At 43.4% G+C, this 144,179-nt stretch overlaps 4 protein-coding genes across 4 annotated transcripts; all 4 read right to left on the reverse strand.

Moving 5' to 3' along the window:
- Positions 1–15,724: 15,724 nt before the first annotated feature.
- On the reverse strand, positions 15,725–33,864 carry LOC135465955 (fibrillin-1-like). Its single transcript, XM_064743341.1, has 23 exons — positions 33,816–33,864; positions 33,184–33,329; positions 32,698–32,770; positions 32,216–32,341; positions 31,885–32,084; positions 31,315–31,437; positions 31,030–31,149; positions 30,745–30,864; positions 30,277–30,304; positions 29,530–29,652; positions 29,225–29,329; positions 28,950–29,069; positions 27,922–28,026; positions 26,824–26,946; positions 25,568–25,672; positions 24,787–24,912; positions 22,024–22,131; positions 21,499–21,624; positions 18,323–18,427; positions 17,608–17,637; positions 16,913–17,080; positions 15,884–16,030; positions 15,725–15,801 (listed from the first exon to the last, which is right to left on the reverse strand). The coding sequence occupies exons 1-23, from the start codon at positions 33,862–33,864 to the stop codon at positions 15,725–15,727; spliced, it is 2,553 nt and encodes an 850-aa protein (XP_064599411.1).
- Positions 33,865–36,815: 2,951 nt separating this feature from the next.
- Positions 36,816–73,680, reverse strand: LOC135465965 (fibrillin-3-like). The gene is made up of 24 exons (XM_064743351.1): positions 73,188–73,680; positions 71,199–71,321; positions 70,264–70,368; positions 68,633–68,686; positions 67,709–67,831; positions 67,424–67,552; positions 65,261–65,413; positions 63,822–63,947; positions 61,135–61,239; positions 57,007–57,129; positions 56,705–56,809; positions 55,158–55,271; positions 53,768–53,890; positions 51,826–51,930; positions 50,485–50,607; positions 50,113–50,217; positions 48,045–48,167; positions 47,300–47,425; positions 46,604–46,708; positions 45,224–45,340; positions 43,958–44,062; positions 43,130–43,258; positions 37,547–37,675; positions 36,816–36,871 (listed from the first exon to the last, which is right to left on the reverse strand). Exons 1-24 carry the CDS (start codon positions 73,678–73,680, stop codon positions 36,816–36,818), a joined length of 3,099 nt encoding a protein of 1,032 aa, XP_064599421.1.
- A 1,162-nt stretch (positions 73,681–74,842) lies between these two features.
- Positions 74,843–86,314, reverse strand: LOC135465975 (signal peptide, CUB and EGF-like domain-containing protein 2). Its single transcript, XM_064743361.1, has 10 exons — positions 86,212–86,314; positions 85,325–85,429; positions 84,750–84,872; positions 83,350–83,454; positions 82,821–82,943; positions 80,126–80,230; positions 79,569–79,694; positions 78,071–78,199; positions 75,832–75,936; positions 74,843–74,970 (listed from the first exon to the last, which is right to left on the reverse strand). Exons 1-10 carry the CDS (start codon positions 86,312–86,314, stop codon positions 74,843–74,845), a joined length of 1,152 nt encoding a protein of 383 aa, XP_064599431.1.
- Positions 86,315–103,841: 17,527 nt separating this feature from the next.
- On the reverse strand, positions 103,842–117,054 carry LOC135465986 (uncharacterized). The gene is made up of 12 exons (XM_064743372.1): positions 116,927–117,054; positions 115,291–115,373; positions 112,697–112,843; positions 112,295–112,492; positions 111,757–111,821; positions 109,643–109,766; positions 109,354–109,451; positions 108,017–108,300; positions 106,891–107,931; positions 105,787–106,442; positions 105,277–105,352; positions 103,842–104,970 (listed from the first exon to the last, which is right to left on the reverse strand). The coding sequence occupies exons 1-12, from the start codon at positions 117,051–117,053 to the stop codon at positions 104,813–104,815; spliced, it is 3,057 nt and encodes a 1,018-aa protein (XP_064599442.1). The 5' UTR covers position 117,054; the 3' UTR covers positions 103,842–104,812.
- Between the last annotated feature and the right edge of the window lie 27,125 nt (positions 117,055–144,179).

Raw genomic sequence — 144,179 nt, forward strand, 5'->3', positions numbered from 1 at the left:
ATACTGTGCTAACGAGTTTTTCTAAATTCGAATCTAAAAAAAATGTTTACGCACGTAAGAGGCTAGCATGTTTATTGTTATTCATCTCTTTAACAGCCTTCTTGCCCGAATATGGTACCAGCACATTATTCCTTATTTGAATAATGAAAACTGAATATCGCGCTAACTTGTATATTTCCAACTGAATCCCTCACCTGCACAAAGGGGTGGGCTGAATCCCTCATCTGTACAGTTGTGGGCTGATTCCCTCACCTGCACAAAGTGGTGGCCTGAATCACTCACCTGTACAGTTGTGGGCTGAGTCCCTTACCTGCACAGAGTGGTAGGCTGAATCCCTTACCTGCACAGAGTGGTGGCCTGAATCCCTCACCTGCACAGAGTGGTGGGCTAAATCCCTCACCTGTACAGCTGTGGGCTGAATCCCTCACCTGCACTGTGTGATGGGCTGAATCCCTTACCTGCACAGAGTGGTGGGCTGAATCCCTCACCTGCACTGAGTGGTGGGCCGAATCTCTCACCTGTCCAAAGTGGTGGGCTAAATCACTCATCTGCATTGTGTGGTGGGCTGAATCCCTCACCTATATAGTTGTGGGCTGAGTCCCTCACCTGCACAGAGTGGTAGGCTGAATAACTTACCTGCACAGAGTGGTGGCCTGAATCCCTCACTTGCACAGAGTGGTGGGCTGAATCTTTCAGCTGTACAGGGTGGTGGGCTGAATCCCTTACCTGCACAGAGTGGTGGGCTGTCCCTCACCTGCACAGAGTGGTGGGCCGAATCTCTCACCTGTCCAAAGTGGTGGGCTAAATCACTCATCTGCGCTGTGTGGTGGGCTGAATCCCTCACCTGTACAGTTGTGGGCTGAGTCCCTCACCTGCACTGAGTGGTGGGCTGAATCCCTCACCTGCACAGAGTGGTGGGCTGAATCACTCACCTGCACTGAGTGGTGGGCTAAATCCCTCACCTGTACAGAGTGGTGGGCTGAATCACTCACCTGTACAGAGTGGTGGGCTGAATCACTCACCTGTACAGAGTGGTGGGCTGAATCACTCACCTGAATTGTGTAGTGGCCTGAATCCCTCACCTGTACAGAGTGGTGGGCTGAATCCCTCACCTGTACAGAATGGTGGGCTGAATCTCTGACCTGCACAGAGTGGTGGGCTGAATCACTCACCTGTACAGAGTGGTGGGCTGAATCACTCACCTGAACAGAGTGGTGGGCTGAATCACTCACCTGTACAGAGTGGTGGGCTGAATCCCTCACCTGTACAGAGTGGTGGCCTGAATCCCTCACTTGCACAGAGTGGTGGGCTGAATCTTTCAGCTGTACAGGGTGGTGGGCTGAATCCCTTACCTGCACAGAGTGGTGGGCTGAATCACTCACCTGCACAGAGTGGTGGGCTGAATCGCTCACCTGTACAGAATGGTGGCCTGAATCCCTCACTTGCACAGAGTGGTGGGCTGAATCACTCACCTGTACAGAGTGGTGGGCTGAATCCCTCACCTGTACAGAGTGGTGGGCTGAATCCCTCACCTGCACAGAGTGGTGGCCTGAATCCCTCACTTGCACAGAGTGGTGGCCTGAATCCCTCACGTGCACAGAGTGGTGGGCTGAATCACTCACCTGCACTGAGTGGTGGGCCAAATCTCTCACCTGTCCAAAGTGGTGGGCTAAATCACTCATCTGCACTGTATGGCGGGCTGAATCCCTCACCTGTACAGTTGTGGGCTGAGTCCCTCACCTGCACAGAGTGGTGGGCTGAATCTCTCACCTGCACTATGTGGTGGCCTGAATCACTCACCTTCACAGAGTGGTGGGCTGAATCCCTCACCTGCACAGAGTGGTGGGCTGAATCACTCACCTTCACAGAGTGGTGGGCTGAATCCCTCACGTGCACAGAGTGGTGGGCTGAGTCCCTCACCTGCACAGAGTGGTGGGCTGAATCTCTCACCTGCACTATGTGGTGGCCTGAATCACTCACCTTCACAGAGTGGTGGGCTGAATCACTCATCTGCACTATGTGGTGGGCCGAATCTCTCACCTTCACAGAGTGGTGGGCTGAATCCCTCACCTGCACTATGTGGTGGCCTGAATCACTCACCTTCACAGAGTGGTGGGCCAAATCACTCATCTGCACTGTGTGGTGGGCCGAATCTCTCACCTGCACTATGTGGTGGCCTGAATCACTCACCTTCACAGAGTGGTGGGCTGAATCTCTCACCTGCACTATGTGGTGGCCTGAATCACTCACCTTCACAGAGTGGTGGGCCAAATCACTCATCTGCACTGTGTGGTGGGCCGAATCTCTCACCTGTCCAAAGTGGTGGGCTAAATCACTCATCTGCACTATGTGGTGGGCCAAATCTCTCACTTGTCCAAAGTGGTGGGCTAAATCACTCATCTGCACTGTGTGGTGGGCCGAATTTCTCACCTGTCCAAAGTGGTGGGCTAAATCACTCATCTGCACAGAGTGGTGGGCTGAATCCCTCACCTGTACAGTTGTGGGCTGAGTCCCTCACCTGCACTGTGTAGTGGCCTTAATCACTCACCTGTACAGAGTGGTGGGCTGAATCGCTCACCTGCACAGAGTGGTGGGCTGAATCCCTCACCTGCACTGTGTAGTGGGCTGAATCCCTCACTTGCACAGAGTGGTGGGCTGAGTCCCTCACCTGCACTGAGTGGTGGGCTGAATCCCTCACCTGCACAGAGTGGTGGGCTGAATCACTCACCTGCACTGAGTGGTGGGCTAAATCCCTCACTTGCACAGAGTGGTGGGCTGAATCACTCACCTGTACAGAGTGGTGGGCTGAATCACTCACCTGTACAGAGTGGTGGGCTGAATCACTCACCTGCATTGTGTAGTGGCCTGAATCCCTCACCTGTACAGAGTGGTGGGCTGAATCCCTCACCTGCACTGAGTGGTGGGCTGAATCACTCACCTGTACAGAGTGGTGGGCTGAATCACTCACCTGTACAGAGTGGTGGGTTGAATCACTCACCTGAACAGAGTGGTGGCCTGAATCCCTCACTTGCACAGAGTGGTGGCCTGAATCCCTCACGTGCACAGAGTGGTAGGCTGAGTCTCTCATCTGCACAGAGTGGTAGGCTGAATTCCTCACCTGTACAGAGTGGTGGGCTGAATCGCTCACCTGCACTGTGTGGTGGGCTGAATCACTCACCTGTACAGAGTGGTGGGCTGAATCACTCACCTGAACAGAGTGGTGGGCTGAATCCCTCACCTGCACAGAGTGGTGGGCTGAGTCTCTCACCTGCACAGAGTGGTGGGCTGAGTCCCTCACCTGCACAGAGTGGTGGCCTGAATCCCTCACGTGCACAGAGTGGTGGCCTGAATCCCTCACGTGCACAGAGTGGTAGGCTGAGTCTCTCATCTGCACAGAGTGGTAGGCTGAATTCCTCACCTGTACAGAGTGGTGGGCTGAATCGCTCACCTGCACAGAGTGGTGGGTTGAATGCCTCACCTGCACTGTGTAGTGGGCTGAATCCCTCACTTGCACAGTGGTGGGCTGAATGTTTCACCTGTACAGAGTGGTGGGCTGAATCGCTCACCTGCACAGAGTGGTGGGTTGAATCCCTCACCTGCACTGTGTAGTGGGCTGAGTCCCTCACTTGCACAGAGTGGTAGGCTGAATTCCTCACCTGTACAGAGTGGTGGGCTGAATCGCTCACTTGCACAGAGTGGTAGGCTGAATTCCTCACTTGCACAGAGTGGTGGGCTGAATCCCTCACCTGTACAGAGTGGTGGGCTGAATCACTCACCTGTACAGAGTGGTGGGCTGAATCACTCACCTGTACAGAGTGGTGGGCTGAATCCCTCACCTGTACAGAGTGGTGGGCTGAATCACTCACCTGTACAGAGTGGTGGGCTGAATCTCTCACCTGCACAGAGTGGTGGCCTGAATCCCTCACTTGCACAGAGTGGTGGGCTGAATCTTTCACCTGTACAGAGTGGTGGGCTGAATCTCTCACCTGCACAGAGTGGTAGGCTGAGTCCCTCACTTGCACAGAGTGGTGGACTGAGTCCCTCACCTGCACAGAGTGGTGGGCTGAATCCCTCACCTGTACAGAATGGTGGGCTGAATCTCTGACCTGCACAGAGTGGTGGGCTGAATCTTTCACCTGTACAGAGTGGTGGGCTGAATCACTCACCTGTACAGAGTGGTGGGCTGAATCCTTCAGAACACTGGCATGTCCCTGGTCGCACACATGTTCCTCCATTCTGACACTTCCCTGGGGGCTGAGACTGGTCACACAGAGCTACAATTAGAGTACAACTCCTACATAAGACACATTTCCCTAAGGATTTATCACACATAGTGCTACAAGTACATGTATAAACACACAGGCTTTAGTAAATCACAACTCCTACATAAATAAACACTAATAATCTTAGTTTTACAGTTAGTTTGTGTGAACAAATCTACACGTTTTCTCAATTCTTCATCTGAAGCCCAAAGCCTGATAAAACATTTTTCCGAGGTGTAGTGAATTACCTTTCTCTAAGCTTTCTCCCGGCAGACGGCCATAGCCTGGCTTTTGACCAATGCAAAAGAAGAAGCCAATGCCATTACGACAGCCCAGATCACACACTTGTCCTGCAGCCGTAGCACACTCATCAGTATCTGTAATTAACACATACATCTGTACTTCACAAGCTTGTCAGTTACTTGCCTAAGGGAGGTAGGTTTAATACTATGTACACTGTGGTTTCTTTCACCTGTAAAACTATAACTCCTGTTACTTGTGTAAGTGCATGAAAATGAAAGATTATTGAATATCGTGTTAAACTATTTCATATTGTGTGAAATAATTATATAAAGCAAGAAAGATATGTTTCTGATCACAAGAGTGAAGGTATGGTCAATGATCAGGTTATTTAAAGATGTAAGATTAGGTCCTCTGGTTCCGGAGAGGCATCTGTGCCCCAAAGGGTTAGTGCGCCACCATGGCGCAATGATCCAGGAGTCTATCACCAGTGCGGTCACAGTGAGTTTCAGTCTAGCTCTTGCTGGCTTTTACATTGGCCGTACGTGGAAAGGTCTGCCGGCAACCTGCAGATGGTGGTGAGTTTCCCCGGGGCTCTGCCCGTTTTCCTGCCACCATAATGCTGGTCGCCGTCGTATAATTCAAATATTCTTGAGCATTGCGTAAAACACCAATGAAATAAATATATAAATCAAATCCTCGAGCAGTCAATGCAGATTTTTCATCCCCAGAATCTGTGCTATATTAAAGTACATGTATGCACAAAAAGTGGGACCTCAAACAGCAAAAACATTATAGTTACACACCTTCTTACAAAATTCCCTCAGACAACTGTTATTCTCTCTCTTACAAAATCCCCTCAAACAACTGTTATTCACTCGCTTACAAAATCCCCTCAGACAACTGTTATTCACTCGCTTACAAAATCCCCTCAGACAACTGTTATTCACCCTTTTACAAAATCACATCAGACATCTGTTTTTCACCCTCATACAAAATCACCACAGACAACTGTTATTCACCCTTTTACAAAATTCGACAATTAATATTCATTCTCTTACAAAATCACCTCCAAACAATTCTTATTCACTCTTTCACAAAATCACCTGTGACAATTGTTATTACAATTGTCATACAAAATCACCTCAAAAAAACTGTTATTCTTCCTCTTACAAAATCCACTCCACCAATTGCTGTTCACTCTCTTACAAAATCACCTCAAACAATTGTTCTTCATCTTCTCACAAAAACACCACCGACAAATGTTATTCACCCTTCTACAAAATCACCTCCAACAAACTTGTTATTCATCCTCTTAAAAAATCACCTCAGCAATTGTTATTCAATCTCTTAGGAAATCACCTCCTACAAACGCTATTCATCCTCTTGCAAAATCCCCTCAGAAAGCTGTTATTCACCTTTTAGAAATTCACCACCAACAATTGTTATTCGCCTCTTGGCAAAATGACCTCAGACAACTATTATCATCCTTTTTACAAAATAACCTTGACAAATGTTATTCACCTGTTATAAAATCACCTCCAACAAATGTTATTCACCTCTAATAAAATCACTGCCAACAACTGTTATTCATCCTCTTACAAAAACACCTCCGACAATTGCTCTTCACCCTTTCACAACATCACATCCGACAATTGCTCTTCACCCTTTCACAAAATGATCTGCGACAAATGTTCTACATCCTAGAAAATTCCCTCAGGCACCTGTTTTTCACCCTCTTACCACAATGCCATTTGCCAACTGGCTAATTACCTATAAACCTGATGACAACCTCACCTGCACAGTCTGGTTCCTGGAATCCCTCAGGACAGACACACACACCAGGGGCTTCACACGTACCCTCGTTCTGACAGCTGCCTGGCTTGTGACCATCACACACAGCTACAAAAAATGAAAGATCAGAACGAAATCTTAGCAGACCTGAAGATACACAATGGCTGTACATGTACAAGGTCAGAATGCAATCTCAGTAGACCTGGAGTTACACAATGAATGTACATGTACAAAATCTAGATAAAATCAAAGTAGACCTGGAAAGTCACAATGGATGTACATGTACAAGATCAGGATAAAATCTCTGTAGATCTGGAGGTACACAATGGCTGTACATGTACAAGATCAGGATGAAACCTCATCAGACCTGGTGATAAACTATAGACGTACATGTACAAGATCAGGAAAAATTCTCATCAGATCTGAAGATACACAATGGCTGTTCATGTACAAGATCAAGATAAAATCTCTGTAGCCATGGAGATACACAATGGATGTGCATGTACAAAATCAGGATGAAATCTCAGTAGACCTGGAGATACGCAATGGATGTACATGTACAAGGTGGAGATGAAATCTCAGTAGACCTGGAGATACACAATGGCTTGTACATGTACAAGGTGAAGATGAAATCTCAGTAGAACCTGGAGATACACAATGGATGTACATGTACAAAATCAGGATGAAATCTCAGTAGACCTGGAGATACGCAATGGATGTACATGTACAAGGTGAAGATGAAATCTCAGTAGACCTGGAGATACACAATGGCTGTACATGTACAAGGTGGAGATGAAATCTCAGTAGACCTGGAGATACACAATGGCTGTACATGTACAAGGTGAAGATGAAATCTCAGTAAACCTGAAGATACACAATGGCTGTACATGTACAAGATCAAGATAAAGTCAAAATAGGCCTGAAGATACACAATGGCTGTACATCTACTAGATCAAGATAAAATCTCTGTAGCCCTAGAGATACACAATGGCTGTACATGTACAAGATAAGAATAAAATCTCAGTAGACCTTGAGATACACAATGGATGACCATGTACAAGATCAGGATAAAATCTCAGTAGATCTGGAGATACACGATGGCAGTATATGTCCAAGATCAAAAAGAAATCTCAGTAGACCTGGAGATACACAATAGCTGTAAATGTACAAGGTCAGAATGAAATCTCGGTAGACCTGGAGTTACACAATGGCTGTACATGTCCAAGATCAAAATGAAATCTCTTTAGACCTGGAGATACACAATGGCTGTACATGTACAAGAACAAAATGAAATCTCTTTTAGACATGGAGATACACAATGGCTGTACATGTACAAGGTCTGAATGAAATCTCTTTTAGACCTGGAGATACACAATGGATGTACATGAACAATATCAAGATAAAATTAAAGTAGACCTCTACATTCACAATGGATGTACATGTACAAGATCGGATTAAAATCTCTGTAGACCTGGAGATAAACAATAGCTGTACATGTACAAGATCAGGATAAAATCTCATCAGATCTGGAGATACACAATGGATGTACATGTACAAGATCAGGATGAAATCTCATCAAATCTGGAGACACCCAATAAATATACATGTACAAGATCAAGATAAAATCTTATCGAATCTGAAGATACACAATGGCTGTACATGTACAATGTCAGGATGAAATCTCTGCAGCCCTGGAGATACACAATGGCTGTACATGTACAATGTCAGGATGAAATCTCTGCAGCCCTGGAGATACACAATGGCTGTACATGTACAAGATCAAAATGAAATCTCAATAGACTTGGAGAAACACAATGGCTGTACATGTACAAGATCAGGATTAAATCTCAGTAGCCCTGGATATACACAATGGATGAACATGTACTAGATGAAGATAAAATCTCTGTACACCTGGAGATACACGATTCATATTTATACACACTTAATTCTATTATTGGCTAAAATATCACACTGGTGAAAGAGAATTGAGCAGAACGGCAAACCCCAAAAGTTGACTGGGCTTACATATGACGTAAGCTTTAAGATACATGTGGCAAAGATCTGTTCGTTACAGAGATATATTTAATAATAGCATGCAATGTGTTATGATGGAAAAGAGCACAAATCCAACCTATCTGCAGACTTCATACGTGTAGTTGGGAGAGGTGGGAATTACAACAGGCAATCTGTCATGGTGGAAGAAAGCACAAATCCAACCTATCTGCAGACTTCATACGTGTAGTTGGGAGAGGTGGGAATTACAACAGGCAATCTGTCATGGTGGAAGAAAGCACAAATCCAACCTATCCACGGACGTCATACATGTAGTTGGTGGAGGGGAGAGGTACAACAGACAATATGTCATGGTGGAAGAAAGCACAAATCCAACCTATCCACAGACGTCATACATGTAGTTGGGGATGTACAACAGACAGTGTGTCATGGTGGAAGAAAGCACAAATCAAACTTATCTGTATACTTCATAAATGTAGTTGGAGGAGGTACAACAGGCAATGTGTCATGATGGAAGAAAGCATAAATCCAACTTGTCTGCAGGCCTCATACATGTAGTTGGGGGAGGTACAACAGGCAATGTGTCATGATGGAAGAAAGCACAAATCCAACTTGTCTGCAGAACTCATACATGTAGTTGGGGGAGGTACAACAGACCATGTGTCATGGTGAAAGAAAGCACAAATCCAACTTATCTGCAGACTTCATACCTGTAGCTGGGGAATGTACAACAGACAGTATGTCAAGGTGGAAGCACAAATCAAACTTATCTGCAGACCTCATACACGTAGTTGTGGGATGTACCACAGGCAATGTGTCATGGTGGAAGAAATCACAAATCCATCCTTTCTGTAGATTTCATACATGTAGTTGGGGTATGTACAACAGACAGTGTGTCATGGTGGAAGAAAGCACAAATCCAACTTATCTGCAGACCTCATACATGTAGTTGGGAGGAGGGGGCCGGGGTACAACAGACAATGTGTCATGGTGGAAGAAAGCACAAATCCAACTTATCTGCAGACTTCATACATGCAGTTGGGGGAGGTACAACCGACAGTGTGTCAAGGTGGAAGCACAAATCAAACTTATCTGCAGACCTCATACACGTAGTTGTGGGATGTACCACAGACAATGTGTCATGGTGGAAGAAATCACAAATCCATCCTTTCTGTAGACCTCATACATGTAGTTGGGGGATGAACAACAGACAGTGTGTCATGGTGGAAGAAAGCACAAATCCAACTTATCTGCAGACCTCATACATGTAGTTGGGAGGAGGGGGGGGGCGGGTACAACAGACAATGTATCAGGGTGGAAGAAAGCACAAATCCAACTTATCTGCAGACCTCATACATGTAGTTGGGGGGGGGGGGGGTAGGGAGGGAGGGGAACAGACAATGTGTTATGGTGGAAGAAAGCACAAATCCACCCTATCTGCAGACCTTATACATGTAGTTTGGGGGGGGGGGGGCAGACAATGTGTCAAGGTGGAAGAGAACACAAATCCAACCTATCTGCAGACCTCATACATGTAGTTGGAGGAGGTGGGGGGGATAGACAATGTGTCATGGTGGAAGAAAGCACAAGTCCAACCTATCTGCTGTATTTTTGGTAGGTACAACAGGCCATGTGGATGAATTGTAAAAACAATGCATCTCTCCTACCAGTCAAAGCCATCAGAATAATAAGTACATATAAAGGGTACACCTATGTCAACGACAACAACTGAGCAACAGCAGCTATATATTTCTGTTGTTGTTAGATGTTCGCAAGAACCGAAAAAGAAGCCATGTACCAGGTTTAAATTCACATCGATCGAACATTTTGAATAGCTGTTCAAGTCGAAAAAAACCCTCCATAATTTCGTGAAAGAAATTAACAAAAACCCCTGAAAATCGAAGTTAATGTGTTAATTACTTGTCATGGTAAAGCCAGGTACCGCGTTTCAAAAACATGTGCCTTTTTGAAAATGTAAAGTGATTCTGGAAGGACAGATAAATGAGGTGTGAACCGTCATCTTGGGTGCCAGAAGGAGAGGATAAATGAGGTGTGAACCGTCATCTTGGGTGCCAGAAGGAGAGGATAAATGAGGTGTGAACCGTCATCTTGGGTGCCAGAAGGAGAGGATAAATGAGGTGTGAACCGTCATCTTGGGTGCCAGAAGGAGAGGATAAATGCTAGCTAATCAAATAATGATTCTTGCCAAGCAGATAAATGAGGTGTAAACTATCACCTTGGGTGCCAGCAGGAGATGTGTAAACTGTCACTGTGTGTGCCAGTAGGAGAGGTGTAAACTATCACCTTGGGTGCCAGTTGGAGAGTGTTAACTGTCACATTGGGTGCCATCAGGAGAGGTGTAAACTGTCACATTGGGCGCCATCAGGAGAGGTGTAAAATGTCACACTGGGTGCCAGTAGGAGAGGATAAATGCCAGCTAATCAAATAATAATCCTGACAGACAGATAAATGAGATGTAAACTGGCACCTTGGGTGCCAGTAGGAGAGGATAAATGAGGTCTCACGTTGGGTGCCAGCAGTAGAGATAAAGACTAGCTAATCAAATAATTCCACCACTAACAAAACAATAAATCCATATACAAAGGAGACATACAGCGTTACCTGTGTCATTCCAATGAATCATGTGCTAAGTGCTTTATGTAATAAAACCAACCACATCTCTTGCCAGATAAGAGAAGGAGGTGTAGGCTTACGTTGACAGGTGTGTTGTGTGACATCCCAGCTGTAGCCCCTCTCACAGCTACACCTGTACTGACCAATCAGGTTAACACACTTTCCTGTACACTGATCATTCGCCACGCACTCATCCACATCTACAACAAGAACAACACACCTGCAGCAATTTCAACTGGACTGGGCATGGAGCAATGTCAACTGGACTGGGCATGGAGCAATGTCAACTGGACTGGGCATGGAGCAATGTCAACTGGACTGGGCATGCAGCATTGAAAAATAAGTTACAGAAAAACCTCAAAGGATAAACTCAGCTAAAAACAAAACCAATGACAATCATTTGAATGACTTTCAAATTTAAATTCCAATCAATACATTACGAATAACATATTATTATTATTAAATATTTTCAGGATACTACATGTAAATAAGGAAGTTTGCCTGTAACTTGTCTGAAGCTTCCTTAATCCATAAACTTTTCAATTAAAAAATAGGTATTTTATTTTACACGCTGCTACAAATGTGCAATACCTGTACAGGCAAGCGTTTATTGAGATACAGCGTGTATGAAATACTGAATGTATATTCTGTTCATACAGTCTACACTGTTACCATTCCTTACCCACACACTCCCCTCCTCGGTCCTCAAAGCCCTCAGGGCAGTCACATGTGTTAGGAGCGTAGCAGAACCCCCCATTAGAGCAGGCACCTGGCATCTGACCCTGGCAGAGGGCTACCCACAGAAAGAACACAATAGTTAAACATAATCAGTCCAGTCTGCTTAAACTTCCAACGAGATGTGGAAACTGTGGAAACTGACTTACAAGAAATGTTGAAGTGATTATATTTTATTTTTTGCAACAGAACAAACGACAAGAAGACATTCATAGAACACTGGTAGCTCTCCTAATACGTTAAAATATTGACATCTAAACCAAAATAAAGCAGAATGACATTGTCATACACGTCAGATATTATTCTCGAATAATATTATTTGTGTGAAATTATTTGTGTGAAATACAGAGCTTTGAGTATAACGATAATGAAATGTGTCTTCAGCTTGACCACGTAGCTGAAGGCATGAAAAGCATTATTACACTGTGTACCTGAATCGGGGTATCTCTGAACACAAAATTAATGATCAGACTGTCATTATTGGATGTAGGATGTGGATGTTTAGATGACATTAAAGTTATACACAGTTTCAGGGAAATTAGTACAACACTTAAGCAAAAGTTGCATGGACAAAATCTGTGTACATGAATATTCATTACTGCACCAAGTACCTGTAGTAGTTATGAAAATAATTACCTGACTGTAATTAAAGGTATGCATAAACACGTTTAGATGACAGGGAATATGTATTCTAAGTTTTATGGAAATAGGTTACGTGCTTTAGGAAGCGTTGCATGGAAAAGCGCAATTAGCCAAAGTCAATGTGGGTAATTATGAAAATAATTAGCCTATTGCTATCAAGCTTAAAGGGGAAGAGCACATTTATACAACATATAACTATTAAAATGAAAGAGATATACAAACCGCGTGTAATTCTATTTATTTTTTGTGTGTGAGAAAGAAATACCGTCTTAAACATCATCATTTTCTACAAAATCCGCCGCTTCGAGGCACATTGAAAGTCTGGCCATGTTTTACGCTTGTCCAATGAAAGCCTCCTTTCCTCCTCATGAATATTTATTATGACGTCCTACCATATGATCTCCAGTCTCAGTTAGATACACCCTTAATCGTAATAATGGCGGATTTTAAGATCTGTGACAGCAAACTCTCCCAAAAGGGAGTGTTTGGGATGTAACAGAGGGTTACATCATACCTACATGCGTGATGGTAGGATGCCGAACTGTGTCTGGAATGTCATGCCGTGAAAAGCTACGGGGGAAAGTTAAGCACAATAACGTCTGTAATCTATTAAAATGGCAGCCAGAAATAGACTCTTAAGCCTTCCATGTTTAACCATTAAATACTCAAATAACAAGCACTGCTGGCAGAAAAATGAGATATTTTATTTAACCTTATTAAACTATGTATAACTCCTTTATTTAAGGTAAAGGTTGTATTTATGTGTTCTTTTCTTTTACGCATGCACAATTTCAAATGATAGGCAAGATATAATTTAAGTTCATCAACATCAGCGACGTAGTATGGGGGGAGATGCAAGGACAAAATCGAAGTTACAGACCGGGGGATTCCAGTATACCCCCCTTCCCCTTCCCCCAACATCATTGTGAGGGGGATACAGAAATTTAAAAAAAACATAATTTCTAAAAGCGTTACTTTCAATTCATGTATGAGTGCCCGATGTACAGGTTTCTTTAAAAAAACTTAACCTTCTATCCAAGTATGTACATTTATACATCATTCCTTAGATTAGAGACCGTACCTGGGAAGGTCAGCCAGCAACATCCGGATGGTCGTGGGTTTCTCCCCGGTCTCTGTCCGGCCTCCTCCCACAATGATACTGGCCGCCACCATATAAGTGAAATATTCTTGAGTATGACGTAAAACACCAATCATATAAATAAATTAAAAAACAATTATATTAGAGAGCGGAAAAAGCTTAACCATCACTCCATGTATAACAGCCCAATGCATTGGAGCTAATTCAAAAAAGCTTAACCTTCGATCCATGTATGAGAGCCCATTATATAGCAGCCAAACTAAGAAGCTTAACCTTCCACCTAAGTATGTACATTCACACAATACCTTAGATTAGGGAGCTAACAAGAAGCTTAACCTTCAATCCATGATAGTCCATTATATAGCAGCTAAACTAAGAAGCCTAACCTTCCACCCAAGTATGTACATTCACACAATACCTTAGATTAGGGAGCTAACAAGAAGCTTAACCTTCAATCTATGATAGCCCATTATATAGCAGCCAAACTAAGAAGCTTAACCTTCCACCCAAGTATGTACATTCACACAATACCTTAGATTAGGGAGCTAACAAGAAGCTTAACCTTCAATCTATGATAGCCCATTATATAGCAGCTAAGAAACAAAGCTTTTACTGGACACCAACACAGACACCGCCACTGCATCTTTTCTCCCCTCTCACAATACCTCTCCTTACTTCATACAGACGAGCTTTATTTCTTCATTAAATCTTTCAAAGCTTTCGAGTTCCTGAGATGATCAGATAACTTATGCCAGCGCCTTACGTCTTTCCTTATCCTGTCCAGGGAGGCGTCCGTATCCAGCACGTTCTGACAGGCAGTAGTACGATCCCTTCATATTGACACAGCCTAGAGCACAGCCATGCGTGTCCGTCTTACACTCGTCGACGTCTGCAAACAACAGCAGCAGAAGACATCAACTGTTACAGATGTGCCACACTTACACATGTCACACATATACACGTACCTCGCAGGTTACATCATATCAGGTAACTTTACGCCTGTCGCACATATACATGTACTCTGCAGATAACATCATATTAGGTAACTTTACACCTGTCACACATATATATGTACTCTGCAGGTAACATCATATCAGGTAACTTTACACCTGTCACACAGATACATGTACCCTACAGGTAACATCATACCAGGTAACTTTACACTTGCCACACATATACAGGTAACATCATATCGGGTAACTTTACGCTTGTCACACATATATTTCTTTATTTATTTCATTGGTGTTTTACGCCGTACTCAAGAATATTTCACTTATACGACGGCGGCCAGCATTATGGTGAGTGGAAACCGGGCAGAGCTCGGGGGAAACTCACGACCATCCGCAGGTTGTTACACATATACGTGTACCCTGCAGGTAACATCATACCAGGTAGCGTCATATCAGGTAACTTTACACTTGTCACACATATACATGTACCCTGCAGGTAACATCATATCAGGTAATTTACACAGTTCACATTCATGTAGACAGGACTCACCTGAGCACTGGGACAGTTAATAAACAGGTAGGCACGATTCACCTGAGCACTAGGACAGCTCACAACCATGTAGACACAACTCACCTGAGCACTAGGACACTTCACAACCAGGTAGATAGGACTCACCTGAGCACTTGGGCAGTTCATAACCATGTAGATATGACTCACCTGAGCACTTGGGCAGTTCATAACCATGTAGATAGGACTCACCTGAGCACTTGGGCAGTTCATAACCATGTAGACAGAACTCACCTGAGCACTTGGGCAGTTCATAACCATGTAGATAGGACTCACCTGAGCACTAGGACACTTCACAACCAGGTAGATAGGACTCACCTGAGCACTTGGGCAGTTCATAACCATGTAGATATGACTCACCTGAGCACTTGGGCAGTTCATGACCATGTAGATAGGGCTCACCTGAGCACTTGGGCAGTTCATAACCATGTAGATATGACTCACCTGAGCACTTGGGCAGTTCATAACCATGTAGATAGGACTCACCTGAGCACTTGGGCAGTTCATAACCATGTAGATAGGACTCACCTGAGCACTTGGGCAGTTCAAAACCTTGTAGACAGAACTCAAATGAGCACTTGGGCAGTTCATAACCAGGTAGACAGGACTCACCTGAGCACTTGGACAGTTCATAACCAGGTAGATAGGACTCACCTGAGCACTAGGGCAGTTCATAACCATGTAGACAGGACTCACCTGAGCACTTGGACAGTTCATAACCATGTAGATATGACTCACCTGAGCACTTGGACAGTTCATAACCATGTAGATAGGACTTACCTGAGCACTAGGCCAGTTCATAACCATGTAGACAGGACTCACCTGAGCACTTGGGCAGTTCATAACCATGTAGATAGGACACACCTGAGCACGGGCAGTTCATAACCATGTAGACAGAACTCACCTGAGCACTTGGGTAGTTCATAACCATGTAGATAGGACTCACCTGAGCACTTGGTCAGTTCATAACCATGTAGATAGGACTCACCTGAGCACTTGGGCAGTTCATAACCACGCAGACAAGAACAGGTATTTGGCTGTGTACACTTTCCTCCATTCAAGCATCGCCCCGCCTTCATTCCAAAACACATCGCTGAAAGGATAGTAAATAAACATTGCCTCGTTAAAACATAGGGCCTACAATGACAACTTACCTATATTCATACACTTACCCCCATATCCCCCCCCCCCCCGCCAATGTCTCCGACGATCACTGCCTGACACTGAACAAAGTACTCATGCTGTTAGTTTTGTGAACAAGTAAATACTCTGGCACCTCTGTAACAAACTACTCAATGGGACAGCACTGTAATAAAGTACTCGCACTCATGGTCCTGTAACCAAGCTCTGGTGCTCACAGCTCTGTAACAAAGTACTCACGCTGACAGGTCTACAACAAGGTGACAGGTCTACAACTCATAGTAACAAAGTACTCATGCCGACAAATCTGTAACAAAATACTCATAATTGCGGCTCTGTAACAAAATACCCACCCTGACAGATCTGCAAAAAAGTAATGCTGATAGCTCTACAATAAAGTACTCATGATGACAGCTCTACAACAAAGAACTCACATTGACAGCTCTGTAACAAAGAACTCACACTGACAGCTCTGTAACAAAGAACTCACGAAGAAAGCTCTGTAACAAAGAACTCACGAAGACAGTTCTGTTACAAAGTACTGACGCAGACAGCTCTGTAACAAAGTAATCATGCTGATAGCTATATAACAAAGTGCTCACACTGACAGCTCTGTAGCAAAGTACTTGTGCTGACAGGTCTATAACAAAGAACTCACACTGACAGCTCTGTAATAGGTACATAGACTGACAGCTCTGAAACAAAGTACTCATACTGACAGCTCTAACAAAGTACTTACTCTGACAGGTCTGTAACAATATACTAACACTGACAGCTCTGTAACAAAGGGCATGTACATGTACTCATGCTGACAGGTTTATAACAGAGTACTCACGTTGACAGCTGTGTAAATCCACATTCCAGCCATGGTCGTGTTCACAGGCACAGTAGTGAGAGCCGTTGATGTTTTGACAATCTCCAGCACAGCCACCATTGTCTACAGCACACTCGTCTATATCTGAAACACAAACCCCACCACTGTCTACAGCACACTCGTCTATATCTGAAACACAAACCTCTAATGTCCACAGCACACTCATTCACATCTGAAACACAAACCCCCAATGTCCACTGCACCCACATTCACATTTGAAACACAAACCTCCGATGTCAATAGCACACTCATTCACATCTGAATCACAAACCCCCAATGTCTACAGCACATTCATTCACATCTGAAACACAAACCTACAATGTTAACAGCACACTCATTCAAATCTGAAACACAAGCCTCCAATGTCCACAGCACGCTCACTCACATCTGAAACGCATACCCCCAATGTCTACAGCACACTCATTCACATCTGAATCACAAACCCCCAATGTCCACAGCACACACATTCGCATCTGAAACACAAACCCCAAATGTAAACAGCACACTCGTTCTCATCTGACACACAAACCCCAAATGTAAACAGTACACTCTAAATCACAGCCCCCCCCCCTCCAATGTCAACAGCACACTCAGTCACATCTGATACACAAACCCCCAATGTCCACAGCACACTCATTCACATCTGAAACACTAACCCCCAATGTCCACAGCACACTCAGTCACATCTGAAACACAAACCCCCAATGTCCACAGCACACTCATTCACATCTGAAACACAAACCGCCAATGTCTACAGCACACTCATTCACATCTGAAACACAAACCCCAATGTCCACATCACACTGGTCACCTGCGCTGGGTATCATGTGTACCTGTAGGTACATCGATTAGACCAGCTGGTCTACTGTGTTGGGGATCATGTGTACCTGTAGGTACATCGATTAGTCCAGCTGGTCTACTGTACTGGGGATCATGTGTACCTGTAGGTACATCGATTAGTCCAGCTGGTCTACTGTACTGGGGATCATGTGTACCTGTAGGTACATATACATCGATTAGTCCAGCTGGTCTACTGTACTGGGGATCATGTGTACCTGTAGGTACATATACATCGATTAGTCCAGCTGATCTACTGTACTGGGGATCATGTGTACCTGTAGGTACATCGATCAGTTCAACTGGTCTACTGTGCTGGGGATCATGTATACGTATACTGGGGATCAAGTGTACGTGTCGCCGTGTAACAAACAGCCTCAATACACAAGCCTATCACCCTCAACACTTAGAGATTGGCAAATATTTGACAAACAAATTTCACATTTAGCAAAACTTTAGCTGTGTTATAAATTATTCCCTGAACAACATCATGAGCATGCTTGTCAATAAGAAGTCGGTCAAGTATTAACTCACCTTCACATCCCGGACTGGAGTACCCATCTAAGCAGGAACAAGCCCCCGGGGCAGTACAGTCACCCTGATTGGGGCAGGTTCCTGGCCTTTCCCCAAAACACAGCGCTGAAAACCACACGGCTGCCATTTGTACCCATGTCATTCACATTATCATTCACAGGTACATGTGTTTCTCTCTGGACATTGTAAGAATTGTACCAGAGTACTGATTCATTACATCGCATTCTCAAAGTGTTGGATTTATTTGATTTGGTCGACGGCGGCCAGCATTATGGTGGCAGGAAACCGGGCAGGGTCCGGGGAGAAAACCACGAAAACCAGTTGCTGGTTGCTGGCAGACCTTCCCACGTACGGCTGGAGAGGAAGCCAGCATAAGCTGGAATCACATCGACGGCATGGAAGAGTAGCTCCTGTGCCACTGCGACGCGCTGACGTGCTAACGATCTCGGCCACGGAGGCCGTTTCCAAGTGTTTGAAAACAATTCATGTTTAAATACTTTATAATGAAGGGCCCAGTCCCTATCACTAAAGCGTTGAGGCCGCATGTGCGTGTGATGTCTAACTACAGAGACCAGTCTTAAATCACCAATAAAGTGTAGGGAAAATATGACATCAAGTTCTTCCTGCAGATCGGGAAATATGTAGTAGACCACGCAGAGGAAACAAACACCCACTTGTTACAGAAATGGAGAAGGGTTCTCCAAGGAACACATCTGTCATGTCTATAGTGGTCAATGTATGTTTGGTATTGTTTACCTTATCAGCAATGCAATCACAGGGAGAAAAGCATGCCTTTCGAATATAGTGGAAATAAATGGTTTCTTGCCACGATAAATATTTATTAGCATAAATAACAACCATATGTAGGTGTTTTGAGTGTGGAACTGACAGTGGCGACATCCCCAATATACATGCTATTCACACTAATACCCTACTAATTGCGCGACATCCCGTGGCTCAGTCGGTTAGCATGTTAGCTCAGCGTAATGACCCAGGAGTCTCTCACCAATGCGGTCGCTGTGAGTTCAAGTCCATATCATGCTGGCTTCCTCTCCGGCTGTACGTGAGAAGGTCTGCCAACAACCTGCGGATGGTCGTGGGTTTCTCCCGGGCTCTGCCCAGTTTCCTCCCACCATAATGCTGACAGCCGTCGTACAAGTGAAATATTCTTGAGTACGGCGTAAAACACCAATCAAATAAATAAAAACTTATAATTGCACGACATCCCCAATATACATGCTATTCACACTAATACCCTACTAATTGCGCGACATCCCCAATATACATGTTATTCACACTAATACTCTACTAATTGCGCGACATCCCCAACATACATGCTATGCACAATTATACCCTACTAATCGCGCAACATCCACAATATACATGCTACTCAACTAATACCCTACTAATTGCGCGACACCCCCAATATACATGCTATTCACACTAATACCCTACTAATTGCGCGACATCCCCAATATACATGTTATTCACACTAATACTCTACTAATTGCGCGACATCCCCAACATACATGCTATGCACAATTATACCCTACTAATCGCGCAACATCCCCAATATACATGCTACTCAACTAATACCCTACTAATTGCGCGACACCCCCAATATACATGCTATTCACACTAATACCCTACTAATCGCGCAACATCCCCAATATACATGCTATTCACACTATTACCCTACTAATTGCGCGACATCCCCAATATAAATGCTACTCAACTAATACCCTACTAATTGCGCGACACCCCCAATATACATGCTATTCACACTAATACCCTACTAATTGCGCGACACCCCCAATATACATGCTATTCACACTATTTCCCTACCAATCGCGCGACATCCCCAATATACATGTTATTCATACTAATACCCTACTAACTGCGCGACATTTCCAATATACATGCTATTCAACTAATACTCTATTAATCACGCGACATTTCCAATATACATGCTATTCACACTAATACCCTAATTATTGCCCGACATCCCCAATATACATGCTATTCAACTAATACCCTACTAATTGCGCAACACCCCCCAATATGCATGCTATTCACACTAATACCCTACTAATTGTGCGACATCCCCAATATACATGCTATTCACACCAATACCCTACTAATTGTGCGACATCCCCAATTTACATGCTATTCACACCAATACCCTACCAATCGCGCGACATCCCCAATATACATGCTATTCACACTAATACCCTACCAATCGCGCGACATCCCCAATATACATGCTATTCACACTGATACACTACCAATCGCGTGATATTTCCAGTATACATGCTATTCAACTAATACTTTATTAATCGCGCGGCATCCCCAATATACATGCTATTCAACTAATACCCTACTAATTGTGCGACATCCCCACTATACATGCTATTCACACTAATACCCTACCAATCGCGCGACATCCCCAATATACATGCTATTCACACTGATACACTACCAATCGCGTGATATTTCCAGTATACATGCTATTCAACTAATACTTTATTAATCGCGCGGCATCCCCAATATACATGCTATTCAACTAATACACTACTAATTCCGCGACATCCCCAATATACATGTTATTCACACTAATACCCTACTAATTGCGCGACATCCCCAACATACATGCTATTCACAATTATACCCTACTAATCGCACGACATTTCCAATATACATGCTATTCAACTGATACCCTACTAATTGCGCGACATTTCCAATATACATGCTATTCACACTAATACCCTACTAATTGCGCAACACCCTCAATATACATGCTTCTTCAACTAATACCCTACTAATTGCGCGACACCCCCAATATACATGCTATTCACACTAATATCCTACTAATCGCGCGACATTTCCAATATACATGCTATTCAACTAACACCCTACTTATTGCGCGACACCCCCAATATACATGCTATTCACATCAATACCCTACTATTCGCGCGACATTCCCAATATACATGCTATTCAACTAGCACCCTACTTATTGCGCGACACCCCCAATATACATGCTATTTACACTAATACCCTACTAATCGCGCGACATTCCCAATACACACCAATACCCTAATAATCATTTATTATGAAGTCCTTCAGTGTCACAAGTAGCTTATCCATGTAATCATTCAAACAGACAGTATACTTACGTTTACACTCCGTGTCTGTGAGTGACTTGCCAAAGCCGTCTTTCTCACACATGCAGTAATAGGAGCCAGGTAAGTTGACACATTCCAAGTTACAGCCACCATTGTCAGTACCACACTCATCAATGTCTGCAGGAGAAACATACAGCCTGTTATGTGGGCCTACATACCTTCACCGTGCAGTATTAAATCTGTCTATGTAGTTCTAGAGTGTTTTGTTTTACATAATATATCTTATCTTTACTTATACCTATTTACCCTTACACTCTGTCATCAACTTTACACTCAATCTCCTCGAGTACATTGTCTTTTCTTTATACTAAATGAAGTTACAATGATTTTGCACCCAAGAAGGACCTATATGTATAAGATGCCTTACCTTTACACAAAATCATGTTTCCCACTTTATTATCATCACAAAGTCTACCATTCATATCACATTAACTACATCCTTTCTTTATAATGAATTGTCTTTATAATGGTATTTCTCACCACTGAACCATCTACATATATATTAAGATGCTTTACCTTTACAATCATCCGCCGAATCATAGCCTTCCATGCAAAGACATACGCCAGGTGAGACGCAGGAACCTCCGTTAGGACAGACTCCAGGTGCATGATACTGACACACGGCTACAAGCAGAACAGACATCTCAGAGACAGATATCTACTGTCAGATACTGACACACGGCTACAAGTAGAACACACAGCTGAGAGATAGATATCTACAGTCCGAAAATTACAAAGGGTTACAAGCAGAACAGACAGGTGAGAGACAGACATCTCCTGTCAGATACTGACACACGGCTACAAGTAGAACAGACAACTGAATCTGACAGATGTCTACAGGCAGACACTGACACACGACTGCAAGCAGAGCAGACAGCTGAGAGACAGATATCTACAGTCAGATACTGACACACGACTACAAGCAGAACAGACAGCTGAGAGACAGATATCTACAGTCCGAAAATTACAAAGGGTTACAAGCAGAACAGACAGGTGAGAGACAGACATCTACAGTCAGATACTGACACACGACTACAAGCAGAACAGACAGCTGAGAGACAGATATCTACAGTCCGAAAATTACAAAGGGTTACAAGCAGAACAGACAGCTGAGAGACAGACATCTACAGTCAGATACTGACACACGACTACAAGCAGAACAGACAGCTGAGAGACAGATATCTACAGTCCGAAAATTACAAAGGGTTACAAGCAGAACAGACAGGTGAGAGACAGACATCTACAGTCAGATACTGACACACGGCTACAAGCAGAACAGACAGCTGAGAGACAGATATCTACAGTCCGAAAATTACAAAGGGTTTCTAGCAGAACAGACAGGTGAGAGACAGATATCTACAGTCAGATACTGACACACGACTACAAGCAGAACAGACAGATGAGAGACAGATATCTACAGACAGATACTGACACACGACTGCAAGCAGAGCAGACAGCTGAGAGACAGATATCTACAGTCAGATACTGTCACACCTCTGCAAGCAGAACAGACAGCTGAGAGACAGATATCTACAGTCAGATACTGACACACGGCTACAAGCAGAAGAGACAGTTGAGAGAAAGATATCTACAGTCCGAAAATTACAAAGGGTTACAAGCAGAACAGACAGCTGAGAGACAGATATCTACAGTCAGATACTGTCACACCTCTGCAAGTAGAACAGACAGCTGAGAGACAGATATCTACAGACAGATACTGACACACGACTACAAGAACAGACAGCTGAGAGACAGATATCTACAGTCCAAAAATTACAAAGGGTTACAAGCAGAACAGACAGCTGAGAGACAGATATCTACAGGCAGACACTGACACACGACTGCAAGCAGAGCAGACAGCTGAAAGACAGATATCTACAGACAGATACTGACACACGACTGCAAGCAGAGCAGACAGCTGAGAGACAGATATCTACAGTCAGATACTGTCACACCTCTGCAAGCAGAACAGACAGCTGAGAGACAGATATCTACAGACAGATACTGACACACGGCTACAAGCAGAAGAGACAGTTGAGAGAAAGATATCTACTGTCAGATACTGACACACGGCTAAAAGCAGAACACACAGCTGACAACTGAGACTGACAGACATCTACAGTCAGGTGCTGACACAGGGCTACAAGAAGAGCAGGTAACTGAGACTGACAGACATCTACAGCCAGATACTGACATAGAGTTACATGTACAAGCAAATCAGACAACTGAGTCTGACAGACATTTACAGTCAGATACAGACAAAGGGTTTCAAGCAGAACACACAGCTGAGACTGATAAATACCTACAGTCAGATAATGACACAGGGCTTCAAGCAGAACACATAACTGAGACTGATAAATACCTACAGTCAGATAATGACGCAGGGTTTCAAGCAGAACACATGACTGAGACTGACAGATACCTACAGTAAGATACTGACACAGGGTTACAAGCAGAAACAGACAACTAAGACTCACAGACATCTAGTCAGATACTGACACAGGGCTACAAGAAGAACAGACAACTTAGACTTACAGACATCTGTAAAGAAACGTGTTTATTTATTTGTTTCTCTGTAGTCTCAGTTTGTTTCACGTATATGTAAATGAGACAAGCCTTCAATCAGAACAGGGGCGGACAACTATAAAGCTTAATCTGATCTCTACAAAAGGGCGTGTCCATTTCACGGGAAACAAAGTCCCACGTCTGCTTTCTTCAGGTTGACGTGAACAGCGATCGGCGTTACGTTTGGTTGGCGCACGTCGAGGCATGGAATTAGCCATGACCCCGCATTCCCCTCCCATTTGTTGATTGTTTTTGTCGTGGTGTAATTGCAACGGTGTTTTGAGTAAATGGGGTTCTCATTTGATGCATTTCGGTCTACTGTTTCCGATCTTTACCGAAACACTTCTCGGAGATCACGAGCCTGGGTGAAAGTCCAGGAAGTAATGCCTCTCGCCTGTTACACATCTACAGTCAGACACCAAGTTTTAAAAGTTTTGTATACATGTAGCAGTCTTTAGCACACCGGATTTGGTAATGAATACTTCATTAAAGTGAATAGCAGCTGTCAATTAGGGTTCCTAGAAAAAACGACCACACGCAAATTTGGAAAATCATTTAGCGAAACATTAGCTCTCAGCTAACATCAGCAAATGCTTTTTATTTGTAAGCCTATATGACTATCCGCAAGTGGGTTTTATTATTAACGATAAAGGCCCCAAATCTGTGACTGTGTCAGTTTGACTTGAACAAGCCAGAGGCAATATATATACTTACGTTGACATGACTCTGTGTTGTCGCTCCAGGCGTAGCCCTGTTCACAGCCACACATATAAGAGCCCATCAAATTACTGCACACCCCCTCCAAGCATACAGATTCGTCTGCGGAACACTCGTCAATATCTGTAAAGACAGGTAATGGTAGAAGTCACACACATCATCAGCACACATGATACAGGACGGTGTATGTCCTGTGTAGTGAGTGAGTGATTGGGGTTTAACGTCGTACTCAACAATTTTTCAGTCATATGACGACGAAGGAATCATTAGGGTGCATGTACGTGTAATGTGCCTCCTTGTTGCAGGTCTTTTATTTAGTGCTGCTTCACTGAGACGACTTACCGAAGGCAAGTAAGCTGCCCCGCCCGAGCCATTATACTGATACGGGTCAACCAGTCGTTGCACTATCCCATTCATGCTGAACCCCAAGCGATGAAGTTACAACTTCCTCTTTTAAAGTCTTAGGTGTGACTCGATCAAGGATTGATCCTGGATCTACCGGTCCCGAAGCGGACGCTCTACCAACTGTGCTATCCGGGCCGGTTGTCCTGTGTACATCTACACCGCTAGATATCTATCCAGTAACACATAAGACTGACCATCATTATTAAAGAGACACTTTCTTTTTTTTTGGAAAAAACATCAATAAAACAAACATTTTGCTAACTGTTTTACTTTGTTCATCCTTCTTATTTCTCCTTGTCTTCCTTTGTCAGAGGCCTTCAGGAAAGAAGAGCTGCATCATTGACTGAAAAGATGTTTGAAGTTCTAGTTTTACCTGTACATTGGGGTTCCTGGTAGCCTGGTGCACAGCTACACCTGTTAGGTGACTTACACGTGCCTCCGTTAGGGCACACACCGGCCACCTCTCCATAGCACACAGCTGTAACACAGAGCAGTCATATGCATAGATGTACAGGTACACTAATTGTACGATGATGTTTTCACAGGTACACTAATTGATAGATCATGCCTTTACAGGTACACTAATTGTACGATCATGCCTTTACAGGTACACTAATTGTACGGTCATTCTTTTACAGGAACACAAATCGAACGATCATGCCTTAACAGGTACACTAATTGTATGATCATGCCTTTACAGGTACACTAATTGAGAAATCATGCCTTTACGGGTACATCAATTGTATGATCATGCCTTTACAGGTACACTAATTGTACGATCATGCCTTTACAGGTACACTAATTGTACGATCATGCCTTTACAGATACACAAATCGTACGATCATTCTTTTACAGGTACACTAATTGTACGAGCATGCCTTTACAGGTACACTAATTGTACGACTATGTCTTTACAGGTACCCTTATTGTACGATCATGCCTTTACAGGTAAATTAATGGTATGATCATGTCTTTACAGGTGCACTAATTGTATGATCATGCCTTTACATGTACACTAATTGTACGATCATGCCTTTACAGGTATACTAATTGTACGATCATGCTTTTACAGGTACACTAATTGTGCGATCATGTCTTTACAGGTACACTAATTGTACGATCATGCCTTTACAGGTACACTAATTGTACGATTATGTCTTTACAGGTACACTAATTGTATGATTATGTCTTTACAGGTACACTAATTGTACGAGCATGCCTTTACAGGTAAAGTAATTGTACGATGATGCTTTTACAGCTAAACTAATTGTACGATGATGCTTTTACAGCTGAACTAATTGTACGATGATGCTTTTACAAGTACACTCATTGTACGATCATGCCTTTACAGGTACACTAATTGTACGATCATGCCTTTACAGGTACACTAATTGTATGATTATGTCTTTACAGGTACACTAATTGTACGAGCATGCCTTTACAGGTAAAGTAATTGTACGATGATGCTTTTACAGCTGAACTAATTGTACGATCATGCTTTTACAGCTGAACTAATTGTACGATGATGCTTTTACAAGTACACTAATTGTACGATCATGCTTTCACAGCTGAACTAATTGTACGATGATGCTTTTACAAGTAAACTAAGATGCTGATTAAGGAACTCACGTAAACAAGCCATGGTTTCTGCATCCCAAGAGAAGCCTTCATGACAGTCACAGGAGTAGCTTCCCTCGATGTTATGACATTCTAATTCACAGGCAGAGCTGTCTGCAGAACACTCATCAATATCTGGTCAACAAACATTGAAAAGATCTACAGGAACATTCAATCATATAAAACAGAACATATTCATAAGGAATACAAAATATCCATATAGAAAACATATCCATAAAGAATACAAGATATCGATAGGGAATAGAAAGATATCCATATGGATTAGAAGATATTCACACATAATACAAGAAATCCATACAGAATAGAAAGATATCCATACAGAATAGACAGATATCCATACCGAATAGAAAGATATCCGTACAGAATAGAAAGATCTCCACATAGAACACAAGATATTCATATAATACACAGGATATAAATACAGAATACAAGGTTTCCATACAGAATAGAAAGATGTATACATAGAATAGAAGGTATCCATACAATATACAAGATATTCATATAAAATGTAAATATCCATACAGAATACAAGATGTCCATACAGAATACAAGATATCCATATAGAACACAAGATATCAAAATAAAATAAATAAAATACAATTTATCCACATAGATGTTCTACAGGAAGAACACGGAAACAATGTGTACAGTCAGTGTTCCTTGACAGACTGCTGGCAATAGTAGAACTCAAAAGAGGATACTTTTTGCACTAATCTAACCATTCCCAGCACAAGTTAGAAATGTCCTCAACACGAGTAGGAAGTATTCTCAATGCGAGTAACAAACATCCTCAACATGAGTGTACAAACGAGAGAGGTTGTTTCTAGGCACAAGTCACACAGCTAATATTTAGTTAAGTAATATTTAAATCCTTCATGAATTTCAAGATATACAATGTCAGCAATATACAACTGTTCAAACGTCCAGGTAAATACTAATAGATCTAATCTTGATAATATATATCAACCAACATAGCTTGCGTGACAAACACTGATTGTATAATGTGACCCGCTTTATCTGAGGTCTGCTTTGAACCCTCACCTGAGGTCTGTTTTGAACCTTCACCTGAGGTCTGCTTTGAATCCTCACCTGAGCAATCCGGAATCTTGAAACCTGCACTGCACTGACACACTCCTGGACGTAAACATGACCCTCCGTTAGGGCACTGCCCATGGGGCAGGTCAAAACAGGAGGCTACAATAAAAGACTTTGGCGATTAAACGCAATATGAAAGCATTTTTCATTAACTTAGCTTTTTCCCCACATTATCCCACCACAGCGGTTAAATGTATAAAAATATAAATACGCTACTAAATATTCCCCAGACACAATTTCACCCATGTACATGGACACCTATAACACTGGAATTCCCCACATACAATTTCACCCATGTACACGGACACCTATAACACTGGATTTCCCCACATACAATTTCACCCATGTACACGGACACCTATAACACTGGATTTCCCCACATACAATTTCACCCATGTACACGGACACCTATAACACCGGATTTCCCCACATACAATTTTACCCATGTACACGGACATCTATAACACTGGATTTCCCCACATACAATTTCACCCATGTACACGGACACCTATAACACCGGATTTCCCCACATACAATTTCACCCATGTACACGGACACCTATAACACTGGATTTCCCCACATACAATTTCACCCATGTACACGGACACCTATAACCTATTATCAGATTCGTACTTACTTATATGATGCATCTTTAAAGAAGAATGAGAAAATCTTCATATTTTGGTCTAACTATAGGGCAAGTAAGTTAACAATAGTTAGCCAAATACAACACAAGTTATGTGATAACATTTTGGTCTAACTACAAGAAGACCATAGTTTGGTCTAATTACAAGACAAGTCATGTGACCAAGTTTTGCTCTAACTATAAGACAAGGTATGTGACCACATGTTGGTCCAACTACGAGACGAGTTGTGTGACCATAGTTTGGTCTAACTACAAGACAAGCCAGGTGACCAAGCTTTGCTCTAACTATAAGACAAGGTATGTGACCACGTTTTGCTCTGATTACGAGACAAATATCTGACCATATTTTGGCAGAGACAGCTGATGACAAACTTACGTTTACACTGGAAATCCATGGCATCCCACATGTAACCTTGCCGGCAGTCACAGAAGTAAGAGCCATCCGTGTTGTGGCATCCCAGTTCACAGATATCGGGTTTTGTGCACTCGTTATAATCTGAATGGAAAAAATCGAAACAGATTTGATACCGGCATACCAAAAGATTGTGGCATCAAGTGCTTCCAGTCCTTTTTTTTTCGCATAACTTAGCATCTTTCAATTCATGCAGGTTTTCATCAACATAAAAATTTTGCAAGAGCGGTCAGACTTACCATCACATATGGGTGGAACATAACCATGTTTGCATTGGCAAGACTCAGGTGAAATACAAGTCCCATCATTCGGGCAGTTCCCAGGGGGCAACATGAAACAAAGGGCTGAAAATGTGATAGGCAGGTGCGCTATAAAACACATCAATCATCATACAATGTCCTGTCAATGTCTTTTCAACATGAAGAGATATATGTTTAAAAAAGTTCAGCTTATAAAATCCATCAAATGTAGTTTTCAGAAAGAGGACAGATCCCATGAGCTGTTTAACTTCTGAACCTAAGTTGAAACATTGTGTTGAACGTACGTAGTTCATCATCTTTGCCTGGCAACGTGCCGTGTCCAGAGGCTGTTTTACAGTAGTACGCTCCGGCAATGTTCACACATTCCACTTTACAGTTCCCATTGTCCACCTCACATTCATCGATGTCTGCAAAACAGCAACAACAGCTCCTGTAACAACACAACAACAGCAGCTGCCGTAACAACACAACACCAGCATCTGTAACAACGCAGCAACAACAGCCCATGCAACAACACAAAAACAACAGCTCCTGTAACAATGCAACAACAACAGCTCCTGCACGAACATCACAACAACAGCTTCGGTAACAACGCAAGTATAACAGATCCTTGCAACAACACAACCACAACAGCTCCTGTAACAACACAACAACAGCAGTTCCTGTAACAGCAAAACAAGAACAGCTTCTGCACAAACGTCACAAAAATAACAGTTCCTGTACCAACAAAAGAACAGCAGCTCCTTAACAACACTGCAGTTCCCATTGTTCCCACTGTCTGAAGCACACACTAGGTCAGGTACTCTTCCTTCCATTATGACATCACACATGACGCACTCACCTGTACACTAAGGTGTGGCGTAACCTTGCTGACAGGGGCACACATCAAGTGAGGTACATTTCCTTCCATTATGACATCACACATGACACACTCACCTGTACACTCAGGTGAGGCGTAACCTTGCTGACAGGAGCACACATCAGGCGAGGTACATTTTCCTCCATTATGACATCACACATGACACACTCACCTGTACACTCAGGTGTGGCGTAACCTTGCTGACAGGGGCACACATCAGCTGAGGTACACTTCCTTCCATTATGACATCACACATGACACACTCACCTGTACACTAAGGTGTGGCGTAACCTTGCTGACAGGGGCACACTTCAGCTGAGGTACATTTCCTTCCATTATGACATCACACATGACACACTCACCTGTACACTCAGGTGTGGCGTAACCTTGCTGACAGGAGCACACATCAGGCGAGGTACATTTTCCTCCATTATGACATGACACACTCACCTGTACACTCAGATGTGGCGTAACCTTGCTGACAGGGGCACACATTAGCTGAGGTACACTTCCTTCCATTATGACATCACACATGACACACTCACCTGTACACTAAGGTGTGGCGTAACCTTGCTGACAGGGGCACACATCAGCTGAGGTACATTTTCTTCCATTATGACATCACATATGACACACTCACCTGTACCCTCAGGTGTGGCGTAACCGTGATGACAGGAGCATACATTAGCTGAGGTACATTTCCTTCCATTATGACATCACACATGACACACTCACCTGTACACTCAGGTGTGGCGTAACCCTGCTGACAGGAGCACACATCAGGCGAGGTACACTTCCCTCCATTATGACAGCACACATGACACACTCACCTGTACACTCAGGTGTAGCGTAACCTTGCTGACAGGAGCACACATTAGCTGAGGTACATTTCCTTCCATTATGACATCACACATGACACACTCACCTGTATACTCAGGTGTAGCGTAACCTTGCTGACAGGAGCACACATTAGCTGAGGTACACTTCCTTCCATTATGACATCACACATGACACACTCACCTGTACACTCAGGTGTGGCGTAACCCTGCTGACAGGGGCACACATCAGCTGAGGTACACTTCCTTCCATTATGACATCACACATGACACACTCACCTGTACACTCAGGTGTAGCGTAACCTTGCTGACAGGAGCACACATTAGCTGAAGTACACTTCCTTCCATTATGACATCACACATGACACACTCACCTGTACACTCAGGTGTGGCGTAACCCTGCTGACAGGGGCACACATCAGCTGAGGTACACTTCCTTCCATTATGACATCACACATGACACACTCACCTGTACACTCGGGTGTGGCGTAACCTTGCTGACAGGAGCACACATCAGCTGAGGTACACTTCCTTCCATTATGACATCACACATGACACACTCACCTGTACACTCAGGTGTGGCGTAACCTTGCTGACAGGAGCACACATCAGCTGAGGTACACTTCCTTCCATTATGACATCACACATGACACACTCACCTGTACACTCAGGTGTGGCGTAACCTTGCTGACAGGAGCACACATCAAGTGAGGTACATTTCCTCCCATTATGACATCACACATGACACACTCACCCGTACACTCAGGTGTGGCGTAACCTTGCTGACAGGAGCACACATTAGCTGAGGTACACTTCCCTCCTTTATGACATCACACATGAAACACTCACCTGTACACTCAGGTGTGGCGTAACCTTGCTGACAGGGGCACACATCAGCTGAGGTACATTTCCTTCCATTATGACATCACACATGACACACTCACCTGTACACTCAGGTGTGGCGTAACCTTGCTGACAGGAGCACACATCAGCTGAGGTACACTTCCTTCCATTATGACATCACACATGACACACTCACCTGTACACTCAGGTGTGGCGTAACCCTGCTGACAGGAGCACACATTAGGTGATGTACACTTCCCTCCATTATGACATTGTCCAGGAGGCAGACCAAAGCATAAAGCTGAGGAAGGAAAAAAACATGCGTGAGAAGATCTAATATTAATACTATAAATGTGTTTGAGAAGAATTTTAAGCGAGTTTTACTAAAAATATTTAGGATAACCTACATTGGCCAGCCAATCAGTGACTTACGTTTGCATTCCTTGTCATCTGCATGCCAGCGATGCCCAGGTTGACAGTCACAGTGGTACGACCCCAGCTCATTATAACATGTCTGATCACCACAGCCCCCGTTATCTACAGCACACTCGTCAATATCTGCAATACAAACCCTCATTATCTGTAGCACACTCATTCAATTTTATACACAAACCACCATTCTCTACAGCACATTCATTAATATCTGCAACACAAACCACCACTGTCTACAGCACACTCATCAATATCTGGAACACATACCACCGCTGTCTACAGCACACTCGTCAACAACCGCAACACAAACCACCACTGTGTACAGCACATTCATCAATATCTGGAACACATCCCACCACTGTGTACAGCACACTCGTCAATATCCGCAACACACACCACCACTGTCAACAGCACACTTATCAATATCTGCAACACAATCCACCACTGTCTACAGCACACTCGTAAATATCCGCAACACACACCACCACCGTCTACAGCACACTCATCAATATCTGCAACACAATCCACCACTGTGTATAGCACATTCATCAATATCTGGAACACATACAACCATTGTCTACAGCACACTCATCAATATCTGGAACACATACCACCACTGTGTACAGCACACTCGTCAATATCTGCAACACACACCACCACTGTCTACAGCACACTCATCAATATCCGCAACACACACTACCACTGTCTACAGCACACTCATCAATATCTGGAACACATACCACCACTGTCTACAGCACACTCATCAATATCTGGAACACATACCACCGCTGTCTACAGCACACTCGTCAACAACCGCAACACAAACCACCACTGTGTACAGCACATTCATCAATATCTGGAACACATCCCACCACTGTGTACAGCACACTCGTCAATATCCGCAACACACACCACCACTGTCAACAGCACACTTATCAATATCTGCAACACAATCCACCACTGTGTACAGCACACTCGTCAATATCCGCAACACACACCACCACTGTCAACAGCACACTTATCAATATCTGCAACACAATCCACCACTGTCTACAGCACACTCGTAAATATCCGCAACACACACCACCACCGTCTACAGCACACTCATCAATATCTGCAACACAATCCACCACTGTGTATAGCACATTCATCAATATCTGGAACACATACAACCATTGTCTACAGCACACTCATCAATATCTGGAACACATACCACCACTGTGTACAGCACACTCGTCAATATCTGCAACACACACCACCACTGTCTACAGCACACTCATCAATATCCGCAACACACACTACCACTGTCTACAGCACACTCATCAATATCTGGAACACATACCACCACTGTCTACAGCACACTCGTCAATATCTGGAACACAATCCACCACTGTCTACAGCACACTCATCAATATCTGCAACACATTCCATCACTGTCTACAGCACACTCATCAATATCTGCAACACACACCACCACTGTCTACAGCTCACTCCTGAAAGTCTGCAACACACACCACCACTGTGTACAGCACATTCATCAATATCTGCAACACAATCCACCACTGTCTACAGCACACTCATCAATATCTGGAACACATACCACCACTGTCTACAGCACACTCGTCAATATCCGCAACACACACCACCATTGTCTACAGCACACTCGTCAATGTCTGCAACACACACCACCACTGTCTACAGCACACTCATCAATATCTGGAACACATACCACCACTGTCTACAGCACACTCGTCAATATCCGCAACACACACCACCACTGTCTACAGCACACTCGTCAATATCCGCAACACACACCACCACTGTCTACAGCACACTCGTCAATATCCGCAACACACACCACCACTGTCTACAGCACACTCGTCAATATCCGCAACACACACCACCACTGTCTACAGCACACTCGTCAATATCCGCAACACACACCACCACTGTCTACAGCACACTCATCAATATCTGCAACACAAATCACCATTGTCTACAGCACACTCATCAATATCTGAAGCGCAAACCATCATTGTCTACAGCACACTCGTCAATATCTGAAACACCCCCCGCCCATTGTTTACAGCACACTAATCAATATCTGAAACACAAACCACCATTGTCTACAACATACATCTATTGTTCCAAACACACTTGACAATATTTGCAACAAAAACCCCAATGTCTACAGCACACTCGTCAATATCTCAGCCGCCATAGCCTACAGCTTTTCACGCACCTTATCTTAGGGATTGCCTCACAGAGATTGACCGCCGGCATCCTACACACAGCACTACTGACACACTGGCTTAACCGAGAATGGGTGGGGGGGGAGCTGAAATCCAGGCTTACCTGAGCAGGGGGGCAGCTGAAATCCAGGCTTACCTGAGCAGGGGGGCAGCTGAAATCCGGGCTTACCTGAGCAGGGAGGCAGCTGAAATCCGGGCTTACCTGAGCAGGCGGGCAGCTAAAATCCGGGTTTACCTGAGCAGGGGGGCAGCTGAAATCCGGGCTTACCTGAGCAGGAGAGCCGCTGACACACTGGCTTACCTGAGCAGGAGAGCCGCTGACACACTGGCTTACCTGAGCAGGAGGGCAGCTGAAATCCGGGCTTACATTTACAGATCCATGGCCTCATACAAGTCCCGTTGTTGGCACACTTCCCAGGATCTTCACCGTAACACACAGCTACAATTATTAAGGGACAGCGATCAGTCTTGCCTTATTCAGACAGATTTGACCGTGGTCATATGCTAATCCTCTACTGTACACCTCTCATTACACCTATCAATACCTCCTTGATATAGTAACACTTGAATGGAAAAAATATGATGTCGAAGAGCTTGGCTTTGGCAATTCATTTTTTATTACATGAAGTATTTCTTTACACTAAATTGTACTGTTTTTATCTTATTATTCTGATAAATTCCATGTAGGAATAACTGGTTGAATGATACAACTAGGAGAGCTTTAGCTACTACCAGTACACATGAGGAGGATTCTCAGGGAAGACAGGCAAAGGCAACCTATCCTCCATGCTGTATCGTACAACTAGGAGAGCTTTAGCTACTACCAGTACACATGAGGAGGGTTCGCAGGGAAGACAGGCAAAGGCAACCTATCCTCCATGCTGTATCGTACAACTAGGAGAGCTTTAGCTACTACCAGTACACAAGAGGAGGATTCTCAGGAAAGACAGGCAAAGGCAACCTATCCTCCATGCTGTATCGTACAACTAGGAGAGCTTTAGCTACTACCAGTACACAAGAGGAGGATTCTCAGGGAAGACAGGCAAAGGCAACTTATCCTCCATGCTGTATCGTACAACTAGGAGAGCTTTAGCTACTACCAGTTCACAAGAGGAGGATTCTCCGGGAAGACAGGCAAAGGCAACCTATCCTCCATGCTGTATCGTACAACTAGGAAAGCTTTAGCTACTACCAGTACACATGAGGCTCACCCACACAGGCATGGTGGACATCATCCCAGACGTAATCCGCACCACATTCACAGGCGTATGAGCCCATGGTGTTCGTACAGGTCAGCTGACATCCGCCATTAGCCTCCGTGCACTCGTCCACGTCTGCTTCAGTCAACAATGTTTGTAGGATGTTCTTTACATGTGTAGTATAACGTGTATACATAAAGGGTATTTACGTATTGAAACACTCCAGGGGGCCGCCATGGCCGATCTGTAAACCTGTTAGTGCAGCACGATGAGTTCAAGTCTAAATGTAGCTTACGCTGGTTTTTCCCCGACCGTATGTGAAAAAGATTGCTAGCAACTTGCGGATGACCATAGGTGTCTCCTGGCTCGCATCCACCATAATGCAGGCACCATCACTTAGGTGAAATATTCTTGAGCACGGTGTAAATCTCCAATCAAAACAAACATTCAAACGTTAAACAAGTTTTTTTGACCGCTCATTCTAATACATAGATGTACACCTAACATGGAGCTTAGAGCTCATCTCACAATCCACACAGTTTGTATACAGCTTCTAGTGATCACTGTTTCCTTTCACTGTTTACAAATATAGATCTTAATGGTTGCAGCTTTCCTATCTCACCTGAACAGTCAGTGGTGTCATATCCTACCAGACAGGAACAGTTGCCGGGGGCAACACAGCTACCTCCATTCTGACAAACACCTGGCAGTTGGCCGTAACATAAAGCTGGAGCACAGAAAACAAGTCACAGGAACGTTAAAATCAACAACCGAACGTGATCTGGCTGGAACAAAGAATAGAAGTCACAGCAGGAATGTTAAAACCAACAACGGGACATGATCTGGCTGTAACACAGAGCTGGAACACAGAAAACAAATTACAATAGGAATGTTAAAACCAATAACCAAACACCACTTGGTTGGAACACAGAGGTGGAACATAGAAAACAAGTCACAACAGGAATGTTAGGCCCAACAACCGAACACCAGTTGGCTGGAACAAAGAAAACAAATCACAACAGGAATGTTAAAAACAAACAACCGAACCCCAGTTGGCTGGAACACAGAGCTGGAACATAGAAAACAAGTTACAATAGGAATGTTGAAACCAATAACCGAACACCAGTTGGCTGGAACACAGAAAACAAATCACAACAGGAATGTTAAAACCAAACAACCGAACCCCAGTTGGTTGGAACACAGAGCTGGAACACAGAAAACAAATCACAATAGGAATGTTATAACCAACAACCGAACACCAGTTGGCTGGAACACAGAAAACAAGTCACAATAGTAACGTTGAAACCAACAACCGAACATGATCTGGCTGGAACATAGAGCTGGAACAGGGGAAATAAGTCATAACAACAATGTTAAAACCAACAACCGAGCACCAGTTGGCTGGAGCACAGAAAACAAGTCATAACAGGAATGCTAAAACCAAAAACAGAGCACCAGGTGGCTGAAACACAGAGCTTGAACACAGAAAACAAATGATAACATGAATGCTAAAGTCAACAATCGAACACCAGTTGGCTGAAACACAGAGCTCGAACACAGAAAACAAATGATAACATCAATGCTAAAATCAACAATCGAACACCAGTTGGCTGGAACACAGAGCTCGAACACAGAAAACAAATGATAACATCAATGCTAAAATCAACAATGGAACACCAGTTGGCTGGAACACAGAGCAAAAACACCGAGCTATAAGGAGATTCAGCTAGAAAAGTTAAATACTGGTAACATATAAACACACAGCCTTGTACAGCACATTCATGTAGAGATCCTGTGGTGGGAAAGTGGCGTAAGAATTAACGTTGGGTACCGGTATTTCAGGTAGAAGCTGTTGTGATGTTGTGATATGTTTGACTTACGTTTGTCCTCGCTATCCCCAGCATTGCGTCCGTACCCTAGCCTGGGACTGGAGCAGTAGTATGACCCTACTGTGTTCACACATCTGCTACCTGCACAGTCCACCTGCATCTCTGTACACTCGTCAATTTCTGTGTGAGCAGGCAAAGAATAGGGAGCAACCGTCACAGGAGCATGATGAATGAATATTTGAACATTTTATACAAACATTCTGGGTACCATAAACTCACATACATGGCCACTTTATATCATAACAAGCTGCACTTATAAGTTACCAGTCAAAATCATGTGAAGCCACAGTCCACAAAACAAATATCTTATAATAGCCGCCTAGGGCTTCCACACAGAAAAAGATTAAAATAATTCTCACCTGAACAATCTGGTTCTTTGTAGCCATCAGGACAGGAACAGATGTCTGATTCTGTACAAGTGCCCTTGTTATTACAGGTACCGGGGGGGAGGCTATAACAGACCGCTGTAACAGCAAAACTACAGGTAAAGGGAGACGCAAGAGATCAGGAACAGGCATCTGTGTCTATACAGGTGCCCTTGTTGTTATAGGTGCCAGAGGAAAGATAATATAGCTCACAGCTGTAACTGCAAAACTGCTGGTAAGGGGAGACACAAGAGATCAGGAACAGGTGTCTGTGTCTGTATAGGTGCCCTTGTTTTTACACATGCTAGAGGAAAGGTCATACAGCTCTCAGCTCTAACACAAAACTACAGGTAAGAGGAGACACAAGAGAGCAGGAACAGATGTCTGTGTCTGTATAGGTGCCCTTGTTAATACAGGTAAGAGGAGTCACAGGAGAGCAGGAACAGATGCACGTGTCTGTATAGGTTCCCTTGTTGTTACAGATGCCAGAGAGAAGATCTTACAGGTAAAAAGAGACACAAGAGAGCAGGAAGAGACGTCTGTGTCTGTATAGATGCCCTTGTTTGTTACCGATGCCAGAGAGAAGATCTTACAGCTCAGAGATCTTACAGGTAAAGAGAGACACAAGAGAGCAGGAAGAGACGTCTGTGTCTGTACAGATGCCCTTGTTGTTACAGGTGCCACAGGGAAGGTCACATAGCTCACAGCCGTAACAGCAAAACCACTGTTAAGGGGACATAGGTAAAGACGTACAGCACAGAGAGTAAAACTAGAGAGGCGATGACAGTGTAAAAGTTGGCAAATGGTCACACGTAACCGGAAAAACATGGCCTCTTGTGAGTTTACTTCAGTCATGGTTTTATTTTACGCCTCCTAGCACCATGGCTTAAGCAGAATTGGGTAAAAAAATGCAGTGATGTTAACTGCAATGTATTAGACGTCACTTGTCTATTAATACTCGACAACAGTGTGATGGCTGGGAAATATGGAGACACAAGAGAGCAGGAACAGACGCCTGTGTCTGTACTGAAGCCAGAGAGTTCATACAGCTCACAGCTGTAACAGCAAAACCACATGTAAGCGGAGGCTCAAGAGAGCAGGAACAAACGACTGTGTCTGTACATGTGCCATTGTTGTTACAGGTTTTGCATTTTATTAGACTTTTTACTAAGCACCTACCTTGTAGGTAAAGATTAAACCATTCACGCAACGTAGTCATTAAGCAAGATGAAAACATATTACGCACAGGCTAACCTTGTTCTGTATTAGACTAACCACACTCTTGGGTAACTCCAGCCCATGCTGAAATGACCAGCACTTTTCTCTTCCAATGTATGGGTATGCCTTACCAGTCATCCACAAAACGTCATTGCCAGGGCATGAATAAGGTGTCCACAGCTTACATGTAGATCTGAGTGACACAAATGAGGCGTCCACAGCTTAGGTGTGAGTGACATAAAGGAGGCGTCCACGGCTTAGGTCTGAGTGACATGAATGAGGTATCCACAGCTTAGGTCTGAGTTACACAAATGAGGCGTCGACAGCTTAGATCTCATTAACATGAATGAGGCGTCCACAGCTTAGGTCGGAGTGACACAAATGAGGCGTCCACAGCTTTGGTCTGAGTGACATGAATGAGACGTCGACAGCTTAAGTGTGAGTGACATGAATGAGGCGTCCACAACTTAGGTGTGAGTGACATAAAGGAGGCGTCCACAGCTTAGGTCTGAGTGACATAAATGAGGTATCCACAGCTTAGGTTTGAGTTACAAAAATGAGGTATCCACAGCTTAGGTCTGATTAACATGAATGAGGCGTCCACAGCTTAGGTCTAAGTGACATAAATGAGGTATCCACAGCTTAGGTCTGAGTTACAAGAATGAGGCGTCCACAGCTTAGGTCTGAGTGACATGAATGAGGTGTCCACAGCTTAGGTCTGATGGACATAAATGAGGTATCCACAGCTTAGGTTTGAGTTACACAAATGAGGCGTCCACAGCTTAGGTCTGAGTGACATGAATGAGGCGTCCACAGCTTAGATCTAAGTGACATGAATGAGGCGTCCACAGCTTGGGTCTGATTGACACGAATGAGGTGTGTACAACTTAGGTGTGAGTTATACAAATGAGGTGTCTACAGCTTAGGTCTGAGTTACACAAATGAGGTGTCTACAGCTTAGATCTGATTGACACAAATGAGGCGTCTACAGCTTAGGTCTGAGTTACACAATTGAGGTGTTTACAGCTTAGATCTGAGTAACACAAATGAGGCGTCCACAGCTTTGGTCTGAGTTACACAATTGAGGTGTTTACAGCTTAGATCTGAGTGACACAAATGAGGCGTCCACAGATTAGGTCTGAGTTACACAAATGAGGCGTCCACAGCTTAGGTCTGAATGACATAAAGCAGGTGTCTACAGCTTAGGTTAGAGTTACACAAATGAGGTTTTTACAGCTTAGGTCTGAGTTACACAAATGAGGTGTCTACAGCTTAGGTCTGAGATACACAAATGAGGCGTCCACAGCTTAGGTCTGAGTTACACAAATGAAACGTCCACAGCTTAGGTCTGATTGACACAAATGAGGCGTCCCAACTTAGGTCTGAGTTACACAATTGAGGTCTTTACAGCTTAGTCCTGAGTGACACAGATAAGGCGTCCACAGCTTAGGTCTGAGTTACACAATTGAGGCGTCTACAGCTTAGGCCTGATTGACATGAAAAAGGTGTCTACAGTTTAGGTCTGAATTACACAAATGAGGTGTCTATAGCTTTGGTCTGAGATACACAAATGAGGCGTCTACAGCTTAGGTCTGAGTTACACAAACGAGGCGTCGACAGCTTAGATCTCATTAGCATGAATGAGGCGTCCACAGCTTAGGTCGGAGTGACACAAATGAGGCGTCCACAGCTTTGGTCTGAGTGACATGAATGAGGCGTCGACAGCTTAAGTGTGAGTGACATGAATGAGGCGTCCACAACTTAGGTGTGAGTGACATAAAAGAGGCGTCCACAGCTTAGGTCTGAGTGACATAAACAAGGTATCCACAGCTTAGGTTTGAGTTACAAAAATGAGGCGTCCACAGATTAGGTCTGATTAACATGAATGAGGCGTCGACAGCTTTGGTCTGAGTGACATAAAAGAGGCGTCCACAGCTTAGGTCTGAGTTACACAAATGAAGTGTCCACAGCTTAGGTCTGAGTGACATAAATGAGGTATCCATAGCTTAGGTTTGAGTTACACAAATGAGGCGTCCACAGCTTAGGTCTGAGTGACATGAATGAGGCGTCTACAGCTTTGGTCTGAATGACAGAAATGAGGTGTCCACTGCTTAGGACTGAGTGACACGAATGAGGCGTCTACAGTTAGGTTTGAGTGACATGAATGAGGCGTCTACAGTTAGGTTTGAGTGACACAAATGTGGCGTCCACAGCTTTAGTCAGACTGACACAAATGAGGCGTCTACAGCTTAGGTCTGAGTTACACAAATGAAGTGTCTACAGCTTTGGTCTGAGTGACATAAATGAGGCGTCCACAGCTTAGGTCTGATGGACATGAAGGAGGTGTCTACAGCTTAGGACTGAGTGACACGAATGAGGCGTCTACAGTTAGGCTTGAGTGACATGAATGAGGCATCTACAGTTAGGTTTGAGTGACACAAATGTGGCGTCCACAGCTTTAGTCAGACTGACACAAATGAGGCGTCTACAGCTTAGGTCTGAGTTACACAATTGAAGTGTCTACAGCTTTGGTCTGAGTGACATAAATGAGGCGTCCACAGCTTAGGTCTGATGGACATGAAGGAGGTGTCTACAGCTTAGGACTGAGTGACATGAATAAGGTGTCCACTGCTTTGGTTTAAGTGACATGAATGAGGTGTCTACAGATTAGATCTGAGTTACTCAAATGAGGTTTCCACAGTTTAGGTCTGATTGACACAAATGAGGCGTCCACAGCTTAGGTCGGAGTGACATAAATGAGGCGTCTACAGCTTAGGACTGAGTGACATGAATGAGGTGTCCACAGCTTTGGTCAGAGTGACACAAATGAGGCGTCTACAGCTTAGATCTGAGTTACACAAATGAAGTGTCTACAGCTTTGGTCTGAGTGACATAAATGAGGCGTCCTCAGCTTAGGTCTGATGGACATAAAGGAGGCGTCTACAGCTTAGGACTGAGTGACATGAATGAGGTGTCCACAGCTTTAGTCAGAGTGACACAAATGAGGCGTCTACAGCTTAGGTCTGAGTTACACAAATGAAGTGTCTACAGCTTTGGTCTGAGTGACATAAATGAGGCGTCCACAGCTTAGGTCTGATGGACATGAAGGAGGTGTCTACAGCTTAGGACTGAGTGACATGAATAAGGTGTCCACTGCTTTGGTTTAAGTGACATGAATGAGGTGTCTACAGATTAGATCTGAGTTACTCAAAGGAGGTTTCCACAGTTTAGGTCTGATTGACACAAATGAGGCGTTCACAGCTTAGGTCGGAGTAACATAAAGGAGGCGTCTACAGCTTAGGACTGAGTGACATGAATGAGGTGTCCACAGCTTTGGTCAGAGTGACACAAATGAGGCGTCTACAGCTTAGGTCTGAGTTACACAAATGAAGTGTCTACAGCTTTGGTCTGAGTGACATAAATGAGGTGTCCACAGCTTAGGTCTGATGGACATGAATGAGGTGCCACAGCTTAGGTCCGAGTGACATGAATGAGGTGTCTACAGCTTAGGTCTGAGTTACACAAATGGGGTGTCTACATCTTTCGTCTGAGTGACATAAATGAGGTGTCCACAGCTTAGGTCTGATGGACATGAATGAGGTGCCACAGCTTAGGTCCGAGTGACATGAATGAGGTGTCTACAGCTTAGGTCTGAGTTACACAAATGGGGTGTCTACATCTTTCGTCTGAGTGACACAAATGAGACGTCAGCAGCTTTGGTCTGAGTGACACGAATGAGGTGTCCACAGCTTAGGACTGAGTGACACGAATGAGGCGTCCAGTGCTTAGGACTGAGTGACATGAATAAGGGGTCCACAGTTTAGGTTTGAGTGACTTATGGCTGGAAAGGTCGCTCACCCACTAGATCAAAACTTATCCACGATATCACAAATTACAAGAACACCTGAACAAACACGTGAGGAATTGATACATATCTTATCACCGTGTTATTTTGATGATGACTTGCTCTACGGCTGGCATTAATGCTTACGTAAGCAGAGTTGTTTGGCTGCGTCCCATCCGTAGCCCTCGGCACAGACACACACGTAGCTGCCCGGAGTGTTCTGGCACATGTCCTCCCCACAGCCACCATTGTTCGGCCCCTCACACTCGTTGATGTCTGCAGTGCAACACGCAAAATCCTGGTTACCCACTTTTGGTTATATGCTGATATCTTTACAAACTAATCTGAACAGGTACTCAAAATTTTAATAAGCTGGCTCTCACCATATATGCCTATATACACTATTAATAAGAAAAGAGTGGGGGTTCCGAGTCATGTTGATATTTCTAGGAAATAGGATTGTATAAATGTGACTTAATAAGAATAATGATTGTTCACAATGTGTAATTATGAGTGTCAAAACACACCACTGCAATGTAAGTGATACTGTGTTACCATGACACCAGTACAATGAAGCTGCTACTGTGTTACCGTGACACCTGTACGGTGCAGGTGTTACCGTGTTACCATGGCACCATGGCCTCTTTCACAAAATCACTTTGGCCAAAAATCCCAACAAATGTGTCTGAAGCTTGATGGTCAAATGTTGGCTGAAACACTACCGCCGGACCAGTGGTCAAAATGTTATCGATTTGATGCATTTGTTCCAGAGTTTAATTTGGATTATAATTTTAGAGTCAGCCAAAGGCTGAAATCACTTACGGAACAGGCCCAGCATTCCCACAATTTCACAGAAACATTCTGACATACATGTTGGCCTTATACAAGTACTTTCAGATCGTGCATAAGATTAAGTGCTGCACTTCATACACAGGTGTGGCTGTTTGCCTCACCGTGGCAAGGGAGATCACTCACCTGTACAGAGTGGCAGTCGGAAACCTGGAGGACACACACAGGTCCCTGGGTGAATACAGCTTCCTCCGTTATCACACGCACCAGGCATGTTGTCCCCACAAAGGGCTGTGGTCAGAAAAAACAGATGCAGCTGGACATGTGAAAATGCGGTTTTTATTCAACTGGAACAACATTCACACATCAATATTAATAACAGCCTTTTTACTAGGTCCTGCTTATAAAAGTAGACTGTGTGAGTATCTTACTAAGGCACTATATTATTACATTCATATGTTTGATGGGCTTGTTAATTTAGTGTTTACAGACGCCCATTTCTAGCGTTTGCAGACGCCTATTTCTAGTGTTTACAGGTGCCTATTTCTAGTGTTTACAGATGTCTATTCTAGTGTTTACAGACGTCTATTTCTAGTGTTTACAGACCCCTATTTCTAGTGTTTACAGACGCCTATTTCTGGTGTTTACAGACGCCCATTTCTAGCGTTTGCAGACGCCTATTTCTAGTGTTTACAGGTGCCTATTTCTAGTGTTTACAGATGTCTATTCTAGTGTTTACAGACGTCTATTTCTAGTGTTTACAGATGCCTATTTCTCATGTTTACAGACGCCTATTTCTAGTGTTTACAGACGCCTATTTATAGTGTTTAAATATGCCTGTTTCTTATGTTTACAGACTCCTATTTCTGGTGTTTACAGATGCCTATTTCTAGTGTTTACAGACGCCTATTTCTAGTGTTTAAATATGCCTATTTCTAGTGTTTACAGACGCCTATTTCTAGGTATTAACTCACTAGTAGCCTTAGAAATATTGTAATCCACTCACATGACGCATTCATCACCTATTAATCTTCAACCATTTCAACCACTAGAGCACAATGGAATTTATGCACATAATTCTTATGAAAATGATGTCAAAAAGGAGTTATTTGTTTCAAATACAAGCATCATACAACTGTGTAAATTATTTCTCTACACCCCATAGATCTCTTAGCATGTTTCAAAATATTGGTTGCAGAGGCAGTTGAAAAGGTCATAGGAGTAGGGTGTATCCAGGTATGTGGAAGCTGTGATCCTAACATTTTACTTCACAGGGCCCACACTTACTGCAGTGACAAATTTGAAATTTGATCAACAATTCATGACAATTTACACTTTCAAATTCGTTGTGGAAAACAACATCACATTTCTTTCTGCATAAATGGTGAATTAATCTCACCCATGCTCATTTCTTCAGTTATAAAAGAACAGAGAGTTTAAGAATGCACGTACGTTTGGAGATCTCATCGTTGGGTCCCTTGCCATACCCCGGCATTCCTTGACAGTAATAACTACCGGGCTTGTTCACACACGACCCATCACAACGCACCGATTCACACTCATCTACATCTGCAGTAAGAACAGTTCAGAGGAGCAGCTATAACAAGGGGGATTTTGAGAAGAATCTTAACGTAATCAGCTTTGTCCATATACATGTAGGTATCCAGTAATACAGGTAAAAGACTGATTCTGTGCTAACCTTCGTGTCATTCACTCCAGAATCAAGATGTTAACATTAAAGATAAATGTAGCTGGACCTACATTTGGCTAAATGGCTAAATCCACAGATAATCTACATCCTAATTTGCAAAAAGTTCCCTTAAATCTAATCTACATACAGGCGCATGTACAACACGCGCATGTAAAATAGCTGCATGTACAACAGGTGCATGTACAACAGGTGCATGTACAACAGGAGCATGTACAACAGGTGCATGTACAACAGGTAAATGTACAACAGGCACTTGTACAACAGCTGCATGTACAACAGGTGCATGTACAAAAGGCGCATGTACAACAGGAGCATGTACAACAGGTGCATGTACAACAGGTAAATGTACAACAGGCACTTGTACAACAGGCGCATGCGCAACAGGTACGTTTACAACAGGTGCATGTACAACAGATGCATGTACAACAGATGCATGTACAACAGCTGCATGTATAGCAGGCGCATGTACAACAGGGGCATGCACAACAGCTGCATGTGCAACAGGTGCATGTACAACAGGCGCATGCACAACAGGTACATGTACAACAGCTAAATGTACAACAGGTACATGTACAACAAGCCCATGTAGAAAAGGTGCATGCACAACAGGCGCATGTAGAAAGGTGCATGTACCAAAGGTAAATGTACAACTGATAAATACATAACATGTGCAAGAGGTACATGTACAACAAACACATGCATAACACACCCGTGCACAACAGGCCCATATACAAGAGGTAAAGGAACAACAGGTGCAGGTACAACAGGCACATGTACAACAACAACAGGTGCAGGTACAACAGGCACATGTACAACAGGTGCATGTAGACCAGGCCCAGGTGCAACAGGCGCATGTACCACAGGGGCATTGAAAAAAAGGGGCATGCACAACAGGTGCATGTACAACAGATGCATGTACAACAGGTAAATGCACAACAGATGCAAGCACAACAGATGCAAGTACAACAGGCGCATGTACATCAGGTACATGTACAACAGCCGCTGTACAACAAGCGCACAGGCGCAAGTACAACAGGTGCTTGTACAACAGGCACAAATTTTACACAGGCTTATAGTAAGCCTACCCAGTTGTTCCCTTACCCACGCAGTTGTTCCCTTACCCACGCAGTCTCCTCCTTGATACCCGTCGGGACATGAACACACCCCCGGCTCAGAACATGTCCCTCCATTACCACACTTCCCAAGAGGATGCCCAAAACACACAGCTGCAAATACAAACAGATCAAAACATTCAGCGCAGAGAATTTAAAGATTTGGGACTCTGGAGAAATTTTTTACTTTTAGGATGAATGACGTGCGGGCAAAAAATGCCGATGACAACCGATGTGAAGAAGAAAGGGAAGTTTCTCAAAACTGATCAGGAACACCAGGTGGATTTAATTAATGAACCGCCCTTAACACAGATCAAGAGGATCATGATAACCCACCTGATTTCACATAATCATTGCCTTCCCATGTATATCCGACTCATACACCCTACCTGCACAACTGATACTGCAACCTGCTTTATAAAGTTTAGGAACTTTATTGCTAATTGTGAACGTTAACGCATCCACAGATGATATTATTTTTGAAAGGCAATTCTTTGGGCTATTCTAATATTAATATAGGTCTAATATCAATAATTTGACTGCATTTGTGTTGATCGTTTTTTTCCTAAAAATCTCCGGGAAAAACTTTAAGTAAACCACATCATTGTTAATAACTGTATTATTATTATTGCAAATTTTCTCCAAAAACACGCGTGATACAAGGTGTCACAGCACAGGTATTAGCATATCTCTGAGACAACTCACGAATGCTGATGTTACTTCCGGGTAATTTCCCATATCCTTCCTGCTCACTCCAGCAGTAGTAACCAGACATCTGGTTTACACAGCCTAAATCACAGCCACTGTCTACCTGACTGCACTCGTCCACATCTGAAGGAAGAAAAACACAAGTCATGAAGAAACTGGCAGTCATGGAGAAACTAGAAAATACAAGTCATGGAGAAACTGAATAACACAAGCCATGGAGAAACTGGATAACACAAGTCATGGGAAAAATGAAAAAACACTAGTCATGGAGAAACTGGAAAACACAAGTTATGGAGATAATAAAAAAGCAAGTCAAGTAGCTATAGTAAACAGGGGAAAAGTGAAAATGAAAGAAATGGTTCACCTCCATGCCCCACCCCTATATCAACGTTTCTGACGAATTTGATACGTGAATAAGAGCTGCGAACAAATTTACAAAACTTTTCTCACCTGCGCAGTTGTCTGTCGGGAACTCAGGTGGGCAGGAACATATGTCTGGAGCAGTACACACACCGTCATTGAGGCATTTACCCGGGGCAAGGCCGTAACATACAGCTGTAACAGAAGTTATATACACGCACAACTTCCACACTAGTGAATAGGTACTGGCACCAATAACATTCATCTACATCTTCTGACAGACATTATACACAACAAGTAATAAATGATCTAATGAAATGCTTACACTGATAAGCTTTAGTTAACAGAAATCTCACACTTGCCTAAATCAAAGGTTACGTACGTCTGCATGTGTTCTGGTCTTTGTCCCAACCAAACCCAGGCCGGCACTCACAGGAGTATGAGCCCGCCTCATTAATACACCGGAGTTCACAGCCTCCGTTCTTCTCCACACACTCGTTAATGTCTGATAAGGACAGATAAAGTTCATAATTATGACATGATGACAAATGTAAACTATGCCATGAACCATAATAATATTCATGTTTACCATCATTTAAATTCTACTGACAATGGATTTTTGTGTGTATACATGTACTTGTGTATATACATGTACCTGTGTGTATACATGTACTTGTGTGTATACATGTACCTGTGTGTATACATGTACCTGTGTGTATACATGTACCTGTGCGTATACATGTACTTGTGTGTATACATGTACCTGTATGTATACATGTATGTGTGTATACATGTACCTGTGTGTATACATGTACCTGTGGGTATACATGTACATGTGTGTATACATGTACCTGTGGGTATACATGTACTTGTGTGTATATATATACCTGTGTGTATACATGTACTTGTGTGTATACATGTACCTGTGTGTATACATGTACCTGTTTGTATACATGTACCTGTTTGTATACATGTACCTGTGTGCAAACATGTACTTGGGTGTATACATGTATGTATGTATGTATACATGTATGTATACATATACCTGTGTGTATACATGTACCTGTGGGTATACATGTACTTGTGTGTATACATATACCTGTGTGTATACATGTACTTGTGTGTATACATGCACCTGTGTGTATACATGTACATGTGTGTATACATGTACATGTGTGTATACATGTACCTGTGTGTATACATGTACCTGTGTGTATACATGTACTTGTGGGTATACATGTACTTGTGTGTATACATGTACATGTGTGTATACATGCACCTGTATGTATACATGTATTTGTGTGTATACATGTACCTGTGTGTATACATGTGCATGTGTGTATACATGTACATGTGTGTATACATGTGCATGTCTGCAAACATGTACCTGTGTGCATACATGTACATCTGTGTATACATGCACCTGTGTGTATACATGCACCTGTGTGTATACATGTACCTGTGTGTATACATATACATGTGTGTATACATGCACCTGTGTGTATACATGTACCTGTGTGTATACATGTGCATGTGTGTATACATGTACCTGTGTGTATACATATACCTGTGTGTATACATGTACATCTGTGTATACATGCACCTGTGTGTATACATGTACCTGTGTGTATACATGTACATGTGTGTATACATGCACCTGTGTATACATGTACCTGTGTGTATACATGTACCTGTGTGTATACATGTACATGGGTGTATACATGCACCTGTATGTATACATGTATTTGTGTGTATACATGTACCTGTGTGTATACATGTACATGTGTGTATACATGTACATGTGTGTATACATCACCTGAGTGTATACATGTACCTGTGTGTATACATGTACATGTGTGTATACATGTACATGTGTGTATAGATGCACCTGTGGGCAAACATGTACTTGTATACATGTAATTAGTGAGAAGTATGCCATGCACCCTTCATACATGCACCATTCTCCAGCTACGTACTCAGTTGAACATGGATTGGTGCATAAAATCCCAGAAACACCACTTCTTTTTTTCTTCTTTTTACCTCTTCTTCTTTTTACACACAAATTTGTCGAAATTCATGCTGGTAGGAAAGTTTGCAGGAAAAAATGGTTAAATGTGGAAAATTAGTTGCAAAGGGTAGGGCTACCTACTGAATCACCCAAATTCCGTGGAGAAAGTAATTACTTCTGCCCTTGCGCCCTGGACGGTAAAAGATATTACGGGAGCTGAGGGTGAGGCATCAGATTCAACCAAAACACGAGACATTATTTGTCAGAATGCTGATTAGTAACTTCACCGGAGTGGCGAGTTAGACATTATCACCATATAATACAATGCCATACTATTTTCTATGTATGTACAAGTAGTCACATTGAAATCAAAACAACGTGCGTAAATCCTCACGATAAAGGTGTCATCCAGTAAGGTAAGTTCAAACTGAGAGATGCGCACCTGTGCAGTGGGGTGGGCTATAGCCTGGGGAGCAGTGACACACTGACGGGGAGGTACAGGTGCCTCCGTTAGGGCAGGTACCAGGCAGGGAGTCACGGCACACCGCTACAACAGAGAAGTAGAAGCTTCGGGAGACAGAGTAGAGAGCCAGTTTACAGTGCACAGTTAACATCAACTATAAACTAACTGGCTCATCATTATAGACTCTATACATTAAACATCGGATGAGGATAAAACAAAATATGGTTATGTTGATCAGTTTGCACTGACACAAAGGGTCAGTCATCAAATCTATAATTACAACTAAAAACAGGAGGATCCTCTATTTTGCGAGTCTGAAAATATAAAGAAATAGAGTAAGGTAATACATACGTTTACAGTCGGTATCCCCTTGTCTTTTACCATAGCCTTTCCAGCAGTGGCAGAAGTAGGAACCTGGTATGTTCATACATTGTGTGTCACAACCCCCTTCTTCCTGGAGACACTCATTCTTATCTGAAAACAACACAATATAGCACTCACAGGATCACATTATCTACAGTGTCTGGTAACGCTTCGACAGGTACAGATTCCTGGACTAGCACCCTCCACTAGGACGCTCCCCACATAGCCACCCTGTGTTATCTACAGTTTGTCTCACCTGTACACTGAGGTGTCTGGTAACCCTCTGTACAGGTAGGCCTACAGATACCTGGACAGGCACACACCCCCTCATTGAGGACACTCTCCAGGTAACCACCCTGTGTTATCTACAGTTTATCTCACCTGTACACTGAGGTGTCTGGAAACCCTCTGTACAGTTACAGATACCTGGACTGTCACGCACCCCTCAATGACGGCACTCCCCAGGTAACCACCCTGTGTTATCTACAGTTTGTCTGACCTGTACACTGAGGTGTCTGGTAATCCTCTCTACAGGTACAGATACCTGGACTGGCACACACCCCTCATTGAGGACACTCTCCATGTAACCACCCTGTGTTATCTACAGTTTGTCTCACCTGTACACTGAGGTGTCTGGTAACCCTCTGTACAGGTACAGATACCTGGACTGGTACACACCCCTCATTGAGGACACTTTCCATGTAACCACCCTGTGTTATCTACAGTTTATCTCACCTGTACACTGAGGTGTCTGCTAACCCTCTGTACAGGTACAGATACCTGGACTGTCACGCACCCCTCAATGACGGCACTCCCCAGGTAACCACCCTGTGTTATCTACAGTTTGTCTCACCTGTACACTGAGGTGTCTGGTAACCCTCTCTACAGGTACAGATACCTGGACTGGCACACACACCCTCATTGAGGACACTCCCCAGGTAACCACCCTGTGTTATCTACAGTTTGTCTCACCTGTACACTGAGGTACAGTCCGGTAAGACTCTGTTCAGGTACAGACACCTGGACTGGCACACACCCCTCCATGAGGACACTCCCCAGGTAACCACCCTGTGTTATTTATAGTTTATCTCACCTGTACACGGAGGTGTCTGGTAACCCTCTCTGCAGGTACAGATACCTGGACTGGCACACACCCCTCATTGAGGACACTCTCCAGGTAACCACCCTGTGTTATCTACAGTTTATCTCACCTGTACACTGAGGTGTCTGGTAACCCTCTCTACAGGTACAGATACCTGGACTGGCACACACCCCTCATTGAGGACACTCCCCAGGTAACCACCCTGTGTTATCTACAGTTTGTCTCACCTGTACACTGAGGTGTCTGGTAACCCTCTGTACAGGTACAGATACCTGGACTGGCACACACCCCTCCACTAGAACACTCCCCAGGTAAAAATCCAAAGCATACAGCTACAAGAATAGGTGAAAGTATATCAGTAATTTTAAAACAGTATTAAGAGAAAATAAATATCTGGTACGTTAATTAACTAAATACCACAACTGATGATAAAATTCGTTTATCCAAATCACAGAGCTGTTAGATGAGTTTCTCAGCACTAATCTAACAAGGCATTCAGAGAACACCGGTAGATCACCTGCCTGAGCAGTAAGTAAAACTGCAATATGTTCAAGATGCACTGAAATACTCATCTCTAAACCAAAATCAAGTAGAATGACATCGTCATACACAAATCGGATATAATTCACAGATTCACAGATTTTATCCATGTGACATCTAAAAGCTTGAGTACAACGTCACAATAATGAAATGTGTCTTCACCTTATCCATTAAGCTGTATGCGTGAAAAGAATTATTACGTATTGTACCTCAGTGGGGGCAACTATGAAAATAAAAGTAATAATCACGCTGTCATTATTATTAAGCATGTAAATGTTTAGATGATATGAAAGACACATATAGGCTATACATGAAAGTTTCTGGGATATGGGTGCAATACTTCAGCGGAAGCGGCATGGACAAAATCTGTGTACTGTGCTGTAAGTATGAGAACTGGAGTAATTATGAAAATTATTACCTGACTGTAATAAAACTTAACCAAGCATGATAGATGATAGGGAAGATGTATGGTAAGTTTCATCCAAAATCAGCGCAGCATTTTGGGAGGAGATGCATGGACAAAACCTGTGTCTATGGACAGGCAGGCAGACAGACAGGTTGATTCCAGCATATCCCACTGAAACCACTCTAACGTCTTTATTGAATCGGGTGTAAATATTTAAAAATATACATAACTTCTGTTGCTGTAAAAGAAACCTTCAATCAATGTATGAGTGCACTTTATACATGCGCAAAAAGAGCTTAACCTTCCATTTGAGCGTGTATATGCACAAACCATACATGTACCTTACACGGAGCTAAAAAAGCTTAACCTTCAATCCGTGTATGATATACAGGAGCTAAATATACAGGAGCTAAAAAAGCTTAACCTTCAATCCGTGAATGATATACAGGAGCTAAATATACAGGAGCTAAAAAAGCTTAACCTTCAATCCGTGTATGATATACAGGAGCTAAATATACAGGAGCTAAAAAAGCTTAACCTTCAATCCGTGAATGATATACAGGAGCTAAATATACAGGAGCTAAAAAAGCTTAACCCTCAATCCGTGTGTGTATGATATACAGGAGCTAACTATACAGGAGCTAAAAAAGTTTAACCTTCCACTTGAGTACATTTACACACCATGCCTTAGATTAAGGGGCCGAATATACAGGAGCTAAAAAAGCTTAACCCTCCATTTGAGTACAATTACATGCCCTAGATTAGAGGCCGAATATACAGGAGCCAAAAAAGCTTAACCTTCCATTTGAGTACATTTACACACCATGCCTTAGATTAGGGGGCCGAATATACAGGAGCCAAAAAAGCTTAACCCTCCATTTGAGTACAATTACATGCCTTAGATTAGAGGGCCGAATATACAGGAGCCAAAAAACCTTAACCTTCCATTTGAGTACATTTACACACCATGCCTTAGATTAGGGGGCTAATAAAAGCTTAGCCTTCAATCCAAGTGCAAAAGAAAAATACTTAACCGGACTCCAACACCGCTATTTTCCCACCCTTCCAGAATACCTCCCCTTACTTTGTATAGACGAGCTAATAAAAGAATAACAATGCTTAAACTAAACTACATCATACATTTGGCAACAAAATTTGCTAAAGCCTTTCGTTAATCATAATGTCTAATATGTGAAAGAAAAAAACATATTTGTGAGCCTTACGTTGGTCTACAGCTTCTCCTGGGATACGTCCATAACCACCCACAGAACTGCAGTAATACGCGCCAGGTACATTGACACAGTCACCTGGGCAAACGCCACCTCCTGATTCACACTCATCCACGTCTGAAAACACAAGAATAGTGCACGATATGACTTCTTCTGTGTTGCTGTTACAGCCCCCAATTATAACATTTACTTACATTGTTACCTAAACAGTGTGGAGGAGATTACCCAGAGGACAGTTACACAGGTCAGCCTGTACACACACTCCTCCATCAGGACAAGACCACAAACTTACCTGAACAGTGTGGAGGTGAGTACCCAGAGGGACAGTTACACAGGTCAAGCTGTACACACACTCCTCCATCAGGACAAGACCACAAACTTACCTGAACAGTGTGGAGGTGAGTACCCAGAGGGACAGTTACACAGGTCAGACTGTACACAAACTCTTCCATCAGGACAGGACCACACACTTACCTGAACAGTGTGGAAAAGAGTACCCAGAGGGATAGTTACGCAGGTCAGGCTGTACACACACTCCTCCATCAGGACAGGACCACACACTTACCTGAACAGTGTGGAGAAGAGTACCCAGAGGGACAGTTACACAGGTCAGGCTGTACACACACTCCTCCATTTGGACAGGACCACACACTTACCTGAACAGTGTGGAGGAGAGTACCCAGAGGGACAGTTACACAGGTCAGGCTGTACACACACTCCTCCATCAGGACAAGACCACAAACTTACCTGAACAGTGTGGAGAAGAGTACCCAGAGGGACAGTTACGCAGGTCAGGCTGTACACACACTCCTCCATCAGGACAGGACCACACACTTACCTGAACAGTGTGGAGGAGAGTACCCAGAGGGACAGTTACGCAGGTCAGGCTGTACACACACTCCTCAATCAGGGCAGGACCACACACTTACCTGAACAGTGTGGAGGAGAGTACCCAGAGGGACAGTTACACAGGTCAGGCTGTACACACACTCCTCCATCAGGACAAGACCACACATTTACCTGAACAGTGTGGAGGGGAGTACCCAGAGGGACAGTTACACAGGTCAGGCTGTACACACACTCCTCAATCAGGGCAGGACCACACACTTACCTGAACAGTGTGGAGGAGAGTACCCAGAGGGACAGTTACACAGGTCAGGCTGTACACACACTCCTCAATCAGGGCAGGACCACACACTTACCTGAACAGTGTGGAGGAGAGTACCCAGAGGGACAGTTACACAGGTCAGGCTGTACACACACTCCTCCATCAGGACAAGACCACACATTTACCTGAACAGTGTGGAGGGGAGTACCCAGAGGGACAGTTACACAGGTCAGGCTGTACACACACTCCTCCATCAGGACAGGACCACAAACTTACCTGAACAGCGTGGAGGAGAGTACCCAGAGGGACAGTTACGCAGGTCAGGCTGTACACACACTCCTCCATCAGGACAGGACCACAAACTTACCTGAACAGTGTGGAGGAGAGTACCTAGAGGGACAGTTACACAGGTCAGGCTGTACACACACTCCTCAATTAGGACAAGACCACACATTTACCTGAACAGTGTGGAGGGGAGTACCCAGAGGGACAGTTACACAGGTCAGGCTGTACACACACTCCTCCATCAGGACAGGACCACACACTTACCTGAACAGTGTGGAGGAGAGTACCCAGAGGGACAGTTACACAGGTCAGCCTGTACACACATTCCTCCATCAGGACAGGACCACAAACTTACCTGAACAGTGTGGAGGAGAGTACCCAGAGGGACAGTTACGCAGGTCAGGCTGTACACACACTCCTCAATCAGGGCAGGACCACACACTTACCTGAACAGTGTGGAGGAGAGTACCCAGAGGGACAGTTACACAGGTCAGGCTGTACACACACTCCTCAATCAGGGCAGGACCACACACTTACCTGAACAGTGTGGAGGTGAGTACCCAGAGGGACAGTTACACAGGTCAGGCTGTACACACACTCCTCCATCAGGACAGGACCACAAACTTACCTGAACAGTGTGGATGAGAGTACCCAGAGGGACAGTTACGCAGGTCAGGCTGTACACACACTCCTCAATCAGGGCAGGACCACACACTTACCTGAACAGTGTGGAGGAGAGTACCCAGAGGGACAGTTACACAGGTCAGGCTGTACACACACTCCTCAATCAGGGCAGGACCACACACTTACCTGAACAGTGTGGAGGAGAGTACCCAGAGGGACAGTTACACAGGTCAGGCTGTACACACACTCCTCCATCAGGACAAGACCACACATTTACCTGAACAGTGTGGAGGGGAGTACCCAGAGGGACAGTTACACAGGTCAGGCTGTACACACACTCCTCCATCAGGACAGGACCACAAACTTACCTGAACAGTGTGGAGGAGAGTACCCAGAGGGACAGTTACACAGGTCAGGCTGTACACACACTCCTCCATCAGGACAGGACCACAAACTTACCTGAACAGTGTGGATGAGAGTACCCAGAGGGACAGTTACGCAGGTCAGGCTGTACACACACTCCTCAATCAGGGCAGGACCACACACTTACCTGAACAGTGTGGAGGAGAGTACCCAGAGGGACAGTTACACAGGTCAGGCTGTACATACACTCCTCAATCAGGGCAGGACCACACACTTACCTGAACAGTGTGGAGGAGAGTACCCAGAGGGACAGTTACACAGGTCAGGCTGTACACACACTCCTCCATCAGGACAAGACCACACATTTACCTGAACAGTGTGGAGGGGAGTACCCAGAGGGACAGTTACACAGGTCAGGCTGTACACACACTCCTCCATCAGGACAGGACCACAAACTTACCTGAACAGTGTGGAGGAGAGTACCCAGAGGGACAGTTACACAGGTCAGGCTGTACACACATTCCTCCATCAGGACAGGACCACAAACTTACCTGAACAGTGTGGAGGAGAGTACCCAGAGGGACAGTTACACAGGTCAGGCTGTACACACGCTCCTCCATTTGGACAGGTTCCAGGAGAATTTTCAAAGCAGACAGCTTAAACAAAAAAATTAACACTCAAGTATTTTCAATATAGTGAAATGTAGAGCAAAGATATATGTACATATGTACTATGCCTTACAGGTTATAACTGAAAGTGCTCACTGTCACAAAGATTTTATTATAATTTTTGCATTTCTTCTCTTGCAAATCATCTCAAAATGAAATATGGTAATACATCCCAGAGTAGTTACGTTTCTCAGTGGTTTGGCCTGGCGGAATACCATAGCCCTGCTGGTCCCCCTGGCAGTAGTAGGACCCATTCAAATTCACACAGCCATTGAGACAGCCATGACTTCCCGTACACTCATCAACATCTAGGAAAAGAGAAAGGAAGACAACTGTCAGTAATTTCGGTTTGGTCGCATCCAGAAAATCATATATAGATTTAACTGAAGTCTGTAACATTCCGAAGATGGACCCAGATATTTCCGACACAGCAGCTCACATACATATAGGGTATTTTCATTATTTTGCTTACTGTCAAAGCCGCTATATGTCATATTTAGTTCGTGTGCTTACATTTAATACAAAATAAATACTCTGACAGATTTACAAACTGTTCATGCAACAAACCCTGTATAAACCCAAAGGCATATCGATATCATTGTAGGCCACTACCTAAAAAGCAAGGCATTGAAAATTACAACTACAAGGTACTTGTCCATGGCACTTGAAAGAAATATAGGAATATAAGAACTTTGAATCCATCTGCCAATATGTTTACTGCATTTTTGTGCCAGTGAATAAACAATTCAGTGTAGTTTAGAGCCCTCCCCTATACAGTTTGGCTATGGTCCTGTAGTTTAGAGCCCTCACCTGTACAATCTGGCTCTGGTCCTGTAGTTAAGAGCCCTCACCTGTACAATCTGGGTCTGGTCCTGTGGTTTAGAGCCTTCACCTGTACAATTTGGCTAAGGTCCTGTAGTTTAGAGCCCTCACCTGTACAATCTGGCTCTGGTGCTGTAGTTTAGAGCCCTCACCTGTACAATCTGGCTATGGTCCTGTAGTTTAGAGCCCTCACCTGTACAATCTGGTTCTGGTTCTGCAGTTTAGAGCCCTCACCTGTACAGTTTGGCTATGGTCCTGTAGTTTAGAACCCTCACCTGTACAATCTGGCTCTGGCCCTGCAGTTTAGAGCCCTCACCTGTACAATCTGGCTCTGGTCCTGCAGTTTAGAGCCCTCACCTGTAAATTTGGTTATGCTCCTGTAGTTTAGAGCCCTCATCTGTACAGCCTGGCTCTGGCCCTGTAGTTTAGAGCCCTAATCTCTATAGTCTGGCTCTGATCCTGTGGTTTAGAGCCCTCACCTGTACAGTCTGGCTCTGATGCTATGGCTTAGAACTCTCAACTGTCCAGCCTGGCTCTGGTCCTGTACAGTCTGACTCTGGCCTTGTAATTTAGAGCCCTCACCTGTACAATCTTGCTCTAGCCCTGTAGTTTAGAGCCCTCACCTGTACAACCTGGTTCTGGTCCTGCAGTTTACAACCCTCACCTGTACAGTCTGGCTCTGGCCCTATAGTTCAGAGCCCTCATCTGTACAGCCTGACTCTAGCCCTATAGTTTAGATCCCTCATCTCTACAGCCTGACTCTGGCCCTATAGTTTAGAGCCCTCATCTCCACAGTCTGGCTCTGATCCTGTGGTTTAAAGCCCTGACCTATACATTGTGGCTCTAGCCCTATAGTTTAAAACCCTCATCTCCACAGTCTGGCTCTGATCCTGTGGTTTAGAGCCCTCAACTGTACAGTCTAGTTCTGGTCCTGTAGTTTACAGCCCCTCACCTGTACAGCCTGGCTCTGGCCGTATAGTTCAGAGCCCTCATCTGTACAGCCTGACTCTAGCCCTATAGTTTAGAGCCCTCATCTCCACAGTCTGGCTCTGATCCTGTGGTTTAGAGCCCTCATCTGTACAGCCTGACTCTGGCCCTATAGTTTAGAGCCCTCATCTGTACAGCCTGACTCTGGCCCTATAGTTTAGAGCCCTCAACTGTACAGTCTAACTTTGGCTCTATAGTTTAGAGCCCTTAACTGTACAGTCTGGCTCTGATCCTGTGGTTTAGAGCCCTCACCTGTACAGCCTGGCTCTGGCCCTGTAGTTTACAGCCCTCACCTGTACAGCCTGGCTCTGGCCCTGTAGTTTAGAGCCCTCACCTGTACAGCCTGGCTCTGGCCCTATAGTTTAGAGCCCTCACCTGTACAGCCTGGCTCTGGCCCTATAGTTTAGAGCCCTCACCTGTACAGCCTGGCTCTGGCCCTATACTTTAGAGCCCTCATTTCAACAGTCTGCCTCTGGCCCTATACTTTAGAGCCCTCATTTCAACAGTCTGGCTCTGAGCCTGTGGTTTAGAGCCCTCACCTGTACAGTCTGGTTCTGGTCCTGTAGTTTAGAGCCCTCATCTGTACAGCCTGACTCTGGCCCTATAGTTTAGAGCCCTCATCTGTACAGCCTGACTCTGGCCCTATAGTTTAGAGCCCTCATCTGTACAGCCTGACTCTAGCCCTATAGTTTAGAGCCCTCATCTGTACAGCCTGACTCTGGCTCTATAGTTTAGAGCCCTCATCTGTACAGCCTGACTCTAGCCCTATAGTTTACAGCCCTCACCTGTACAATCTGGCTCTGGCCCTATAGTTTAGAGCCCTCACCTGTACAATCTGGCTCTGGCCCTATAGTTTAGAGCCCTCACCTGTACAGCCTGGCTCTGGCCCTGTAGTTTAGAGCCCTCACCTGTACAGTCTGTCTCTGGTGCTATAGCTTAGAGCCCTCAACTGTCCAGTCTGGCTCTGGTCCTATAGTTTAGTGCCCTCACCAGTGCAGTCTGGCTCTGGTCCTGTAGTTTACAGCCCTCACCTGTACAATCTGGCTCTGATCCTGTAGTTTACAGCCCTCACCTGTACAATCTGGCTCTGGTCCTATAGTTTAGTGCCTTCACCAGTACAGTCTGGCTCTGGCCCTGCAGTTTACAGCCCTCACCTGTACAGTCTGGCTCTGGCTTTGTAATTTAGAGCCCTCACCAGTACAGTCTAGCTCGGGCCTTGTAATTTAGAGCCCTCACCAGTACAGTCTAGCTCGGGCCTTGTAATTTAGAGCCCTGACCTATACATTCTGGCTCTGGCCCTGTAGTTTAGAGCTCTCACTTGTATACTCTGGCTCTGGCCCTGTAGTTTAGAGCCCTCACCTGTACAGTCTGGCTTTGGCCCTAGAGTTTAGAGCCCAACTTTAGAGCCCTCACATGGACATTCTGGCTCTGACTTTGTTCGCTGGTGATTGGACGCTAAATGTATGATTAGGTAAAGTAATCAGGCTAGCTGTAGGCCTACGTTCGTTTTAACATAAAGATCTTAACGAGAACTGTCTATGTGAGAGCTCGGTAATCATCCAGGTCGGGAAAGAATGGACATACGCTTTGTGTACAAGAATAGTTTTCTTACGGTTCAGTGTCCCCGTGTCAGACTTCTGTCTGGCGGTCCCTCTCGCCTTCATACATGCATTACGTAATACCTACGTCATAGCACCAAGTGATACGTTTACCTGTCTGTTCAGTCTAAGGCGATTATGGAGCCTCCTACTGAATTTGATCGTTTTGTTAGAACTGTGTCAGCTTAAAGCAACGATGCGGCTTCGTTGAGAATTCAATTGTGCAGTTATTACGGGATAATATATATCAGCATACAAGAAGGCAAAAACCACAGATGTTGACATTTTTCTTTGTCTTTTCAGATATGCGCTAGTTGTATATTATCGGCCTAAATTAACGCACGAGAATGGAGTTTTGCTCGACTGAATTCGTTGACACAACACGAAAGGTAAACACAGCAGACAGCCACTGAAGGATGTATATTGTATCGACAGTGACCAGGCCGACCGGCAGACCTCCACACGTAGGTAAATTGTACGACCAGAGCAAATGAGGAGTCCCTCAAGAGAACGCCCAGAGGAGAGACAGAGTACGCCCTGAGTACGAGAAATCATCCAGTCAATTTGCTTTTGGGCGAGAACAATTCCCTATGTGTACAGTCTGGCTCTGGCTCTGGCTCTGCAGTTCAGAGCTCTTACCTGTACAGTTTGGCTCTGGCTCTGTCTTTGGCTCTGCATTTCAGAGCTCTTATTTGTACAGTCTGGCTCAGACTGCAGTTTAGAGGTTTTACCTGTACAGTCTGGCTCCTACTGCAGGTTAGAGCTCTTACCTGTACAGTCTGATTCCGACTGCAGTTTAGAGCCTTCGCCTGTACAGTAGACTCTGACCTGTACAGTCTGGCTCCAACTGCAATTTAGAGCTCTTATATATACAGTCTGACTCTGACTGCAGTTCAGAACTCTTACCTGTGCAGTCTGGCTCTGCGTAGCCCGGAGCACACACACACTCCCCTGGGGATTTACAGGTGCCTCCGTTTGAGCAGCCTCCTGAATCTGGTCCCCCGCAGTCAGCTGGCGAGAGAAGAACAGGTAGATTACAATACATGTACTTATTCACGTCATGCTTATAATCACTGTACATATATTGTGTCGGCTTATTAAAAACACTGTACATATATTGTGTCTGCTTATTATAAACACCGGTAAGTGGGAAGGTCTGGCAGCAGCCTGCGGATTGGCTCTGCCTGGCTTCCTCCCACCCTTATGCTGGCCGCCGTCGTATAAGCGAAATATTCTTGGGTACGACCTAAAACACCAATCAAATAAATAAATAAATAAATATTATAAACACATTACGTGGGACGGTTTTTCAGCAACACGTGGATGATTGTGGGTTTCCCCCGGTCTCTGCTTCGTTTCCTCCCACCATAATTCTGGTCGCCATCGTATAAGTGAAATATTCTTGACTACGGCGTAAGACACCAATCAAATAAATAAATAAATAAATATTGTAAACACTGTACATATGTTGTGTCTGCTTATTATAAACACTGAACATATGTTCTGTCTGCTTATTATAAATACTGTACATATGTTGTGTCTGCTTATTATAAACACTGTACATATGTTGTGTCTGCTTATTATAAACACTGTACATATGTTGTGTCTGCTTATTATAAACACTGTACATATGTTGTGTCTGCTTATTATAAACACTGTACATATGTTGTGTCTGCTTATTATTAACTCTGAACATATGTTGTGTCTGCTTATTATAAACACTGTACATATGTTGTGTCTGCTTATTATAAACACTGAACATATGTTGTGTCTGCTTATTATAAACACTGAACATATGTTGTGTCTGCTTATTATAAACACTGAACATATGTTGTGTCTGCTTATTATAAATACTGTACATATGTTGTGTCTGCTTATTATTAACTCTGAACATATGTTGTGTCTGCTTATTATAAACACTGTACATATGTTGTGTCTGCTTATTATAAATACTGCTTGTGTATGGAGTTCTAGTCTAAATTAAACAGGAGGTCTTCATGGGTTCCAGTCCTACCTAAGCAGATACATGACTGGGGTCTCAGTGATACTTAAGCAGGGGGCGTGTATGGGGTTCAAGTCTTACCAAAGGAAGGGCATAAATGGGGTCCCGGCCCTACCTAAGTAGTAGACATGTTTCGGGTTCCAGTCTTACCTAAGCAGGAGACCTGTATGGGGTCCCAGTCTTTCCTAAGCAGGGGGCGCGTATGGCGTCCCAGTCTTACCTAAGCAGGGCGCATGTATGGGGTCCCAGTCTTACCTAAGCAGGAGGCATGTATGGGGTCCCTGTCTTTCCTAAGCAGGGGGCGCGTATGGCGTCCCAGTCTTTCATAAGCAGGGGACGCGTATGGGGTCCCAGTCTTACCTAAGCAGGAGGCATGTATGGGGTTCCAGTCTTCCCAAAGGAAGAGGCGTGTATGCAACTCAAGATTTACCGAAGGAGGAGGCGTGTATGTGGTCCCAGTCCTACATGAGCAAGAGGGCGTGTAAGGGGTTTCAGTCCTACTAAGCAGGAGGCGTATATGGCGTACCAGTCTTACCTCAGTAGGAGGCGTGTATGTGGTTCCAGTCTTCTCAAAGCAAGAGGCGTGTATGGAGTTCAAGTCTTACCGAAGCAGGAAGCGTGTATGAGGTTCAAGTCTTCCCAAAGCAGGAAGCGTGTATGAGGTAGGACTGGTCCTAGCTAAGCAGGAGGTGTGTATGAGGTCCAGTCTTACTTCAGCAGGAGGCGTGTATGTGGTTCATATCTTCCCAAAGCAGGAAGGGTGTATGAAGTTCAACCCTTACCTAAGCAGGAGGCGTATATGGGGTACCAGTCTTACCTAAGCTGAAGGCGTATATGGGGTCCCAGTCTTTCCTAAGCAGGAGGCGTGTATGGGGTCCCAGTCTTACCTAAGCAGGGCGCATGTATGGGGTCCCAGTCTTACCTAAGCAGGAGGCATGTATGGGGTTCCAGTCTTCCCAAAACAAGAGGCGTCTATAGAGTTCAAATCTTACCGAAGCAGGAGGCGTGTATGAGGTTTCAGTCATACCTAAACAGGAGGCGTGTATGGGGTTCCAGTCTTTCATAAGCATGAGGCGTGAATGGGGTCTCATTCTTACCTAGGCAGGATGCGTGTATGGGGTCGCAGTCTTACCTAAGAAGGAGGCGTGTATGGGGTTCCAGTCTTCCAAAGCAGGAGGTGTGTATCAGGTAGGACTGGTCCTAACCAAGCAAGAGGTGTTTATGAGGCCCAGACTTACCTAAGCAGGAGGGGTGTATGGGGTCCCAGTGGTACCTGAGCAGGAGGCGTGTATATGGTTCAAGTCTTCCAAAGCAGGAGGCGTATATTGGGTCCTAGTCCTACCTAAGCAGGAAGGGTGCTTGGGGTTCAAGTCGTAACTAAGCAGGAGGGGTGTATGAGGTCCCAGTCGTACCTAAGAGGGGGTGTGTAATAAGGCCCCAGTCTTAACTACATGTAAGCATGAGGCATGTATGAGATTCAGTCCTACCCATGCAAGAGGCATGAATGGATCTCAGTCTTACTTTACAAAGGGCGTGTTATGGGGTCCCACTCTCACCTTAGTAGGAGCCGTGAATGGGGTTGCAGGCTTACCTAAGCAAGAGGCGTGTTTGGGGTTCCAGAGGAATCCATCATCACACCTGCACAGGTAGGAACCGCGGGTGTTTTCACAGGTCTCGGAGGAGCAGCCAGCAATGCCTCGCTCACACTCGTCAATATCTGTGGGAAAAGAGAAACAAGTCATGCTTGAGAGACTTAAGGATGAAGTACAAAAACTATCACATGTATTCATCACTTTGCAATATCTGCCAATTTTTCTCGTTTTCTTTTTTGCCTGATCTCTACAGTTCTATTGACCTTGGACAGGTGTTTTGAGATTGTACGGGAGGTAGGTTGACATCCCCCTGAAAAAATAATGTTTCAGCACCAAACATGGTATTTTATGACATTCATAGGCTTCTATAAATGCACTTTTTTCGAAATTTTCATTCCTTTCTGGTGGATTATTAAGAAAACTTTAGGTCACATGGTAACACTTGGCAAATAGGACCGCAAAATACTAGAAACCTTTAATAAGAAGACGCTTAACATTTCAAGGTCATATTACATGTACATTGTTTCTAACCTTTGCAGACTGAAGAAACTACAATCCGGACAATCAAAAGCCAATCCCAGCCCCCCCCCCCCACACACCTTCAAACCCCAAACATTTCAAAAATGAATAAAACTATATGCATAGTGAGAAACAGAACATTGAGTACAACATCATGATAATGAAATATGTCTCCAGCTTGCCCCTTTAGCTGTATGCATGAAAAGCATTATTACGCTGTGTACCTGAATGGGGGTAACCGTGGGGAGTCCTAATAATAATCAGGTTATTAGTACGCATGTAGATATGCTTAGATGATAGAAAGATATACACCAAGTGTCTGGGACATCAGTGCAATACTTAAGCAGGCGGTGCATGGACAAAATCTGTGTGCAATATAGTACTGCACTACGTACTTGAACCGCAATAGTTGTGAAAATAATTACCTGATTGTAATTAAACTAAAACATGCAGAAATTTAAATGATAGGGAAGATGTATTCTACGATTCATGGATTAGGTTCTGTACTTTAGGAAGAGTTGCTTGGACAAAATCCAAATTCACGGAAAGGCACTATTACACGAAGTCCTAAAATGGGGCTGATTCTGAATTCGATGGGACCATTGCCATTAAACTTAAGCATGTACAAGGTCAGATGATAGGCAAGATGTATGTTGCAGTAGTTTGGGAGGAGATGCATGGATAAAAATTGTGTCTACAGGCAGACGGACAGACAGACAGGATGATCCCAGTATAGTCACCCACCCCCCGCCATCCACACCTTAATATGTTTTTTTTTTTGGGGGGGGGGGGGCGATAAATTATCATATATTACCATATCTTATGTGATGAATGGGAATAAAGTAACCACATCTTATCATCAAAGACTTACCTGTGCTGTCAATACGGATCTCTCTATTAATTATCATCAAAGACTTACCTGTGCTGTCAATACGGATCTCTCTATTAATTATCATCAAAGATTTACCTGCGCAGTCATTTCCCTCGTATCCATCGGCGCAGCTACATACCCCTGGTGTCTCACAGACCCCACCATTCGGACACACACCTGGCTCTTCCTGTCCACAAACGGCTACAACAATACCATTATCATATAAAAAATTCATTTACATGTAAAGGTTGATGTAATAACGGGGGCTTCCGTGGCCGAGGGGGTTAGCACGCCAGCACGGCGCAATGACCAGGAGGCTCCATAAATGTGGTCGCTGTAAGTTCAAATCGAGCTCATGCTTGCTTCCTCTCCGGCCGTAAGTGGGAAGGTCTTCCAGCAACCTGCGGATGGTCGTGGGTTTCTCTACGGCTATGTCCGGTTTCCTCCCACAATAATGCTGGTCCCCGTCATATAAGTTAAACACCAATCAGAGAAATAAATGAAATCATGTAACAACAGGAGGGTGAGAACGGTGTGGTTCTGTCAGATTTAGTGCATGTCCAGTTTGTAATAAACCCCTCTGACTTTGACGCAAGGATTTAGTCGGCCAGGTTCAGTCACATACAAGAGGTTAGTTAATGCTTCGTCCGTGTGTGTTAGTAGTCTTACCGCTGTCTAAACACCATTTCCTTTCCTAAGTCTGAGATCTGTCTTACCGCCATCTAAACACACCATTTCCTTTCCTAAGTCTGAGGTCTGTCTTACGCTATCTAAACACCATTTCCTTTCCTAGTCTGAGGTCGGTCTTACCGCTATCTAAACACCATTTCCTTTCCCTAAGTCTGAGGTCTATCTTACTGCCATCTAAACACCATTCCTGTCGAGAGTCTGAGGTCTGTTTTACTGTCATCTAAACACCATTTCCTGTCGTTATTCTGAGGTCTCCCATGTACAGACAGCTCGTAAAATCTGATGTCATCATATAGGCCTACATGTACAAAACAGCTCGTGAATCCTGAAGGGATCATATAGGTGTACATGTACAGAAAGCTCGTGAGTCCTGATGGGATCATATAGGCCTACATGTACAGACAGCTCGTGAATCCTGATATCATCATATAGGCGTACATGTACAGACAGCTCGTGAGTCCTCGTGAAAGGTGAGCATGATCGTAATAATAGCTAGTACAGATTGTTGTTGTTGTTGTAAAGGTTTTCACCATGAAAATCCTGAATACTTTTTAGCCACGCTCTAAATATGAAATAGCTGTGCATACTGATGAAGACACACCTCCACCAATGACCACTAGATCCTACAGACAGCTCATAAACACTGATTACGCGACCCGTCTGTTTCTATCAGAGCATCCAATACTTCTGATAGAGCTACAAGTACCAGTGATCTAACTGGATGGTCTTTTGTCAATGACTGCCCTTTAAATGCCCAGCTAAAAAGTTTTAACTTCTGTCACAGCAGTCAGGTTTATCTTACCTTTAAATGCCTTAAGGGCGGACCATCCAGGAGTAACCCAGTCACTTACATGTACTTTGTACCTTTACAGACCTTAAAAACGACAACAACAGGAGTAACCCTGCTCACAGTCACACCTGTAAGAGCCTGGCAGGTTGTGACAGCCCAGGTACTTACCTTTACAGGCCTTAAGGACAGCCACCCAAGAGTAGCCTGCTCAAAGTCACACCTGTAGGTGTTGGGAAGGTTGTGACAGCCCAGGTACTTACATTGTATACAGGCCTTAAGGACGACCACCCAGGAATAACCTTGCTCACAGTCGCACCTCTAGGTGCCTGGCAGGTTGTGACAGCCCAGGTACTTACCTTCACAGGACAAGGACGACCACCCAGGAATAACCCTGCTCACAGTCACACCTGAATGAGCCTGGCAGGTTGTGACAGTCCTGGTATTTACCTTTACAGGCCTTAAGGACGACCACCCAGGAATAACCCTGCTCATAGTCACACGTAGGTGCCTGGCAGGTTGTGACAGCCCAGGTACTTACCTTTACAGGCCTTAAGGACAGCCACCCAAGAGTAACCTGCTCACAGTCACACCTGTAGGTGTTGGAAAGGTTTGTGATAGCCCCCGTACTTACAATGTACCGTTACAGGCCTTAAAGACGATCACCCAGGAATAACCTTGCTCACAGTCGCACCTCTAGGTGCCTGGCAGGTTGTGACAGAGCAGGTACTTACCTTCACAGGACTTAAGGACGACCACCCAGGAATAACCCTGCTCACAGTCACACCTGAATGAGCCTGGCAGGTTGTGACAGTCCTGGTATTTACCTTCACAGGCCTTAAGGACAGCCACCCAAGAGTAACCTGCTCACAGTCACACCTGTAGGTGTTGGAAAGGTTGTGATAGCCCCCGTACTTACAATGTACCTTTAAAGGCCTTAAGGACGACCACCCAGGAATAACCCTGCTCACAGTCACACCTGTAAGCGCTGGGCAGGTTGTGACAGCCCAGGTTCTTACCTTTACAGGCCTTAAGGACAGCCACCCAGGAGTAACCTTGCTCACAGTCACACCTGTAGGTGCCTGGTAGGTTGTCACAGCCCAGTTCACACACAGACGCTGTCCCTGCACATTCATCCACGTCTGCAATGGAACAAGAGTGTCTCATGAATTTATCATACACTATAGTAGCCTTTGTAAAAAGCAATCATGACACAAATCCTCACAACACAACAATCATCACGCAAATCCACGCAACACAACAATCATCACACAAATCACGCAACACAAAAATCATCACACAAATCTACGCAACACAACAATCATCACGCAAATCCACGCAACACAACAATCATCACGCAAATCCACGCAACACAACAATCATCACACAAATCCACGCAACACAACAATCATCACGCAAGTCCACGCAACACAACAATCATCACGCAAATCCTTGCAACACAACAAACACAAACAAATCTCCACACCATGAAACACACACCGTTATCCCCACAACACCATAAATAAAGAGATATCCGCACAACACGTGAAACACACAGATAGCCCCACAACACGATAAACACACACATATCCCTAGAACACAGTAGACAGGTATGCCCACAACACTATAACAACTCAGATATCACCACGACACGATAAACACACAGATATTCCTTACGTTGCTTATTAGTTCCTGTATATTTCATTACAGAAATACAGTCTTAGGTTAATGTACATAGGTTATCAGTCGTTTTCTGCTCGATGACAAGCCAAAAATTTCAAATAACTAAATAGATGGAAATCACAAATATGGCCGACTTACCACAGAGACTCACACTGACGCCAGATAGGGAGAAGTTCCCACACAAATATGACCGACTTACCACAGGGAGTCACACTGACGCCACATTACGAGAAGTTCCCACACAAATATGGCCGACTTACCACAGAGAGTCACACTGACGCCACACAGGGAGAAGTTCCCACACTCGTTAATGTCTGAAATAGATCCGTGATACACAGCTAGTTGAGATAGGGGATACACTAAGCAGTATAACACAGACCTAACCTAATGTCTGAAATAGATCCGTGAAACACGGCCAGTTGAGACAGGCGATACACTGAGCCGTAACAACACAGACCTAACGTAATGTCTGAAATAGATCAGTGATACACAGCCAGTTTAGATAGGGGATACACTGAGCAGTACTAACACAGACCTAACCTAATGTCTGAAATAGATCCGTGAAACACAGCCATTTGAGATAGGAGATACACTGAGCAGTGCGAACGCAGAGTCACACACATGTACACAACCTAATCTAATGTCTGAAATAGATCAGTGGTACACAGCCAGTTGAGACAGGCGATACACTGAGCAGTACTAACACAGACCTAACCTAATGTCTAAAATAGATCAGTGGTACACAGCCAGTTGAGATAGGGAATATAACATATATGTAGTCAAATCCATGTACACAACCTAACCTAGTCACACACATGTACATAACCTAACCTAATGTTAAAAAAGAGGATATACCATATATGTAGTCGAACACATGTTAAAATAGAGGATATAGCACATACATAGACAAACACATGTACACAACCTCACCAAGGACCTGACAAGTTCAAGAAGAAACATGTACAACTCAAATAAATGGGATTCGGTACAATACAAAAATACAAGCACAGAAGTTCCCACAAACCAGAAGACATTCAACCCACCTCCTTATTCAGTTCAATTTGTAAAGCAGTTTATTTTACAACCGATTTGCTAGTTCAGTGAAATCCAACCGTTCATTAAAACCTCGAGTTCACAAAGTTTAGGTCAGGATACTGGCCATGCTTTGGGAGCCAGTGAAGCACTAGCTACTAAGGGGAAATAACCAACTTCATGTTTCATTAGTGAGACAGTGCATCTGCTTGGAGTTACAAACTGTAGTTTTATAACTGGCTTTTCACACACTATCTCACAATATCAGTCATCTTCCGCCATACACAGTGAGGAAGTATTTCTTAGTCCCATGGCTGAGAGAAACCAGCAGATAACTGTAACATTTAATAGTATGAGTGGGTGAGTGGTCAAGTAAGCCTCCCCGCCCGAGCTATTATACTGTCATGGGTTAACCAGTCGTTGCACTAACCCCTTAATGCTAAACGCCAAGATACACCTTCCTCTTTTAAGGTCTAAAGTGTGAGCGTGGATCCACCGCCTTCGAATCGGGTGCATTCAATAAAGTGAGAGTGCATGTGAGTGTGTATCTGCGTAAGGTTGTGTGAATGAGTGTGCTTGTGAGTCAATATCTGCGTATGGTTGTGTGAATGAGTGTGCATGTGAGTGTGTATCTGCGTTTGGTTGTGTGAATGAGTGTGCGTGTGAGTGTGTATCTGCGTTTGGTTGTGTGAATGAGTGTGCGTGTGAGTGTGTATCTGTGTTTGGTTGTGTTAATGAGTGTGCATGTGAGTGTGTATCTGCGTATGGTTGTGTGAATCAGTGTGCATGTGAGTGTGTATCTGCGCATGGTTGTGTGAATGTGTTTGTGTGTGTGTGTTTGTGCGTGTGTGGGGCATACCTTCACACTGGGGTAGTGAGTATCCCTCCAGACAGGAGCACTCCCCAGGGGCCAAACACATCCCTCCATTCAGGCAGTCCCCGGGGGTGGCTCCAAAACACACAGCTGAAACAACAAATATACATTGTATGGAGAAAAATCTATAGTATACGACTCTTGTGACTATATGGTTACAGCTCTTGTGACTATATAGTTACAGCTCTTGTGACTATATGGTTACAGCTCATGTGACTCCATGATTACAGCTCATGTGACTATGCAGTTACAGCTCATGTGACTATATGGTTACAGATCAAGTGTGTGGCTACAGATCATGGGAATATATGGTCACTGCTCATGTGACGGTGGTTACAGCTCAAGTGAATAAATAGTTACAGCTCATACGACTTATATGGTTGCAGATCAAGTGATTGTTGTTACAGATCATATGACCATACGGTTACAACGCATAATGTCATTTACTTGGAACTTGTGAAGAATAGATGTACATGTTTACATCACAGTTTACATCTGTATTGCCATTGGATTACACCATTGGAGGGCATTCTACGTTTACGGCTCATGTTATCATTTGAGTACATCTGATGTTATCTTACTTTTACAGCTCATATGATCATAACTGCGGTTTTCTTTCCTTTGTATGATTACAAATGAAGGTTATCTTATTTTTACAGCTCATATGTTTATAGCTGAGGCTACATGTATCTTACGTTTACAGCTCATATGGTTACAGTACCGTGAGTTCAAGTCCAGCTAATGCTGGCTTCCTCTCCTGCCAGCAACCTATGGATGGTTGTGGGTTCCCCCGGGATCTGGCAGGTTTCCTCCAACCATAATGCTGGCCGCCGTCGTGTAAGTGAAATATTCTTGAAAATGGCATAAAACGCAAATAAAATAAATACATAGACATATGGTTACAGCTGAGATTATCTTACGTTTACAGCTCATGGTGCGCTTGTCCCAGCCGAAGCCATCCTCACAGGAACACGCATAGCTCCCATACAGGTTCATACACTCCAGTTCACATAGGCTGCTGTTCAATTCACACTCGTTCAGGTCTGCTCCAACATAGCCATACAAACAATTAAATTTAGACCACAGTCCGATAATAACAGATGTCAAAAGTGGCACTGATGAAAGCAGAAAAGAAAACACAAGCCCTAGAAGAGCAGTGTGTTTCTGCCAGGTTGGAACTTCTCCACTCTAGGCTTCATGGTTTTCCGGTGATCCAGTCACAACACTTAAGTCATAAAGTACATGTGATCCAGTAGAGCAATCTGAACACTGAAGTCATAAAGTAATCTGATCCAGTAGAGCAATCATAACACTAAAGTCATAAAGCACATGTGATCCAGTAGAGCAATCACAACACTAAAGTCATAAAGTACATGTGATCCAGAAGAGCAATCACAACACTAAAGTCATAAAGTACATGTGATCCAGAAGAGCAATCTCAACACTAAAGTCATAAAGCACATGTGATCCAGTCGAGCAATGACAACACAAAAGTCATAAAGCACATGTGATCCAGTCGAGCAATCACAACACAAAAGTCATAAAGCACATGTGATCCAGTCGAGCAATCACAACACAAAAGTCATAAAGTACATGTGATCCAGAAGAGCAATCACAACACAAAAGTCATAAAGTACATGTGATCCAGTCGAGCAATCACAACACTAAAGTCATAAACCAAATGTGATCTAGAAGAGCAATCTCAACACTAAAGTCATAAAGTACATGTGATTCAGTCGAGCAATCACAACACTAAAGTCATAAAGTACATGTGATCCAGTCGAACAATCACAACACTAAAGTCATAAAGTACATGTGATCCAGTCGAGCAATCACAACACTAAAGTCATAAAGTACATGTGATCCAGTAGAGCAATCACAACACAAAAGTCATAAAGTACATGTGATCCAGTAGAGCAATCACAACACTAAAGTCATAAAGTACATGTGATCCAGAAGAGCAATCTCAACACTAAAGTCATAAAGCACATGTGATCCAGTCGAGCAATCACAACACTAAAGTCATAAAGTACATGTGAGCAATCTGAACACCGAAGTCATAAAGTACATGTGATCCAGTCGAGCAATCACAACACTAAAGTCATAAAGCACATGTGATCCAGTCGAGCAATGACAACACTAAAGTCATAAAGTACATGTGAGCAATCTGAACACCGAAGTCATAAAGTGCATGTGATCCAGTAGAGCAATCACAACACAAAAGTCATAAAGCACATGTGATCCAGTCGAGCAATGACAACACTAAAGTCATAAAGCACATGTGATCCAGAAGAGCAATCACAACACTAAAGTCATAAAACACATGTGATCCAGTCGAGCAATCACAACACTAAAGTCATAAAGTACATGTGATCCAGAAGAGCAATGACAACACTAAAGTCATAAAGCATATGTGATCCAGTCGAGCAATGAAAACAATAAAGCCATAAAGTACATGTGAGCAATCTGAACACCGAAGTCATAAAGTACATGTGATCCAGTAGAGCAATCACAACACTAAAGTCATAAAGTACATGTGATCCAGAAGAGCAATCACAACACTAAAGTCATAAAGCATATGTGAGCCAGTCGAGCAATGACAACACTAAAGTCATAAAGTACATGTGATCCAGAAGAGCAATAACAACACTAAAGTCATAAAGCACATGTGATCCAGTAGAGCAATCACAACACTAAACTCATAAAGTAAATGTAATGATGAAAATATATGTATGTATAATGACCACAACTAATGCCATGAAATCAATTCTCAATAAATTCTTTACACATGTGGCTTTACTTTATAATACCAAGGGAAATACCTCCCTGGCTCCACTTTTAATTTGTCAGCAGGATACGTGTTATGCCATACAGTACATGTAACATTAAGGGTTACATTTAGCTAGAACAATCCATGTAGCTAGAACAGTCCATGTAACTGGAACAGTCCATGTAACTAGAACAGTCCATGTAACTGGAACAGTCCATGTAACTGGAACAGTCCATGTAACTGGAACAGTCCATGTAACTGGAACAGTCCATGTAACTAGAACAGTCCATGTAACTGGAACAGTTCATGTAACTGGAACAGTCCATGTAACTAGAACAGTCCATGTAACTAGAACAGTCCATGTAACTAGAACAGTCCATGTAGCTAGAACAGTCCATGTAACTAGAACAGTCCATGTAACTAGAACAGTCCATGTAACTAGAACAGTCCATGTAACTGGAACAGTCCATGTAACTGGAACAGTCCATGTAACTGGAACAGTCCATGTAACTAGAACAGTCCATGTAACTAGAACAGTCCATGTAACTAGAACAGTCCATGTAACTGGAACAGTCCATGTAACTGGAACAGTCCATGTAACTGGAACAGTCCATGTAACTAGAACAGTCCATGTAACTAGAACAGTCCATTTAACTGGAACAGTCCATGTAACTAGAACAGTCCATGTAACTAGAAGCGTCCATGTAGCTAGAACAGTCCATGTAACTGGAACAGTCTATGTAACTAGAACAGTCCATGTAACTAGAACAGTCCATGTAACTGGAACAGTCCATGTAACTAGAACAGTCCATGTAACTAGAACAGTCCATGTAACTGGAACAGTCCATGTAACTAGAACAGTCCATGTAACTGGAACAGTCCATGTAACTAGAACAGTCCATGTAACTGGAACAGTCCATGTAACTAGAACAATCCATGTAGCTAGAACAGTCCATGTAACTGGAACAGTCCATGTAACTAGAACAGTCCATGTAGCTAGAGCAGTCAATGTAGCTAGAACAGTCCATGTAGCTAGAACAGTCCATGTAGCTAAAGCAGTCCATGCAGCCAGAATAGCCCATGTAGCTACTGCAGTCCTTGTAGCTAGAGCATTCCATGTAGCCAGAAAAGTCCATGTAACCAGAACAGTCCATGTAGCTAGAACCGTCCATGTCATGAACAGAGCAGTCCAGGGGCCTCCTTGGCTCAGTCGGTGAGCGCGCTAGCGCAGCGTAATGACCAAGGAGTCTCTCACCAATGCGGTCGTTGTGCGGCTCTACCCGGTTTCCTCCCATCATAATGCAGGCCGCCGTCGTATAAGTGAAATATCCTTGAGTACGGCGTAAAGCACTAATCAAATAAATAAATAAATAAATACAGCAGTCCATGTAGCTAGAGCAGTCCATGCAGCTAGAACAGTCCATGTATCTAGAACCGCTCATGTCATGAACAGTCCATGTAGCTAGAACAGTCCATGTGGCTAGAACAGTCCATGTAGCTGGAACAGTCCATATAGCTAGAGCAGTCCATGTAGCTGGAACAGTCCATGTAGCTTGAACCGTCCATGTCATGAACAGTCCATGTATCTGGAACAGTCCATGTAGCTAGAACCGTCCATGTCATGAACAATAACAATCAAACAAGCTTACAATTACCATCACTACACCAAGGCTGCATCTAATTCTTTTTCCTCTTTAAACTGCCCATTTTTCATATGTTCTAATTTCCGTAACAATTCTTCAGGACTACAAGTGCACCATCAGGGCAGGTGTTGATGAAAGGCTTCGCAATACCCTAACCTTCACAGGTGTTGTCCTCCACAATGAGGGTAAAGCCATCAAAACAGTCACAGAAAAATGATCCCACTTCATTGACACAGCTGAATTCGCAGCCCCCGTTATTGCTGGCACATTCGTCTGTGTCTATAGATCATAAAATAGAAAAAACATAAAACAGATGTAAGTAATCACTGTGTCAAGACAGCTGGACTATCAACAAGGTCCTTACCCTTCATTAATATCAAGGTTGTGAAGGTGTATGTAATCACTGTGTAAAGACAGCTGGACTATCACCAAGGTCCTTACCCTTCATTAATATCAAGGTTGTGAAGGTGTATGTAATCACTGTCAACACAACTGAATTATCACCAAGGTCCTTACCCTTCATTAATATCAAGGTTGTAAAAGTCTAAGTAATCACTGTGTCAAGACAGCTGGACTATCAACAAGGTCCTTACCCTTCATTAATATCATGGTTGTAAAAGTCTAAGTAATCACTGTGTCAAGACAGCTGGACTATCAACAAGGTCCTTACCCTTCATTAATATCAAGGTTGTAAAAGTCTAAGTAATCACTGTGTCAACACAGCTGGGCGATCAACAAGGTCCTTACCCTTCATTAATATCAAGGTTGTAAAAGTCTAAGTAATCACTGTGTCAACACAGCTGGGCGATCAACAAGGTTCGTAACTTTCATTAATATCAAGGGAATGAAGTTATTCAGAACCTGTACAGGTAATAATAGCATGTCCACTGCTAAGGTTGTCCCTCTCCTCACCATACGTGTGAGATGTACGTGTACAGGTAATAATAACATGTACACTGCTAAGGTTGTCCGTCTCCTCACCATACGTGTGACATGTACCTGTGCAGGTAATAATAACATGTACACTGCTAAGGTTGTCCCTCTCCTCACCATACATGTACGATGTACGTGTACAGGTAATAATAGCATGTCCACTGCTAAGGTTGTCCCTCTCCTCACCATACGCTAACAGACACTCACCTGAACAATTGTGCCCACTATATCCTGGCTGACACTCACAGACACCTGGACTGACACAGGTGCCTTGATTAGGACAGAACCCAGGCTCTTCAGCAAAACACACAGCTGAAATGTTCCAGATATACAGAGTAAGTATGTCATACATGTAAGTAACAACCCCCATTCAGTTCAATCAGGCCACACGTAACATTTTACACGAAGTTTCTCTGCTACACAGTACTCTTTAAACTCACATGAGTAATTTTATACATTAGGTGTTTATACGCTGATTTGCAAATGGAGAATTTTTTACTAAAATATTGCTGTATGAAATATCATGTTGTTGTATGAGTATTAAGGTAAAAGTAAGCAACAACATGTCGGTCTAATAATCAGGAAGGTGGAAGTTACAGTTGTAGAGGGCATACAAGTACATGACCGAATTCATCGGAGTTACAGTTGGGGAGGGCATACATGTACATGACCGAATTCATGGGAGTTACAGTTGTATAGGGCATACAAGTACATGACCGAATGTATGGGAGTTACAGTTGTAGAGGGCATACATGTACATGACCGAATTCATGGGAGTTAAAGTTGTAGAGGGCATACGTGTACACGGCCGAATTCATGGGAGTTACAGTTGGAGAGGGCATACATGTACATGACCGAATTCATGGGAGTTACAGTTGGAGAGGGCATACGTGTACATGTCCGAATTCATCGGAATTACAGTTGTAGAGGGCATACATGTACATGACCGAATTCATCGGGGTTACAGTTGTAGAGGGCATACATGTACATGGCCGAATTCATCGGGGTTACAGTTGTAAAGGGCATACATGTACATGACCGAATTCATCGAGGTTACAGTTGTAGAGGGCATACATGTACATGGCCGAATTCATCGGGGTTACAGTTGTAGAGGGCATACATGTACATGACCGAATTCATGGGAGTTACAGTTGGGGAGGGCATACATGTACATGACCTAATTCATGGGAGTTACAGTTGTAGAGGGCATACATGTACATGACCGAATTCATGGGAGTTAAAGTTGTAGAGGGCATACGTGTACACGGCCGAATTCATGGGAGTTACAGTTGGAGAGGGCATACATGTACATGACCGAATTCATGGGAGTTACAGTTGGAGAGGGCATACGTGTACATGTCCGAATTCATCGGGATTACAGTTGTAGAGGGTATACATGTACATGACCGAATTCATCGGGGTTACAGTTGTAGAGGGCATACATGTACATGGCCGAATTCATCGGGGTTACAGTTGTAGAGGGCATACATGTACATGACCGAATTCATCGGGGTTACAGTTGTAGAGGGCATACATGTACATGACCGAATTCATGGGAGTTACAGTTGTAGAGGGCATACAAGTACATGGCCGAATTCATCGGGGTTACAGTTGTAGAGGGCATACATGTACATGACCGAATTCATGAGAGTTACAGTTAGAGAGGGCATACATGTACATGGCCGAATTCATCGGGGTCACAGTTGTAGAGGGCATACATGCACATGACCGAATTCATGGGAGTTACAGTTGGAGAGGGCATACGTGTACATGGCCGAATTCATCGGGGTTACAGCTGTAGAGGGCATACATGTACATGACTGAATTCATGGGAGTTATAGTTGCAGAAGGCATACATGTACATGGCCGAATTCATCAGGGTTACAGTTGTAGAGGACATACATGTACATGATCGAATTCATCGGGGTTACAGTTGTAGAGGGCATACATGTACATGGCCGAATTCATCGGGGTTACAGTTGTAGAGGGCATACAAGTACATGACCGAATTCATGGGGGTTACAGTTGTAGAGGGCATACACGTACATGACCGAATTAATGCAATAGCTTCTGAAAACGTTATACAAACGCTGTTAAACGTACGTTTACACATTTGTTCTGATTGGCTCCACCCCAATCCATCTGCACAGGTACATTTGAATGATCCTGGAATATTCTCGCATTGAAACTCGCAATCGTGCTGATTAGTGTTGCATTCGTCGATATCTGTCAACATGATAAAAAAACCTGTCACAATCATGTTGTTAAGTATTGCTCTCAGAGATTTTGTCAATTTACATAATTCAGCATACAATTACCACTATGTCAGAGGTGTCAGTGACGTCAATTGTGGCAAATGGTGCATTGGTCATCAAAAGGACCAGTGAAAAGTCAAATCTTAAAATTTAAGGCAAAAGTTCAATAAAAAGTGTTTACAAACTCTCACCCTCGCAGCTGATCTGATCAGCCATCAGTTGGTAGCCATCGTTACACAGGCAGTTGAAGGTTCCTGGGACATTTTCACATATCTCTGTACAGTTTCCATTTGCTGGCTCACCCACACATTCATCCACATCTGTGGGTACAGATAACAAGGCAGGTGATACGTGTATATGTGGCATCAATACGTAATCTATATTGTTATGACACACATGTGCACGGTCATGCTCTATGTTGTCAAGACAGGCATGTACAGCGTCATGGTCTATATTTTCATGACAGACATATGCATCGTCGTGATCTATATTGTCACGACAGACATGTGCATCGTCGTGATCTATATTGTCACGAAAAACATGTGCATGGTCACGATCTATATTGTCATGACACAGATGTGCATGGTCGTGATCAGTATTGTCACGACAGACATGTACATGATCATGATATATATTGTCATGAGACACATGTGTACGGTCATGGTCTATGCTGTCATGACAGGCATGTACATGATCATTATTGTCATGACAGACATGTGCATGATCATGATCCACAATGTCATGACAGACATGTGCATGATCACGATCCACAATGTCATGACAGACATGTTCATGATCATGATCCACACTGTTGTGACGGACATGTGCATGGTCATTTTCCATATTGTCATGACAGACATGTGCATGGTCATGATCTATATTGTCGTTGCAAGCTATCATAAGTACTTATCATCACACAAATTATCGTAGAATACACTGCCATAACATTATGACAAATTATCATCCCATACACGGTTGTGGCATACTGTCATGGTAATCTGTGATATCATGAAATAAATTACCATATAAACATCTCATCACCTAACATCGTGGCACTTAACATACATACAGTGAGCGGTAACGATTGTGAAGTCCCCTCATCGTCACACGAGACCTCGTCTGCAGCCATCGTCATGGAGGATAACATACATGCAATGATCGGTAACGACTATGAAGGCTCCTCACCATCACACAAGACCTCGTCTGCGGCCAGCATCATGACGGTTAACATACATGCAGTGAGCGGTAACGACTATGAAGGCTCCTCACCGTCACACGAAACCTCATCTGCAGCCAGCATCATGACGGTTAACATACATGCAGTGAGCGGTAACGACTGTGAAGGCTATTCACCGTCGCACGGGACCTCGTCTGCAGCCAGCATCATGACGGTTAACATACATGCAGTGAGCGGTAACGACTGTGAAGGCTATTCACCGTCGCACGAGACCTCGTCTGCAGCCAGCATCATGACGGTTAACATACATCCAGTGATCGGTAACGGTTGTAAATGGTACTCACCGTCACAAGAGACCTCGTCTGCAGCCAGCATCATGACGGTTAACATACATGCAGTGACCAGTAACGACTATGAAGGCTCCTCACCGTCACTCGAAACCTCGTCTGCAGCCATCGTCATGACAGTTAACATACATGCAGTGATCGGTAACGGTTGTAAATGGTACTCACCGTCACACGAGACCTCGTCTGCAGCCAGCACATAGCCTATTTTACAGTCACACCTGTATGATCCCAGCTCATTAATACACAGCTGACGACAGGCGTGAGATTTTGTGTCCAGGCATTCGTCCTTGTCTAGAAAAATCGAAAGGAAAAAATATACTTTTCAGATATTGTCTGCTGTTTAGTTGTTTGTATGTCGGTGTTAATATCATGTACCGGTAGACTTTACACACCACGTGTGAGCATTTCTCAGACACTAAACAAGGGCAGTTGAACATTAGGCACAAATGCTCATCTGTCCACTCATTTATCATCATCTCCTCAGATCCAAACTAAATGCAACTTAACAACCATCTTCAGGTAGAGGCGTAGCTTTCACTTGAATATTTGTCAAATTGCCTTTATCTTTCAGTGCATAAAATCTGAGGTGCTTTCGACGAAATAATAACTCTTGTCTACACTGATTAAAAAACTCACCTGTTGTGATTATACATGTCAACAACAATGTACCGGTATCTTTAACACCTTAATCCGTCTTGCCTTTCGATGACTGGTTTACTTACCTTCACACATGGGCAGCTCATACCCCTCAGAGCAGCTGCACTCGTCAGGTGCAGAGCATTTATGAGAATTGAGACAGGTTCCAGGAGTCATATGAAAGCACACAGCTGTAACATTCCAGACAGAAAGTGTAACGTACAGCTGCAAGATACCATGCAGATTGTGTTACACATAGCTATAACATATCACACAGAGCGTGTTACACACAGCCGTAACATATCACACAGAGTGTGTTACACACAGCCGTAACATATCACACAGAGTGTGTTACACACAGCCGTAACATACCACAGATATGTTATAATATACAAGACAGACAGTATTACACATGGCTGATCTATACCCGGCAGATAATATAACACATGGGTGCTATATAAAAGACAGAATGTGTAACACATGGCTGTTATATACAAGACAGATAGTACTGCTCAAGGCTGTTATATACTAGACACATAGTATTACACATGGCTGTTACATAGCAGACAGATGGTATTACACAAAACTGTAATATACCAGATATATACTATTACACATGGCTGTTATATAACAGACAGATAATACTACCCATGGCTGTTATATAACAGACCGATAATACTACACATGGCTGTTATACAGCAGACAGATAGTATTACACAAGGCTGACAAGGCTGTGGTATATCAGATATATACTATTACACATGGCTGTTATATTACAGACAGATAATACTACACATGTCTCTTATATAACAGACCGATAATACTACACATGGCTGTTATACAGCAGACAGATAGTATTACACAAGGCTGACAAGGCTGTGGTATATCAGATATATACTATTACACATGGCTGTTATATAACAGACAGATAATACTACACATAGCTGTTATATAACAGACAGATAATACTACACATGGCCGTTATATAGCAGACAGATAGTATTACACAAGGCTGTGGTATACAAGATATATACTATTACACATGGCTGTTATATAACAGACAGATAATACTACCCATGGCTGTTATATAACAGACCGATAATACTACACATGGCTGTTATATAGCAGACAGATAGTATTACACCAGGCTGACAAGGCTGTGGTATACCAGATATATACTATTACACATGGCTGTTATATTACAGACAGATAATACTACACATGTCTCTTATATAACAGACCGATAATACTACACATGGCTGTTATACAGCAGACAGATAGTATTACACAAGGCTGACAAGGCTGTGGTATATCAGATATATACTATTACACATGGCTGTTATATAACAGACAGATAATACTACACATAGCTGTTATATAACAGACAGATAATACTACACATGGCCGTTATATAGCAGACAGATAGTATTACACAAGGCTGTGGTATACAAGATATATACTATTACACATGGCTGTTATATAACAGACAGATAATACTACCCATGGCTGTTATATAACAGACCGATAATACTACACATGGCTGTTATATAGCAGACAGATAGTATTACACCAGGCTGACAAGGCTGTGGTATACCAGATATATACCATTACACATGGCTGTTATATTACACACAGATAATACTACACATGTCCCTTATATAACAGACAGATAATACTACACATGGCTGTTATACAGCAGACAGATAGTATTACACAAGGCTGACAAGGCTGTGGTATATCAGATATATACTATTACACATGGCTGTTATATAACAGACAGATAATACTACACATGTCTCTTATATAACAGACCGATAATACTACACATGGCTGTTATACAGCAGACAGATAGTATTACACAAGGCTGACAAGGCTGTGGTATATCAGATATATACTATTACACATGGCTGTTATATAACAGACAGATAATACTACACATAGCTGTTATATAACAGACCGATAATACTACACATGGCCGTTATATAGCAGACAGATAGTATTACACCAGGCTGACAAGGCTGTGGTATACCAGATATATACTATTACACATGGCTGTTATATAACAGACAGATAATACTACACATGTCTCTTATATAACAGACAGATAATACTACACATGGCTGTTATACAGCAGACAGATAGTATTACACAAGGCTGACAAGGCTGTGGTATATCAGATATATACTATTACACATGGCTGTTATATAACAGACAGATAATACTACACATAGCTGTTATATAACAGACCGATAATACTACACATGGCCGTTATATAGCAGACAGATAGTATTACACCAGGCTGACAAGGCTGTGGTATACCAGATATATACCATTACACATGGCTGTTATATAACAGACAGATAATACTACACATAGCTGTTATATAACAGACCGATAATACTACACATGGCTGTTATACAGCAGACAGATAGTATTACACAAGGCTGACAAGGCTGTGGTATATCAGATATATACTATTACACATGGCTGTTATATAACAGACAGATAATACTACCCATGGCTGTTATATAACAGACAGATAATACTACACATGGGTGTTATATAGCAGGCGGATAGTATTACACAAGGCTGACAAGGCTGTGGTACACCAGATATATATATATATATATATATATATGGTTTCCCCTCATTTATAAAGGTTTGTACCATACATTCAATCAAATGTAAGTCATTTCATTTTCAGTATAAATGTTGTTTCGAAATTGCCCCGGACTGAAACACCACAATGTTTAAATCTGCTGTAGAAACAGCAGTACTCACGTGCACAAGAGTGCAAGTCCTCCAGGACCTCGTAGCCCTTGAGACAGGTGCAGTGGAATGATGCAGGCACATTAACACAGGTGTGTTCACAGATGTTCTCAGCAGAATGACACTCGTCAATATCTGTCAAGCAATCACCAGTGCTGATTGATACAATGGATTCTATTCAGTCTTACCTGTATCTTTAAATAGTTTTGAAGAAATAAACATGGATATTTAACAGCATGCCAGCACACGTGAACTTCTTCATTGTACAGAGATGTTAACATATTTCAAATATGGCCCATATACACGCCAACAATTATATATTTAACAAAACAAACCAAAAATTACTGCTTACTTTATTATTCAAGGGGCAACAGATTGAAAGGCTAGGGATAGACCTCCAAGTATACACCTCTGCTTCCCCCAGTTTATAACAGTGAACAACATGTGTTATCAAATATAAACATAAAGTAACAGTAAGTTTGTTTATGAAGGAATGTCTTCATCTTAAACAATTCCATTGATTTATCTTGCTTGTGTTCACCTTCACAACGCGGGCTGGTTGTTCCATCTGGACAGTCACATACGTCATTGTCCACACACACTCCACCATTAGCACAGGTGCCTGTCGGCTCATCAAAGCAACGAACTGTAGTGGAACGACATCAGCACAATCAGCCATTTCACAGTTCCTCTACCAAATGTGTCATAATTAATTCAGGCTCTGGTCGAACTTATTTCATTTTCACAAATTCAATAAGCAGATTTATTGAAGACATATTCATAATTTACTGTGGGTATAGAGAATTTCCCACTGAACCATATTTCTACCCGTTTTCTTTCTTCAGTCAAACTAACTTCGTATGTGAAAAGTTTACCAGGCCAGACATATATAAACTGTTATCTTGAGGTTACCGCCACATTACTTTTGCACCGGATTAAAAGTGAAAGCGAAAGTCGGATGACCGTAACACGTGTACAAGGAGCAGCGGAATTAATTCTAGAGCCCAAGTACAAAACCAGCGTATGATACACCTTGCTTCTCCGCCATTGGTTTATACACCTCACTGTCCAGATCTAAGGATATTTTGTAGTAAATGATCAACTTTCCAATACATAACACTGATCATAAATAAAGTAATTCCAGTGATAAATATAATTGTTTAAGCTTGAAGTAAAATGTAATTAATTTTTGATTATTTACAAGAGATTGGAAATAATTATTATAAGTTTTGAAGAAGTTAAACATTTGCCCATATAAAGAGGCGACAAATTGAATTTTTCGATATGGAAAACAGGTATGAAAAAACAAAAACCTTCCAAGTTTTCTACATCGTTGTATTCCAACTGCAATTTCAAACTTTCGTTCTCACATCATTGTATTCCAACTGCAATTTCAAACTTTCATTCTCACATCGTTGTATTCCAACTGCAATTTCAAACTTTCGTTCTCACATCGTTGTATTCCAACTGCAATTTTAAACTTTCGTTCTCACATCATTGTATTCCAACTGCAATTTCAAACTTTCATTCTCACATCGTTGTATTCCAACTGCAATTTCAAACTTTCGTTCTCACATCGTTGTATTCCAACTGCAATTTTAAACTTTCGTTCTCACATCATTGTATTCCAACTGCAATTTCAAACTTTCATTCTCACATCGTTGTATTCCAACTGCAATTTCAAACTTTCGTTCTCACATCATTGTATTCCAACTGCAATTTCAAACTTTCGTTCTCACATCGTTGTATTCCAACTGCAATTTCAAACTTTCGTTCTCATCAAGAATATGAAGAACATTTTTTTTGTTTTTTCTTTTCCGTGTACACCAGTATAAATCTATATAGCCTATTCAAACTCGTATAACATAAGTGGCATATATGCATGGTACACATGTAAATGATCCATAAGCTAGACGCTCTCCAATGTATCCGCCCACTCACATGCACAAGATTTCAGATCCGCCAGCAGATCCTTAGGGGCGTCACATTCGCAGTGATAGGTCCCCACCGAGTTCACACACCTATCAGTACAGCCGCCATTAGTGGTATTGCATTCGTCAATGTCTGTACACAGAAAAAAAGCCCGTTAGTAATTTATTATGGTAAAAGGCATGCACATGCCCCCGTACATGTAAAGAAGTGTATATGCTGGCCTATGTCTTGTTTTCAGACAGATTAGTTGGCGTCTTCTGTTCGTAGCTCCCTGCAGGTCCGTATGGTAAATTATCTACCCGTCCAGCTGCGTAACAGATCCAGACACCAAACAAATCCTTTGATTTTTAACTTAACCTACCTTATGACTGAATCCTACTTATAATGTCCGACCAGCCGAGTTATTTACATTCAACTGTTATATGGGTTTGTTAATTAACAAAGCCTTGCTTGGCCTACCTGAGGATCATACCACAGACAACGATTTGTGTGTGTTTTAACAGGTACATAAACCGTATGTACTTGGATGTGTGTGTGTTTTAACAGGAACATAAACCGCATGTGTAATCTATACGGAATCTTACCTTCACACATAGGCAGCTGTGTACCGCTGGGACAGTCACACTCGTCCGGACGCACACATTTGCCATCGTTCAGACATTGTCCTGCTGGGTTACTGTAGCATATGGCTGAAAAACAATTAAACAAGGTGTCTCAGTCGCGCTTTGATTGCAACTGTTCATAAAGGCATCATGCAGATGTAATGGGCATGGTTGGCTTTTACGGCCCCTAGCCCCAGGTTTAGCGGTATTAGATACAGTATGAAAATAACGAGCGTTACAGACCTTAATCGAACAGATTGTGATTCAAAAGTAACGGACGACTACGTCTATCCCGTTAATATGTAAGGATCTCATACTAAAAGAGGCGCCATCTATGATGTTACACATGACATGCTGGTCTGTATAAAAGCGGCAACCAGCGCCATCTGTGTTGTTAAATACCACGTACGCGATAGATATGTTTATAAGGATAACAGCGCCGTCTATGTGGTTGATCACAATGCAGATCGCCAGAAATTCTGAACGCTCTGTCTATACCTGCCAACGAGAGTGTAATACTCATTGTAAAATTTGAGAAACTTCGAATGAAGGCGTTTGATGGATTATCCTTGACAAACTAATTTTTGAACTAACAACTTGTGGCGCAGATTAAAGTCATCACAATTTACGTAAGATCTGACAAATGCTACAAGGCGAGATATGTATACGCCATATGCAGGACCCTTTGGTATATTACTACCTAAATAAGGATAATTCATAATAACAGAACTGAAATGATCCCTTTTGTCGTAAAGGCGGCATGAAAGGAGACCTTGTTCGTCTTTGTACAGATATAGATCCTTTGTTATACCAAAATCACAGTTTCTGGAGAAACCCTCACAGTGGCAGGAGAAATCGTCATTGCTCACCAATATCACAGCTGTTGAGAACCTCTGATTGCTTTCCAATATCACACCTACTGGGGAAGCCTTCATTGCTCACCAATATCACAGTTGCTGAAGGATCCCTCATTACTTACCAATATCACAGTTGCTGAAGGATCTTCATTGCTTACCAATATCACAGTTGCTGAAGGATCCCTCATTACTTACCAATGTCACAGTTGCTGGAGGTGCCCTCATTACTTACCAATGTCACAGTTGCTGGAGGTGCCCTCATTACTTACCAATGTCACAGTTGCTGGAGGTGCCCTCGCTTGTCCAACCTTCACAGCACCTATGGCACGTCGATATGCGATATTCTATGGCCGCTCTTTTGGAAAGGAAATACATTGAAAAATTAAATGACATTGAGGCAGATGAGAGTAAGGGCATGGCAATATGTCCGAGAAGATTTCAATAATAATGATACAAACATTTATTTCACTGGTGTTTTACTAAAGATTACTGAGGAATATTCCTGGATGGAAAAACCTCCACGTATACCAATATAAAAATACCCTGGCCTGCTTTCTCCATAAGACTGCATTTGAAAGAGAAGACGGGCACTTGGGCATTTCCAGTCATTTATATAGGCGTGGGTCCCAACATAGGTAAAATACATGGAGACTAAAAGACTGTGAAGGTAGAGGTTAATATACGCACTTTGACTTGGCACACCGACTCCATCCGCCCAGCCCGCACTCTGTCTCCACCGTCTCGCTTATATAATAACTGTCCACACACGAATAACTACACACGTTGTTCCTGTTTGGCCAAGGCGTACATGTCAAATATAAGTAGGAATAGCTAAGTATTTAAAACATTAAAAAAAACGTATAATTTAGAAATGGGATCATAATAAACGGTTAAAATAGTTGAGAGTGAAAACCAAGCTTCCGAATTTTAGAAGACGGTAATCTTAGCTCTATATTATAATTCCTTCGTTCAGGGTTTTGACTGAACAGCTAAACTCAAAAGTATGTCCCTGGGAAAAGGGATATAATAAGTCTGTCAAAGCCCGATTTGTTCGTGAACTGTGACTTGCCCTCCGGCGCTGACCGCTAGGACCGTCTTTGTGGACACCGTCGTTAGCAGGAAGGCAACCCCGAACGAGATGGTGATCATCGTGAACGTCAACTACAAAGAAAAACCACGACTGTTAGCAGGAAGACAGCCAGGACCCAACTGCCGGTCAACATCGTGAACAGCCACTACAGGCAGAAATCACAAGTTTGTTAGCAGGAAAACAACTAGGGCCCACTTGTCGGTAATCATCATGAACGGTCACTACAGGCAGAAACCACGACTTTGTTAGCTGTAGAACAACCATGGCCCAAAATAAGGTAATCATCGTGAACAGCCACTACAGGCAGAAACCACAACTTTGTTAGCAGTAAGACAACCAGGACCCAACTGCCGGTCATCATCGTGAACAGCCTCTACAGGCAGAAACAACAACTTTGTCAGCAGGAAGACAACCAGGTCCCAACAGCCGGTAATCATCGTGAACGGCCACTACAGGCAGAAACCACGACTTTGTTAGCTGTAGAACAACCATGGCCCAACATCCGGTAATCATCGTGAACAGCCACTACCGGCAAAAATCACAAGTTTGTTAACAGTAAGACAACCAGGACCCAACTGCCGGTCATCATCGTGAACAGCCTCTACAGGCAGAAAGCACAACTTTGTCAGCAGTAAGACAACCAGGACCCAACAGCCGGTAATCATTGTAAACGGCCACTAAAGGCAGAAACCACGACTTTGTTAGCTGTAGAACAACCATGGCCCAACATCCGGTAATCATCGTGAACAGCCACTACCGGCAAAAATCACAAGTTTGTTAACAGGAAGACAACCAGGACCCAATTGCCGGTCATCATCGTGAACGTTCACTACAGGCAGAAACCACGACTTTGTTAGCAGTAAGACAACCAGGACCCAATTGCCGGTCATCATCGTGAACAGTCACTACAGGCAGAAACCAAGAGTTTGTTGGCAGAAAGACAGCCAGGACCCAATTGCCGGTAATCATTGTGAACGGCCAATACAGACAGAAACCAAGAGTTTGTTAGCAGAAAGACAGCCAGGACCCAATTGCCGGTAATCATTGTGAACGGCCACTACACACAGAAACCAAGAGTTTGTTGGCAGAAAGACAGCCAGGACCCAATTGCCGGTAATCATTGTGAACGGCCAATACAGACAGAAACCAAGAGTTTGTTGGCAGAAAGACAGCCAGGACCCAATTGCCGGTCATCACTGTGATCGGCCACTACAGACAGAAACCAAGAGTTTGTTAGCAGAAAGACAGATAGGACCCAATTGCCGGTAATCATCGTGAACGGTCACTACAGGCGGAAACCAAGAGTTTGTTAACAGTAAGACAACCAGGACCCAACTGCCGGTCATCATCGTGAACAGCCACTACAGGCAGAAACCACAACTTTGTCAGCAGGAAGACAACCAGGACCCAACAGCCGGTAATCATTGTAAACGGCCACTAAAGGCAGAAACCACGACTTTGTTAGCTGTAGAACGACCATGGCCCAACATCCGGTAATCATCGTGAACAGCCACTACCGGCAAAAATCACAAGTTTGTTAACAGGAAGACAACCAGGACCCAATTGCCGGTCATCATCGTGAACGTTCACTACAGGCAGAAACCACGACTTTGTTAGCAGTAAGACAACCAGGACCCAATTGCCGGTCATCATCGTGAACAGTCACTACAGGCAGAAACCAAGAGTTTGTTGGCAGAAAGACAGCCAGGACCCAATTGCCGGTAATCATTGTAAACGGCCAATACAGACAGAAACCAAGAGTTTGTTAGCAGAAAGACAGCCAGGACCCAATTGCCGGTCATCATTGTGAACGGCCACTACAGACAGAAACCAAGAGTTTGTTGGCAGAAAGACAGCCAGGACCCAATTGCCGGTAATCATTGTGAACGGCCACTACACACAGAAACCAAGAGTTTCTTAGCAGAAAGACAGCCAGGACCCAATTGCCGGTCATCATTGTGAACGGCCACTACAGACAGAAACCAAGAGTTTGTTGGCAGAAAGACAGCCAGGACCCAATTGCCAGTCATCATTGTGAACGGCCAATACAGGCAGAAACCAAGAGTTTGTTAGCAGAAAGACAGCCAGGACCCAATTGCCGGTAATCATCGTGAACGGTCACTACAGGCAGAAACCAAGAGTTTGTTGGCAGAAAGACAGCCAGGACCCAATTGCCGGTAACCATTGTGAACGGCCACTACAGGCAGAAACCAAGAGTTTCTTGGCAGGAAGACAGCCAGGACCCAATTGCCGGTCATCATTGTGAACGGCCAATACAGACAGAAATCAAGAGTTTGTTGGCAGGAAGACAACCAGGACCCAATTGCCGGTAATCATTGTGAACGGCCACTACACACAGAAACCAAGAGTTTGTTAGCAGAAAGACAGCCAGGACCCAATTGCCGGTCATCATTGTGAACGGCCACTACAGACAGAAACCAAGAGTTTGTTGGCAGGAAGACAGCTAGGACCCAATTGCCGGTCATCATTGTGAACGGCCAATACAGACAGAAACCAAGAGTTTGTTGGCAGAAAGACAGCCAGGACCCAATTGCCGGTAATCATTGTGAACGGCCACTACAGACAGAAACCAAGAGTTTGTTAGCAGAAAGAAAGCCAGGACCCAATTGCCGGTAATCATTGTGAACGGCCACTACACACAGAAACCAAGAGTTTGTTGGCAGGAAGACAGCCAGGACCCAATTGCCGGTAATCATTGTGAACGGCCACTACACACAGAAACCAAGAGTTTGTTGGCAGAAAGACAGCCAGGACCCAATTGCCGGTAATCATTGTGAACGGCCACTACACACAGAAACCAAGAGTTTGTTAGCAGAAAGACAGCCAGGACCCAATTGCTGGTAATCATTGTGAACGGCCAATACAGACAGATACCAAGAGTTTGTTGGCAGAAAAACAGCCAGGACCCAATTGCCGGTAATCATTGTGAACGGCCACTACAGACAGAAACCAAGAGTTTGTTGGCAGAAAGACAGCCAGGACCCAATTGCCGGTAATCATTGTGAACGGCCACTAAAGACAGAAACCAAGAGTTTGTTGGTAGGAGGACAGCCAGGAACCAATTGCCGGTAATCATTGTGAACGATCAATACACACAGAAACCAAGAGTTTGTCAGCAGAAAGACAGCCAGGACCCAATTGCCGGTAATCATTGTGAACGGCCAATACACACAGAAACCAAGAGTTTGTTGGCAGAAAGACAGCCAGGACCCAATTGCCGGTCATCATTGTGAACGGCCAATACAGACAGAAACCAAGAGTTTGTTGGCAGAAAGACAGCCAGGACCCAATTGCCGGTAATCATTGTGAACGGCCACTACAGACAGAAACCAAGAGTTTGTTAGCAGAAAGAAAGCCAGGACCCAATTGCCGGTAATCATTGTGAACGGCCACTACAGACAGAAACCAAGAGTTTGTTGGCAGAAAGACAGCCAGGACCCAATTGCCGGTCATCATTGTGAACGGCCACTACACACAGAAACCAAGAGTTTGTTGGCAGAAAGACAGCCAGGACCCAATTGCCGGTAATCATTGTGAACGGCCACTACACACAGAAACCAAGACTTTGTTAGCAGAAAGACAGCCAGGACCCAATTGCTGGTAATCATTGTGAACGGCCAATACAGACAGATACCAAGAGTTTGTTGGCAGAAAAACAGCCAGGACCCAATTGCCGGTAATCATTGTGAACGGCCACTACAGACAGAAACCAAGAGTTTGTTGGCAGAAAGACAGCCAGGACCCAATTGCCGGTAATCATTGTGAACGGCCACTAAAGACAGAAACCAAGAGTTTGTTGGTAGGAGGACAGCCAGGAACCAATTGCCGGTAATCATTGTGAACGATCAATACACACAGAAACCAAGAGTTTGTCAGCAGAAAGACATCCAGGACCCAATTGCCGGTAATCATTGTGAACGGCCAATACACACAGAAACCAAGAGTTTGTTGGCAGAAAGACAGCCAGGACCCAATTGCCGGTCATCATTGTGAACGGCCAATACAGACAGAAACCAAGAGTTTGTTGGCAGAAAGACAGCCAGGACCCAATTGCCGGTAATCATTGTGAACGGCCACTACAGACAGAAACCAAGAGTTTGTTAGCAGAAAGACAGCCAGGACCCAATTGCCGGTCATCACTGTGAACGGCCACTACACACAGAAACCAAGAGTTTGTTGGCAGGAAGACAGCCAGGACCCAATTGCCGGTAACCATTGTGAACGGCCACTACAGGCAGAAACCAAGAGTTTGTTAGCAGAAAGACAGCCAGGACCCAATTGCTGGTCATCATTGTGAACGGCCACTACACAAAGAAACCAAGAGTTTGTTGGCAGGAAGACAGCCAGGACCCAATTGCCGGTCATCATTGTGAACGGCCAATACAGACAGAAACCAAGAGTTTGTTGGCAGAAAGACAGCCAGGACCCAATTGCCGGTCATCATTGTGAACGGCCACTACAGACAGAAACCAAGAGTTTGTTAGCAGAAAGACAGCCAGGACCCAATTGCCGGTCATCATTGTGAACGGCCACGACACACAGAAACCAAGAGTTTGTTGGCAGGAAGACAGCCAGGACCCAATTGCCGGTAATCATTGTGAACGGCCACTACACACAGAAACCAAGAGTTTGTTGGCAGAAAGACAGCCAGGACCCAATTGCCGGTAACCATTGTGAACGGCCACTACAGGCAGAAACCAAGAGTTTGTTAGCAGAAAGACAGCCAGGACCCAATTGCTGGTAATCATTGTGAACGGCCACTACACAAAGAAACCAAGAGTTTGTTGGCAGGAAGAAAGCTAGGACCCAATTGCCGGTCATCATTGTGAACGGCCAATACACACAGAAACCAAGAGTTTGTTAGCAGAAAGACAGCCAGGACCCAATTGCCGGTAATCATTGTGAACGGCCACTACAGACAGAAACCAAGAGTTTGTTAGCAGAAAGACAGCCAGGACCCAATTGCCGGTAATCATTGTGAACGGCCACTACACACAGAAACCAAGAGTTTGTTGGCAGGAAGACAGCCAGGACCCAATTGCCGGTAATCATTGTGAACGGCCACTACACACAGAAACCAAGAGTTTGTTGGCAGAAAGACAGCCAGGACCCAATTGCCGGTAATCATTGTGAACGGCCACTACACACAGAAACCAAGAGTTTGTTAGCAGAAAGACAGCCAGGACCCAATTGCTGGTAATCATTGTGAACGGTCAATACAGACAGATACCAAGAGTTTGTTGGCAGAAAGACAGTCAGGACCCAATTGCCGGTAATCATCGTGAACGGTCACTACACACAGAAACCAAGAGTTTGTTGGCAGGAAGACAGCCAGGACCCAATTGCCGGTAACCATTGTGAACGGCCACTACAGGCAGAAACCAAGAGTTTGTTAGCAGAAAGACAGCCAGGACCCAATTGCTGGTAATCATTGTGAACGGCCACTACACAAAGAAACCAAGAGTTTGTTGGCAGGAAGACAGCTAGGACCCAATTGCCGGTCATCATTGTGAACGGCCAATACAGACAGAAACCAAGAGTTTGTTGGCAGAAAGACAGCCAGGACCCAATTGCCGGTAATCATTGTGAACGGCCAATACAGACAGAAACCAAGAGTTTGTTAGCAGAAAGACAGCCAGGACCCAATTGCCGGTCATCATTGTGAACGGCCACTACACACAGAAACCAAGAGTTTGTTGGCAGGAAGACAGCCAGGACCCAATTGCCGGTAACCATTGTGAACGGCCACTACAGGCAGAAACCAAGAGTTTGTTAGCAGAAAGACAGCCAGGACCCAATTGCTGGTAATCATTGTGAACGGCCACTACACAAAGAAACCAAGAGTTTGTTGGCAGGGAGACAGCTAGGACCCAATTGCCGGTCATCATTGTGAACGGCCAATACAGACAGAAACCAAGAGTTTGTTGGCAGAAAGACAGCCAGGACCCAATTGCCGGTAATCATTGTGAACGGCCACTACAGACAGAAACCAAGAGTTTGTTAGCAGAAAGACAGCCAGGACGCAATTGCCGGTAATCATTGTGAACGGCCACTACACACAGAAACCAAGAGTTTGTTGGCAGGAAGACAGCCAGGACCCAATTGCGGGTAATCATTGTGAACGGCCACTACAGACAGAAACCAAGAGTGTTGGCAGAAAGACAGCCAGGACCCAATTGCCGGTAATCATTGTGAACGGCCACTACAGACAGAAACCAAGAGTTTGTTGGCAGAAAGACAGCCAGGACCCAATTGCCGGTAATCATTGTGAACGGCCACTACAGACAGAAACCAAGAGTTTGTTGGTAGGAGGACAGCCAGGACCCAATTGCCGGTAATCAATGTGAACGGCCACTACACACAGAAACCAAGAGTTTGTTAGCAGAAAGACAGCCAGGACCCAATTGCCGGTAATCATTGTGAACGGTCAATACAGACAGATACCAAGAGTTTGTTGGCAGAAAGACAGTCAGGACCCAATTGCCGGTAATCATCGTGAACGGTCACTACACACAGAAACCAAGAGTTTGTTGGCAGGAAGACAGCCAGGACCCAATTGCCGGTAACCATTGTGAACGGCCACTACAGGCAGAAACCAAGAGTTTGTTAGCAGAAAGACAGCCAGGACCCAATTGCTGGTAATCATTGTGAACGGCCACTACACAAAGAAACCAAGAGTTTGTTGGCAGGAAGACAGCCAGGACCCAATTGCCGGTCATCATTGTGAACGGCCAATACAGACAGAAACCAAGAGTTTGTTGGCAGAAAGACAGCCAGGACCCAATTGCCGGTCATCATTGTGAACGGCCACTACAGACAGAAACCAAGAGTTTGTTAGCAGAAAGACAGCCAGGACCCAATTGCCGGTCATCATTGTGAACGGCCACTACACACAGAAACCAAGAGTTTGTTGGCAGGAAGACAGCCAGGACCCAATTGCCGGTAATCATTGTGAACGGCCACTACACACAGAAACCAAGAGTTTGTTGGCAGAAAGACAGCCAGGACCCAATTGCCGGTAACCATTGTGAACGGCCACTACAGGCAGAAACCAAGAGTTTGTTAGCAGAAAGACAGCCAGGACCCAATTGCTGGTAATCATTGTGAACGGCCACTACACAAAGAAACCAAGAGTTTGTTGGCAGGAAGACAGCTAGGACCCAATTGCCGGTCATCATTGTGAACGGCCAATACACACAGAAACCAAGAGTTTGTTAGCAGAAAGACAGCCAGGACCCAATTGCCGGTAATCATTGTGAACGGCCACTACAGACAGAAACCAAGAGTTTGTTAGCAGAAAGACAGCCAGGACCCAATTGCCGGTAATCATTGTGAACGGCCACTACACACAGAAACCAAGAGTTTGTTGGCAGGAAGACAGCCAGGACCCAATTGCCGGTAATCATTGTGAACGGCCACTACACACAGAAACCAAGAGTTTGTTGGCAGAAAGACAGCCAGGACCCAATTGCCGGTAATCATTGTGAACGGCCACTACACACAGAAACCAAGAGTTTGTTAGCAGAAAGACAGCCAGGACCCAATTGCTGGTAATCATTGTGAACGGTCAATACAGACAGATACCAAGAGTTTGTTGGCAGAAAGACAGTCAGGACCCAATTGCCGGTAATCATCGTGAACGGTCACTACACACAGAAACCAAGAGTTTGTTGGCAGGAAGACAGCCAGGACCCAATTGCCGGTAACCATTGTGAACGGCCACTACAGGCAGAAACCAAGAGTTTGTTAGCAGAAAGACAGCCAGGACCCAATTGCTGGTAATCATTGTGAACGGCCACTACACAAAGAAACCAAGAGTTTGTTGGCAGGAAGACAGCTAGGACCCAATTGCCGGTCATCATTGTGAACGGCCAATACAGACAGAAACCAAGAGTTTGTTGGCAGAAAGACAGCCAGGACCCAATTGCCGGTAATCATTGTGAACGGCCAATACAGACAGAAACCAAGAGTTTGTTAGCAGAAAGACAGCCAGGACCCAATTGCCGGTCATCATTGTGAACGGCCACTACACACAGAAACCAAGAGTTTGTTGGCAGGAAGACAGCCAGGACCCAATTGCCGGTAACCATTGTGAACGGCCACTACAGGCAGAAACCAAGAGTTTGTTAGCAGAAAGACAGCCAGGACCCAATTGCTGGTAATCATTGTGAACGGCCACTACACAAAGAAACCAAGAGTTTGTTGGCAGGAAGACAGCTAGGACCCAATTCCCGGTCATCATTGTGAACGGCCAATACAGACAGAAACCAAGAGTTTGTTGGCAGAAAGACAGCCAGGACCCAATTGGCGGTAATCATTGTGAACGGCCACTACAGACAGAAACCAAGAGTTTGTTAGCAGAAAGACAGCCAGGACGCAATTGCCGGTAATCATTGTGAACGGCCACTACACACAGAAACCAAGAGTTTGTTGGCAGGAAGACAGCCAGGACCCAATTGCCGGTAATCATTGTGAACGGCCACTACAGACAGAAACCAAGAGTGTTGGCAGAAAGACAGCCAGGACCCAATTGCCGGTAATCATTGTGAACGGCCACTACAGACAGAAACCAAGAGTTTGTTGGCAGAAAGACAGCCAGGACCCAATTGCCGGTAATCATTGTGAACGGCCACTACACACAGAAACCAAGAGTTTGTTGGTAGGAGGACAGCCAGGACCCAATTGCCGGTAATCAATGTGAACGGCCACTACACACAGAAACCAAGAGTTTGTTAGCAGAAAGACAGCCAGGACCCAATTGCTGGTAATCATTGTGAACGGTCAATACAGACAGATACCAAGAGTTTGTTGGCAGAAAGACAGTCAGGACCCAATTGCCGGTAATCATCGTGAACGGTCACTACACACGGAAACCAAGAGTTTGTTGGCAGGAAGACAGCCAGGACCCAATTGCCGGTAACCATTGTGAACGGCCACTACAGGCAGAAACCATGAGTTTGTTAGCAGAAAGACAGCCAGGACCCAATTGCTGGTAATCATTGTGAACGGCCACTACACAAAGAAACCAAGAGTTTGTTGGCAGGAAGACAGCTAGGACCCAATTGCCGGTCATCATTGTGAACGGCCACTACACACAGAAACCAAGAGTTTGTTGGCAGAAAGACAGCCAGGACCCAATTGCCGGTAATCATTGTAAACGGCCAATACAGGCAGAAATCAAGAGTTTGTTAGCAGGCAGACAGCCAGGACCCAATTGCCGGTAATCATTGTAAACGGCCAATACAGACAGAAACCAAGAGTGTGTTAGCAGAAAGACAGCCAGGACCCAATTGCCGGTAATCATTGTGAACGGCCACTACAAACAGATACCAAGAGTTTGTTGGCAGAAAGACAGCCAGGACCCAATTGCCGGTAATCATTGTGAACGGCCACTACAGACAGAAACCAAGAGTTTGTTGACAGAAAGACAGCCAGGACCCAATTGCCGGTAATTATTGTGAACGGCCAATACAGGCAGAAACCAAGAGTTTGTTGGTAGGAGGACAGCCAGAAACCCAATTGCCGGTAATCATTGTGAACGGCCAATACAGACAGAAACCAAGAGTTTGTTAGCAGAAAGACAGCCAGAAACCCAATTGCCGGTAATCATTGTAAACGGCCACTACACACAGAAACCAAGAGTTTGTTGGCAGAAAGACAGCCAGGACCCAATTACCGGTAATCATCGTGAACGGCCACTACAGGCAGAAACCAAGAGTTTGTTGGCAGGAAGACCGTCAGGACCCAATTGCCAGTAATCATTGTGAACGGCCAATACAGACAGAAACCAAGAGTTTGTTGGCAGGAAGACAGCCAGGACCCAATTGCCGGTCATCATTGTGAACGGTCACTACAGGCAGAAACCAAGAGTTTGTTAATAAGAAGACAACCAGGACCCAATTGCCGGCAATCATTGTGAACGGTCACTAAAGGCAGAAACCAAGAATTTGTTAATAAGAAGACAACCAGGACCCAATTGCCGGTAATCATTTTGAACGGCCAATACAGACAGAAACCAAGAGTTTGTTAATAAGAAGACAACCAGGACCCAATTGCCGGTAATCATTGTAAACGGCCAATACAGACAGAAACCAAGAGTTTGTTGGCAGGAAGACCGTCAGGACCCAACTGCCGGTAATCATTGTAAACGGCCAGTACAGGCAGAAACCAAGGGTTTGTTGGCAGAAAGACAGCCAGGACCCAGTTGCCGGTAATCATTGTGAACGGCCACTACATACAGAAACCAAGAGTTTGTTGGCAGGAAGACCGTCAGGACCCAATTGCCGGTAATCATTGTAAACGGCCAATACAGACAGAAACCAAGAGTTTGTTAGCAGAAAGACAGCCAGGACCCAACTGCCGGTTATCATCGTGAACGGCCACTACAGACAGAAACCAAGAGTTTGTTAGCAGAAAGACAGCCAGGACCTAATTGCCGGTAATCATTGTGAACGGCCACTACAGACAGAAACCAAGAGTTTGTTGGCAGGAAGACCGTCAGGACCCAATTGCTGGTAATCATTGTGAACGGCCACTACACACAGAAACCAAGAGTTTGTTAATAAGAAGACAACCAGGACCCAATTGCCGGTAATCATTGTGAACGGCCACTACAGACAGAAACCAAGAGTTTGTTGGCAGGAAGACAGCCAGGATCCAATTACCGGTAATCATTGTGAATGGCCAATACAGGCAGAAACCAAGAGTTTGTTAATAAGAAGACAACCAGGACCAGTTGCCGGTAATCATCGTGAACGGTCACTACAGGCAGAAACCAAGAGTTTGTTGGCAGGAAGACAACCAGGATCCAATTACTGGTAATCACTGTGAATGGTCACTACAGACAGAAACCACAAGTTTGTTAATAAGAAGACAACCAGGACCCAATTGCCGATAATCATCGTGAACGGCCACTACAAGTAGAAGCCACGACTTTGTTAACAGGAAGACAACCAGGACCCAGTTGCCGATAATTATCGTGAACGGCCACTACAAGTAGAAGCCACGACTTTGTTAACAGGAAGACAACCAGGACCCAGTTGCCGATAATCATCGTGAACAGCCACTACAGACAGAAACCAAGAGTTTGATGGCAGGAATACAACCCAGACCCATTCGCCGTGAACGACAGCTACTTGCAAAATAAGGAGTTCATATGTGTGGTTGAGCCTAAACTATACCAGTAAGACCTAGGTCCGATTTCATGAAAGTTTCTGGTGTTATTGCTTAAGCAAAAATATTTTGCTGAGTAACTCAACTTCCATGTATATAGTTTGATTTAAGGTTTCTGGATGGGGAAAATAGGACTGCCCGGGACAAATGAACAAACAAAAAAAGACTTGAAATGCATATTGATGGAAGACAAGTGGTTACACTGCCCAAACGGATGCTCCTGCTCTGTCGACTTCTTGTTGTCAGCAAAGCCATACTTATGTATTTATTTAGTTGATTGGTGTTTTACACCATACTCAAGAATATTTCACTAATACGACCGCCGCCGGCATTTTAGTGGGTGGAAACCCACGATTATCCGCAGGTTGCTGGTAGATCTTCCCACGTATGACTGGAGAGGCATACAAACATTGAGACGGGAGGGTATCTTGTGTTTCCTAGCTATTGTTAGGAGACCATGACCCACTGTAAGGGGAAGTGATTATGCACTGACACAACACATAATGTGTAAGCCGCTAGTCGACGACGTCGCGTGTTCGAATCCAGCTATTGGCGGTTCATGGTATTACCATTTGTGGTTACCGTTCCTGTGTCTATATATTTATATGGAAATCACTGTCGTATACTTAGCCAGGTGAGGCATTAAGCTAATTAGACGCAGCTAATTAGACGAATATCCAACAATTGCAGTTGCGGATGAGAAAGCTGACTGGAGGGCAGCATGGAGCATGGGTTTACCAAGAGTTTAAAGAGTCACTCACTCGCCATGCAGTCCCTATCACTGGTACAAAGACAGAAAGCCACGGCCAACGGATCTAGACATTCGTGGGGAAAGTATCGATACAAAACACAACCAACCTGATTTACGCCAAACTTAATATCGCACTTTGCTATAGTCCTTCGCTAAACTGGTGGGAGGTCCAAACATTCCAGAATGCATGGCGTCTATGGATTTTACTTCATGATATTCGTTAAATTATATACATTATCGAAGAGAATAAGTTTCAATTTAACAGGTGAAAAGGCTTTTCATCCGGCACTTGTAAACTTGGTCATACTCACACTCTTCCGGCAAACTTTAGGTCATGTTTCCTGAAATTCTCTCTAATAATTCGAATATTATGTAGAATTCTCAAACGTTGAACCTTCTCTGCGAAGATACCATTCACCGTTTTTGGAACAGAATAAGTCCATACTTGTTTGTGGAAATATGAATAAAAAATGATGTTTACCACTGGCGACTCATACCATTAGCTTTCGAACTAGATGGAATTTTATGAGTGTGGTGAACAGTTATAGTTCGTTAGAGGTGTATTCCACTGTGTGTTAACTGATATATCACTAATCTAGACCAAATATACTGAATATCTTCTTGACTGTTTCAACAACAAAGATGTCTAGATGCCAAGTTTTTGGATCATTGACAAAATAATCAACATTCTATGTCCTACAGGAGTTAATTAAGCCTTACAATTTTAGTGAGCACATTCAGTCGTATATATTTTGTACCAACTACAAGGAAAAATGGAGACTTATCCCATTTAATATAAGGAGATTAGCTTGTTCGTGGCAAAATGGGGAAGATAACAAATGGGACATGGTTGTGGAATTGGTTCTCTGATCATGCAGAAACCTCGTGTTTGTTAAGCGAAGGTGATCAAAAATTAAGAGCGCGAGATCGACATGGTTAAATATAGATGTCTATAGGTCTGTTTGTTAATGTATGAGTATATGTGGCCGTTTGGCAGCAGTTCAGGAAAAACTGCATTCAAGCGTTTTTCACCTTTAATTATTAACGCTGCATTAGGCGCGTGTATAGGATGGTTGAATTAGGGGTGATTATCGTCGTGTTAAATTTCGCAATTCACAATCCATTCAGCACTGTCCACGCCCACCTGACCGTCACATGGGTGGTCGTATCTCTTTGCATTTATCAAACTGTCCGTCACATGGGTTGTCGTATCTCAGTCCATTTATCAAACTGTCCGTCACATGGGTTGTCGTATCTCATTACATTTATCAGAATGTCCATCACATGGGTTGTCGTATCTCAGTCCATTTATCAAACTGTCCGTTACATGGATTGTCGTATCTCATTCCATTTATCAAACTGTCCGTCACATGGGTGGTCGTATCTCAGTCCATTTATCAAACTGCCTGTTACATGGGTTGTCGTATCTCAGTCCATTTATCAAACTGTCCGTCACATTGGTTGTCGTATCTCAGTCCTTTTATCAAACTGTCCATCACATGGGTTGTCGTATCTCTGTCCATTTATCAAACTGTCCGTTACATGGGTTGTCGTATCTCATTCCATTTATCAAAATGTCCGTTGCATAGGCTGTTGTATCTAATTTCCTTTATCAGACTGTCCGTTAGATGAGCTGTTTATATCTCATTGCCCTGAACAAACTGTCCGTTACATCTGCTGTTATATCTTATTCTCCTTTTCCGTTGTATCTCTTTCTCCTTATCAAACTTTCCGATACATGGGCTTTTGTGTCTGATTCCGTTGATCAAACTGTCCGTTACATGGGCTGTTCTATGTCATTTCACCAATCAACCTGTCCATTACATAGGCTGCTGTATCTCTTCCCTTATTAAACTGTTCATCACATGGGCTATTGTATCTCATTCTCCTAATCAAACTTTCCATTACATCGGCTGTTGTGTCCCACTCCATTGATCAAACTGTCCGTTACATGGGCTGTTCTATCCCATTTCACCAATCAACCTGCCCATTACATCGTCTGTTGTGTCTCATTCCCCTTAATAAACTGTCCGTTACATAGGCTAGGTAGTTGTATCTCATTCCACTTATCAAACTCTGCGCTACATAGGCTCGTGTGTTTCATTCCCCTTAATAAACTGTCCGTTACATCGGTAGTTGTATCTCATTTCCCTTATCAAACTCTGCGCTAAATAGGCTGTTGTGTTTCATTCCCCTTAATAAACTGTCCGTTACATCGGTATTTGTATCTCATTCCCTTTATCAAACTGTCCATTAAATGGACTGTTGTATCTCATTCCCCTGATCAAACTGTCCATAAGGTGACAGAGTCATTTATGGACACTTGGGTTTCTTTTTGTTTATACTCGTTAGTCATATAACTGCTGTCCCTGATCGCCCCCGGTACAGGTTAGCTATCACACACTTTGGATACGTCACGTTATGATGCTGTTTGTATGACATCACTCCTCGCCACCCCGTCTACAGCTGCCCTGAAAGGAGTGCTTTATATTATTTTACTGCCGAGTTCTAAGCGATATCTCGTAAGTAGAAAACATATTGTTTACATGATTCTGTCCAAACAATAATAAGCTTTAGTTAGTGTTCGTTAGCGTTTATATACAATCCTAATAAGCTGCATTTGTGGGTTATTTATAACAGTTAGTGTGACGTTTCGCTTGTACTAGGTAAAGATGGCTGCCACTGAATAACATAGCTACAGCTTGCGGAAAGTTCAAACCGGTGCCTAAGTTGCACAGGTGATCATCACATGTTCAATGTCCTTTACGTATTTCTGCATCATCACGTTATGTTATTCTGTAGACTTTTCTATTACCACTGTTGCGCATGTAGTTTTCAATGCAGCTATGTGACGATATGTTTCACTGAATTGTCCTACGATTACACCAGACTTAGATATATCTGTTAATTCAGTTGTCGTGATTCATATCAAAATTCCCCGATTAGGATTTCTTGTCTCTAGTACCATTTGATGGTCACTTTGCTTTACATAGTTACAGGAGAAGAAAACTTAAAAACATGACACTATAGGCTGAAGAGACCACACTTTTTTCTATCTGGTGGTGCCTGCTGCATCATTTTGCGATTTTTCCTCGCCATACTTGTAAAGCCTGAAAACGGCATAGCTGGCATACTTCGCTGAGTCCATCGCGTCCTCCATCTTCATCACTCTGTAATTTATGCTGGGGGTGTGTTGCCTCTCAGCCAATGAGAGTCGGTGAAACTGCCGGCTTGTTCGTATAAACTCGGTACCTACGTTCAACTTTCCGGTTTCCCGATCGTCAAGCGGGAAAAGAACTGTAGGCCTACTGTTCGCTACCTTCTGAGAAGAAGAGTTCCACCGGAAATGTACGAACTGCACTTCGGCGGTTTCCGACGGCAATTCTCCTCCTAACACTGAAGACTTCATGACTTGTTCTTAGGCAAAATGGAGTCGCCCACAACGGATTTTGTCGCCGACTTTATAATTTATCAACTTGAGGTACATATTAGAATTTTATTTATGGCATGCACTTGCAAGGAAATGCAAACTCTTTTCATTTGTATTTCATTGAAATTTAAATTTTCTTCTCCTTTAATGTTTGTGTATGTAAATAGACACAGGTGTCTTGACTGTGTGATGAACCGGTATTCTGGGCTGGATACGCAGTGTATCTCCTGGTGTGTTCCTGGTCAACAGGGGTAATTAAGTTTATCACCATTTGTCTGATAATTTCTTTATAATATCGTTTGCAACAATATTGCTGTACTTTGTGAGTTGAGAAAATATATTGGTGCGCACACTTCGCCAAGCGTTTACTGTGTATGATTTTGTATATTAGTAACTGTATATACGATAACAACTAATAACCAGCTCTCGGAGTTAAAAATACTTAAATATGGATTATTCTCTAATCTACACAAATTGTTTATTGTACATTTTTGAAATGAATATATCTGTGTAACATGACGTATGTCACATTCAGTGTTTATATTCATAGGGTTATTCACGGGACCAGTGAATAAAATTATAGGCCTACACATGAAGACCTCGCCACCACAACTCGTGTGTGAGGGAGTGCATGGGGCTTATTGTCGTACTTAATAATTTTTCAGTCATATCGGTTGTTTTATCTCATTCTCTTTATGAAACTGTTACATCGGGTGTTGTATCTTCTTCACCTTATCAAACTGTCTGTTTCACAGGCTGTTGTATCTTATTCCCCTAAGCCTGTCCATTACATGGGCTGATGTATTTCAATCCCCTAATCAAACTGTTCATTACATGAGCAGTATATATTCCAAGTGAACAGATCAACTGTGTAAAACTGAAGGTTACATTCGCAGGAGCGTTTAAGACGAGACTCCACTCAACTCCATGGAGTTGGTCTCGGGTGACTTTAGACATATCAATTTATGACAGAACTGCGAATTGAGTACAACCAGTACAGATTCCATTTGGCTTCAGATCCCACGCCCACACAACACTTGAGTTGAGCGGAGTTCTGTTTTAAGTTATTCTGCACGCCAAGCTTAAGGAAACTAATCTTAACATCTCATTGACTGTCACAACAGATAGTGTGTTTTATTCTTAAAGTCTTAAGTCTTAAAGTTGTCTAAACCAAGACATGCACTTTATCCATATGTTTATCTGATTGCTGTTTAATAAAATACACAATAATACATGCACTTTATCCATTTGTTTATCTGATTGCTGTTTAATAAAATACACAATAATACATGCACTTTATCCATTTGTTTATCTGATTGCTGTTTTACAAAATACACAATAATACATGCACTTTATCCATTTGTTTATCTGATGCTGTTTTATAAAATACAAAATAATACATGCACTTTATCCATATGTTTATCTGATTGCTGTTTAATAAAATACACAATAATACATGCACTTTATCCATTTGTTTATCTGATTGCTGTTTTACAAAATACACAATAATACATGCACTTTATCCATTTGTTTATCTGATTGCTGTTTTACAAAATACACAATAATACATGCACTTTATCCATTTGTTTATCTGATTGCTGTTTTATAAAATACACAATAATATATGCACTTCACATCTATAACTAACAATCAGGTGTCAAATATCAAAGAAATGCCATCTGCAGAATTCTCTCACAAACAGACCATAACCACTGACAGATAATACATAATTTTATATACTCATTCAGCAATGGTATATTTGTATTTATATTTGGTATATTTGTTTAACACCATAATTTTATTCAGTTTGAGATGACAAATCATTTATCATCACTAAAAGTTTGGTGCTTGTTCCTAAACTTTGCAAACAATGAGCAGTTGTTTTAGAAAAGGAGAATTGGATGAGAAACTGATGGTCAGAGTACATGTCAAGACGAACAGGTTAGGAACAGCTGTCCTGTCTGCACAGTGCTATCCTTATACTACAAGCATGGCCACACATTGTTCTCTGTGTCAGAGTACAGTCCTTGTCTAGCAGCAGACACACCTGTAGCAGGACAGTAAGACAGGAGACAGCAGGGGATGCACACGCTGGGGGGCTAGCAAACCATATCCAGGTGATTTCTGCCAAGGTAAAGGCCATAAATGATCAGAAGAAATCAGATGCTCTCAGTCGTCTCCCTTTGGTCTTGGAGTTGCTTCCCTTTAACCTTGGCCTGGTTAGAGGAGACTTGAGAATACTCTGGTCAGGTTTGGTTTCGGGGTTGAATGGTATCTCTGCGCTGACGTTCATGCTGTCATTAAAATCTGCAAACACAATGGGATAGAGCAAATATCAGGGAGACCCAGGTGGAGAAGTGGTGCACCATACAATTCATTCCTGGAATACCATATCCCTATACTGAATTTATCCTGCAACAACGCTCCCGTAGGGAAATGAGCATTTCTTTGAGTGAAGAGGTTTCGCACGATGCGCATGATTACCAGGGAGAGAGCAGCGCTGCTGAGTACTCCACTGCTGACTGTACACACAGCAGCTGAATATGAACAGGAATGAAGTGCCTGGGACGCGCAGCGAGAAAACCACAGCCAAACAAATCAGCTAGAGCTTACCTTGTGAGGTGTTCCTCTTCATATCAAAGCTAACCCGCTTCTTCACAGCTGAGTGCGCTCCATTGCTAACGTGTGTCTGCAAAGTTCAACATACCGTTGGGTCAGGCAATTAAAAACCCAGAGCCGTGAGTGTGCCATTCCCACCCAGGCATCACCATAAACACATCACAAATACATAAAAACAGATGTGGTGGTGAGGGTGGTGAAGAGCTACATGTAAAATCATTGTGCATTACATGAATGCAAAACCTGATTTTTAAACATGCAGTGCCTTTTGTTATATCATTCTAAACATTTACCTCAATTCTACTACACAAAAGACAGTAATTATGAAATGTTCACATGGGGCATCAAATATGAAACATCCATATCGTGCTTTTGTGCTTTCCAATGTGTAAAATCTGAGCAAAATGTAGGCAGTATTTTCTGAGATACCACCCTTAACATGCTGACAAGAGCATATTCTTTGTACAGGTGAGCTAAAACTCCCTGACATGCAGATTTACCTACCATCTTATTGCTCTTTTTGACAGGTTCTGTCTGTGGTGGTCGTAACTTCGTGAATGCCTTCCTGACAAAAGCTGGCGGCGTTTTCAACCCTTCCTCAAACTGAGCAAAACTGGCAGGAGCGGCCTTGACCTCTGTTTTCCTATGATGCTTCTGACAAGGAAACTTCCCCTGCTGAAGTGTGGGGTCAAAGCCACTAAACTTGCCCTTGTATTTCTTGTTAGGTATCCAGATGTCCACTTCTTCCCCGGGTGGATCGTCTGGAACTGTTTCTGAACTGTTTGTGGAGCTAACATTGTCAATGGATTTTCTTTTCTTCTTTGATTTGACATTTTCCTCTGTATTCTCGGAGATAAGCATATTTATGGACTCATTGTTTGTCACTTTCTTCTTTTTCTTGTGTTTCTTCTTCTCAGGAGCTTCTTGCTCTCTTGAATCCTCAGAACTAGCCATGTTTATGTTGACATCTACAGTCAATATATCTTGTTCCTTTTTATTGCCATTTTTTCGTGCTTTTTTGGGAACAGCTACCTCTTCAATGTCTGCCTCCTCCATCTCTATGGCAAAGGACTGGTCATTTTCTGAGCTAATCTCCTTTCCAGATTTCCCTTTCTTCTTTATCTCCTTTTCAAGTTTGTGCTCTTCTGCAATGATTCCCACTAGAAAACACATGGTAATTAGCCATTAATTTTTACATTTATGGCGTGTGTGAAGGAAAAGAAAACTCTGTCATACAGATAGAAGTACATGTACATGTTAGGTTGACACACAAAAACAAGTCATGTAGCTGGGCCCAGAGTTCTTCAGTGTCTGGAGGTAATATTGTATTGCCTCCATTCACCTAACATTCTGTGTGCCTATAGGTCACATTGCTGGTAACAAAAGCTGACTACACAGAGAACACTCTGCCTTTTCGTTTGCTGACCAAACAGATTGAATTATGACATCACAATAAATGTATGGCTTGTTGATAGACAGCCACAATTGGAGCCTTGTAGTTTCTAACTTTCAGATGAAAAATATCAAGACATGTTTATACAGACTACATGCGATGGACTTCCATCTCCCCAAAACTGATCCGAGTGTTTTCATTTAAGACTGACTCACTGAGCTTTTCTCGTTTCCTCCTCTTCCTCTCGCTGAGTCCGCTTTGTTCGTATAAGTGCTTGTCCAGCTTCTCTAGTCTCCTCACAGCTGAGCTGATGTCAGAGGACTGTATAGGGTCCTGGTGCTCATTCACCCCCTCTGTACCTTCATCAGGCAGAATACCCTTACAGACATTCTGCAGCCTGCCAACACATTTACACACATAACTATAAAAGCTGATGTCAGAGGACTGTATAGGGTCCTGGTGCTCATTCACCCCCTCTGTACCTTCATCAGGCAGAATACCCTTACAGACATTCTGCAGCCTGCCAACACATTTACACACATAACTATAAAAGCTGATGTCAGAGGACTGTATAGGGTCCTGGTGCTCATTCACCCCCTCTGTACCTTCATCAGGCAGAATACCCTTACAGACATTCTGCAGCCTGCCAACACATTTACACACATAACTATAAAAGCTGATGTCAGAGGACTGTATAGGGTCCTGGTGCTCATTCACCCCCTCTGTACCTTCATCAGGCAGAATACCCTTACAGACATTCTGCAGCCTGCCAACACATTTACACACATAACTATAAAAGCTGATGTCAGAGGACTGTATAGGGTCCTGGTGCTCATTCACCCCCTCTGTACCTTCATCAGGCAGAATACCCTTACAGACATTCTGCAGCCTGCCAACACATTTACACACATAACTATAAAAGCTGATGTCAGAGGACTGTATAGGGTCCTGGTGCTCATTCACCCCCTCTGTACCTTCATCAGGCAGAATACCCTTACAGACATTCTGCAGCCTGCCAACACATTTACACACATAACTATAAAAGCTGATGTCAGAGGACTGTATAGGGTCCTGGTGCTCATTCACCCCCTCTGTACCTTCATCAGGCAGAATACCCTTACAGACATTCTGCAGCCTGCCAACACATTTACACACATAACTATAAAAGCTGATGTCAGAGGACTGTATAGGGTCCTGGTGCTCATTCACCCCCTCTGTACCTTCATCAGGCAGAATACCCTTAGACATTCTGCAGCCTGCCAACACATTTACACACATAACTATAAAAGCTGATGTCAGAGGACTGTATAGGGTCCTGGTGCTCATTCACCCCCTCTGTACCTTCATCAGGCAGAATACCCTTACAGACATTCTGCAGCCTGCCAACACATTTACACACATAACTATAAAAGCTGATGTCAGAGGACTGTATAGGGTCCTGGTGCTCATTCACCCCCTCTGTACCTTCATCAGGCAGAATACCCTTACAGACATTCTGCAGCCTGCCAACACATTTACACACATAACTATAAAAGCTGATGTCAGAGGACTGTATAGGGTCCTGGTGCTCATTCACCCCCTCTGTACCTTCATCAGGCAGAATACCCTTACAGACATTCTGCAGCCTGCCAACACATTTACACACACTGACTTTTTTTATCTTTATCTGATATGTATTTCTTTATTAATTCCTTTATTTAACTAGTGTTTAATGCCATACTTCCGGTACTCTGCATTTATATAATCAGATAGATATATGGGTGAAGGACCCAGTGTGCCTTGGGAATGGTCATAACTCCAGTTCTGCCTGACTGAAGGATACACCCACTGGCTGCCTGACTGAAGGATACACCCACTGGCTGCCTGACTGAAGGATACACCCACTGGCTGCCTGACTGAAGGATACACCCACTGGGCACCTGACTGAAGGATACACCCACTGGCTGCCTGACTGAAGGATACACCCACTGGCTGCCTGACTGAAGGATACACCCACTGGCTGCCTGACTGAAGGATACACCCAGTGGCTGCCTGACTGAAGGATACACCCAGTGGCTGCCTGACTGAAGGATACACCCACTGGGCGCCTGACTGAAGGATACACCCACTGGCTGCCTGACTGAAGGATACACCCACTGGCTGCCTGACTGAAGGATACACCCACTGGCTGCCTGACTGAAGGATACACCCACTGGCTGCCTGACTGAAGGATACACCCACTGGCTGCCTGACTGAAGGATACACCCATTGGGCGCACAGTGTGATATCTTTATCCATTTTCATCTTTATATGTGTGTAGATTAGCGGCACAATGTTCACCTGTTGTCAATCAGGTAACGGCCAATAATTACATTTTTTTTCCTATTTCTTCTCATTTTGGGGCCACCTGGCCTTCTCTTTAAGTTACTTATACATGTAACTGTAGCAGGAGTCTTTAGTTTCTTTTTTCTCACATGGTTTTCTCACCATCTAATGAACATCAAACTCATATCTTTACTTATCCAAAAAGCTGGGATAGAAATGTTATATTCTGTTTCTGCACACTAATATCTGTCCCTGCACACTAATATCTGTCCCTGCACACTAATATCTGTCCCAATACTACAAAGAACTAGGGTAGCAACCACTCCCCACACACTTCCTGCAAATCTTTCACTTTTAATACAGCAATGCATTACCTATTGACCAGCTGGTAGATGATTGGTCTATTTCTGGCCAGACAGGACTTGGCCTTGGCTTCTTCAAACAGCTTCTCAGCCAGGTCTTCCAGGTTAACCTGTTAACAAGAACAGATTCCTATCACAGCACTTTCTGCCAGATCTCATATGTAAATGCATAGTTTTGTCTTTCATTAAGAATGTTAAACAAGGAGAAGTATAACTGCACTGTACAAACATCATTTACTTGTGCCTGCTTATTCAGTTATGCTGAAGTCAATCATAAACCAAGCTACATGTAGACACCTACCTCTAACCTAGGGGCAGTATCTTCATCTGCGTCATCAACAGTTGTCTCCCCTCTTAATCTTTCTACCTCCTCATCAATGAGCTTACCAAACAGGTGGGTGATAATGTACCGTACCAGAGTTTGACTGTAAACAACAGGTGGGTGATAATGAACAGTACCACAGTTTGACTGTTAACAACAGGTGGGCAAAAATGTACAGTACCACAGTTTGACTGCAAACAACAGGTCAGTGAAAATGTACAGTATCACAGTCTGAATGTAAACAACAGGTGGGTGATAACGTACAGTACCACAGTTTGACTGTAAACAACAGGTGGGTGATAATGTACAGTACCACAGTTTGACTGTAAACAACAGGTGAGTCACACTGTACAGTGCCACAGTTTGAGTGCAAACAACAGGTGGGTGATATTGTACATTACCACAGTCTTACTGCAAACAACAGGTGGGTGATACTGTGCAGTACCACAGTCTGACTGCAAACAACAGGTGGGTGATACTGTACAGTACCACAGTCTGACTGTAAACAACAGGTGGGTGATAATGTACAGTACCACAGTTTGACTGTTAACAACAGGTGGGTGACAATGTACAGTACCACAGTCTGACTGTAAACAATAGTTCAGTGATAATGTACAGTACCACAGTTTGACTGCAAACAACAGGTAGGTGATACTGTACAGTACCACAGTCTGACTGCAAACAACAGGTGGGTGATAATGTACAGTACCACAGTCTGACTGTAAACAACAGGTGGGTGATAATGTACAGTACCACAGTTTGACTGTAAACAACAGGTGGGTGACAATGTACAGTACCACAGTCTGACTGTAAATAATAGTTCAGTGATAATGTACAGTACCACAGTTTTACTGTAAACAACAGGTGAGTGATAATGTACAGTGCCACAGTTTGACTGCAAACAACAGGTGGGTGATAATATACAGTACCACAGTCCGACTGCAAACAACAAGTGGGTGATAATGTACAGTACCACAGTCTGACTGTAAACAACAGACCAGTGAAAATGTACAGTACCACAGTCTGAATGTAAACAACAGGTGGGTGATAATGTACAGTACCAGAGTTTGACTGTAAACAACAGGCGGGTGATAATGTACAGTATCAAGTTTGACTGTAAACAACAGGTGGGTGATAATGTACAGTATCACAGTTTGACTGTAAACAGGTGGGTGAGTGACAATGTACCATAGTACAATTTGACTGTATTTATTTATTTATTTGATTGGTGTTTAACGCCGTACTCAAGAATATTTCACTTATACGAAATAGACGGCGGCCAGCATTATGGTGGGAGGAAACCGGGAAGAGCCCAGGGGAAATCCACCTTCCTACATACGGCGCAGAGGAAGCCAGCATGAGCTGGACTTGAACTCACAGCGATAGCATTGGTTAAAGGCTCCTGGGTCATAACGCTGCTCTAGTGCGCTAAGCAACTGAGCCACAGAGGCCTCCCACTCTGACTGTAAAATAACAGGTGGGTGATAATGTACAGTACCACAGTCTCAGTGTAAACAACAGGTGGGTAACAATGCAGCATAGCCCAGTCTGAGTGTAAACAGGTGGGTGATAATGTACAATGGCAGAGTCTGTGACTGTGAACAACAGGTGAGTCATAAGGTACCACACCACAGTTTTTATAAAACAGGTGAGTGAGAATGTACAGTACCAAAGTCTGACTATTTATTTGACTGGTGTTTAAGCCTTACTCAAGAATATGTCACTTATAAAACAGTGGTCAGTATCAAAGGTGGAAGAAAACTGGAAACCCATGACCCGCCGAAGGTTGGTGGCAGACCTTCCCATGTATGGCTAGAAAGGAAGCCAGCTTGAGCTTCTTGGTGTAGGGCTCCTGGGTCACTATGCTGCACTACCATGCTAACCACTTGGCCACGGAGGCCCCCAGGCCTAACTGTAAACAGGATACATAATGTACCACACGCCAGTCTAAAGTGTGAACAGATCCATAACAATTATTTGATTTTGAACACATTACATGGAAAAAACAAACCTATATGTATAATATACACAGCACTATTGACTGTGAAGCCTCCTACTCAACTAGAAATAACGGAAACACCAAATGAACTTACCTCTTTAATGCTGGCAGTTGAGAGTAGAATGGCTTAAGGAAAGACGAGACCTGACTGGCTGTTAGCTGTAAGAAATTCACACCTTCGTATAGAAAACTGTAAAGGCTTAACTTTGATCAATCTAATTCTAGGTGTCACTGTACATTCACACCTGTCACCAATCACTCCAGATAAAGCCAGACTAGATGCCGTAAGTTATAGTAGTTTAATTCTGACCTAGTTATAAATCCAAGTACACGGAAAAAAACATTACAGCTTCCCTGATCACATCTACACCATTGTTCAATCTAGTCTATTATCAAAAACTCTTTCAAAAGGGACTATAAAATTTAAAAGTGTCTAATGTACATTAGATAAAGCATAATATGACAGCAGCTTAAGCTTTTCCAATACACTCTGCTTCTCATTGTTTTGTACCAGGTAATTACTCCAATAGCTAATCTTGCAAACATGTGGAGTTTAAAGAATACCAACAACAAAGCACACCACCTTCAACATGACAGACAGCTCCGATGACCACAGCTACCCAGACGCTCACCTGAGCAGCCCCGACTTTAGACAGCTCCTCCAGGTAAATGTCTACAATGTGATACTTAAGGCCCTCTGGAACGCACCCTTCACCATCAACATCAATGATCTCTGTTGTTATGATGTCTGTGAACTGAGCCAGGTGAGTGTCATCCCAGCCTTTATTCCTCAGGTACACCAGACTTTGGTGGTGGAAGCGACGGATCAACTGCAAGGGAGACAACTCAACATAAGACCACTGACACCGGTTCTCACACGTGGATTTATAACCAGGAGACACAAATCTCGGTCATGTTACAGGTTTTGTATATACATTTGTATATACATTTGTATAACAAAATTTATTCACTTATAATCAGTTTTTTCAGCTTTCTACAACCTAAGATCGAGTACAAAGTTTCCAGCAACTCACCATCATAAACTTGTCCATTCTCCAACGATCAATGCCGTGCCATTCTCTGGCCTCCGTCCGGAAAAATATCCGTATAAAGCTGAACACCAGTGAGGTGTTACCATCAAAACAATGAACCAAGCTGGATATAGTTGTAGCAAGTTCTTCCTGTAGAAATAAAATGTGAAAAACTTGGAATAAATATTACGGCTTGCAAAAACAGTGTTATCCAGGATATTGCAGTGTAATTTATCTATTTATTTATTTGATTTGTTTTTTTACGCCGTACTGAAGAATATTTCCCTCATACGACGGCGGCTAGCATTATGTTGAGAGGAAACTGGACAGAGCCTGGAGGAAACCCATGACCGTTCGAAGGTTACTGGCAGTGTAATATAAACTGTGTGTTAAAATGGTGTTAAGCTGATACACTATTTAGCAATTACAAAACACGCCATAGCTTATAGAAACCCTTTACAGTAAGGTGAATGTGCGTGGGGTTTGCTGACGTTGGTTACCGTCGCTTACTTTCACACGGGCTGAGTTAGCGACAAGATGACAAAAGTGGGTCATTAGTCCCGCGCCTGTTTCTTTACCCTACATGGCAGCTACTACCCTATGGTCCCTAATCCACACCACGCGGGGTCAAGTAACTGACTCCGTGTGCAGATCTCCCAACCAGCCATCTATAACTATACCCATGACTTAAACTAAAGAAAATATCAAGTCTGGTGATGACTATTACAAACCTGTCAATTCCAAACACTGTCTCGATCCATGGTCATGAAATACAAAATACTATAATGTACCCTGCATTCCTCGAAATGGCAAACGATTGTTTCTGTAACGGTAAGTCACGTCTTGTGCAGCCTTGTCTTGTGCAGCCTGAGCCCTCATTATGTAACTAATATCTGTACATGTTTATTTTACCTACAAATGGATTTCACAGACATATATCGTGAACCTACCATTTAATTTGAGTGAAGTATGTCATTCTACGCACACATTTTCTTTATTACAATGGGAACTGTCTCCTATTGCAGAAGAGTTACCTTTTCCACAATGTGAAATCAGGAAAACTCCATTAAACACAGAAAACATAATTTCCGAACACTATGACAACCTTTGACCCCTTTTCCGTAGCACTGTGTACAAGTGGCATATCAGGAGCCATACAGGATTTGTCCGTGTTGTTGACATATTAGAAGTTCACACAACACTAACTGGCTATATATCAAAATGAAGTGCATGTTTTATGATTACTGGAATGCAAATATGCCCAAGTCTCGCCAGCAACAGTTAAGACTTTTTTGCCCTCTGTCAGCAAAAATTACACCATGAACAGGTATAACAGAAATGTGGAAATTTTGAGCCCTGTAGTTGTTAGTTGTCACTATAAACACACTCTGAATCATCATACGCTGGTAATTTGCAAGTAAGCATTTTTCAGGATGCTAAGTACAGGAAGAGCTCTGCATGCATATTAACGGATATTTGACATGCCACTGATATTTGACATGCCACTGATATTTGACATGCCACTGATATTTGACATGCCACGGATATTTGACATGCCACTGATATTTGACATGCCACTGGGTACTGGGTGATCACGTTCATGCTCATCTATTTCCAGAGAGATTTCTCACGCATTCCCTTTCATCATAAAATGGCCATCATAAAACAATCAAGGTGTACCTTTTGTGAAGTAAGCCTGTATGTACTAAATTTATTATGATTAAAACTGAGGAAAACATGAACTGTTGGTGGTAGGAGCATAGAGTGAGTGAGTGAGTGCTTGGGGTTTAACCTTGTACTTAACAATTTCTGTCATATGATGATGAAGGAGTCCTTAGAGTGCATGTAATGTGCCTCCTTGTAGCAGGACGCATTTCCACCACTCTATTATCTAGTGCTGCTTCTAGTAAGCCGTCCCACCCGAGCCATTATACTGACATGGGTCAAACCAGTCGTTGCACTATCCCCTTAATACTAAACACCAAGTGAGGAAGTTACGACTTCCTCTTTTAAGGTTTTAGGCGTGACTTGACCCATGATTGACCCTGGATCTACTGCTATCGAAGCGGGGTAATCTGGTTCCACTGAAAAAACACAGCATGGACAACAGAAACCAGTACAGCACCATGAATGTATGTGGGGCAATCTGGCTCCACTGAAAAACCACAGCATGGACAACAGAAACCAGTACAGCACCATGAATGTATGTGGGGCAATCTGGCTCCACTGAAAAACCACAGCATGGACAACAGAAACCAGTACAGCACCATGAATGTATGTGGGGCAATCTCGTTCCACTGCAAAACCACAGCATGGACAACAGAAACCAGTACAGCACCATGAATGTATGTGGGGCAATCTAGCTCCACTGAAAAACCACAGCATGGACAACAGAAACCAGTATAGCACCATGAATGTATGTAGGGCAATCTCGTTCCACTGCAAAACCACAGCATGGACAACAGAAAATCAGTACAGCACCATGAATGTGTGTAAGGAAATTTGGTTCTATTGGCACAGCTAACAGAAAACCGCAGGACACACTAGAATGCTGATCTAGTTTGTTAAAAAATGGGAATGATGGCTTGAGTGTTCACCTGGACTAGTGGCTTATCTGACATCCACATACAGTAGTGTAGCCCCTTCCAGATCTTCAGTAAGTCCTCGTCTGACAGGTCACCTGTAACACCAAGAATGCAGTGAAGCGAGTTACAAAAACAACAAGCATTAGTATTTACTAACCTGAGGAAACCATTCAGAAACTGGAGGAAACCATTTAAAAACCTGAGAGAACCATTTGAAAACTTGTGGAACCATTCAGAAACTGGGTTAAATTATGAAGAATCCAGAGAAGACATCCACAAGTTTGACAGTTATTAGGTTTGTGGGTAGAGGAGACTATTCAGTAAGGATACCAACTCACCTGATGCACATGCTATTAAATCCGTAAACAAGTGGAAGTTATTCGACCTGGCATGTGGCCTTTGACTTTGTAACTGATTTCCTACATCACGACTTTTTGGCCAGGTGAAAACCCTTGACTCTCAGTTCATTTAGCTCAGCAATACCAACAAAAGCCTTGTGGTAAGTTTCAGCTGCTATCATTTAGGATGGCAGCATTATGAGGAAGTTTCTTATTTAAAGAATTGGTCGTTTCTTTATGCTTTTATCCAAGCACAGCTTAGTGCCACATGTTCTGCACCACTAAAAGCGAATCGAGAAGATTTGGCAAAGCATAGCTTGAATTTATGGTTAAATAAACGACATTTAGAGTCAACTGAACTACGACTTACATGGTATGTGTCCAATTCCAGCCAAACAGTTATTAATTTGGTAGGAATTCCAACTTAAATGGTGCACACCCTCCTGCATCTGACGCTAGTTCAATGGTAAGCTACCTGGCAGGTAAGTCTCCCTCTCATGTGATCTTTGCCTTTGTAATTGACTGACTACGTCACAGCTGTTTGGCCAGGTGAAAACCCTTGACCATCGTTCAACTCCCAATTCATTTAGCCCAGCGATAAAGACAAAACCCTGCGGTAAGTTTTGGCTGCTCTTGCTTAGCATTATGATTTTCTTATTCAAACAAAGATTGTTTCTGTGTCTTTTTATCCATCCGGAGCCGAGCCCCTTGTGTGACGGTAGCATAGATTTTGCTTGGATATTCGTCCAGTCTACAACCCAGACGAAATCTCCACCACCTGTGATTTTTCACACATGTGCATTGTGAAAAATAGCAGTGGGGGGAGTCTCACTTTCATTCATGGACTTTCCAAGAAATGTGGCACACCTCTGATTTCAGAAAGAGCAGATGTGGCAACGTTTTACCTTTATGGTAAAATAATGAACATTTAGAGCGAAATGGACTATGAACTATGTGGTAAGTCCCATATTCGACATATCCAGACCATCATTTTTTAATTTGCACCTTATTTTGTTTACAATTTTGTATCCCTCAATTTGGTCCTTGCGTTGGTCACAACTGGAATGTCTACATTCACTAACTTCAGTGAGAAAACCATTCAAAAACCTGAGAAAATCATTCAGAGAGTGGGTTTAATCATAAGAAAACCAGTGGAGATATCCACAACTTCTTTGTACCATCATAAACCTTGTGATGGCCGAACCAGCAAACAACGTGGTCTGTGTTACACGGTGTTCACTTTCCGTAATTATCAACAACAACACGGTAATTGGAAATTCCACCAATACACTTTTCCCTTGCCCTCTTACCCCTTGTAGGCACTGCTTTAAGTTGTAACCATTTTCGTAGCCTCTTCACTGCCTTGTCACGGGTCTTCTTTTCGTTTCCAGCAAGTCTTTGAGCAAAGTGTACTTCTGCTGCCACTACAGTCGCCATCTTCTAGATGCAACCATGTGCGCGAGGAAGATCTATCACAAGGGGGATTACTCTCAATTACGCTTGAAGATATGGTTCAGGGCACACGTTTCGTCTTTGAGGTTCGTCTTTCGTGGTTTCAGCCACTATATCACAGGTTTCAGCAAATGAATCCTGCAACACCGTAGGTGTACACGGAGTGGCATATTTTTGCTGCTTTTCGAGGAAAATTCTTACCTATTTAGAGCTTCATTTATTTCAGTTTATTTATTAATGGTGAGATGTAATTCTAAGATTGCATAAAAGTGAGTGAGAGTCCTTAGGTTTAAACGTCGTACTTAATTTTTCATTCACATGACGACGAAGGAGTCCTTAGAGTGCATGTACGTGTAATGCGCCTCCTTGTTGCAGGACGGATTTCCACCGCTCTTTTATCTAGTGCTGCTTCACTGAGACGACTTACCGAAGGGAAGTAAGGCGCCCCATCCGAGCCATTATACTGATTCGGATCAACCAGTCATGGCAGGTCTTGTATTGCTAACATCACTGGGTATTGCTAACATCACAGAGTCTTGCTAAGATCACAGAGTATTGCTAACATCATGTAAAGGTTAATTTGATGCCACAAGTAGGCCTAAGTTGAATCAATTCTCCGCGTTCTCTATGTGTTCCGGATCATCCACAAAGTATTGTTACAATAAGATGCCCATATGACCGTTTTCCAAAATGCCCGTGTGCCCATCATCGAACATGCCCTTGTGCCCATTATCCAAAATGCCCGTGTGCCCATTGTCCAAAATGCCCGTGTGCCCGTTTTCCAAATCTGTCACGTTACTTCAACAGATGCAGGCTACCGGTACGCTCTATAGATCTACTGTGGCGATATAGGCCAGGATGTATTCATGTTATAGCCTACAGTTGACCAGTAACTGTCGCTAGTACATGCCTTATGTATACCGTCCAGGAATTACTGTGTGGACTAGGTTTGTGTAAATCTAGGTCAAATCCAGCTTCTCTGGGTTCAGCTGGGTCTTTATGCCACCTTTTTCTTTCTTTCTTTTTTTTGTTTGTTTTTTTTTTTTTTGTTTTTTTTTTTTGTTTTTTGTTTTTTTCCTAATATTTAGCAAGGTTACAGGTGCGAGGCGCGGTAACGTCTCTTCCCTCACAAAGAGACTGCCAACACATAAAGTGATATATTTTAAATTATGATGTGAATCCTAATTGTAGCGTATATGAAAATACACCCAATTACACCTAATTGTTCGGGCGTATATTACCTTTCACTCGAAATCTTTTATCTCTTAATGAAAGGTCTTTGTCACATGCGTTAAGACGATTTCTTTAGTGAACTGTAGATACTGGGCGTTATACTCAGGGTCGCTGCTTTAATCCTCGTAATTTTACAATCCACCCAGTTCCGGTATTTATTACTTAGGACGAACACAAGTAGTTAACTGGGCCTTCGAACAGCTTAAGGCCAAAGTTATAGCTCAGTGGTCTCGTCACACACCCTTGTCTGCTTACACCGCCTACGCCATTAATAAACCATCACATGGCTGCTGAGACGACTAGCCGCCCATTGGGAGCAACATTAGCGCTGTGTGTTTAACGAAGAGGTATCGCCGGAGGCAACTAAAGAACCCTTTCCCACAATTTTATTTATATATAACTTTTGATGGAGCGCAAATTGTGCCTGATATGTTTCTTTTATTCAGCAATTTACACCCTCTATTGACTGTTTCACTTCATGAAACGTCAAGTGGCTTTTAAAAATTGTGATTTACGGGTATTTCTAATTTCACCCACTGGCCTACACTACTCATCCATCCGTCTATACCATTCACCAACCCATCTATACCAATCACCTACTCGTCTACACCAGTCACCCACCCGTCTACACCATTGACCCACTCATCTACACCAGTCACCCACCCATTTACACCAATCACCCACTCGTCTACACCAATTAACCACTCGTCTATGTCAATCACCCACTGGTTTACAACAATCACTAACTCGTCTACACCAACCAAACACTCGTCTACCCCAACCCAGGCCTCAAAACAGGCATTTGTACAACAACAGTCACCCAAAATGGACGTTGCAGGTCAATAACTAATAAATAACTAATGAATTATAAAATAAAGATGGATTCATGCGAAGAGAAGCAGTGAACAGTTTGTAATGATGACGGAAAGACGCAAGGAATGTTCTGTGCGAATGAATGAAATCAGTATCCAAATCATGTACCATGCCAGTGTATGTTGTCGATAATCCAAATCTCTATCTCATTTGGGCTTTGATGGCAATTTTTCATATATTCAACGTGGCAATCTTATTCAGTAGGACGACTATACTACCCCTACCCTTTAGAGGCAAGAGGAATTAGACGCAGTTATGAAGTAGCAGGTATTCTGGACGCTCTGGTCACATTTACTTACTACAGAATTATGTTCATTGAAATACATATGTAAACATCATCTGGTGTAATGTTCATTGTTATTTTTTTGTGTTATTAACAGAACATGAGGTAGGATGTCACACACACTATGAGTCTTCCTCGCGTGTATGTATCCGCGCATGCAACCTGCTTTACATTACGCATGTAGACACACAGGCAAAACAAAACAAATTTCAAATTCACACGAAAATGACTCACTTCAAGGTTTGTTAGGTGTTTTTACGTCGTATCGCTTGTACGACTCTGGTATGCAGTCTCTGTATATACCCGCGTCATTGACTTTGATTTAAGACGCAATTCAGAGAGAGATATACTGAAACAGCTGTTTGTATAAATTTAAATATAAAAAAAAATGAAAAGGCACTAAATCAACACACATATAGGAATTCATCATGTAGGCTACACCAAGACACGGTGTTATACACAAATTTGTACATGCAGGTTTTTCCCGTTTCATCTATCCTTTGATATGTGGCGGCAAATACATTTTTAGACATAAAATGAATAATATAAAACAAATGTAGATATACAAAGAACTATTGTGTAACAATGTCGAGTTGATACCTTATTATAATCTGACATATTACTGACGGATGCTCTTCCCTGTCTGCGTTAACATGCGTTATCAACAATCTAACGCTGTTACATTCACATCATGCCAGAATACGAACACGCGCGTAATACGTGTGTATGATACATCTCGTTCCATCCGTAGAGCTGTATGCATCACGCCTTCATCCTTCACTGGTTTGTCCCCGTCGGTCATATCGTTCTCCCGCTGAATGAAGGGTGGGTCTTTCGTGGGAGAGCTTAAGAAGCCCACAGTTCACGTAACAATATGGGGGAAAGGTTAATGTTGCATCTTCACAGGAAGTCGGTACCCCCCGGGATATGTGCGTATAACCCTCCCGCCGGGCTACATACACCTGGATCTTAAGCGGAAATAAACAACGCAAGTTCCCATTATTGCACTGACTTGATACATCTTCACGTCATGCTAAAACAAATAAAACGGGAAAATCCTTTTGTGCTCCATGTGAAGGTGTCGGTCTATCTTACGGCAGTGTCTTCAGAGTTGTCAGTTGTGATGATATGATATCAACGAGAACACACACACAACTGTAAACAACTATCCCCAGGGCTTCTCTGCACGGCTTCCTCCCACAATAATACTAGTAGCTGTCGTTAAAGTGAAATATCCTTGAGTACGACGTGAAACACCCATCAAATAAATAAATAAACAAATAAACAAATAACCGACCCCCTGGGTCGTATGAATCGACTTGAAAAAGGAACCATCCCGTGCCACTTTTAGAGGTTGAATAAAATGTATATGTTTTATATATTAGCTAGTACTTGCATTTATTTATATTTATTATTTATTATTAAGTAATTGATTCGAGGCAAAAGGATGAAAATCTGTTTATTGGTTACAAAATAATATTTTCTGAAAACAGTAGCATGAATGTGTCCAGAGATAGATATGAAGACATTTTAACATGTGCTTTAACAAATTTTATGTTACCACATCGTTTATCTGACTTCGGCAATAATGTCATTCAGTTAAAAGGTATGTTTCAACACTGTTATTACACGTACATCGTTTTTAAAGGTATGGTAAGGTGGGGAATCGGCCACAGTGCACCTGAAGATGTTAAACAAGTACATTGCGTTTAGCACAAATATATATATATATATATTTATTTGATTAAAGTTTCACCCCTAACTCAACAATTTAATGCAACTCTCAGCTATATTTATATATATTCCGGCTAAGAACAGGTTTATACTCCCGCTACTTATAGTCCCGCTACATACAGCCTTAAAATCCAGCTACATACAGGGGGATGATTCCACTACATACAGCCTTAAAATCCAGCTACATACAGGGTGATGATTCCACTACATACAGCCTTAAAATCCAGCTACATACAGGGTGATGATTCCACTACATACAGCCTTAAAATCCAGCTACATACAGGGTGATGATTCCACTACATACAGCCTTAAAATCCAGCTACATACAGAGTGATGATTCCACTACATACAGCCTTAAAATCCAGCTACATACAGAGTGATGATTCCACTACATACAGCCTTAAAATCCAGCTACATGTTACACATAGCGTGACAAGTTAATGATAAACGCACACGTGTTCACAAGCAGGATTCACGTGTGATTTCGGTGTAGTTACCACTTGTTACGTATTACCATACCTTAGCAATTTTCGATTCTTATTCATGATAACGCTTATTTAATGCAAGATGGCCTATAACTTAACTCACACAAAAGCATGCAGAAAAAAACCCTCAAAATAACACTAAGATTCGAAATCTTTTAAAAGGTACCACCTATTCTCCACAGTGATTTCCTAAGTTCACTGTACTATGGAATTTGCATTTTTGACAGAGAGTGCATTTCTGGCGGGTTATCGCTATAATCAACCATTTCTTTTCTGGCCGTGTAACTTTTATGGGCTTTTCCACATGTAAGTTTTATACTTCTGCGTCACATATTTACATAACCCAGCTGGAATTTTGAAAATTGCACTTTCTTATACACCCTACCGTACTAGGTCCTTTAACCCTATCACTGCTGTATTTAGGAATACCGTAGACATTAGTATAAATTGAATGCAGACATTCGTATAAACTGAATGCAGACATTAGTGTAAAATGAATGCAAACATTCATATAAACTGACATTTTGTGTACTTTAACAATAGTAAAAAATAGTTTTCCGGTGTCAGAGTACACAGTGTTATCTGCTTAACAGTGTTATAACAAGCACCACAATTCTACATCAGATGTGTGGGTAGAGCGGAGCTCAAAGACGGGTTGGCACCAGAATTCTACATCAGATGTGTGGGTAGAGCGGAGCTCAAAGACGGGTTGGCACCACAATTCTACATCAGATGTGTGGGTAGGGCGGAGCTCAAAGACGGGTTGGCACCACAATTCTACATCAGATGTGTGGGTAGAGCGGAGCTCAAAGACGGGTTGGCACCACAATTCTACATCAGATGTGTGGGTAGAGCGGAGCTCAAAGACGGGTTGGCACCACAATTCTACATCAGATGTGTGGGTAGGGCGGAGCTCAAAGACGGGTTGGCACCACAATTCTACATCAGATGTGTGGGTAGAGCGGAGCTCAAAGACGGGTTGGCACCACAATTCTACATCAGATGTGTGGGTAGAGCGGAGCTCAAAGACGGGTTGGCACCACAATCCTACATCAGATGTGTGGGTAGAGCGGAGCTCAAAGACGGGTATATTAGTATAAATTGAATGCAGACATTCGTATAAACTGAATGCAGACATTAGTGTAAAATGAATGCAAACATTCATATAAACTGACATTTTGTGTACTTTAACAATAGTACAAAATAGTTTTCAGATGTGTGGGTAGAGCGGAGCTCAAAGACGGGTTGGCTCATACAAAAAAAAACTTTTAAAATGGTACTAGTTGCTGCCTCGCCTGGTGCTCAACACTAAGAGGCTAGAGCAATTATACAGGACTGGTTGGCGCGGTGTGAACACAAGGTGATTGGGAGGAGTGTAATATCTTCAGTATATAAGACACAGTATATGTACACACACCTAATTACTTCTCGTCGTCATATAACTGAATAATTGTTAAGTAGGACGTAAAATCCACAGCGTTCATTGATTTATTCATTCATTCATTTACATGTGTGGTTCCATGTTAATAAGGATCAGATACTGAGCTCTCTCGCATGACAATTTCCCAATGTTTCGTGTGATACAATCTCAGGGTGCCTTATCCATGTCCTATAAGACCCAATTTAACCACTGAATCACAGTATTACAACCAGCAGTGAGTTGGAGTAATGCCCAGATGCCGTGCCTAGTTGTAATCGACAAGAGCAGTTTTGTCAAACAAGAAATGACTTTGACATGGAGGGTGGACTGAGGTTGATTACTTATGACAGAAGGTCTGACACTCAGAGACATCAGATTTGTGGTTCTCATCGTCCAGACAGCTTGGGGATGTCCTAATTTGCCCGGTTATTAGCCTCGCCTTACACCACCATTTACAGCCGTATATAGGCTAATACAATTGGTGACCGCAGGGATTTTAACATATTTCCTATATCGTTGTTCTCTGTTGATTTCTAGATTCGTGTATCCCAGACTAAATCAGCTCGTATACGTCATGAGGTTCTGTGGACTATGAATCATTCCGTCAGACACCATAAACCGTTAGAGTCTCTACAAGCCATCAGACGATATCACTAACACACCACAGTGTAAGAGCTCTCCGTAAACCGTGGTACTGATCAGACGATATCACTAACACATCACAGTGTAAGAGCTCTCCATAAGCCGTGGTGCTGTTCAGACGATATCACTAACACATCACAGTGTAAGAGCTCTCCGTAAACCGTGGTACTGATCAGACGATATCACTAACACATCACAGTGTAAGAGCTCCCCGTAAGCCGTGGTGCTGTTCAGACGATATCACTAACACATCACAGTGTAAGAGCTCTCCGTAAGCCGTGGTACTGATCAGACGATATCACTAACATATCACAGTGTAAGAGCCCTCCGTAAGCCGTGATACTGATCAGACGATATCACTAACACATCACAGTGTAAGAGCTCTCCGTAAGCCGTGGTACTGATCAGACGATATCACTAGCGTCTCAGTGTAAGAGCTCTCCGTAAACCGTGGTACTGATCAGACGATATCACTAACACATCACAGTGTAAGAGCTCTCCGTAAGCTGTGATACTGATCAGACGATATCACTAACACATCACAGTGTAAGAGCTCTTCGTAAGCCGTGCTACTGATCAAACGATATCACTAACACATCACAGTGTAAGAGTTCTCCGTAAGCCATGGTGCTGATCAGACGATATCACTAACACATCACAGTGTAAGAGCTCTTCGTAAGCCGTGGTGCTGATCAGGCGAAACCACTAACACATTTCAGAGTAAGAGCTCTCCGTAAGCCGTGGTCCTGATCAGGCGATACCACTAAAACATTTCAGAGTAAGAGGCCTCCGTAAGCAGCGGTAACAAACTACATTGTAAGGGCACATGCCGTAGTAATGATCACACGATAAAATATTGTGATATATTGATGCATTTATGTCTTGCTTGATTGCTTCACCCACATGCCGTTATAATGATCACACGATAAAACATTGTGATATATTGATGCATTTATGTCTTGCTTGATTCCTTCACCCACATGCCGTTATAATGATCACACGATAAAACATTGTGATATATTGATGCGTTTATGTCTTACTTGATTCCTTCACCCACATGCCGTTGTAATAATCACACGATAAAACATTGTGATATATTGATGCATTTATGTCTTGTTTGATTCCTTCACCCACATGCCGTTGTAATGATCACACGATAAAACATTGTGATATATTGATGCATTTATGTCTTGTTTGATTCCTTCACCCACATGCCGTTGTAATGATCACACGATAAAACATTGTGATATATTGATGCATTTATGTCTTGTTTGATTGCTTCACCCACATGCCGTTGTAATAATCACACGATAAAACATTGTGATATATTGATGCATTTATGTCTTGCTTGATTGCTTCACCCACATGCCGTTGTAATAATCACACGATAAAAACATTGTGATATATTGATGCATTTATGTCTTGCTTGATTGCTTCACCCACATGCCGTTGTAATGATCACACGATAAAACATTGTGATATATTGATGCATTTATGTCTTGCTTGATTGCTTCACCCACATGCCGTTGTAATGATCACACGATAAAACATTGTGATATATTGATACATTTATGTCTTGTTTGATTCCTTCACCCACATGCCGTTGTAATGATCACACGATAAAACATTGTGATATATTGATGCATTTATGTCTTGTTTGATTGCTTCACCCACATGCCGTTGTAATAATCACACGATAAAATATTGTGATATATTGATGCATTTATGTCTTGCTTGATTGCTTCACCCACATGCCGTTGTAATGATCACACGATAAAACATTGTGATATATTGATGCATTTATGTCTTGCTTGATTCCTTCACCCACATGCCGTTGTAATGATCAAACGATAAAACATTGTGATATTTTGATGCATTTATGTCTTGTTTGATTCCTTCACCCACATGCCGTTGTAATGATCACACGATAAAACATTGTGATATATTGATACATTTATGTCTTACTTGATTCCTTCACCCACATGCCGTTGTAATGATCACACGATAAAACATTGTGATATATTGATGCATTTATGTCTTACTTGATTGCTTCACCCACATGCCGTTATAATGATCACACGATAAAACATTGTGATACATTGATGCATTTATGTCTTGCTTGATTGCTTCATTTATAAATGGGTTGATAGACTGCAGACCCCCATAATGAAATAAAACCCTCTTGCAACAATAATTACACTATTTCTACCACTTGCTACCCGTAATGCTACCTACAGAGTCATGATGTTGAGACCGCTTCGGCGACCTAATAGCTAGAACGTCCGCCTTGAAGTCGGGAGAGCCTGGATCAAACTTCAAGTCGGATCATACCAAAGACTATAAAAATGGTACTTTTTGCTGACTCGCTTGGTGCTCAGCACTGAGAAGTTAGAGCAAGAAAACATGAATGGTTGATGCTCTGTCAGTGTAATGTGAATGGGTGGGTTGTCATATCTGGTGTTTTCGACATGATACTTCAGTGGCGACAGGGCCTTGGCGGCATGGGCTCGCCCTGTCACAAGAAAGAACATTATATGTATACATGCCTAAAGACTCTTCGTCGTCATATGACTGAATAGCTGTTATTTATTGACTTGTTTATTTGATTGGTGTTTTACGCCATACTCGAAATTTCGAAATAGTCACGTTATGGTTGGAATATTGCCGATGTGACGTTAAGCCATAATCATTCATTTATTCCAAATCGGGAGACCACGTTATCGAACCAGGATCGGATCTTAACAAAAACTTGTTGGTAATTGCCTCATTTGGTGCTCAGCACTGATAGGATAGAGCCATGAAGCAAGACTCGTTGGCCTGGTGTCAGTATAACGTGGCATGGTGGAGTGTCATGTCTGGTGTCTTCGGGATGATACTTCAGTGGGGCAGCACTTTGGCGGCTGATTTTTATACAATAGAGGATTCCTGTATTCCGGGAGTCTGTCCCTGAATTGTTAATCCATAAGGTTTTGAATTTGAAAATTGCTCAAACGTAAACGTGTATAGTGTAGATTGTTTTATTTTAGTAAACCTTTCCATTTGCAAAGTTTGAAAAGTTACATTCTCATTTTAACATATATGAAATGAGAATAAACCCTTATCGTGGATAAAAATGCCACTTGTTTTTAATTTTGAAAAAGGCCATCCCTGGTATGACTGGGGGAAAGGGGCAAATAACAGACCTAAGAAACGCCCCAGTTGATTGCTATTACATTATGAGCACCCCTACCGATGCCATAGCAAATAATGCGTAGAGTGCAACTGTTATCCGTAATACAGTATTGTTACACTTGCTACCCAAAATGTAATATTGTTATACTGGCCACCAATAGTGCAATAATGTCACATTGCGTCACACTGGGTAGGTGTCTCCTTTTTGCGGCGGTGGGAAGGGGCCGCATGGGATGGTGCATTGCCGAATTGGATATGTGTAAGCCTGTGATTACGCAACATTGGGAGTAGTTGTCACACTGTGTCACACAGTTTAACCTCAGCACTAGCCCCCCCCCCCCCCCCCCCCCCACCCTCCTCCAACACTCGCCGCTGTAATTGTCCTCCTGTAGGCCTACAGGTTTCAGGTTACAGGAGGCCGGAGCTGCTATGATCAGGGTGTCCGGAGAAAGGTCAGTTGTGCCGGGCGACCCGCCTTCCCCAGGCTAACCGGGCCTTCCCATGACTATCCCGACCGTGTGAGCCCACCATCTGGCTGCCACAACTGCTCACTAAGGCTGATTAAGGCCCCCTCTCCCAAACCTCAAGCCCTCATGCACTGTCCCTCATAACGACGGAGTTACGGCAGAGCCTGGGGCGCCCGGCAGATACGGTGTTATAGGGAGAGGTGTACGGCGGGTCAAATAAGGAAAAGTTGTCAGCGTAAACAGTCCGGGCCTGGTCAGTTAGGCCAGTGGCCACACGACAAACAAACAGCCGGACGATCGGCAAAACGTTCTGCGGGTACACCCTAACGTCATCTACACACGGCACACCGCTGAAGACAATGGTTTGCACTTTGAACTTGTTCGTGTCGCTTTTTTTAACCTTCTACTGACAGATTTAATGCAGATCAACTTCGTGTCTTAATGTGAGCTGTGGTTTATGAAAGCAGGGAATACTTCGTCACAGTACTGTTTTTTACAGGTACGTATGTATACAGACATATTCATACGCTGAACTGGGCTACAGGTTATTGCCGAACCTGTCAGTTAGGTAGCAATATACGGCGGTATTGTTTAAAGATCAGTGCTCCCTTGTTTGTTATGTTCTTTATGTGCCTCGTTCACAAGCGTAACTTTCCTACCTCGGCTCTGGCTTAGTAGTGTGTGCTATTTCCTGTCCCAAGGATTTCAAGGACACTTTTTCTACTTATATACTCTTTTGGTTATCTTCTTTCATATGGTATGAAGACTGCGTCCGTTCCTACCTTGCCACCATCTGACGGCGCTATACTTACGAGTGACTTTATAAGCCGCAGTCAGTCCATTCATTCCCGTTGTAAGTTACTCATACAGCTAATGGGGACATTACATCGCCTTTATCATGGACAGAACATTGACATCGGACACACTTTACTTGTATCACACCGCGACTCACACCAGCTAGTTAACATATCTGCAATTAACTTTTCTTAATTACTGTTTTTATATTCAGAAGATGGTATAAACGGTTGTTTGCTATCCTGTATATTTACCGATGTGACAGCAGCTCAATTAAACTGGCGTGACGGGACAATTATCCTGCTGTCCACCAGGGCACATTCCTCTGTATATTACTCCATTGTTCTATTTGATATAATGTTGTCTAGTGAATACTGGGACAGTTGTCAGGTAAATCTCAGGTAAATGCTCACAGATACGACTGGTCATAGAAATAAGTCAGGTAAGTGCTCAAAGGTACGCCGGATCACAGACATATGTCGGGTAAATGCTCACAGGTACGCCTGGTCACAGACATAAATCAGGTTCGGGGTAATTGTACACACAGAGTTTTCGCTCGTGGTACTTGTGGTCACAGACAAAGATTACGCTCGGGTAATTGTACGTGGGGTCACAGACAGAGGATACGTTTTTGGTAATTGTACGCGTGCTGGTCACAGACAGAGGTTAGGATCGTGGTAAATGTACGTGTGGTCACAAACATAGGTTAGGATCGTTGTAATTGTACGTGGGGTCACAGACAGAGGTTACGTTTTTGGTAATTGTACGCGTGCTGGTCACAGACAGAGGTTAGGATCGTGGTAATTGTACGTGGGGTCACAGACAGAGGATACGTTTTTGGTAATTGTACGCGTGCTGGTCACAGACAGAAGTTAGGATCGTGGTAATTGTACGTGTGGTCACAGGCAGAAGTTAGGATCGTGGTAATAGTACGTGTGGTTGTCACAGACAGAGGTTAGGATCGTGGTAATTGTGTGTGTGGTCACAAACATAGGTTAGGATCGTGGTAATTGTACGTGTGGTCACAGACAGAGGTTAGGATCGTGGTAATTATACGTGTGGTCACAGACAGAAGTTAGGATCGTGGTAAATGTACGTGCGATTGTCACAGACAGAGGTTAGGATCGTGGTAATAGTACGTGTGGTTGTCACAGACAGAGGTTAGGATCGTGGTAATTGTACGCGTGCTGGTCACAGACAGAGATTAGGATCGTGGTAATTGTACGTGTGGTCACAGACAGAGGTGAGGATCGTGGTAATTGTACGTGTGGTCACAGACAGAGGTTAGGATCGTGGTAATTATACGTGTGGTCACAGACAGAAGTTAGGATCGTGGTAATAGTACGTGCGATTGTCACAGACAGAGGTTAGAATCGTGGTTATAGTACGTGTGGTTGTCACTGACAGAGGTTAGGATCGTGGTAATTGTATGTGGGGTCACAGACAGAGGTAAGGATTGTGGTGATTGTACGTGTGGTCAAAGAGAGAGGTTAGGCTCATGGTAATTGTACGTGTGGTCGCAGGCAGGGGTTAGGATCGTGGTAATTGTGGGTGTGGTCTCAGACAGAGGTTACATTCTTGGTAATTGTACGTGTGGTCACAGACAGAGGTTAGGCTCGTGGTAATTGTACGTGTGGTCAAAGACAGAGGTTAGGCTCGTGGTAAGTGTACGTGTGGTCGCAGGCAGGGGTTAGGATCGTGGTAATTGTGGGTGTTGTCACAGACAGAGGTTACATTCTTGGTAAATGTACGTGTGGTCACAGACAAAGGTTAGGATCGTGGTAAGTGTGCGTGTGGTCACACGGAGAGGTAAGGATCGTGGTAATTGTACGTGTGGTCACAGACAGAGGTTAGGATCGTGATCATTGTACGTGTGGTCACAGACAGAGGTTAAGATCGTGGTAATTGTACGTGTGATTGTCACAGACAGGGGTTACGTTCTTGGTAATTGTACGTGTGGTCGCAGAAAGAGGTTACGTTCTTGATAATTGTACGTGTGGTCACAGACAGAGGTTAGGATCGTGGTAATTGTACGTGTGGTCGCAGGCAGGGGTTAGGATCGTGGTAATTATACGTGTGGTCACAGACAGAGGTTAGGGTCGTGGTAATTATACATGTGGTCGCAGGCAGGGGTTAGGATCGTGGTAATTGTACGTGTGATTGTCACAGACAGAGGTTACGTTCTTGGTAATTGTACGTGTGGTCACAGAAAGAGGTTACGTTCTTGGTAACTGTACGTGTGGTCACAGACAGAGGTTAGGATCGTGGTAATTGTAAGTGTGGTCGCAGGCAGGGGTTAGGATCGTGGTAATTGTAAGTGTGGTCGCAGGCAGGGGTTAGGATCGTGGTAATAGTACGTGTGATCATAGATAGAGGTTACATTCTTGGTAATTGTACGTGTGGTCACAGACAGAGGTTACGCTTATGGGAATTGTACGTGTGGTCACAGACAGAGGTTACGCTCGCGGTAATTGCACGTGTGATTGTCACAGACAAAGGGTAGGCTTGTGGTAATTGCACGTGTGATTGTCACAGACAAAGGGTAGGCTTGTGGTAATTGCACGTGTGATCGTCACAGACAAAGGGTAGGCTTGTGGTAATTGCCCGTGTGATTGTCACAGACAAAGGGTAGGCTTGTGGTAATTGCACGTGTGATTGTCACAGACAAAGGGTAGGCTTGTGGTAATTGCACGTGTGATTGTCACAGACAAAGGGTAGGCTCATGGTACTTGTACGTGCGCACAGATAGTTTATCTCTTGCCACAGGCCAAGGCGATAATAGGATAAGTTCTGACAACACCAATATGACGATACTGCGGTATAGTGAGATACATGGGTGAGAAATTGGATGAGGATCATTTAGTGTAGGGCCGGGCGCACGTGTGCCCTTGACACGGACATCTCTACCCAGTTCCTCAGTTACCCACTCAGCTTGTGACGCGATTGGCGTTGTTTGTGTACAATACAACCCTGTCACGGTTGTTGATATATGTGGGCATCTCCCTTGGCGTCCTGTGTCCAGCATGCTGGGCAAGCATTGTCCGCACAGTAAGCTAAGCGTATCTGCTGACGACGAAATCTATGGCCCCCATCCTGTAGTTCAGCTCAGTGCTGTGCACCAGTGAATGGGGTTTCATACCAGTTGTCAGCATACATACCTCAAGGCGTGTATGATGAATTCATGCAGACTGACTGGATACACTGGAATTCTGTTTGTTTTACAAACTTGTGAGCGGTATTTGAGTGTGGTATACAAAACTGTATAGGGATATTTGAAGATGGAGAATTTCACTGAGGTCCATAGGATGTGTATGTGTGAATAACGATATACAAACTGTGTATGTGTGAATAACGATATACAAACTGTGTATGTGTGAATAACGATATACAAACTGTGTATACGTGAATAACGATATACAAACTGTGTATACGTGAATAACGATATACAAACTGTGTATGTGTGAATAACGATATACAAACTGTGTATACGTGAATAACGATATACAAACTGTGTATACGTGGATAACGATATACAAACTGTGTATGCGTGAATAACGATATACAAACTGTGTATACGTGAATAACGATATACAAACTGTGTATACGTGAATAACGATATACAAACTGTGTATACGTGAATAACGATATACAAACTGTGTATACGTGAATAACGATATACAAACTGTGTATACCTTGAAATGTACAGAAGTAATGGGGTGTTGATTATCGCACCTGTGTGAGAACTGCCTCATGTATTCATGCTTGTTTCTAACAGGTACAGCGTGGAGACCGCTGAACACGTCACACGTATGCATAGTCCCACAGCCTTCTACCTAGATCGCATGGTCCCCCAGGGGTGCTGTCAACAGGTGGATAACAGACTACAGTTTGATGAACCTCTTAATATTGTCATTTAAAGTAGCGGGTGGACGAGTAACAACACGACAGTTCGAGCGCTATCTCTGAAGACAGGCGTTTTGTTCTGACCGTATACAGGAGCTTTCATCATCGCTTAAATAGATACATCTTTATCAGTGAGCAAGGAAAAATCTACGGTGCATGGCCTGAAACCATGTAAAAATACGCAGTAAATAGACCTAAACGCACACTGCAGCGAGCCGGTCTTTGAAGAACATTTTTTTCTTTGGTACCGGCAAAACGTTACCACACAGTGGCAAACGACGCGTTTCACCAGAAACTACCTGGAATGTGTTTTATGTCATTTGTTAGTCGCAGCAGGATTAAACAGATCTGTGTGCCGGCGTCTCGTGCTTGGACTGCGTAACTCAGACATCCCAGGTTAAATTAGACGACTGGAGTTTGCTGAGAGACAGCGATGGGGGTTAACTCCTCACCATGTACAGCAGGAGCTGTCAGTGCTGACCGGACACTCATCACGGCCCTAATCCTCATTACCTGTGAGTGCCAATTTGTACGCTTATTCGTGTTACTTTGACGATGTTGTTAATAATTGAACTGTAACTCACAATAGAGTAATATATCGGGTGCATGTCGAAATGTTTATTTCATGTGGAAGCAGGCATTTCCATCAGTGGATCTATTAGCCATATCTGATGGATGTCTCATGTCTTCTGTGACAGAGACGTCAGTGGTATTGCGATTATGCGCACGTGTAGTTCAGCCAGTTGAGATGCCCTCACCCACCTGACGACCTAATACAGGTAGAAAGACACATGAGTAAAATGGCTAGGGGTAAGCGATCAGAGATAACGGATCAAAATCAAGGGCCGTGTTTCTTCACGTGTCAATATAGTAATGAAACACACTATATTCATATAATACATAGCGGAGGGGGGGAATTAAATCGTTTAGACGTCGTACACAGACAGTGGGTGATCTGGCGGCATTTTAACACAATATCTTTTATATATAAATATCCCATCAGTTACAGGTTCGCGGGGTGGATCTGGTTATGTATATTTAGCTTGATTATAATAATAAGCCATGTCGTGCTGACTTTAGTTTTTGAAGTTTTCACACGTTGTTAAGCGATGCAGACATTTCCTTAGTGGCCTGAGGGGAGCCTCCGATGCGTGCTTGCAGGCATGTTAATACCGCGGACTTTGTATCGCCATGTCCTCATGTTGTCCTGTGATACCACCATCCCCTCATGTTGCTCTGTGATACCACCATCCCCTCAAGTTGTCCTGTGATATCGTCATTCCCTCATGTTGTTCTGTAATACCACCACCCACTCAAGTTGTCCTGTGATATCGCCATGTCCTCATGTTGTTCTGTGATACCACCATCCCCTCAAGTTTTCCTGTGATATCGCCATGTCCTCATGTTGTTCTGTGATACCACCATTCCCTCAAGTTGTCCTGTGATGTCGTCATTCCCTCATGTTGTTCTGTAATACCACCATCCCCTCAAGTTGTCCTGTGATATCGCCATGTCCTCATGTTGTTCTATGATACCACCATCCCCTCAAGTTGTCCTGTTATATCGTCATTCCCTCATGTTGTTCTGTGATACCACCATCCCCTCAAGTTGCCCTTTGATATCGCCATGTGCTCATGTTGTTCTGTGATACCACCATTCCCTCAAGTTGTCCTGTGATATCGCCAGGTGCTCGTGTTGTTCTGTGATACCACCATCCCCTCAAGTTGTCCTGTGATATCGCCATGTCCTCACGTTGTCCTGTGATATCGCCATCCCCTCAAGTTTTCCTGTGATGTCGCCATGTGGTCATGTTATTCTGTGATACCACCATCCCCTCACGTTGTCCTGTGATATCACCATGCCTTGATGTAGTCCTGTTACATCGCCATACCTTGATGTAGTCCTCTGCTATCGCCATGCCCTGATGTTGTCCTGTTATATGACCATGTCGTCATGTAGTCCCGTGATATCATTATGCCCTCATGCAGTACTGTTTTATGACCATATCCTTATATAGCCCTGTGATGTTGTCCTGTGATGTAGCGGAATGTCGATCGCCCTGTCATTTATGACGTGAGGGAACTTTCCCACACAGATCACGAGTGCGTCCTGGTCTCCGGCTATGTTCTCATATGGTTTTAATGATCGGTTTCTCTAGCTCGTACAGGGACATATAGGAGGGGCGGTGAACTAAACCCCATGCGGAATGTCAATATTATTACAGGTTACATTGATATTGCTTGTAACAAAGGCCTCTTTCACTCCTAACCCCTATAGATGAAGTACTCGGGAGTGACACTTGCTCCTTGTGGTAATCTTATTTTGTTTTTGTAGCAACATCGATGTTCACAAATACTGACTTGCTACTGTGCTGTCAGGTAGAGAAACAGGGTTATAAAGCTCCAAGGAAGAGATCCAGAGCAGTCAGGTAGAGAGACAAGCTTATAAAGCTCCATTGAAGCGACCCGGAGTAGTCAGGTAGACAGGTCTATAAAGCTTCAAGGAAGCGATCCGGAGCATTAGTAACATGTGGAGTTTTCAGAAAGACATCATTGTCAGTGTACACTCGATCACTGCTTCTAAACGTCTGTTAAAGAAAAAAAAATGTGCATGATGGAGGTACAATATAGGCGTAGGATGGAGGTACAGTATAGGCGCATGATGGAGGTACAATATAGGCCTATAGCATGATGAAGGTACAGTATAGGCGCATGATGGAGATACAGTATAGGTGCACGATGAAGGTACAGTATAGGTGCATAGTGGCAGTACAGTATAGGTGCATGATTAAGGTACAATATAAGCGCATGATAGAGGTACAATATAGGTGCATAATGGATGTACAATATAGGTGCATGATGGAGGTACAGTATAGGTGCATGATGGAGGTACAATATAGGCGCATGATGGAGGTACAGTATATGCGCATGATGGAGATACAATATAGACGCATGGTGGAGGCACAGTATATGCGCATGATGGAGGTACAATATAGGCGCATGATGGAGGTACAGCATATACGCATGATGGAGGTACAATATAGCCGCATGGTGGAAGTACATTATATGCGCATGATGGAGGTACAGTATAGCCGCATGATGGAGGTGCAGCATAGGCGCATGGTGGAGGTACAGTATACCCGCATGGTGGAGGTACAGCATAGGCGCATGGTGGAGGTACAGTATATACGCATGATGGAGGTACAATATAGGCGCATGATGGAGGTACAATATAAGCGCATAATGGAGGTACAGTATATGCGCATGATGGAGATACAATATAGGCGCATGGTGGAGGTACAGTATATGCGCATGATGGAGGTACAATATAGGCACATGATGGAGGTACAGTATATACGCATGACGGAGGTACAATATAGCCGCATGGTGGAAGTACAGTATATGCGCATGATGGAGGTACAATATAGCCGCATGGTGAAGGTACAGCATAGGCGCATGATGGAGGTACAGTATATGCGCATGATGGAGGTACAGCATAGGCGCATGGTGGAGGTACAGTATATGCGCATGATGGAGGTACAATATAGCCGCATGATGGAGGTACAGCATAGGCGCATGATGGAGGTACAGTATATAGGCATGATGGAGGTACAGCATAGGCGCATGGTGGAGGTACAGTATATGCGCATGATGGAGGTACAGCATAGGCGCATGATGGAGGTACAGTATATGCGCATGATGGAGGTACAATATAGCCGCATGATGGAGGTACAATATAGCCGCATGATGGAGGTACAGCATAGGCGCATGATGGAGGTACAGTATATGCGCATGATGGAGGTACAGCATAGGCGCATGATGGAGGTACAGTATATGCGCATGATGGAGGTACAATATATCCGCATGATGGAGGTACAATATAGCCGCATGATGGAGGTACAGCATAGGCGCATGATGGAGGTACAGTATATGCGCATGATGGAGGTACAGCATAGGCGCATGGTGGAGGTACTGTATAGGCCTGTATGAGATAGCTTCACGCCTGTAGTCGGTCCAAACATAGCTCAGAGTGTATTTTTTCCCTCTACATGTTACACGATTTCTATCAACAAATCGTCTCTTTCATTAGCTGTCCTTCATCTCAGCGGAAACAGAAAAAAACAGCATAACTGAGGGTTTGTGTGATGACAGGTGATCTGTGCTATGTACGGTTATACACAGGTGAATGTATCCTCTCCTCTGCATTTGGTGCCCTCCTCCTGCTGCATTGTACTGTCCATAGTATTTATGAACGTGTTTAAATGCTGGGCACGTAGCTATTTACCTATATCTACAGATAACACATAACGAGCCAGTGAAGCACAGTTTATAATGCGCAGGTTCGCTACACTGTAGCAACCTACAAAATTAGGCATATATGATGGATGTGTGTACACAGTTATGTGTTTAAGAGCCAAGGTTACACAGACTGTGACGAGCATTAATCCCTTGACGTAATACGGACGTTCGGACAGCGTGTGATGTAATCTGTCCGTGACGTCATATTAAACCCCAGCTGGTTTGGTGCAGTTTCATGTTACTAAGTTTCATCAGGTGTTCTTGGCTCTACTTTTAAGCGGTTGGCCTAACTGGTTTCCTTGTAACTGCGTAAAATATATATATAAATTTCCGCTAGGAGACGCCTGTCGTGTTGTATTCATGTAGGGTTTATTTGTTCGCGCGGACCGCACAGAGCGCTAACGAGCTGGGCGCATCCAGTGTGGCCGAAGATAACACTGTAGTGTCGGGATAAAAGTTCGATTTGTTCAGTGTTCTGCCAGGTACACAAATCCTGCTGAAGGTACACACTCAGCTCAGTTGACCTCACCTGGATTGTCTTACATCGGATCCCCCAAAAAACTATGTGGGTCACAACACAGCCTGTACCGGTCAATTAACAAAGTGAAATAGGTTATGAAGCGAGGCATAATAAACAGCCCGGAAGTGAATGGAAGCTAGAAGCTAGTGAAAACCGGTTAAGTGATCCACAGGTGAGAGTGCTGGGCCGTGAGAATGAGGGTAGGGGGACCCTATCCTACCTGAGAAATGTCACCGCTAATCCAGTTACAAATACCTACATGTACATAATACGACACCCTAAGGCAGGGCCAAAGTATGTGTCTCTGGTTTGAAGATTTCAGGTTTTAACCTACCGTACTGTACACATTTTGAGCTTAAGGTCCCTCTCACTTCTCTGACAGACACTGTACAGCTCTTCTATAACCAATATAACAAGACAGCGAAAGTTTAAATCGATCTTATCATTTACTATTTTGTTTTTATCGGTGTTTAACGTGAATCTCTGGAGTTTTCTTTTTGTACGATTGTAGTTAGTGTACGGAAGAAGTCGGAATCCACCATTCGTCTATCAATGTAATCTGATTTGACATATTTCCACCATTAGTACATCAGTGATACATTAGACTGTTCCGTTCACACGCCGATGTCTATACTGATATGTCAGACTGTTCCGTTCATACGCCAATGTCTATACTGATATGTCATACTGTTCCGTTCATACGCCTATGTCTATACTGACAAGTCAGACTGTTCCGTTCATACGCCTATGTCTATACTGATATGCCAGACTATTCCGTTCATACGCCAGTGTCTACACTGATATGTTAGACAGTTCCGTTCATACGCCTCTGTCTATACTGATATGTCAGACTGTTCAGTTCATACGCCGATGTATATTCTGACATATCAGACTGTTCCGTTCATACATCGATGTATATATTGACATGTCAGAATGTTCCGTTCATACGCCGATATCTATACTGATATATTAGACTGTTCAGTTCATACGCCTATGTCTATACTGATATGTCAGATTGTTCCGTTCATACGCCGATGTCTATACTGATATGTCAGATTGTTCCGTTCATACTGTTTCTGCACCGATGTATGTATTGTCATACTGTTCCGTTCATACGCCAATGTCTATACTGATATGTCGGACTGTTCCGTTCATACGCCGATGTCTGTACTCACAAGTACAGCTCACATGTGAAACTATCCGTCCACATGCCAATGTGTTCACTGATATATCAAACTGTTCTGCTCTGATGTAGGCCAATATACCGATATGTCAGAATGTTCCGTTCATACGCTGATGTAGGCCCATATACTTATTTGTCAGAATCTTCCGTTCATACGCCGATGTTTTTACTCATATGTCAGACTGTTCTGTTCATACGAGGACGTAGGCCTATATACTGATTTGTCAGACTCTTCCGTCCATACACCGGCGTGCTTACTGATATGTCAGATTGTTCGTTCATACGCCGATGTAGGCCCATATACTGATTTGTCAGACCCTTTCATTCATACGCCGATGTTTTCACTGATATGTCAGTTTGTTCCATTCATACGCTGATGTAGGCCCATATACTGATTTGTCAAACTCTTCCGTTCATACGTCGATGTCTATACTGATATGTCAGACACTTTCCGTTCATACGCCGATCTAGGCCTATGTACTGATATTTTTAGACTCTTCCGTTCATACGCTGATGTGTTTACGGATATGTCAGACTGTTCCGTTCATACGCCGGTGTAGGCCTATATACTGATTTGTCAGACTCTTCCGTTCATACGCCGATGTTTTTACTCATATGTCAGACAGTTCTGTTCATAAGCCGATATAGGCCCATATACTGATATGTCAGAATGTTCCGTTCATACGCCGATATAGGCCCATATACTGATTTGTCATACTCTTACATTCATACGCCGATGTTTTCACCGATATGTCGGACTTATCTGTTCATACGCCGCATTAGGCCCATATACTGATTTGTCAGACTTTTCCGTTCATACGTCGATGTCTATACTGATATGTGAGACACATTCCGTTCATACGTCGATGTAGGCCTATGTACTGATACTTTTAAACTCTTCCGTTCATACGCTGATGTGTTTACGGATATGTCAGACTGTTCCGTTCATACGCCGATGTAGGCCTATATACCGATATGTCAGACTATTTCGACAAGTCTGACACAAAGTAAATGTGCAGATAGTTGCACTCAAGCATCGCATCGCAGCAAATTGCAGCATTTTTTTCGTTAGACTCATAACTAGTTTTTATGTGGAGTGGTGGAACAGTTGTGTATGAAGATTTGCCTAACACAGATTGGTTACATGCGTAATGAGGCTCGAATAGTTTATAGGTCTGTCCAATCTCTCTCCGCCTCTGCGGTGCCGGTACATATGGTTTTCTTCGAGATAAGCCTACATATTGTTTCCTCCGAGATAGGTCTACATATGGTTTCCTCAGAGATAGGCCTACATATGGTTTCCTCAGAGATAGGCCTACATATGGTTTCCTCCAAGATAGGCCTACATGTGGTAGATTCTTGTCAAGTAGGCAGTATGGTGAGGATGGTGCTGTGGCATTAGGGACCGTCTGCCCTGGGGATGTGGTCTTCAGGTCGGACTCACTGTCTCCCACTCTCACACTCTCACCCTCAGACTCTCCCGTATTGGCTGGCGTGTGTATTTGCATTTGGTTTGATCAACGATATATCGTATGTTTATTCGAAAAATCATGATCGTGTTTATACACGCGGGAAGGCTGAGGACTAGGAGAAAAATCTCAGTCTCCTCCCGTTATCATTGCTCAGATTCTAAGGACTCTCATTGATCGCATATCAACTGGAGATTCCCTTGAGCAAATATTGACATATTCTGATTGTCCACTTCATGCGTGTTTGCATTTCGTAATAATTTAATAAGCCGGTAAGGGTCGCTGACGTCACAGGCTGACGTCACAGGCTAAGCCACTTGTCTTGCGTAAGCTTTTGCACATTTCGGCATGTTCCTTCCTGCTATACTTCAGGTTATCTGCATATCTGTAAAGGTCATGACAATCAGCTGGATTTGTGGATGTCTTTTATCATGACATTCTCATGTGTATCTCTGCCTGCTATCCTTCATCATGTCTGCATATCTATAGAGGTCGTGACAATCATCTGGGTTTGTGGATGTCTGTTATCGTGACATTCCCATGTGTATCCCTGCCTGCTATCCTTCATCATGTCTGCATATCTACAGAGGCCGTGATAATCATCTGGGTTTGTGGATGTCTGTTATCGTGACATTCTCATGTGTATCCCTGCCTGCTATCCTTCATCATGTCTGCATATCTACAGAGGTCGTGATAATGAGCTGGGTTAGTGTATGTCTGTTATCATGACATTCCCATGTGTATCCCTGCCTGCTATCCTTCATCATGTCTGCATATCTTTAGAGGTTGTGATAATCCGCTGGGTTAGTGTATGTCTGTTATCATGATATTCCCATGTGTATCTCTGCCTGCTATCCTTCATCATGTCTGCATATCTATAGAGGTCATGATAATCAGCTGGGTTTGTGGATGTCTGTTATTGTGACATTCCCATGTGTATCTCTGCCTGCTATCCTTCATCATGTCTGCATGTCTACAGAGGCCGTGACAATCATCTGGGTTTGTGGATGTCTGTTATCGTGACATTCCCATGTGTATCCCTGCCTGCTATCCTTCATCATGTCTGCATGTCTACAGAGTTTGTGATAATCAACTGGGTTTGCGGATGTATGTTATCGTGACATTCCCATGTGTATCCCTGCCTGCTATCCTTCATCATGTCTGCATATCTACAGAGGTCGTGATAATCAGCTGGGTTTGCGGATGTATGTTATCGTGACATTTGCATGTGTATCTCTGCTTGCTATCCTTCATCATGTCTGCATATCTACAGAGGTCGTGATAATCAGCTGGGTTTGCGGATGTCTGTTATCGTGACATTCCCATGTGTATCCCTGCCTGCTATCCTTCATCATGTCTGCATATCTATAGAGGTCATGATAATCAACTGGGTTTCTGGATGTCTGTTATCATGACATTCCCATGTGTATCTCTGCCTGCTATCCTTCATGATGTCTGCATATCTACAGAGGTCGTGATAATCATCTGGGTTTGTGGATGTCTGTTATCGTGACATTCCCATGTGTATCTCTGCTTGCTATCCTTCATGATGTCTGCATATTTACAGAGGTCGTGATAATCAACTGGGTTTGTGGATGTCTGTTATCGTTACATTCCCATGTGTATCCCTGCCTGCTATCCTTCCGGATGTCTGTATATTTATAAGACAATCAACTGACTTGGTTTTTATCTGTTATGAGATCCCATGTATATCTTTTCTTATCTATCAGGTTGTCTAAATTTATAGGATAATCAGCTGGGTTTGTGCCTGTGTGTAATATCCCTTGTGTATCCTGTCTTGATATCCTGTATGTATGTGTAGATTATAATGAACTTGTGCGGATGTGTTATCACCATATCCCATGTATATCCCTTCATGTTATCCTTAATTCAAATTGCTGGGTGCGGGTTTACCTTTTTTAACTACATCCCTAGTATATTCCTTACTCTTGGTATTGTGCAGGGTTTTGGGAACCAGGAGCGATAAGTCTGGCATTATGAAGGTCCAGTATATCCTCTTGTGGTATCCATCAGACTGTTGAGTGTGGGTTTGTCTGTTAACAAGATATCCTATCTAGCATTCAACGTGTAATTGGACGCTGAGTACTTACAGGGGATATCGTCCTCTTTAAGAGAGGGCACCTAGAACAGAAATCACTTTGCTAAGACTGCGGTACTAAAAGTCTCATACATGTGCCACGAAGAAATACTCAAGCTCTTCCTCTTACCGTACTCTTCTCATTATAGTCGGCTATCGTTAAACGTGAATCAAACGAATCTATCTTGATGTTGAAAAAAAGTAAACTGAAATAGCGTGAGGGATGTCCTTTTTTATGCTCGCTCAATCAGTGCAGTAAATCAGAAAGCTTTAACCGAATCCACTGAGATAAACTGCTTTGCCAGCGTCCCAGATAAACCCTGTCGATAACCTTCCGTCACGGGAGATTCCAGCGGTATGTCTCTGCCTCCTCTACCGTTAAAGCTGGCGGCTAAACAGCTCTTGGTGGTCGTCTTATTTAATTTCCCAATTTTAACATAACGGTATTATTATGTGACAGTGAGATAATTTGGCGTGACCTGTTAATTTAACGGTTACCGTGAATTCGATGAAGTTTGAGCTGAGCTTTGATTGGGAACCGGAGGAAAACTTCCCTCCGATCGATGCGAATTGCTGCCTTGATTTTACAAACCTTAATGTCTCCTGATAAAATCTTTCCAGCTGCCTTTTCGCGACCGGTGCGTCCAGACATTTTGGTGTATTTCCAGAATTTCCAATACTCAAAGGTCAGGCTGTTGGGACAAATTACTATGGATTGAAGATGGGAGGTGCTCTGCTGCCATAGGTCTGTGTTAAAGGTCTAGTGTTGAAGATCAGTTAGGGTAGATCGGAACCGGGAGTGATGGGTCTGAGCGCCACCCCAGGGTGACAGTTTACACTCCCTGTTAGATTGTTAGCTTTGATACGGCCACATCCAATATTCCCACTCGATTGTTATCCTCCCCAAACTCATCTGGACCATAATGGTCATGGATGAACCGCAGCTATCAGGAAGTGTCAGCTCAGTTTGTAGTCTTGCCAAGACCATCGGCTATCCGCAAGCCGTTTTTATTTGACTTGTCGACATGACAGATTTATTTGGTGGACATGTTGGTGTGTATACCTTCATGTTCACTGGCGTAACCAGCTTGCCTTCTCAACATTTACATACGTCTTTCTTTCGTATTCAAACATGCTTTTGAACAATCATCGTTTTTGTGTGCTACAACAAGTACCCAGTCCCTGGGTATATGATAATTCATATGTTTCATTTCCTGGCTCCTAAGGGTCTGATAGCAATCTAATAAATCTGTCGATTTGCATAGCCTGGTGATCTTTGGCAGATGAGGATGGCAATTCAGCAGTGGCAGTCATAAGGGCGAAGCCAGCCTGTCTCCGACCCCCTGACAAACATCGGGGTTGGTCAGACCCGTATCTCCAGGGGTCGGTACTTGACCCACGGGCCACAGGCAAATATGACAGGCAGCAACTACCCGATCAATCGAAACATTTCCTATCTGATTGCTGCCATTTTTTCACAAGGCAGGAAATCAAGTTGTAATAGGAAGTGGATCTTGTCTGTTTGCGGATTGAGTTTTTACTGCGACAGGTTTGCAGCTTCTTCATCAATATTCAGCTCTTTATTGGATAGTGACAGGAAGGTGAGATGTGTGGCGCTTTCATGACAGGATGCGTACCGTGTGAGGATATGACGTAAGCAGTGAAGACGGGCAGCACGGTATAAGGTGTTCTGTGTGGAAGATGGGTCGAGGTATAGCTTAGTGTGAGAATAAAGTGTAAAGACAAAGTCCACTCGTCGGTCTTGTCACGTGTAGATATGTAGAATACAAGCTCGTAAAGACAAAGTCCACTCTTCGGTCTTGTCACGTGTAGATATGTAGAATACAAGCTCGTAGAGACAAAGTCCACTCTTCGGTCTTGTCACGTGTAGATATGTAGAATACAAGCTGGTAAATACAACGTCCACTCCGCATATCGCCTTCAGTTAGGATCTGGAGACTTCCAGATCTGAGACCTGTAAGGTGACCTCTGAAGGTTAACCAGTCACACGGATGTGGGTCTCGCTTAAAGAGGTCAATGAACAAACCTTGGACATTGATGATGTCAGATCTACATGGAGCGAGGGCGGGTTCTCTGTGCTTGTCAGGAGGCGACATGCTATGTGAGGTGACGTGGTACTATGTAGAGGAGACAATGATGGAGAGTCTACCAGACTTATCCTGAACAAGAGTTCCAGCCACATAGATGGCTGTAATGACCTCACCAAGTGGATCAAATCAAACGGCTTTGATGTTGTCCATTTTCAGGCAAAAAAAATTCCACTGCGGCTTGTAAATAGGAAATCGGAGAATTTCCTGGCTGGACGATAAGAGAATTACTTTTGGTAAATCAATGATAACCCGCCTTAGATCTGCGGAGGGAACAAATTGAGCTTGAGAATAAGATGACGGCAAGAGGCCAAAATAAAGACGGAGAAAACTGAAATGTGTTTACTGGCTGATCTGGCGGATTTGCTTAGAATTGACTTTTTCCTCGGCTCTCAGTTCTGAAGATAAACAAACACAGTTTTTGATGAA

Source organism: Liolophura sinensis, chromosome 1 (assembly GCF_032854445.1).
Source record: "Liolophura sinensis isolate JHLJ2023 chromosome 1, CUHK_Ljap_v2, whole genome shotgun sequence".
In the NCBI taxonomy this organism is placed as follows: domain Eukaryota; kingdom Metazoa; phylum Mollusca; class Polyplacophora; order Chitonida; family Chitonidae; genus Liolophura; species Liolophura sinensis.

Excerpts from the sequence above, each read along its gene's own strand:
- LOC135465955 (XM_064743341.1), bottom strand. The coding sequence starts at position 33,864 with ATGGTGGTGTGTGTTGCGGATATTGACGAGTGTGCTGTAGACAGTGGT. Across the intron at positions 28,027-28,949 it reads CATGGATTTCCAGTGTAAAC|CCTCCTGTTTTGACCTGCCC; the intron begins GTAAGTTTGTCA and ends CTTTTATTGTAG. Across the intron at positions 16,031-16,912 it reads GGATTTACACAGCTGTCAAC|CGATGTGTTTTGGAATGAAG; the intron begins GTGAGTACTCTG and ends CTATCCTTTCAG.
- LOC135465975 (XM_064743361.1), bottom strand. The coding sequence starts at position 86,314 with ATGAGGGATCCTTCAGCAACTGTGATATTGGTGAGCAATGAAGGCTTC. Across the intron at positions 82,944-83,349 it reads AACCAGCCCGCGTTGTGAAG|ATATTGACGAGTGTCATTCT; the intron begins GTGAACACAAGC and ends ATTGCTTGACAG. Across the intron at positions 74,971-75,831 it reads TAGTGGGCACAATTGTTCAG|ACACAGACGAATGTGCCAGC; the intron begins GTGAGTGTCTGT and ends TATGATCTATAG.
- LOC135465965 (XM_064743351.1), bottom strand. The coding sequence starts at position 73,680 with ATGGACTGTTCTAGTTACATGGACTGTTCCAGTTACATGGACTGTTCC. Across the intron at positions 63,948-65,260 it reads GATCCGTATTGACAGCACAG|ATATTGACGAGTGTGAGCGA; the intron begins GTAAGTCTTTGA and ends CTTTTCCCACAG. Across the intron at positions 46,709-47,299 it reads CGGAAGTAACATCAGCATTC|CTGTGTGTTTTGGGCATCCT; the intron begins GTGAGTTGTCTC and ends TTGTATTTGCAG.
- LOC135465986 (XM_064743372.1), bottom strand. The coding sequence starts at position 117,053 with ATGGCGACTGTAGTGGCAGCAGAAGTACACTTTGCTCAAAGACTTGCT. Across the intron at positions 109,767-111,756 it reads CAACTGCCAGCATTAAAGAG|TCAAACTCTGGTACGGTACA; the intron begins GTAAGTTCATTT and ends TGTTGTTTACAG. Across the intron at positions 107,932-108,016 it reads GGGTATTCTGCCTGATGAAG|GCTGCAGAATGTCTAAGGGT; the intron begins GTACAGAGGGGG and ends ATGTGTTGGCAG.